This window comes from Ptychodera flava, chromosome 11 (genome assembly GCF_041260155.1).
Source record: "Ptychodera flava strain L36383 chromosome 11, AS_Pfla_20210202, whole genome shotgun sequence".
In the NCBI taxonomy this organism is placed as follows: domain Eukaryota; kingdom Metazoa; phylum Hemichordata; class Enteropneusta; family Ptychoderidae; genus Ptychodera; species Ptychodera flava.
Window position 1 is genome coordinate 19,594,228 of NC_091938.1, and position 144,179 is coordinate 19,738,406.

Genomic DNA, 144,179 nt, shown 5'->3' on the forward strand with positions numbered 1-144,179 from the left:
GTTGACCTCCAGTACCTAAAGTTTCAGACCTTGTTTACTTCTGTCATTCTTGTTTTTCTGGTTTAAATATTTCTTGAATGGACTAATTCAAACCAAAATGTATTTTGTTTGATGATTTTGGATTTTGTTTTTGTTTGTTTGTTTTTTTTATCCTGGCTTCCCTATGCTTCATTTTATACTTACAGACGTTGGGTAAGTCTTGTCCAATACTGAAGTCATTATTTTTCGTTATAGGAGAGACATATCTTCCACAGTACAGGAGACTTGTATTTTGTTTAAGAGTAATAATATTGTCAATGAAGCATAGTGATTAATTGATGTGCAAGAATATTGACATGTGTTCCATTAAACTAATGAAGAGTACGTTCTATGGCAACAAGCTGGTAAAATTTCAATTTAACTAAAACACCAAGAAACCCACAGGCGCTTGGCACATTTCTGGGATAATCATATTTAATGTGTAGAATGTCTATATGACTTGTGTACTCAATAAAGAATCACTGTACATGTTATTACTGTAGATAGTGCAGTCCACTCTGGACTACGCTGACAATGTGCTGCAGCATGTTCGCCTGGCCCAAGTCTTACAGCCATAGCAACTAGTTTATGCTAGCCGACATACATTAATATCATGTACCGTGAGTCTTTATTGAATAAACAAGTCATATAGACATTCTACATATTCAATATGATTATTATCCCAGAAATGTGCTGACCACCTGTGAGTAAACCAATATTTTAATACACACTGTCTGTGGCCTCCTAAGTCAGATAAATTTTCAAATACCTGTATATGGCACTAGTAATCCATGTAACTGCAAAGTTTACATTCCAATCCAACTTACCCAATAATTATTTGATACAAATAAATATTTGAACTAACTGCCAGTTGACAATGGGTTGTTCCAGTGTAAGAATATCAGTTTACTCAGTGGCAGCTACCTGCTGAGTTTGATGGATTTCTTATCAGTCTTCAGACAATTTGCGTCGGACCAAATTTTGCGTCGGCCCTGCGTCGGACCTGAACCCCCCCTCTCCCCCCCCCCTCTCACCGGGACCAAACTGTGTCGGCCCAGGGCCGACTCAGCGTGTCCACATTGGTTTTTTACGTTGGCCCCGGCCCAGGTCCGGACCTAGACCGACGCAAAGTCGTCAATCTGAACAGGCCAAATAAAACAGACTCTTGTTTAGGTAAATGCCAGGTCATATAGCAAAGTGTTCAGCTAAGTTTCTGGGTAATTACCTAATTTGGTGTTCCGATAACTCGTACACACTGTAAACTTTTGTCAGCCTTCTATTTGTTATGCACATGTATGGCATGAACTGCTGTCAATACGTTTACATATGTCTGTCCATCTATCTGTCTGTATTTCTTTTCATGTATGTATAAATTGGCATATCTGTGTGTATGCACAGATGTATATTTTTTCTGTCTACAGACATTCTCCCAGAAAGCAACTGACCAGCACTTGTCAATTGCTAAAAACAGGGCAGTGTAGTATACAGAGATGTAATGAGCTGCCACAAACCTGACAATAGCTGGCCCACAGTTAATCTCATTTGTATATCTTTGTCAGATTTGTAGGGGTTAGATTTAGATCAGACATTGTTTTAAAGGAAATAGTACTATCATTGGACCGGTAACTTGTTTATAATTTATGTTGTGAAATCTTTCACGCAATCCCAAATCCCAATCACTAGTTGATAATTTTTTTATGGGCAGCCTTCAGTGGCTATATATATGGAAACATTTTTAGTTTAAACAGTACTTCTCTGCATGTTCATTAAAAGGGGCACTCATCAAAATTAGGGGGCAGACTTGACATTTTAGGGGGCAGTTACTGTTGATGTTAATTTAGTCTTCCTAAGAAGGGCTTCCCCGATATCATTACGATCATCACCCAGAGCAGTTGCGTTGTCTATGTCGCATGCAGCATCCTTACTAACATATATTTGTCAACTTTGATAAGCTCTGCTGCTCTCCATCTTCCATCAATTTGTCAGCCACAGGTTTTCTCGACTCAGAATTTGACGTATTTGTTCCCTTGGACACGTTTTTTCCGACTTTGGAGGTTCAAATCATGAAAATATGGTCACTTTTTCCAGAAAAAAATCCCTAAACATGGGTCGATTTTTTATCCGAAAAAACCCTAAGCATGGTTCAATTGCAAAAAAAGCTCCAAGCTTCAGGAAAACCTTCACATGCAACAGAACAAAGGGAAAATTTCCCCAAATTTTTCAAGCAAATCCCTACCAAAGGGTGATATTTTTGGAATATACATGGACTTATGTTTTCGACTTAGGCGGCACACCCCCGTATTAAAATATCAGGATTAGGCCTAAGCTTACTCCTCCCGAGCGCCGATTAAACGATTGTGTTTCATTGTGATCAAGATCGATCGTCACTGCAGCGTGCCTTCATAATGCTAGAATTTTCCATAATTCAATCATTGATACAATGCTTCAAGTTCTCCTTTAAAACTCTATCTCTATCAAAATACGAAAATTGAATGGCACTTGTATCCAAGGAGACTGAACCGCAACTAGGTCGTTGGCTGTACTAGTCGATGCGTACACTCCACGTCATGCACGTCACCAAAGCTGGATGGCAGGCGATATTTTGTCATTTCCGAGGGAGTATTATGACTAGAAACAACAGTAAATTCACAGGTCGCTACACTATGCTCTTGGGACACCCTAATATATGGGACGTCTTTGCTTGCTGTTTTATGTGAGCGATTTCCGCGCAGTCAGTGACTTTTTCAGGGCAGACAATAGCTCGAAATGCGCAATTTGCACAAATGCGCAGTCGAGAGAAAACCCTGAATTCAAAAGTAAAGTTTATGAAAACCATGCCAAAAATGCATCTCAAGGGCCTTTCTGCATCAAAAATACAGTTTTGCCCCAAATATAACATTAAATGAAACAATTCGGACAAAAGCAGTGGCATCATAATTTATGAGGTAACTACAAAAATTAGTGAGCTAGCATGCTACTCTTGCAAAATTCAAACCTCATATTGCACAAGGGTGTGCATTTTAGGCAGAATAAATTCTGAAATTTTTACAGTACTTTTGTACACTGCTCGTGCTGACTAATTTTGGAACATGATGAGAAAATGAAGTTCTTTATCAGAATATATCGGTAATTTGTTTCTCTGATAATCAATTTAACATAGTGTCCCCCCGATTTTTATTCTTTAATTTAGAAATAATGGTTTAAATATTCCTTGAACAAAATTTGAGCGACAGTTTGTCTTTCAATTTCGAGGTGTGTACTATCTGAACGTAATGTTCAGATGGCCGTTTAAGGATGGACCATTAGACCTTGGGAGGGGGGGTGGTCACAATGAAATTGTGAAAATTTTTTTTTTATATTGTAAATTTCTGAAATTTTTTTTTTCCAATTGAGATTAGCTGTGCAAATTTTTTTTCCGGAGTAAATTTTCAGATTTATAATTTTTTTTTCGTTCGTCGCTGTCTGAAGATAAACATGTGGTGCCAAGCACCACAAGTGGCCACGCAAGCGGTCACGGGAGGGGAGGTCAGGAGAGGGGTATCCCCCTGCTGCTGTTGGAGCTTTTGAAAAATAGAGATTAAATGGTGTTATTTGGTGGCACTTGGGGAGTATTTCTGCGGGGGGAGGTCAGGAGGGGGTGTTCCCCTCCTGCTGTTGGAGCTTTTGAAAAATAGAGATTAAAATGGTGTTATTTGGTGGCACTTGGGAGTATTTTTGCGGGGGGTGGTCAGGAGGGGGTGTCCCCCTCCTGCCGTTGGAGCTTTTGAAAAATAGAGATTAAAATGGTGTTATTTGGTGGCACTTGGGGAGTATTTTTGCTGGGGGAGGTCAGGAGGGGGTGTCCCCCCTCCTGCTGTTGGAGCTTTTGAAAAATAGAGATAAAAATGGTGTTATTTGGTGGCACTTTGGGAGCATTTTTTCGGATTACACATCTTCCTCTGAAACATGGTCTTCTTGCTCCTCAGTAGCTTCCTATAGTTTTGAAAATTGACTATTTTGGTTCCTGGCTTCCCTTTCTACTGCGTGGTGAAATGCCTACATTCACCCCACCAAACATCATGCATATCTCATGATTTACAATTGATTTTGACAAGCTGAGAAGCTAAAATAAGCTAAATAATATAGTGAAATTTGCATATTTGTGTTTTTAGAGCAATTGTTGCCCTTTTTTGATCAAAACATCTATTTCTCTGTAGCAGCATGTCCAAATTGATTGGATGTGTATAGATGTGTTGAAATTTCAATATTTGTCTTTTTGGGCAATTTATGCCATTCATGGTCAAAAAATCTGTATTCTCTGAAAGGGCTTGTCCAATTTCTTTGAAATTTGCTACACACAAAACGATTAACCATGCAGATTTATTCAGTATTTGCTATCGAGAAACTTTCAAAGTTCAACCCTTTTATGTGTTTTTGTGTTGGGATTTGTTGGATAGATGGCATTCTACGTAGTGTATTGTTGAATGTTAAAACATGTGTTGCTGTTGTTATTTGAGGCTGTTTTTTGAGAAAAAAGAATTGAAAATGCCTTTTTAAAAGCAAAATAATACATAATGACTTGATATGTTGTTTTATCATTATTGACGTGTTTCTACTTGTTCACCCATTCTTGCATTCATCATTGTAATAAAATGCTGTGAAAAAAATGAAACTGATGTGGCCTGCATCTGTTTACCTTGATCTTAAAAGGCAAATACAACTTTCTGTCTTGACAACCATACCATAGTTTCAAGTTTTACCTAGTGTACCTGCTTGGTTTGTACGCAGGAAACAAGTAGAAAACAGGCTCTATAATTTCATAATTTTCAAGTGATCAGAATACAAAAGTCCTGAAAAGATAAGATAATCACAACTTCCAGTATAAGGGATACAGTCACTCTAAATGTATAAATTAAAATTAAAAATGTGCCGGGAGATGTATAAAAATACAGAAAGTTGCTTACTGTCGGTAAAATCTAAAAAAAAATCAAAATTTTAAAGACTTTTGCAGATTTTTTTTTACGCCTTTGTCTTCTTATTTATTTTTTTTTTATTTTGCAAACTAGTTTGAAGATTTTTTTTTTCCTAACTCTTTCTGCTCTGAAAATTTTTTTTTTCTGTTTTTGACCACCCCCTCCCAAGATCTAATGGTCCGGTCCTAAGCTTACATGTTATTCGAAGTATCAAAATGAGTGACTGTCCTTCAACAAGAACAACAGGAACTCATTGTCTTAATTTGATGGTCCTTCAATGATAATTCTTTGTAAACATTTTAATCAAGTAATTGAAGTGGAAATCCAATTAATCAAAGAATGTTTTCTTTATTTTATATACTGAATGCAAACAGTAGCCTTCCGAACAACAAGAAACGTTTAAATGTTTCTGATGGAGCACTCTCTACTCCATTTTACAGAATGCACGACCTCAGTATGATCTGATCATGTTGGTCTGAAATGTTTGGCCAGCAGCTGAACGATGCCCAGGCGATTGCTTGATACCCCGGTCCTGATACCAGGTGTTGAATATAGAGAAATATATGATATAGAATTCATCTTGTGCAATGAATGTCACCAATGGGATCTAGTTACATGTAATTTCTTATGGGTAATTTCGGTGTCTGTATAATCATACTTCTCGAGGTGGAAAGGCCAAGCGGGCACAAAGCACCACCTCCCGCGCTTTAAGTTAGACGACGCGACGTGGTATTCTAAAACGTGGACTACAACGTTGATGAGTTAGGATACGCCTGTTAGTATACTTGAACTTACTTTTATCACAACTCGGCGAACCTGGATACTTTTTTGAACTCCATTTCTTATGAATCTTTCCTTGCTATGTCCCCGTCAAACTAAAAGTGTGAGATCACCAGTCTAGAATTTGTTCTCATCGCGCGAGTAAAATGTGTTTTCCTTTGGCGAAAACTCATTGTCATTCGCTGTCTCCGTGTCAATTAGTGTACGTATCACTTGAATTGACGAATAGAAGGACGCGTACTGTAGAACCGTTACCTACAACTTGGGCAGACGACACAATTCAAGTGAAACGTAATATTCCCCTGTCGTCGACATATATAACATTCATTAATTTATTCATTACAATTGTAGTTTCTACAAAATATAAGATAACTGCAATTTTTGTGAATATTGAAGGGACGGAAAAATCCCATATACCGTAAGAGATGGAATATCTCACACTTGTCGGGGAAATTCTGTTTTGCACTCACCACTGGCTCGTGTCCTCAGTTCTATGTCAGCCCGTTGAGATGCGGAGTTTATTACTCCTTTATATTTGCATGGGCTTTTTTTTATATTCACGTGAACTTGTCCTTTGGAAACGTACCGAGAATGTATAGTGTCATATTATACCAAGAATTAGGCCTACGGCCACTTTATATTTCATTAGAAGCAGTTATACAGTTATCTCAACAAAAGCTAATCTATTACAACTTGCAGAACAACACAGTCCTTTACAGACCATCATCAGGAGGATAGCATTATTTTTTTATAATTGCAGATGTGTACATGTATATTTCAATGTATGTATATGTATGTATGTATGTATGTATGTATGTATGTATGTATGTATGTATGTATGTATGTATGTATGTATGTATGTATGTATGTATGTATGTATGTATGTATGTATGTATGTAGATGTATGTATGCATGTACGCATGTATGTATGTATGTATGTATGTATGTATGTATGTATGTATGTATGTATGTATGTATATGTAGTATGTATGTAATGTATGTTTGTATATGTACGTGTAGGTACGTATTTCTAATAACTTCAGAACTGCGCGTATGTTGCTTTGGATATTCGTATGAAGATTGTGTAAGGAGATTTGGGACGGATTTTTATTTTTTGTCTTTGCAGGCGAAAATATACAAATGAGGCGCTGAAAAAGCGCGAAAATGTTAAAATTCTCTCCGTAACCGCTCACCATTTAGCAGACTTGTTTAGTATTTAGGACCTTACGAGCGACGAGATTCAGAGTTCAAATTATGATGATATAACCAATACAACTGTAATTTTGTTTTAATAATCTTCTCGGAACCCGCTTGCAAGATAGGTATCACATTTACTACACGGTTTCCTTGGGATATCCAAATTATAATTTGACCAAATTGTGGCAAAATTAGCAAGATTGTGTTTTTTTAATAAAGATTGTTATATTTAGTAAAACAATTAATTCTCTGAAACTGCTTGTGTCGTATCTTTGCTTACTCCATATTTGAATATTTGAAATGACGAATCTAGAAGTACATGATATATTATGGCTTCTTTGGTGTCATAGTAACCACTTTATGGACTGAGTCGCGCCAACGCATTGTCCATCCAATGGCCTATCACTATTCTCCTCCCCTCACCACTGTTTCAGTGCTATAACAAAAAACACGGAATAAAAATGTCATTTTGTTTTCACTGCATGACTGCAGGTTATACATGTATTGGCACTTACATTAGTTACGTTAATTATTTTCATCTATCAATTCAGCATTTATAAATGAAAGTAATATTTCCCTCAGTCATCTGTTAAGATATTGTTGCATTCAATTCATCACTTTCTCTATTATCAAGATCCATTAGCAGATTAATTTGGTCTGCTTTGCACGATTTCATCTTTTCTCTTCCAAGTACGGTTAGTTTTAGAGGTCGAATGCGCCTCGATTCAGAATCTAAACTTTTTCAATACCTTTCTGGTCTACTGCTTGTAGGGGCTCATTTTAAAACTCTTGGAGTAAGGAATATTTTTCCCCTTCTCAATTTTTTTCGAAAATTAAACAGAGTTAACACATGAATGTTTGCCATCTTCAATTTCAAATATTGGCAAATTCAGGCCATCTGTTTCTCCAGTACAAAACTTTGCTCGGCGACCCCTTATTTTATCGTCGAGTCGACTTTGGAAGAATGGTTGAGAGTTTCTCTGGGGGAAGTCTGAAAAAAGTTAAAGTCTGTCATATTCTGGGCGCGCACTACCCTAATGGATTTGAAATGATTAAAATATAGGATTGCCATGATATCATGATACATGTTGAGGACTTCAGTGAGTCTTGCTCGAAGTAAGTGTCTTAGTCGGAAATATACTCGACCTTCGCGCGTGATCCTCACGTTTTCGTCCATGTCTCAGGGGAGACTTTTCGAAAACATCTTTTGCAACAGATAAATGCTCATTCGTCAGGCAATATTATTCACCATAAGCACGTTTTAATAACATTTACATATATAGTTTCGCTCGACCGGACATATTGTCATCGAGAAAGTAGGTTTGTGCCTGGAAACACGATTAAAACATAATTATGCACAGCGTCACTATCGAATGTTAACGGGTTTTTATTTCAGTTGAGTTGCCACTGGCTCGGTTTTAACAGGGCCTAGGAGTATGTTAGCCTAGAAAGCTAGACATGAAGTGCATTATCCTATTTCTGTTGTCTGTGCTGATCTGTCCGTCGGAATCAGAAAGTGAGAAGGGTGAGTTTCTTTTGATATTTTATCTCAATAAGTACAGTCGCGTGCCCGGGAGGCAAGCTGGCCTATCGTGCTCACCACAGAAAACTGCCGAAAAACAAAGGTGCACGTTTTTTTTACACTGTCGGTTGAAAAATTGAACCTGGGCCTCAACTCAAGTTTAGCTGGGATAAATTTCTCTCTCTTGGATTTCTGCAGGCAGGACATATAGTGCAACTGTATACAGAAGTTTTCCCTGCAAAATGGGAAACTGTATTCGCACCTTCTCTCAACACCTGGAATATAAATTAAAAATAGTGTTATATCCGATACAGGTTCCATATTTTTTCCAGTCAGTCTCCAATCCTGTAATCTCATATTGAGGTCGAACGAAAATGACATTGAAATTTGTTTGTTTGTTTGTTAGTTTGTTTGTTTGTTTGTTTGTTTAAATTTAAAAATAGCGGCAAAATAATGAATTCGAATAAATAAGACTTAGTGTCGATTGTTAAGCCGTCTTGTAAGGGAACGTGGAGGTAAATGAAGCTAATCGCCATTGATATAAAAGCCTCCAACTAAACGAAAGTGTGAAAGAGCGGAAATCAAACGACGAAACGATTCGTTCACCGCCATTTTAAGTTTAAACTGCTTGTGGGGTTTTAACAACAAATATAAAAACAAAATCTTCAATTTGGTTGAATATCACGCATACAAACAGTTTTCATCGAGACAAGCCAAACCTCCCCCTCACAATTCCAAGTTCCTGAACCAATAAGTTTTGTTTATTTTTCTGCTTGTTTAATTATCGATGGTCCCTAATAAACCTGCTGCTTTGACAAGGCGATGTACGTCGGGCCACAGTCACCCGTGATCTATTCAGCTCTGGGACTATTCGCCTATAGACGTGTGTACATATGCCAGGCATATATACACACGTCTATAGGCGAATAGTCCCAGAGCTGAACAGATCACGGGTGACTGTGGTCGAGCCACTGTTTTCGCGCTGCTTATCACGCATACTTGAAGCACGTACTGAACACACCTAATCTTCTAATACAGTTGACCGTAGTTTGTCGCTTCGCTTCTTTATGGACAATATTATTCGGACATCCTGTTCGGAGAACCGGCAGATAGCCAATCGTAAACAGTACACGCAAATTTAATTTAAAAATCGCTTGCACAGGTTTTATTTTGGCCTAATGTTAATTCAAAAGGTCGAGCGGGTTTGCAATAAAAAATGCACACGTTTGCAATGAAACTCACAACAAAGTGTAGACTTCCAGAACAATTCGTAAGAATTCTCCTTAAACTTTGAAGATATATTTCTTTATGGTAGCGTGCTTAAAAACACCGAGACATGCACAATTCCTTATTGCAATAGGGAACTAATTGTACAGGTTATGAGCAGTTACTCTTAAAGACCGTGTTAAGGTAGAACGCGCCTCGGAGAAAGAAATTCGGGCTCTCAAATTTTATCAATTCTCTTCTGGTCTACCACTTGTGGGGGCTCTTGTGTAAAGCTCTTGATGAAAAAAAATTTCACTTTTAATCTCTAAACTCGAAAATTTTCGAAAATTTTATTTTTCTCCATAGGGCCACAGAGTAACATAGACAGAGAGGCAACACTTGCATGCCTTTTGTCCATGGTCGTCTCGGTAGACTATTGGCTTTTCATATTAAAATGAGCTTCAAAGGTGTTAAAACTTTTTGGAGGCTTTGTTGTGGTTGATAATTACACGAGATTATGCAAAACATACGACGAGATGGCATCTTACTGCAGTCGCGTAGCAACCATAGTTACTTTTTGAGCTCTAAGGCCAGAAAACACTGCTTCACGCCAATCAAAACATAACACGCCAGCAGTTTCATAAACATGTCCTTTCTTGACGCACGTGTAAAAGACGGTATGACTGACCGTAAACCATTGAATAAAACCAGACAGTATCGATAAAAGACTTTCAAATTTGGTTCAAACACACTCATTATATATTCATAAAAATATGAGAGGAATTTTTAAAACGGTAAAAGTCACTTTCCTGAAGCTAAAAACACTCCCGTTTTCGCCAGCACATCAATTCCGATCAGCACCACACGACAACAACAAAACAAACTTTATCGAACATACTTTCGCTTAACAATTGGTGAAAATCCGAAAATTACCGAAGGGTGCATGGTCGGCACTCTTCGGAAAAGAGAACCAAGAGCTTCGTGAGGCGAGGCAAACATGGATTGCTTACGTAACCGCTTCACGCCTTAAACAATATCCGTTGCCACTCTGTCTATGTTACTCTGTGATAGGGCTAACACTGGGATGGCGGCCATTTTGAATTCCAAATATCGGGAAATCTATGGTAATTTGTTTCTCCAGTACTTACATTTGCACGGTGAACCCCGATTTTTATTGTTGCTTTGGTGAGAGAATTAAGGAACGTTTGAGTAAATGTTTAAATCTTTCACTTTCGAGGTGTATTCTACCTTAACAGTTTAGCAATCGCAAAAGGTACTTGTAGAAATTTATTACAAACAGATCTGAAACATCTCTGTGCGTTACACATCAGGACAAAATAGCCCAATGAGTAGACACAACCAGGTTAAACTGATAACGATAGAATATAGGACACTATTTTAATATTGTAAACATTTCAATAGAAGATGTACCAACGTCACACAATCCAATACCAATCGGACCATATCCTTAAGACGACAACACCCCAAAGAAGGTAAAATAAAACAGTTATAAGACTGTCTTGCTGAAGTTGGTACGAATCCCTTACTGTGGCTTAGAGAAATAGTTTACGTAAATGTTCTTCTTTACGCAATATTATCGACATTAGATGACGAGGATAACGTGTTTTGAATATAACCACAAAGCAGCCTGAGTTTTTCAGATTCCACATTTTCAATGTCACTATCTCCGATTTTGACATTAAGCATATGGGTAGCCGAGTGAGACCTTTTAAGCCGAGTAGTAACCAACACGCATTTGATTTCTCTGTATTTAGGCACACTTTGTTACGTAAACACCAATTAATATAATGTTCAATGTCACTATACAATTTATATTCTAATTCGACCGTAGTCTTTGGCGATGTGTATTGTAGTGTCATCAGCAAACATCTCTTCTTCAAATTCAGATGTAAGCAGAGGCATGTCATTAAGGCACAGTGAAAACTGTGGTGGTGAAAGTGGCACAGAGTCTGGTTTGTGTCCATTTATGACAACACAGTGTTTTCAGTTAGCAAGATATGCCGGAAAAATGCCTTTGCTCACATCTGAAATGCATCGCGCACATTTTCCGTCCGATAATATTTGTTGATTTCTCGAGACGGCTTTTCTTTTTACTAGCTTGTCCAGATGGATGGCTACTGGCGAGCTCTGGAGACAGATGTTATTTCTTTAGTAATCAGACCATGAAAACTAAGATAGCACACATCTTTTGCAAGAATGCTTCGTCAACTTTGATAACCTTAGACACCCCTTCAAAACAAAGAAAACTTGAAGACGTCATGAAAAATGAGACCAAGATGGGGGAATGGTTCATCAATTTATACTACAAAGTAAGTTTATTTTTCCTTCTCATGATTTCAATCTTTATATGTTTGTCATATAACTGTTCGAAACTTGCTTTTCAATTCTCATTGCAAATTTCCTGAGACAACACTGCAAATATGCCTAAGTTTTCTAATAATGACGTAGGCATGCCCTACAAGTCAGTGAAAAGTGAGAACTTGTCAGCTGCTTAAAGGAGCCCCTATAGATATTTCAGGCCCTCAGATAAAAATTCTTACCGTCTATGGAATGTGTAGCCACTGTTTTCAATATTCATGCTATACAGAGCATTGTTTTCAATTTTCACCTGGAAGGTATTTTTGATGGAGTGTTTCGGTTAACTTTATGTGTATGAAAGCGAGAACGGGCTAAAAATGATGACCTAGGGAAAGTAAAAAAATCAAGTGAGGGTGAAACAGTCCACAGAATGTCTTAGAATTGTATTATTTTACTAAATATCGCCAAGCTATAATTGCGTATGCTTTGTTATTATACATCTACCATCGAGAACAATAGAATTTAGCGTGCGCTAAAAAAGCCGTACGGAACTCGCGCCCGTTCCGTACGGCACGGTTTCAAGGCGCCACATTCCCTGCGGCTGTATCTGCGCACAGGGTGTTGTCTAAATGTCCGTCCCCAGCGGTGTGTAGGTGTTTCGTTGTATCGCTAATAAAGATATATTCTACCAATCTTTGGTGTTTCGGTCTTAACTTAGCACTGCCCTGACAATCTTGCGTATACGTTTTATCACAGTCCCTCCAGGTGGAGGGACTGTGGTTTTATCAACATGCTGCATCTATTATCTGACCAGTTTGATTGCCTAATTCGCCAAAGCAAGCAAGGTGGTAATTTAGTCTATTATCTGATGAGTTTGAGTGCCTAATTAGCCAAAGTAATCAAGGGTAAATTACTAATCTGTGGACGCTCTCACCAGATTATCACCGGATTAAATTTGACAAAGTCAATAACGAACGCACCAGCAAGGTATACTCTTCAGTTATACCTTGCTGGTGCGTTCGTTATTGACTATGTCAAATTTAATCCGGTGATAATCTGGTGAGAGCGTCCACAGATTAGTAATTTACCCTTGATTACTTTGGCTAATTAGGCACTCAAATTCATCAGATAATAGACGCAGCATGTTGATAAAACGTTTACGCAAGATTGTCAGGGCAGTGCTAAGTTAAGACCGAAACACCAGAGAGGTTAGTAGAATATATCTTTATTAGCGATACAACGAAACACCTACCCACCCTGGGGAAGGACATTTAGACAACACCCTGTGATCTGCGCGTTCACTGTACATGCTGTAGAACGGTTTCAAGGGACCCCTTGGACGAGTGCCAGAACAAGTCTCGCGCACGCTCTGACGTACGTATGTGTGTAGCACACACACTCGGAAACTTGCAGAAGCGCGTCCGAGGTAGCGTTCCACACTGGCGCGATAAAATCGGAAGAAAAATTGTTGACATTGCACGAAAACGGTCACTACTCCGACATTTTGATGCCCCGATCAGGAATGTAAGATGTATAATAATAAGGTTATTACGAAAATACCGCAAAGGATGCACTCAGACATTGGCGCCGCGCATCGCCCTCCGCTTCGCGTCGGGCGATACGCTGCGCCAATGTCCTCGTGCATCCTTTGCGGTATTTTCGTAATAACCTCATATTAACATACTTGTTTCATATACAGTGCTTCATTCATCTAAAATGTTTAGGTTTTACGTTGCAACGGAGTTAATTACACCGCGATACGTGTTTAGTGGACTCCTTGTCAGTCTTCATATTCACTTTTAATCATGTCCAAAAGACATGAAGTGACTACACTGATGAGATTATTATGTGTAAATCCAATACCGGGTTCATGGACAGTGCTTAGCTAGCCTCCTTTTATTTAAATTACGGGTTTTAGATAACAGACACCTGACACAATATACGCCGTACATGAGCGTCTTTGTGATATTGTAGAAGCAGAATGCTGTAGACTTTATGTGTTAAGGGAATCTTCTTAGGACTAAACTTATATGCCACTGTCTGTGTTGATGTTATTTTTGGTTCTGTACTGGTTCATGCCGGTGAAGAAATTAATGTTGAATGTAAAATGCGCTCCGGGGACAGATATTCGGACGCTCACAGTACTCTTCTGATCTATCGCTTGTGTGGGCTTATTTGAAGCTCTTTGAGTAAATAATACTTTCGCATTAAAATTATTTTGCCCCATTGAGTTAACACGGGATTGACGGCCATTTAGAATTTTCAAATAAGCTTATTGGTACAAGTCAGATAATTTGTTACTCTGGTGTCAAAATTAGCAACGTGCACAAACTTCATGTTTTCCTGATTTTGAAAGAAAATGGTTGAAAGTTTCCTTGAGGAATATGAACAAAAGTTAACTTTGGACCTTAACCTTACAGATATTTGCATGATAAGATATTAAGCTAGTCTACAACGCGTACTAGGATTCCCAGGGCCATGGAAGCCTAAATATTCCTTTAGCATAGAGAAGTAGATGCACCATGGAGTGCTGGTTAGGGTGCCGGTCTCACTATCAGAGGATGAGGAGTTCGAGACCCGATAAGTCCAGAGTAACGGACTCATTGTCGGAAGACGGTGAGTTCGAGACTCTTACAGTGTAAGTGCCCTTGAGCAAGGCTCTTTACTCCTCATTGCTTCTTTGGATAATGGGTTGTGGTACTTCATTCTGTAATTGGGCCTTCGCCCAAATAAATAAAATATGAACGAATAAAAACGTATACTTTTAGCAGAAACGTATAGCACATTATAAATAAGGATATCATTCTATTGCAGCATCGCTTACGTGCATGGAAATGGCTTAGCACTGGAACGTTTGAAAATAAGTCGTCGCCAAACTGGGGGGAAAATCAACCTTCTTACGTCCTTGATGGAATCTGTGCCTTTGTGCGCACCAATGGAAGCGTCAAGTACCGATTTTACAATGGTGGATGTGGAACATCACGCAAATTTATATGTGAGAAGCGGGCGTCAAGTAAGTACGGAATTTACTTTGAAGACGTATTCCTTAATTCCTGACTGCTGGAAGAACTTTCAAAATTCAAGAGACGGTATCGGAATGTCACCGAAATTCAAACGAACTAAAATTCTTTCGGAGCGCAGACGGGGAGGTGTTTAAGCTCATATCGATAAGTGACGGCACTCATATCTCTCTCTCTCTCTCTCTCTCTCTCTATCTCTCTCTCTCTCTCTCTCTCTCTCCCTCTCTCTCTCTCTCTCTCTCTCTTAAGAGGAGGGGAGCGTAGATAGCGTCCTAAGCAACGGATCTTTCGTTCTACTCATAGAGGTAACGTTGGTTCATTTTGGCTAATTTTGCTCTGTCTGCACAATACGATTTCTCGTTCTGACTATAAAATAATATCAATATCTCTGCGCACAACTTATACACGCAGCCCGTATGTGCGTTCTGTTCAATGTCATTGTTAACAACAGAATTTAAGGCCGTGAAGGTATTCATTTATCAACAATAACATCGCATATCATATACTATGCGTTGTGTTAGTATTAACCCCTTACCTGCCAGACAGTTCTGTATCACTTTCCCGTCTGCCAAGTCAGTAAAAAAGCGGTATTGAGCCAAAAACCATATGTATTTTCATCCACTTGGCTTGGTATATTATGGCAGCTTTAGTCTGAAAAAAATCATGTTTACAGTATCTCGGTCTTCAGGGACCTTGAAATCTTCAAGTCGTTGTTAAAACGCACCATATAGGACACGTTTTGCTTTACTAGTTTTAACCAACTTGACTTGATGGTGAAATATGTTTGGCAGGGAAAGGGTTAAAGGCTTATACTTGCTATTTCACTATACCTGGTAAAAAGAAATATGTACTTCTTTCCAGAAATAAAAGACTTTTTTATGATTTCCTGCCGCTTGCTTGTTCTTCTGCTGTTGAAGATAGTATCTAACAGCTTACGGACTGGTCAGGGGAAGGCGCCTAACCGCCCCTGTGCCGAAAGCTAGCACATATGTCAAATCAGCCTTGGTGAACTTCCCCTGTACATTTTGGAAGCTCCTCCGGGCGCCCCATTTATAACATCTTTAATTTGTGGCGTGCCCTTCAGGCACACAATTCATATCTGGTTATAATATTTTTCAATGTCAGCGTGCCATAACATCTTTCATTTTCGGCGTACCAATTGGCCACGACATTTTCAAAACATCTCAATTTTATTACATTTCGCTTCATTCATGCCCTGATTTGATTACTATTTTAACTCACACCTTACATAAACCTAGTGTTTCATTTGAAACATTAAGTAGCGTTATTCATTGTTATGCTTAGGCTACAGTTTCTCATCTATGCACCTTAAAAATCTTGAATACGCGATTCAGCTTATCCAAATAGCCTTCACATTATAACCTGTGTCCATTGATGTTCTTTATAATGATGTAACAGGCTTATCATGACTTGCTAACAAAAGTATTTGTTGTGTACATAAAGTGATTCCCGCACTCACAGCAATATCGAATGTTTCTAGAACTACTAGTACTAGCATAACATTTGCAAAGCAAAGTGACTGGGGTTTTACAAGTTGCAAGGATTGCCATGAAATAGACCTACTTATAAATGTCCTAATAATATCCTTAATTTGTGATTTACTTTGTCTTTGAAAGCATTTTATAAGCTACACCTGTTAATATGCAAATGGAAGCTGCATTCCAAAATGAATAGCTATACCCTGAATTTCAATCAATGTATTACATAAACTTTTGAAATATTAAAAATCCCAAGCACTTCTGTAGCATATACAATTATTTAGAAGCAGCATTTAATTTCTTTGCATTAAGTGAAAAAATAATGATTTTTCCTATCGGGGTATTCACTTGTCTCTGTTGACAAGGTCATCATTGGAAATCATTTCATGTGTAGTAAATTTTGAGTCTTCTACAAATTCTGTCAAAAACACTGTAAATGACCGCCAAATAACCCCATTATAATATATCAGATTAAAACTTTTCTGTATCAGGAGTGCACGCCCTTCCTAACCAACCCCGAATAATTGGATTATTGTGTCACTTCAGTATTCAACTACCTCTATGTATTTGTAGTCTTTCAAATCCTAAGTCGGTTTGTGCCACATTCTTTTAGCCTACTACGTAGAACAAACTTAAAGGGACATAACTGTAAGTTGTGGCAAGTTTTTCAGTATTCTGCTTCTGTATATCAACTGCCGTGTCCGACCCTAATCCGTTTGTCATGCTGAAATTTCGAGTATTCTTTTCGTTTAAAACAGCTTGTATGTGTGTTGTGATCATTGTTATTGTTTACAAATGAATTCTAGTCCGAACTTGAATACTGTTTTTAACAATAACAATGGAGATTATACTCATATAGGTTGTGTTGATATGCTAAATACTTGGTATTAAATTACAGTTTAAGGATTCAATGCAGGAAGTATAGGGAAACCACAAAACAAAAAGTTCTGAACAAATTTCCGGTGCAAAGAAATCTGCTTCCGACGTCGACATTCTCCAAATAATCATGAACTATCTCAACTACCAGCTGCCTTTGCAACGTTTTTTGAACAGAAAATAGTAGACATTCGCAAAAAACTTCAAAATGCTAGTCCTCTTAGTATTGAACCATTCTTGTATCAGAACTCGCTCTCCATTCTTGAACCTTTATGTATTGATGATGTAATTTCTATTGTTAGTAAGATGCCTTCTAAATCGTGTCAACTAGATCCAATGCCCACACAGCTGGTTAAAGCATGTGTAAATGAACTAGCCCCATTACTGCTCCGTATTGTAAATTCTTCTTTTTCGTCTGGTGTTTTTCCAACTGATTGCAAAACAGCCATTGTTCGTCCACTCATTAAGAAAAGTGGACTTGATTGTAATACAATGAAAAACTATCGTCCTGTATCAAATTGTAGTTTTCTGGACAAGTTTTTGGAGAAGTGTGGCCTTTTTTCGTTTAAATCGCTATCTGTCCGAAAATTCTCTGTACGGTCGTTTTCAGTCTGCTTATCGCGAGGGGCACGGCACCGAAACTGCACTTATACGCATGTTAACGATGTCATGCTCGCTCTCGATAAACACCATCATGTCGTCCTGGTTCTTTTGGATTTGTCAGCGGCATTTGACACAATTGATCATAACATTCTACTGGGTTGGTTACGCTCTCGTTTTGGTATTCAAGGGGTTGCTCTAAAATGGTTTGAATCCTTTCTGAAAGGTAGAACACAACAGGTCTCTGTCAAGTCGATGTTATCTAACAAATGCATTTTAAAGTATGGTGTACCTCAGGGTTCAGTATTGGGTCCTGTCTTGTTTGCTTTGTACATGACTCCGATTGAGGATATCATCACACGTCATGGCTTAAATTCTGTTATATATGCAGATGATTCTGGATTGTACATTGCTTGTGACATCCTTACCAGCTCCACTATTGTTCAGCGTATAGAAGCATGCGTCGATGAAATTCGTAATTGGATGATGTCCAATAAGTTGGCACTTAATGACGGGAAGACAGAGGTTGTCTGGTTTACACCCCGAAATTGTACGGTTGGTTCACAATTTGGTTCTATGAATGTACGAATAGGTGAGGCCACGATTTCGCCATCCACTGTTGTACGTGACCTTAGTGTAATGCTTGACTCGTTCGGTCTCATGGACGAGCATATTCGCTATGTTTGTAGGGTGGCATCTCATTCACTTTGGCGGATAAGTAAAATTAGAAACATTGTTAGACCAGCCAGTGCTGAAAAATTGGTTCACGCTTTTGTCACATCGAAGTTAGATTATTATAACAGTCTACTTTTTGGCCTACCTGCATATAAATTGAGCAAGCTTCAACACATTCAGAACTCTGCTGCTCGTTTGGTAACTGGACGGAAGATGGGCCGTCACATTGTTATGACATCTATACTCAAGGACTTACATTGGCTCCCAGTAGAGGAACGAATCCGTTTTAAAATTCTTTGTTTGGTTTTTAAAATTGTCCATCAAGATGAATTCGTTCCAAATTACTTATCAGAACTAGTAACAATTGATATCCCGGTACATAATACCAGAAGGAGTGTCGGTGTAAGATTGAATCCCTTTTCTGTCAAAGATCACGGGAAACAACTTTCTAGAACATATGGTGACAGAGCTTTTAGCGTGTATGCCCCTAAACTGTGGAATAGTTTGCCACCCGAACTTAGGATGATAAAGAAATTCGCTCTTTTTAAGAAGTCTCTTAAAACCATTATTTTTCGTCAATGCTACTGTTGACTTGGATATAATTTTTACCTGCATGTTTTATAGTTTATTTATTTTTTATCATTTTTAGTGAAATTTTTCAAATTACTTTCTTTGCTGTTTTAGGTAGGATCCTTAGTCTAGATTTTAGCTTGCTTTATTTTATCGATTGTTTTTACTTACACTCTTTCCTCTGTGAGTTATTTTGTATTTTCTGCGTTTATTTTAGTTCTTCCAGTAATTTTCTGTAATGTACAGACCACTGAGACAAGGTGTGCAGTGGTCTTTAAACAATAAATTATTATTATTATTATTAAATAGCCATAAGATACAGCTTATGTAGCTTTAATCACTGACAGTAATGGCAGTGGTTTCTACATATTGAGACCTCAAATAACGTCTTATTTGCCTCCATCAGTAATTTGCTGAAGGATATTTCTGTTTTCTTTCAAACTTTCCAGCATTCTGAAACAGATGCTGCTTGCCCATTATTCATGCAAACTTTTGTCATGTCATATGAAAAAAAGTGTCTAAACAAAAGAACAGCAAATATGGCATTTCAGTGCGTGCATGTGCGCGAAAAAAAATTTCTGAGGCGAAGTAGAAAAAAGATGCTATAATACGCAATTAAAACCATATTTTCAGGTGAAGCAGGAAGAAAACAAAAATACTCCAGAGTCAATCTCCAAGCCCCCCCCCCCCCCCCAGTATCAAATGGTCCATACTTTAGCTACCAGAAATATCCTTGTTCCTCAAAACCCTTCAACTGTTTAAGTCGGAATTATCGCATGGTCAGCGGAGACGCGGCGGCAGCCATTTTGTTTGTTTGCTTTGTTTATTATCAAAAGGCAAATGTAGGTCGGGACACTCCAAGACTTCAGACGTTTATCTTGTTTATCTCGACGCTCACCTTAAATATCACAGCTGGTATTTTACGGTAAACGTCACCAGGATGAGAGATATGGGTACGGATAAATGATAGTTAGAGGTTTTTACTTTGTAGTTGAAATAATCGATGTTTTCTTCTAGACTGTACAGGAGAAGGATTCTTGGCTGGTGGAAATGGCACATGTTATTTCTTCAGTAACGACAGTGAACAACACAGCTATGCTAGACAATTTTGCAGTAATATGTCATCATCATTGGTGATATTAGACAGTGACAATAGAACCAATGAGCTTGCAGCAGTTGTTAGGAATAAAAATAAAACGGGCGAGTGGTTCATCGGATTAAAAGTTACTGGACAAAACGTAAGTTTGCTATCAAATGGTTTTCCAGCATTGTGCTGGCACCAAATTTCAAAGTGCAAACAATGAACCCGAGTAACTAGCGAAATCTTCTAAAAATCAGAAACAACATAGGGGAAGAAATTTTTTTACATGAACTTCATCAAAATGCTCGTCATATGCAGAACTTCCTTTTAGCATCAAATCAATACGGAAATACTCACTGACAGCAAATGGCACCCAGAGGCATGGTGACGCAGAACACTCGGTTTCTGGCAATCTACTATATGTGTACTGGGGTATTTCTATTGTGATGGCAATATACTTTTAATCGCCATCGCTTTTAGAAGGAATTCCCTTCCTAATGAAATTTCTTGTCCTGTGATATAATATTCACCGTGAAACCATACCGTGGAGCATTGTCAATCATCTCGTGCATTGCCCCCAAGGCTAATTTTGAAGGTTTGAGTAGGAAACTGTGAAAGGGTCTTCTTTCACGACGATTGGATAAATACAAATGAAGTTTACAACACAGCTCTATACCAAATGCTACAATTGTTTCAAATCTTAGGAGTCGTTGATCATAGCAACCGGCGCACGAGAAACGCAATTCCTTCGTCTTAGTGTCAAACCCCTCCTCATCTAAATGAGACTCGTTAAAGCGAATTCGGTTCTGGGAAAACTCTGTTTGTTATAATGTATGCAGAACACCGACCTTTCTTTAACCCTTTGGGCGCCAAAGTCTATTTTTGTCGCCTCTATAAAATAAACTCCTGTCAATTTTATTAGATTTTTGCCAAAATTTTGATAACAAACTGTAGCCAATGAAATGTTATGATCATTTGGTCCAAAATTATCAAAAAAAATTAAAGAAAAACTCATGAATCTTGGTAAAATTTTGCACCTAAAAATTTTGGTAGGAGAAAATTACAGCACTCAAAGGGTTAAGCTCATGTTGTGCAAAATTTACATATGATTATGGCTAGACAAACTTTATGTTTACACTTTTGCAACGTTCCAAGTAGTCTGTATTCTTCTAAAACAGTTCAAATTATGTTGTTCAAAGTCTGTATTTTTCTATAACTGTTCAAATTATGGTTTGTTTTTTTATTTTTAGGTTGTTGTAATTTTAGTCCCATGTTTTTTCTATGAACGTGGGGTCAGTACTCAGTATGTCGGAGCCGTATAAACAATTTTAGTTTAGTCTACACAATCGTTTAAAACCACACACAAAATACGTATCCGATGTATGTATTGTTATTTTTGCTCTTCTGTTATGGTTTCAAGGTATGGTTATTTGGCTTGATTTTATGTGATGGCAGAATCCTTATTGCGATTTTGACGCACGCAATACAAATTGGGATCTTACCTCACTAAACTAAACTAAGGCGTTTGTAGTGCGCCATCTTTCAGTTGTGTTCGACGGCCTCTTCCTCTTTGGTGTTGACTAATCCTTTTTATCATTCGTCTGTTTTTGTCTTTTTATGGTCAGTTCGAGATTAATCAAAATAATGTGTTGTTCGATATGGCTAAATTGAATACACTGAGAAGATAATTAAAAAGGGCGTTGTTCAAATGAGGTTCTTTATGACACGGTCCCTCCACAAAATGAGCACCATTTCCCTGTGTGCTTATCGAAGGGCCATAGAACAGCCCCATTGCGTCCAGATAATCCGGAATCGTCCATCGTGCGCAGACGAGCCATGGCGTTCTGCAGACTCTGTACGCCCAAGAGATCACGTGATGCGGTTATAAGCAAACTCAAGTGTACAAACGCTTATAGAAATACACGTATTTCTATGCGCGTTTATGCGTGTGGTTTTGTCTGTACGGTGATCCATTCGAATTCCGGGTTTAAGGTTCCAAGACAAGAAATTTGACCTTTTTAATCTAACAATTCTCTAACGGTTAATAAGCTCAGAACCCCTGTAAAGTATACATTTTCTGAAAGTCTAGATATACGGGAACATTTTGGTAACCACAGTGTCTCCATTGTTTACATAACTATCACGTGACACGGTAATTTGCATAACCTTTCAAAAAACGGTTTTCCCTATGTTTTGTCTCAATACTTCGAAATATCTGACTCAAACTTGCTGAAATGCAAGCTGTCACAACGCTCTTCCAAAGTGTGTCTCAGATTTTTTATATCTTGCTTAGTGTTTTTGGAGCACAATTTTAAAGAAATCAACAACCCTTAAATTCACTGCTCTGTAAGTTTTTCTGGCATAAAAACTGTTGTAGAAGGTTTAAAAAATTTCTGAGACACCCTTTTGAAGACCCTTCGGACAGCTTGCACTCACACAAATTTCAGCCACATATCTCAAGCATTGAAACAAAACATAGGGAAAACCGATTTTTGAAAGATTATGCAAATTACCTGTCACGTGATAGTTATGTAAACAATGTGTGACACTATGGTAACCAAACTGTTCCCCTATATCTAGGCTTTTCGAAAATATACAATTTACGAGGGTTCTGAGCTTCTTAAACACTAGAGAATTGTTGGTTTAAAATGGTCAATTCCTTGTCTTGGAACCTTAAGACATTGATATGACAGCCACATTTCAAACAGTCTCTAAAAATGACACACTTAATGCAGACCATAAAATTGTTTTCTTTTTGACAGGACAATCAATGGAAATGGTCAAATGGTGAAGTCGCAGAACGAAATTCAACATCTTGGGCAATTGGTCAACCTTCCTATAGGCCTGAAGGTAACTGTGTTGTCATACGAAGGGACAATGAAACGGAGTCATGTCGGTGGTACAACGTGTATTGCGAGTCGAATCGATTCATCTGTGAAAAAGCGCCACATAGTAAGTGAGATTATCCACAATTCTCTTTTACTTGTGCACGGGGATATTGTCTCCTAAAGGCTAATTTAATTTTAGGAATTTTCAAACAGTATCAAACAAAATTAAATTTCAAGATTATTTGTCAAAAGTATACTTCAAAATTATTATGTCTAAAATTCAAAAATAAACTGAATAAGAAGTCGATGTTTATCGATGTAAGTGCTAAAAATTGTACACTTTTCATGGGAACGTTATCGGCAACTGAGATGGTCTCATCATACCACCAGTCAAACAGGCAAATTTCCTTGTTTATGAACATTACAAAATTCAATATCCTTTCTTTTGCCCGCGTAAGTGCAACTTAATCCCTGAATTTCCTTGAAAATATTATTTACGGCTGTCAAAAACCTATCTGTTGATGAAATTTACAAAATCGCTATCTCCTCCAGTGGAAAAGGGGTTGGTCCTCTCATTATTCAAAGCGGGAAATAAAGAAATGATCATTAAAACAATGCTGTCAGAAATTTAAACCATGGGCTAAGCTGTTCAGTATGTACAGATCAAGGATGATTGTGGGTAACATCACTACCTGCGCCAGGCATGCTAGGCCTGTATCAAAATTGACTACTCTCGCCTTTTTCTTACAATAAGCCATGGTGGAGACAGTCCTAGGCTGATATACACCTTTCGTATGATACATGGTATTATCTTGTAACCATTTGTAAAGATTCAATTTAGTCATCACAATTTGATGTTATTTTTATCAATGAAAGAAAAACTTTCATTGTTACACTGCAGATATAGCATTTCAATTGTTTTAGCATTGCATAAACCATAGTATGCGTGACAAATGTGTTGCAGTATAGGTCCGAAACAGGTATGTTTTGGTCGGGGCAAAAGTCGTACAAACATACTGGTACATGGTGGATGGAGTTGTCGTGGCCATATCCTCTTTGTATCTAAATTGATTTATTTTTCAAATGCAAAAGAAATCTACTTTAAATCAGTGTCCAATAAAATCGTCCAAAGCTCTCCACGCATCATGTATTTCGCACTTACCCAGAGTTCTGGCTATCGGTCATTCTGATCGCTCTTTCCGTTTCAGTTCCATTCTCAGAACCCTCAACGTCAACTGGCACCGATGAAACAGAACCGGGTAGCTCGGAACCAGTAACCGGGGATGAAGCTAGCTCACCGAGCGAATATTCACCGCACACAGAAAGTTCTCCGAGCGAATATTCACCGCACACAGAAGGTTCTCCGAGCGAATACTCATCGCACATAGAAAGCTCACCGAGCGAATATTCACCGCATACAGAAAGCTCTCCGAGCGAATATTCACCGCACACAGAAAGCTCTCCGAGCGAATATTCACCGCACACAGAAAGCTCTCCGAGCGAATATTCGTCGCACTCAGAAAGCTTTCCGAGCGAATATTCACCACGGGAATGCTCTCTGAACTTTGTTTTAAATGATGTGAAACACCAACCGAATAGGGGAACTATTGGTGGTCATGAAATGTTGGACGTCACAGTATCGCACGGCGCTGATATCTCATTAATCTGTGGGGATGGTTTTCGGCACAACTTCGATCGCATAAGTTGCAATGATGGACAGTTGTTTCCATCCCAGTCATCATACAAGTGTGAAGGTGAATGAAAAATAACTGTTCTTTGACATTTTCGGCGACTCACCATAGACAGCGAGAAGGCGTTCGGTTATTGCAAGCATATATGATGTGATCGGAACAATTCAAAATATTGTTCCTAAGATTGAAAAGCATTCGGTCACTGGCACAGCATATCTGACATTTTTGTGCTTGCCCTTCCACCCTTTTTGGAAAACCCCACATTTTCCATTTTTGACCGTGTGGTGAACCCCGACAAACAGATAGTATAATGGGAAAGAAAAGTTGCAATTTAACAACATTTAATCTTGTATCTGTATCCTTATTTAGCTCTCATGGTTTGTGTATACATACATTATCTTCTGAACGTAAAAGTCAAGTTCAACAAACAAGAAGCACGAGGCAGTCAGTGTAGCACAATCACAATTCTCGTACGGTAATATCATTTTTATGTGCATCGTTATTATTCTTAATCTACATAAACAACTGTGTATATGAACAGGTGAGAAACACTTGACATTTCAGATATCAACGAGTGTGAAACCGAGACTTCCAGACACCTCTGTGACCTTCGCAACGCTCAGTGCCTGAATACCGTGGGAAGTTTCAAGTGTGTCTGCGACAGTGGCTTTGTTGAAGAGACCCAATCCGGGTTTTGTGTTCCCGAGTCACGTTCAGGTTCAGGCGTCAGTGTACAGTTGCACAAAGGTAAACTAAGACATTCATTCTCCCAGCCTCTGATAAGTAATGAATGTTAATTATGTATATCGTTCATCTTATTAATATAAACAAAAAGGTATCTACCAATAATTTATCCTAAAATATAAAATAGCACAAAGCTCATCTTACACGATTTTCGAAGCCATAAAGGGACACTATGTTTATAATACATGTAATTTATTATTTATGTTGGAAAAAAACAGCAACCTCAGTTTTCCTGCTTCTTGCTAGTGTATATGCCGTGCAAACACAATGCATGGTTCAAAATATGCAATATCATTGCTGATAAAAATAATTGTTTGGACTACAAGTCAGTCGTCAGGGATGGGGTTGGTTAGACTGTGACAGTACAAAGAGACTGCGTTCATAAGATGCACACTGGGAATGTCGATGTGATTTTGAGAGTAGAAAAACTATGTTTTACTAATTGAATAAAAACTAGAAAGTAATTGAAACGACATAAGGATCTACACCTGATGGAGCTTAAAGGTAGTATGCGCCTCATAAGTGCAAGACTAAAACTGTTGCTCAAACTTTCGGCGATTACACTTTCAACCTTTTTTTGAAAATCAAGAATAAAAGCCGAGGGTCACTGTGGAAAATTTGGTTCTAGAGAAACAAATTACCCGATATTTACCTTGAAACTCAGACTGGCCTGCATTCCTGTGTTATCTCTACAGGAGAAAATAAAATTCCCGATTTCAAAAACCTAAGTCGATGAAAATCTTATTTACTCCCCAAACTTCAGAATGAACCGAAATAAATGGTAGGCCAAAAGTAATAATAATAATAATGTAATGTAAAAGTTTGCGAGTCCGAATATCTGTCCCCGAGGAGCAATCTGCCTTTAACACGTGGAGAATAACAGTGAACGCCAGTTGGTCGAAGAATAGAGTAGTAAGCCATTTACCGGAAACGTTGTGCTCTGCATAGTTTCCAAACTTCAATCGTTTGTAGCTCTCTTCGCCACGGTTTAAAGAGTGAAATCATCACAATGTCAATCTGGTACTAAGGTGTATTTCCTACAATTTCAGACAAGACGCTCTTTTGTGAGTCGGAAAAGGATGAGGACTTTGATATCGAATGGAGCCGAACACCTAGCGCCCAATCCACCGAATGGATACCATGTCCTCATGCCCTTGGTAAGTATCGTACAAAATAAAGTGTATGCGGACTATTGAGTGATTTAACTCATTTTTGCACATATCAGTATATCACAGACCACCAGGTACTAGGCCTGCTTATCTGGTTATTGTTGTTGATTATATCGTTGAAGCACAATGAATAATGAAAATGATTGTCAATATCATGTTTTTCATATTTCATGAAAAAGAATAATAAAAATCGTCGTGACCCAAAACATTTACAACAATATCAGTAGTTAATCAATGAGTTGACAACAATATCAGTAGTTAATCAATGAGTTGATTTTGAAACACAAGAAGTGGTAGAGTAATCGAGGGACTTGAAATACTAATGCCCTGAACATGATACACTTAGAACGCTGACATTTTAAACAAGTCTGTGAATATGTATTGTTTGAGAAAGTCCTACGAAAGTCTTACGGAAAAAGAAATCCTAGCCAACCATACACGCAATACTTTGTTAATAGCTTTAAAAAATATGTTAAACGTAATAATTTTTACGTCATCACCTATTTATTCTATTGTAGTTTTCACCTTATCTTCATATCTCATGACAGTCAATCTACAAGTGTCCATAGTCTGATATCTTGAAAGCCTCCACGGAAATCTGCTATAATTTCCGAAAAATAAACTATTTTTCATTTTATCAAAAGGTTTTATGATACGGTACTGTGATGAGCATGGCAACTGGGCTGCTCCAGACACAACCTTGTGTAAGAGCGGGGCCATGGCAGAACTGGAAAAGAATTTACATGTAAGTGATGTCATTCATAAATGAAGTACGTCATCACCAATACCTCCCCGCTGGATTTCGGTCAGATAGTTTCAAAATGAATATATTATTTTCATCGTCGTAAACAACACGCCCCTTTACGGCAACAGCTTGGCGCTACCCGTAAAGAGGTATCGATTATTGCCTAGGTAGGAAACCATGCTCTGGCTAGCGAGAAAGAATATTTGAATTCGGTAATATTCCATCAAAGCATGTCGCCAGCTTCTTTGATCTGAAACAGCAAAAGTGAAACCAACATTATGAAGCTGAGTTCATATTGTTTCTGACTAATTAAACGTTCAGGTGATTTATAGCTGTACTGATATGCAACTTCCAAGCATCCATAGAGAGCACGATTGAGTACTGAGGGCGCTGTTCCACGCTTCAGGCCAATTTATCGTGTCCATGTGTTGTTTACTATGATGTCATCAATAATTGTAGTATTATCGATTGATCATTTCAAATACCTGGCTGAGACCTGTAAGAGATCAGCACAAAATTTTATACTGGTGTCAACATTTGTGACAACTTCTGATCACACAACAGATTAAACGCAGCGCACAAATTTTTGTCCCACCCGTACGCTTAAAGTTCCATTAGCTGTATCTTCTTGCGATTTTTCCGTTAGTTTTGATTGAAATGATCACTGGCTCATGTTGAATAGCCTTTCAAATAACAGAGAATCGCATGTTATTCGGAAACATTACGTGCCCTACAACTAATAACATGTGATTTTACAACGAAAATTTCAATTTTTGTCCGGACAGAAATACAAACTCTGTTGACACGCGGATTGCAAAGTAGACATTCTTCTGCACCTGCGCGAGCCATTCACAGCAATTTCAAAATAAATATTCATTACTTATGCCCGGCACTTACGTCATAGTCCATTGTCCGAGCACGTTGCGTAGCCAGATGTCTGGCAATCCTTGACGCAATGTTGTTTTTGATCCCGCAATAAACGTGAACTTGTACATCTGGCGTGATCGCGGCGTCACCATATCTGCGTTCTCCCCAGCACGCTGAGCATGCCAGACGTCAACAAACGAGCTCGGAAGGGCAACACGTTTGAACAAAAATTAGCAGTTTTATGTGGCTATAACATCACTAATCATGTTTGTTTCTTCGTAAAACAACATTTTGCAACAAATATGAGCCTCCAACATGGAATTTTCCGAGGTAAAAATGGTCAAAAGTTACAAATAATGGCCCTTTCACCACACTGGGTGACGAAAACATACAGGCGTGGGCGATGTCATTGAGAAAGCCTGCCTAATGAAGAACTTGGAGGCAAAAATCCGTAACAGTTGTAGATACGAAACACAAACTTATTTATGGAAAATGTCTTTCTTCCAGGTTAAACAGAACGGTACCTTAAATTCTACGTTCATGTTAGATCTGTTGCTTGACGTCTTCGACGGTGAGGAGGCAATGTATGGTGGTGATATTATTGTGGCCAAGGATATTTTGGCTGCCGTCGCTGCTAGTTCACAATATGACGATGAAAGCAAAACTGAAAAGGATCTTCTCCAAGTGATTAAAGTGAGTTTGGTTTGATGTCCCTCTATGTTACAATTAGAGTAACTTTAGTTGATGCGCGAAGTAGGGCAAGTAAATTTTGATTGAAACAGGCGCGACTTGGCTGGCACTTTGGTTATTGAAAACGTCAGTAAAAAACTTGTAAATGTATGGACACTGAGGGCGTATTTTGTTTCCACGCAAAACTGAAAAGGATCTTCTCCAAGTCACTGAAGTGAGTTTGGTTTGATGTCACCCTTCTGTTACCATTTGAGTAACTATAGTTGATGAGCGAAGGCGGGGGAAAGTAAATTTTGATTGCAACAGAGGTGACTTGGCTGGCACTTTGGGTATTGAAAACAGTAAAAAATTGCAAATGTATGGACATTGAGGGCGTTTATTGTTTCCGCCACAACTGCTGCTTGCATGAACGCTTCAGTTGGAGTTTCACGAGAAAATGTTTGGTTCCGATTTAAACATACAGGAGCCATTTTCAGCGTTTGCAAATTGCTTGAGGATGATCATACAATTCTTTCAACCTCTGAAAGGTAGCATTTTCATGCTTTCAACTTCGAGTATCGTATGTCTTCCATCTCAATTTGTGTCTTGCTTCACTGTTGATCAAGACGTGTAGAAACGTACACAGCATATACATGCATGAATTCCTGTCGTACCATTTTCTGAAACAAGTTTGCACAGGAAATATTTGCGATATATATATGAGAGAGAGAGAGAGAGAGAGAGAGAGAGACTACTGTTAGTTTGAAAGACAGCCGAAATATCCCATGTTCGTTGGCCTACCACCTGTAAAGGTGCTTAATTTGTAGCTTATGGAGTAAAGTGAATTTTCACCTGCTTTGCGGCTTAGGGAAAATGGGGAATTCCATCACCCCTAGAGATAACACAGGGATAGCAACCATTTTGAATTTTAAATATCGGTAATTGTCGGCTAATTTGTATCCCTGGTATCTAACTTTGCATGGTGGCCCGAGATTTTTTTTCAAGTTTGCTAAAGGAAAGTAGGGCAAAACTTTAGTCTTTCACTTTCTAAGCACATACTACCTTAATTAATGAACCTTTACTATCGGAGGATACGCATCTTGAAGGATTCGACCACTGATCTTTATCATTTGAATTGTTATAGCTAGTGATAGTTTTATTGACGCTATAGGCCTACATTAATTATGACTATCGATTTCACGAACTTGGTACAGATGTTGCTCTTATGAGCAAACTGAAAGACTTGCGCCTTCTTTACAATTTCTGTGTTGGAGTTCGAAATAAATAAATAGATAAATAATTGATAATTTGTGTAAGCCATACGTACAAGCAAACTGCTATCATGACAATTCATAACTAAATTTAGTACTGGGACTGTGAGCTTTCTGACTTGTGCATGGTCGTAGGGGCTTTTTGCTCGCTTAGGTGTTGCTGTGTAATCAATATAAAATACCACTCTGAAGCAAATGGTAAAATTAATGATATACAAATCAAAAGAACCTGAAACTTGCTGTATACACGTACAATACAGTTACTGTTCAACTCGACACAAATTTCTAAAAAGAAATATCTAAACTGATAACAGGCATTTTATGTGAGTCATCATATAAAGGCTTCATAAACCTGTCGACAGAATCCAAGCAGATAATTCAACGATGCAGCACTTGTATGGGCGCATGGGCTTCCGTCTGCTGGTACTCGATGGCTTTAAAGGTATGGAAATCGATCCCAGGGCCTAGGAGTGGCACATGTAAACAGTGTGTATCTTTGCGTCAGAGGCGGAATAAATCTATTTATCCAGGAAATCTTAATCCCGACTGCTATGTTTGTACGCACATAGAGCCAGTCGACGTTAGGGACACAAAAAACAACACGAGGAACAAACAGGCAGTGGTTTTGAACAAAATCAATGTACCCGGTACTTCACCGATGTCTGTAACTCAGTACATGAAAATATTCGTAGCTTGACGCACTTTGAACATAGCTCGTAACAAGTGAGAGCGGAAAGCCCACAGAACTACGTGTACAGCTATAACAGCCGCTCATGTAGTTGGCGCTCAGTGAAGATTTTTCGATCAACAACTTTGACGGATGATGGACTGACCTTTTCTACCGCAATTGTTATCTCCCTCGATTCAGCACAAATTTTCGTATGGACTATTGATGCGGTGTTTACAGTTGTTACGTAGTGGTAAATCCTAGTCGTATTTACGACTGCTGCGTAAACAGTCACTGAATAAATTTTGCATGCATTTACGAGCACTGGATATTACTACCGTTTTTAATCGAAAACCGTCCGTATACGCACATGACAGTTGTGACAAAAACAACACAAAAAATCTGGCGTACATTGTTACTGCATTACTTTGACCAAAAATCACCCAAATGCCGAACGGTGATCATACAGAACTCTGCTGCAGGTTTCTGGACTAAACGACCCCAAACCGGCCGGGTCCCAGTCAACTGTGCCGGGCTCGACGTCTACTCTATCAGCGTCAACTCAAACTTTCACTCCAGAAAACTTTACCCCACAAACTGGAAATATACTAAATTTACCTTGAAAAAAATTCAAACTTTGTATCGTATTGAAAAAATCTTACCGGGGCCAAAATGAAATGGGGATTACGGTAATGTGATTGAATGTGATGAAAATTTTGTGAACGTCTTTGCAATGTGTTCCCACGATGAGTGTGAACTGATTCTTTGTTAGTAAAAATCGTCAGAAATGGTCCAGTGACCGTGATAAAATAAACACAGACGCAAAACCATTGCGAGGAAGATAGTAAGAAATTCACATTGCAATATTTGCTGTCGTATTTCTCAGCAGGAATAATCAATTTTTACACGTTGTGTATAAGATCAGCAAGCAGGTGTTCGGCGGTCAATTGCTTCTATCATAATGATCTTGATCGCAGCTATTTGGCGAGAAGACAGCGGGTACTTATAATCTCACAAAATTATTGACATCATGTCTTTGTGTTGAAATTTTCGATCGGAGGCAGCTCAAATCAACAGCCGTGATACATTCGGAATCGTGTTCTCACTGGACACCGAACTACCTGCTATCAACAGTAAGTTATGTACCATCGGCGGTAACACATTGGTCGTAATCTTGTCTAATTCTGCCCCGCCGTTTGTACCGTCCAGAAATTTCAAAGCTAGATTTTTTCACCCTGACATATAATACAGCGACCTTGCACACTAATGATCATTCCACTGTTTCTGTTGGGGTTTGTTGGTTTTTTAATTTGCTCCGTGGCCCCGGTAAGATTTTTTCAATACGATACAAAGTTTGAAATTTTTTCAAGGTAAATTTAGTATATTCCAGTTTGTGGGGTAAAGTTTTCTGGAGTGAAAGTTTGAGTTGACGCTGATAGAGTAGACGTCGAGCCCGGCACAGTTGACTGGGACCCGGCCGGGTTGGGGTCGTTTAGTCCAGAAACCTGCTGAGAGTTCTGTATGATCACCGTTCGGCATTTGGGTGATTTTTTGGTCAAAGTAATGCAGTAACAATGTACGCCAGATTTTTTGTGTTGTTTTTGTCACAACTGTCATGTGCGTATACGGACGGTTTTCGATAAAAACGGTAGTAATATCCAGTGCTCGTAAATGCGTGCAAAATTTATTCAGTGACTGTTTACGCAGCACTCGTAAATACGACTAGGATTTACCACTACGTAACAACTGTAAACACCGCATCAATAGTCCATACGAAAATTTTGTGCTGAATCGAGGGAGATAACAATTGCGGTAGAAAAGACCAGTCCATCATCCGTCAAAGTTGTTGATCGAAAAATCTTCACTGAGCGCCAACTACATGAGTGGCTGTTATAGCTGTACACGTAGTTCTGTGGGCTTTCCGCTCTCACTTGTTACGAGCTATGTTCAAAGTGCGTCAAGCTACGAATATTTTCATGTACTGAGTTACAGACATCGGTGAAGTACCGGGTACATTGATTTTGTTCAAAACCACTGCCTGTTTGTTCCTCGTGTTGTTTTTTGTGTCCCTAACGTCGACTGGCTCTATGTGCGTACAAACATAGCAGTCGGGATTAAGATTTCCTGGATAAATAGATTATTCCGCCTCTGACGCAAAGATACACACTGTTTTACATGTGCCACTCCTAGGCCCTGGGATCGATTTCCATACCTTAATGTTCAGATACACGGCAATCTTCCTTTGAACTGACATGACAGGATACAGTACTTGAATTTATATTCTCAAGTAGTAAAGTCAACAGCAAGCGAAAGTGTTCTGGAAACACTCGTCACAGAAGTTTCTCAACTTTTGCTAATTTGCATAATGCACATGGCTGAGTTTTATACTCGTTTCTTTGTGTTCGGCAACTTCTCAAAACAACACAAAACAGAGAAAGTTACTCTCTTTCTAAACGTCTCACAATGTCAATGACGGCACCATAGCGTTCGAATTGACGGTATGTCACAAACTGCAACTGTGTTATAAGTTCAGTTATATTTACCAGACTAAATGACACTTCTTCATGAGTTGCAACACAGCATGAACAGGCATCAATGGCACTATATGGAACACAGTCATCTAAGACTTCCAATGGACCATAAATTATTAAAACACTGACAAACTTGTTCCAAAATGAAACATGAATTGCTTTAGTTACATATCTTCATGGCAGTACATCAATTTAGGCCGGATGGCTTGGATTCGAGACTTGGTGCCTCACTCGCACAGAGCGTACGCCGTATGGTGTCACTGCATCCGCCATATTGTTTACACACACTAAATGAATACACACTAAGCACAGGGCGATGCCTACGTGTCCGTCCCTAGGGGTGGGTAGGTGTTTCGTTGTGTTGCTAATAAAGATATATTCTACCAACCTTTGGTCTTTTGGTCTTAAACTTAGCACTGCCCTTGACAATCTTGCGTTAACGTTTTATCAACATGCTGTATCTATTATCTGATGAGTTTACCAAGTAGCAGTAATTGGCCAAAGTAAGCAAGGGTAAATTACTAAGCTGTGGACGCTGTCACCATGCAGATTATCATCGGATTAAATTTGACAAAGTCAACAACGAACGCGCCAGCAAGGTATAACTGAAGAAAGGGCTGCGTGCTGTCTAATTCGCGGACCAACAAGAAAGTTAACGCAAGATTGTCAAGGGCAGTGCTAAGTTTAAGACCAAAACACCAAAGGTTGGTAGAATATATCTTTGTTAGCAATACAACGAAACACCTACCCACCCCTAGGGACGGACACGTAGGCATCGCCCTGTGCACTAAGTATCAAAGTACCACTGGTGGCGCTGTACATGCCAAAGACTTTACATAACGAAGGATGCATTACATCATGCTCCGCATTTGCATTTAGTCTTTTGTTCGCTTTATCTCTGATGTTGCAGTAACAAATATCTGAATATTGGCGGCAGTGTTGATCACAATGAGGCAAAGTCATATTGCCACAGAAAACGAAAGTGTCAATCAACAAACAAGCGCACACACTACATAGAGTGAAATACGGGAACGTCTTCAGTATATATCTGATCATGTTCACTAGCTCCGTCAGGTGCCTATAGGTTGCCGAACATTACCTTAGTGTTCTTCAGAATATATATGGACAGCCTTTCTTCGATGTTAGAGCTACATTGTCGTAACCAACCATGACAAAATTCGAAACGTTCACAATCCCAATAAGTGTCATTCTCATAGCATTCGTTTTCCCCTTCAGCAATTTCTGGAGGCAAGCGACCGTAGTCTTGACAGGGGCCTTGAAGAACAGTGGAAGAATATCTACGAAGTAAGGTTTACCTCAGTCACAGGACTGTGCCTCAGTTCAGTTTTATCAAACTCGTTTTGTTCATGGAATAATGATGGAAATACTGGTATACAGCTTTCACGCTGAGGAGACGCAAACGTCTTTTGTACGACTATACTCATCGTATGGCAGCAATTTAGCCTTGATGAAACAAATTTATTACAGACAGTCCATTTAAGGCGTAACACATACAGGCTTTTGTCCCCAACCTAGTTCACACATTGGTTGGTCAACAAAATTGCGGACCGCTACAAAAAACGCGAGATTGAGTAATTTGTTCGCTGACTGACGATTTGTTGAACCATTCGTTGATGGACTTATTGATTACCTAATCAATCAATTTTTGAATAATTATCTAAATCGTCATTGTTTGACAGACTTACGGTCCAAGTGGTTGCGCTGTGTCCATTCTGTCCTCCATGGAAGATTTTGGAAGTACTGTCTTTGCATACATGGTAAAGACAGGCAAAAACCTTTTTTTACAAAGCAAGAATATCGGTAAGTTGAGAGATTAGGTGATCATGAAATAAAGGTGGTGATAAATTAAAGTTAAACTATAAATAAATAAGGCATATGGAAACAGCTGTAGACGACGCATGCTCATAATTGAAGCAAAAGCGTTGCTGTCACTCTTCGGGAAAAGATTATACGACATTTGCGCTTCTGCTGTTTCTTAGGGGACATTTCTGTTGTTGTATCCTGAGAATACTGCGTCACGTGATTTCTGCAAACAAACTGTTCAGCTAAAAATATATGAGTTGACGCGTTCACATGGGGATATTATCGCCGTACAGAGAACACATTTCCCGTTAGTGTCAAGGACAATCTTGGGGATCCAACCCGCCCTGTGGGGTTCTCCTCAGAACGCCCGAACGAGAGCCCCGCAGAGCAGTCTGGGTAACCAAAACTTGGCGTGGACATTTGTTGGATGACGGCGCCCTTGTTATGCCGTCGTAGTTGGGCTTTGCTGAATAACGTAATTCAGCGAAGCTCAATTGTTACATACGACGCGTTCAGGAACTACACATTTCAAGTTTGTTTTAATTGACCAAAATATTTAAACTTATACCTCCACACGAAGGCGTATAATGGACAGGCTAAAGGAGAACTACATGCCCTCGGAACAGCAGGTGACAATTTACTCTACTTTTGACGCAAACTCGGACAACAGTTCGGCCAGTTTGATGTACTTTCACCCTGGTTTTCTATCGTAAGTTTGTCATTACATTTCACTTTCAGATCTCGTCGGTCACTTCGTCGGCCGTGGCCGTGATGATGCGAAGAGGAGACGAAGGACGTTGGTCAGTAACAACACTGTGTCCAAGCTTGACACTGTGACCTTGTCAAGCGAATTTCTTAGTCAATTCGACGGTAACAAAACTGGTAAGAAACATGCTTTTGTTTTAAAAAAGAAAAATCTCGACAATTCCATCCTTATGTAGTTAATTACAAACCTTTTACTCTCGACAATGGCGATTTTTACATTTCCTCTTGACCTAAGCAACCACATTCAACAAGGTTCCAACAAGGAGCTTTTCAAAGTCTGTGACTCCTTCAGCGCTGGTGGTGTATGGCACTGAACAAATTCATCATGAAAAGTAGCTTCTTTTAGTTGTCGAATGTAAATCATTTCGTTTTAATCTACATGATCATGACATAGGTACATAATTTGTCCATGTCACCTTGACTGTAGGCCCGGTATGTCGGGAGGTAGACTTGCCCCAAGTGTCGATTAATTATGTCGCAATGAAAATAAGTAAATTTCAGCAAACTTTGTCTCGAGTTCATAATTTTACTCATGTGATGTGATCGCGCAATAGCCGTGTGATGGCATTGATCCACAGCACAGACCTACATCAGACCATAGTCCCTCCATCACGTGACCTGGCCAAAACTATATCTGGAACGTAGGACAAGATAAAAACAGTTAATACGAATAGGAAACGAGGAATGACTGAATAAGTTTAAAATCTTTATTTAAACATCAAATAAAATACAAAGCGACTAGTGGGCTAGTCTAGTCGAGAGGAACAATGATCGAAGATTTTTTAGATTAGATTTTGCAGATGACCCACTTTTCTCAGTCAGTAAGCCAGTCAGTTTGATGTTTAGTTTCTGGTTGGTATTTTGTTATATGTTTATTTACTTCTTTATTTCTTACATTTTGTCAATTTTTATTTTCTAACACATGTGTTTTTAGTTTTGTTTGTGTCTGTTTGTTTTCGTGTTTGTTAATCAGTCTGAGCCCCTGTAGCAGAACAAGCCATCTTCTATGAACTGTTTTATTCGTGCGACTCATAACGACGTTACAGACGAATTTGTAAAATTTACCATTTCAGACTTACCAGTTGCCTTGGTGATATTTGTGTATCGGGCCGCGGGGGACATACTGCCTGCAGACTTCAGACAAACTACAGCAACAAGGACCTGGGTGAAAACCATTACCGCCACTAAAATTATAAACAAAGTAAACACGGTTGCTCTTGCTGTGTCGGTGCATCCTAAATTGGAGGGCGTTCTTTACAAAATGGACGACTTGGCGAAACTAAGATTATATAAGATGCAGGTGAGACATCGTGAATTAAAAAGGTTGTTGGATGACTGGAGGGGAATTTGACATTCCGATCTTGTCCCTCCAGCAAATCGAGTGTAGTTGTTTATCACAATATCTCATTTTAATGTGGACACTCATCTCTGTTTAGCAGTCGGTTTCAGTCGGAGTGAAGAATTCGTGAGATGATAAAAGCGATTGGCCGTCGGCAAGACAGGTTTAATCGACTATAACATATTGTTAAATATGTTGATGCAGCTATCACTTTGTTAATGTTCGTTTACATTTTATTATTTGCACTTTGGTTCTACTCTTTTGTAATTTGTATAATCAAAAATCACTTTCCCACAATATTTCAAACGCGTAGTACAATGCTATCGACCTTCCTAACGACATCCTCGGTATCATTTCAGGAAGCTTACAATCCACGCTGTTCGTTTGCTGATCTTGGCTCGCGTTTTGGGTATGTATATCGTCCTTCCCGAAGAGATTAACATGATTCAGCATGCACTTCACATGCCCTTCACATTGATAATAACTTTCTAAGCTGTCATTTTAATCATGGCCAATGTGTCTGGTTTCTACCATCTCCGGTCAAAATATAATCTACGTGCTTTTTGGTTCTAGTAAAATGACTTGTTACAGCCCTCTTATTTGTTGTCCGTTGGGGGTTTACGAAAGTACAAAACCTCGGGCTTCAATATCTATTATGATATCCGATAAATAGAATATTATTTTTTGAAAACTGCAATAAAGTTCAAAGAATATGTACACTTTTTCATTTCACTTTAAAGTAGTACGTGTCTCGAAACTTTCCTCAAGGAAGCTTGCAATATTATCATTTGAAGCCAAGAATAAAAGTTAGGGGTCATTACAAATTTGACCAGGTAACGACAGAATACAAATTTCTTAAAAATGATTTATATTTTGTTTTCAAATTACCGCTGTCTCTATGTTAACTGTATAGGTAAGATGAAAATTTCTCTTTTCACGACCACAAAACGGATGAAACTTTATTTACTAACTCCATAAACTTTAAAAATGATTCCACATAAGGATATCAGTAAATTACAATAAAAATTTGAATCCGAATATCAATTTCCGAGGTGCGTTCTAACTAAAGGTAGTATGCGCCTCGAAAGTGAAAGACTTAAACTTTTGTTCAAACTTTCCTAAAGGATCTTTCAACCATTTTTTCTCAAAATGAAGACTAAAAATCGGCGGTCAACGTGCAAATTTTGGTACTAGAGAAACAAGTTACTCAAGATTAACCGATGTTTGAAATTCTAAATGGCCACCATCCCTGTGTAAAGTCTATGAAGGAAAATTAAATTTTCTATTTGTGAAAAACTAAGACTGATAATTTTCTTATGAGCCCCTACACATGGTAGATCAGGAAAGAATGATCGTAAAAGTTTGAGAGTCCGAATATCTGTCTCCGAAGCGCTTTCTACCTTAAAAAGACTAGTGATAATTGGACGTTAAAAAACCATCGGCACTCTTTACCCGATCAAGGAATCTCGTTGTAACTTCCAGTCTTATCCCGTTTCCCCTGCAGATTATGGGATACTTCAATGTGTCGTTTACTTCGCCAAGGGATCGATGAACTTGGCGAGTACGTTGAATGTGCTTGTAATCAACCGGGAACATTTTGCTCCGTGATGAGTTTGGGAGAGCAGCCCTTAGTAAGTCACGATCTTTGATATCTGATGGTAAATGCGGTCGAATCGGTGTACAAATATAAATGCATTGATTTTATCTACAACAAAGTGCCGAAGGCGTTTGGGCTCCAAGATTCTGCCGCTATACGGAGCGATATTAAAAGAACAAAACCGCACAAGCGACCGTCCACAATCTATCTCGTTTGTTTTGTCATTTTGTGCATTATTCGGCTGTTCTTTTTTGAATTTACCGTTTTGCCTTTTTATGTATCGTTTTTTGTAAACCCGATCTGTACGACTTACGAATCAGCTAAGAATTTATTTCGTTTCCCGCTTATTTATTCCCGACAAGTACGCTTTCAGGATAGTCCATAACTTAACTTAATTTGTTTAACAGTATTTATTTTCATCAAATAATCATGGAACTGTTAAATTGGACAGTTTCCCTACGTCTTACAGAACACAAGAACACATGACGCACACAGATGTACTGTTTAGGTAATGCAGTCAAACAGTAGTGTCAGCGTGGTGCATATGATGTTGATATGACATACTGTTAGTTTTGATGATAGTATCAGAATAATGGCAATCATACCAATCCGTAATCCATAACACTAGGTCAAAATTCGTAATACACTAGTTATAAACACAGACACAAAAAAGCACAGAAGAGACAGTAAAGCACCGGTACACACAACAAAGTCAAATTCATGAAAGAAAGATATATGGACCTCTTGCCAAAAGGCCAAGAAGTGATATCAGGTGTTTCGAAAATAGTAAGTGCATCTTGCCCCACATGTGGCACTCGCCATATATCAATCTGTAAGTCAAATAGGTAGTGGTCACCAGCTAAGGTCCAATGTCACTGATGCAATCAGCGATCATTTGTCGAAGACAGGTGCAGTATTTATCCACCAGCTCGTGATACCTGCTAAAGAAGTAGTCCATAACTATAATGTGTTAGATCCAAAAAAGGTAAACGATATCCTCTATGACTTCTATATCAACTCAATATAATGTAAGTGGACAATAAGTGCTATGAACAAAGTTAGGGCAAGGGTAGAAAATAGTATTGCATCTCACATACATCTAACGTCTGGTTCCGTCTTCATTTATCGCCAGCCATTCCTGGAGTCTGCAGAGAAAGTCGTCATGATGATATACAGTAGCCTATCCGCATTGTTAATTCTGTTTGCCCTCATCATGGTGGCATTTGCTAGGTAGGCAAGCTTGTTAACTCTCTCTCTCTTCTCTCTCTCTCCTCTCTCTCTCTCTCTCTCTCTCTCTCTCTCTCTCTCAAAAACACACACAAACACACACAAACACATTTCTTCATGTAGAATTCTGTATTACTGTTATTGGCTTTTCAGAACTATGTAACCTGACAGAGATTTGTCTTGATAATTATCAGTCAGTTTCAAAAATGTGATTTTGACTTGCATGTCGTCGGTTTCATACCATTGCAGATTGTCATCTGATCGATACTTTGTGTTGGGTCAAGCGATGCTGACCCATGCCTCGTTTCCAATCCTACTGTGTGCAGCGTCGGCTCTCCAACACACGAGCAGAGAACAGGTAAACCAATCTCAACGCCAATGTCTGTTGGCCCTCATGTTGTTTCAATGTGGCAATGTGACAATGAATTTATTTCAATGGACGATTGCTCGTTTTCGTTCTTCCAGTCTGTACTCATTCATGATCCCTTTAAGTTTAAACGAGAAACCAAATGATGCTCCTTCTTTCATGAGAACTTCCTACTTGTGAATCAACATTTTAACAATAAAAATTGTTATATCTCACACACGAGCACAAAGCAAGTGAGTAAATGAGAATTCAATGTCAAGAATTAATGTGACATACATTAACAATGTGTAATGCAGATTTTAAGATGCAGTGCACTTTTGAAAAGAGATAAATATTGCAAATAATTATTTTGCCTACTTTTTTTGAGATTGATTTAGCCTCAATCTTAACAAAGAGGTCGTCTTTTTTACAATTTTACAATTTTACAATTTTAGGGGGGGGGGGTGCGCAGCGTCTCTAGGAATGAAGATTTTTTGCATTGCAGACAGCAAACACTCATATTTCATCTTCTATGCGAAAGTCGTACCGCGAGCATAAATGACACGCATGTGTTTTCTCATTGGAATTATACAGAACGCATTCATCCAGTTATCGATAGAGTGAACGGCATGTAAAATTGGATGAAATAAATTGGACGTGAATTGGTCGAACAATCTTGAGCAACTATCTGCTTGCGCATGGATTCGGTTGCTCGTCTATGGAATATACCATAGCTGTGGTGGCGGCGTGAAAAGTCGAAGTCAAAATCAACACGTGAAAGACAAAAACCCTGCCGTAAAACTACCACCACAGCTATGGACCCCTAAGTAATTACGCTGAAGTGTCTCTGTTTTCTTCTTGGCATTAGGAGGGCTGTCAAATACTGTCCGTTGAGATGACGTATGGACTGCTCAGCAACTGTTGTTGGATGGTTAACTTGAGCGTTCAACAGTGCTTGCGTCTGATATACATTGACTGTCGAAATCTTACCAGGTGCGTATATACATTTTCTTATATTTCAAGACCTGTTTGTGTATTTGTATATTTTGCCTAGGGGAAAGGCTAGGCTATTGCTCATGTGTCAGTTTACTGTGGTGACGTTTTACGTTAACTTGTTAATAAAACAATTTTCGCTGGATCGGGGGAAAATCTTATTGTTCCTCGGACTTTTAGCAAAACTTAGAGGCGGCGAACGAATATTTAAATTTTCCTTTAGAAGCAGCAAAATCTTCCACTACTTGCATTGTTACTGATGACTTGGAGACCAGGTTTTACAATTATCCACAATTATAAAGCATTACATATATAGGCAGTGTTGACAGAACAAAGTCTGACCATTTCCACATGCTCAAAGAAGAAAACAAAACATTTTTACGACAAAAATGCCCTAGAAGTATAACAATTGCAAAACTGTCTTTTTAACGTCCTCAAAGTTTGGTCTAGCATTTACGCAATTTTTGAAAACAAATCCAAATCGACTACAGTAGAAGCGGCGATTCCGATTAATAATTAAGTTCTGACCTAATGAAGGACAATTATACTATATAAAGTATTGTCAAGATCAACCCTAATGATAAGGCCCGTTGAATTTGTTGAACCACCCTACCTTCACAATGTGCGTTAACTTATAGATCACTAATAGAAATGAAGCAACAGCTATCAAATTCTCAATACAATTGAAATGCTGTCAAGACCACCACTCGAGGAATTCGTCGGGAAGTCGAAAGTTTCAGCTAGGTTGCCAAACAGTCGTGTACAAAGTACTAAAGCACAACAACAAGGGGAGAATAAAATCTGGGGTCACCATGCAAATTTTGGTACGAGAGAAACAAATTACCTTAAATTTACCGATGTATGAAATTCTAAATGGCTGTCATCCCGATGTTATCTCGATAGCGAACAATACAATTTTTTATTCACAAACAGAAGATACAGTGCAAACCTTGTTTAATCAAAGAGCTTCAAAATGTCAGTCATACAAGTGAATTGTAAACATTTGAGAGTCCGTAAATCTGTACCCGAGGTGCATTCTACCTTAAAGCATTCTCAGTTTATTTATTTCTTTTTTAATGAAAGAATACTGTATCTGCTGTTCGGATGGGTGTTACCATTAATTTTCGTGGTATCCATGTATGGTAACCAGCTACCAGAGTACAAGCACATCGCAAGGTAAGTGTCAGTCAGTTTTTGGGATCTTCATCTGAGGTTTCATTGACTGATCAACTTCTTTATTTGTCAAACCATTCTGCAGTTTCTTCGACATGTGTGATAAATCTTGTAACCGATTATATACATGCAGGCCGGGTCATGGCCAGCAGAGTGATTCTTTAACGGAAGCCTTTTGTCAGAAAAGCAGCCACTAATATTCAGCTGAGCTCGTTCAGTATATGCCTTTCTTCCGAATTTCAGCTGCTGGTTGATCTACACAACGTTTGCCTTGGTGATATGCATCGCTACTCAAGTAGTGCTTTTGACGGTTAGTGATAAACTTCTTAAATTAAAGTAATATCAAATTATAAAGAACAATGTGTATAAGGCAACCCGATGCATGCTTTGTTAAACCAGAACGTTAAAATTTTGTGCAAGAAATAATGCATAAATTTACCAACCTTTTACCGCTTTGATCTAGGTGTTCAAATTCAACAAACCGTGCATCCTGGAAGTAAATTCACCGCCTGGTGTCTTCTGAGTGTGAAGGTTACACTTTGTGAATGCTATTTGAGCTAGAGTGACTATATTTTATGCGAAGAAGCAAATAACAACACGATAGCGTTGTGATTTGCTATCGTCGATGTGTCCCCTCAGTTGCTATTGTAAAATCCTACACAATAAAGGACCCATCGTTTGTCGTTAACGAACCAATACGTACAAAGAAAATATTGGTTCATCCATCGCAGTGAAAGAATTTGTCGATTGGTTGATTCGCCATACGTCACTAAAATGTCCATACATCATCCAACATTTTTCTGTGCTCTTAAAAGATATATTGTCTCTTCGAATTCGTTAAGGTTTCCTTGGCCCTATTATGTTATGGTTACCACATCTACAGCATCAACATGCGAAACTATGACGCAGACGAAAAGGAAAGATTGTGGTAAGAGCGAAAACAGACACATGCTGGAATGAGCATTTACTTTACCCGAGTCTGAATCATAAAATTGCTTTGAGCATGCCGACGTGTTTGTATATATACTATATATACTATGTTTTATTAGTTGTTAATCCAAAACTGATAACGATAACAACATCATCGTGGCATCCGAGGATAATTCAATTAGATTGTTGTAGTGAGACTCGCATGTCCCTGACAGCTGTCCCGAAGCTGTTCAATTATAAATCTGCTGTGTCACTTTAATTTAAAGGACAAATTTGCTCTTTTTTAACCCTTTTTGATGAATTTTGCTTATTGTGAAAAGTGTTTTATGTTCTTTCATTCCTTGAGACATGCTAAAATGCTGGTCAACTGTGCACAAGCTCAAATCTCTCAAGATTAAGCAAGCATTCAGTGAAATATTTGACAGTCTGTGCTAAAAGTTCTATGCTCAACTGTCACTATGCAGGGCTGAACATACACCGTTACAAAAATTGGGAGCTCAGGCAAGCTTTTGTAATGAAATCTTAATTGGCTTTGCTTCCATATAGATCAGGATATCAGCTTTCCTTACATTGTGGCCAATGTGTTTTGTCGTAGAGAAGCAATTCAGAAAAGGAAATAAGATCCATTTTGCCAAGAGGTCACGAACAAAACGATTCAATTCAGCAAAGAGGTACTTTTTGACACTTTTGCAGTAATGTACCGTCGTTAATTACGTTGTACACTGAATGACTTTTTGCAGAATTCCAAGTTTTCTTGATATCACAAAAAAGTAAAAATGAGCGACCTTTGCCCCTTTAAATAGTACAAAGTCACACAGAACTGATGGCAATGTGTTCTGCTGTCATGTACTAGGTCAGACCACTCACTTACTTGTAAGGCCCATTTTGACGTCTTTGACTAAAGTGATTATTCGGCTACTCGATAGCATAAAAATTAGTTGAGTGACTGATAAAAGACCAGGTACAAGGTGTAAAGGCTACACAGAATATGTAACTTACCATAGACTCTTGACTTTGCTCCAGTGTCAATGAATATACACAGTCCATTCTTAGGGCTGATGTGCAGCGTCTCGAAGATATTATCAAATTGGAGGGCTGAATCTTACCGTTATATACAATTGAAAAATACAAATCGGCTCCCTAAGTTACTGTGAATTGAAAAATACAAATCGACTCCCTAAGTTACTGTGAATAGTGACAACCGACCAATCAGATATAACCTTGTGATTCTTACATTGAACTTGTCTTTTTATTTTATTTTATTTTAGGGAAGATATATTTTCCTTGATTCTTCTCTATGGTACATTTGTAACCGTTCGGGTCATTGGTTACTCGGCAACGCTGACTGATTCACTGCTCGGTAGTTACTTCTTGACAATGGCTGTATTTTCTGAAGTAAGTTTATTATCTGTTTATTTTGGTTTGTTTTACGCGTGTATCTTCTATGGAAGTTATTATTTAATACTTGAGAAATAGTACCTTCGCAATATTATTTATTAATTTACTGCACCTTAATTATACCTGCGTAGAAGTAAATGTTACTCAATTTTAGCACACGCTTTCACACATGTGAGCTAATATCGCAGCAATGTCTGTCTGTTTGTCTGTCTGTCTGTCTGTGTGTCTGTCCGTGGGCCCGATATCTTAAAAACAGCTTATGAGATCAGAATCAAATCTGGTACATAATTTTTTTAGAATGGCAAGAACTGATTAGATTTTGTTGGGTGTGGCTCATTTGCATAATTAATGATTTGAGTAAAACTCACACAAAATGACAAAGGCTGCACAGAATTGGATGAGATTTTCTACAAATGTTGATCATACAAGGATTTATCCTAAATGAAAGACACAAAGGTGTGACATGAAAGGCGATTCCTAATTTTCATATTTAATGAAGCTTGCTAATTAGGCTTATATATCTTGATTGAGTCGACCAAAGTTGATTAAACTTGCTGTGTATATTTATAATACTATGATTTAACATTATTTAAAGTCATTAAGCATTTTTTACTTCAGCCAATTCCTAAATTTGCATATTTAATGGACTTTCCTTATTAGGGATCTTGATTGACTCCACTAAAGTTGATGAAATGTGCTAAGTACATTGAAGAAACTATGATATAACATTATTGAAAGTTATCAAACATTATTTACTTCAGCCAATTCCCAATTTGCATATTTAATGAACTTTCCTTATTAAGGATATATACCTCGATTTACTTGATAAGACTTGGCAAATCATGCTGTGTACATTGTGCACATTGATGATACCAGGTTAAAACAATATTGAATGTCATTTTGCCTTTTCATGGCAGCTAATTTATAATATGCATATCTAATGAGCTTTCACAGTTTGGCGTATATGACTTGAAGGAGTTAACCAAGGGCTATTGCACTTGCTGTATAAAGTGGTGACACAATGACAGCAGTCAATTACATATTTGTAAACTTAATGACCTTGAGAATTAATCTTTGGTGAATATTGTTCATCATGTTGATCATAGCACTTTCTATGAAGTTGCAAACTTGTAGCAAAAGTTTAAATTTACACATAACTGTAAAATGTAATGAAACACGTGAGCATTTTCAGTTCATGTCTGGTTATATTATATACTGTTAGGGGTGGCCAAAAATAGTTCGTAATTACTCGAAGTGACAGCTTTCAGTTTGATGTATATTACATATAAACGATAAGACAAAGCTCACCATTTGGTTTATCGTATCACCACCATACAATTTGTTTGCATGAAAAAGGATGGAGTGTGAATTCATACTTTATTTGTGGATTAGTTTATCATGTATGTACTCTTATCCATATATTGGCATTTCTCCATTTGCATTTTGCAGGGCTCGGTAATTTTTCTTTCCTTTTTTGCAACGAATAGAGAGGTAAGTTCAATTATGTCTGAGTTATTTAATCTTTGTCCTAGTCGCTATCTAGAAAATATGCAAACTAAGTTATTGGGGTAGAAGCTCCACGGCGACAGTTTTTCGGACTATTGAAGTTTTATAATACTTTGCTGGTATGTCTATTGGACTTATTTTTTATGTATGTTAAACCTTTGTAGTGCATTAGGTTTTTCTGATTTTGTGAAAATCAAAAATGTTACTATAGGGCCTTGCGTCTTTCAATTTCAAATATCTGTAAATTTTACGTATTTTTTTCTCGAAAACCACCAACTTTTGTTAATTTGGAGGACGATATTAAAGGAAATGTCTATTTACTATTCTAATTCTTTTCGTTTTCAGGTATTGGTTGCCATTAGGATTCGTATTTGTGGCGACGAAGACGAACGCTACCGTTTGACCACCGTCCAAGCCAACGAATCAGAGACCCTGGCCGATAGGAGATTCATCTTAGAGCGAACGAACGACCGTGTTCAGGAGACCAGGAGACGCCGAAAGAAAGAAGAGGACAAGTCAAGGAAAATAATATCTCTCTTTGATGCCGTGAGTAAACCGTACAATGTCATGTGTGCAGAAAATTTAAAATTACGTTACGTAATTCTTGTGAAGGGAAGACTTGAAACTGTTCACCGTCCTTCGTAAAGTGAAAAATAGGGATGTAAAATTTTGAATGCCTAACTGAAAGAATTTTCCTTGTGGCCTTTATCTGCTCAATCCCTAACTTTAACCCCAGAGACTCCATAGCTGCTACGCTGCCTGTCTCCCTTTATTATAACTCGCTCTTTCCGTTGCGTTGATTCTGTTGTGTGACTACAGGCAGAATAAGCGTTTTGACGTACTTGTAACCTTGGGCTAATGCTGAACAAAATTTCTGGTATCACGGTTAAATACAAAACGACAGTACTACGCCTATATAATTATTTAATAGTTTTGTTTGTCATTTTATCAAAATATTGTCATATGTTCTCTTTCAGGCTCGAGGCTTGAACCGCATTGACGTCAAATAAGTTGTTTTGCGGCCTCGTAATGAGTCAGCTTGAGGAAGGCGGGTTCTGGAAGATTTGAGCAATGTAGGAGCAAAGGGACTTGCAATACTGCAGGCGAAAGTTCGTTGATGCAAACTGTTGTAACGATATGTCCAAACCTTTGTATCGCAAAACGGGACAGGAGTCTTATGCGAAAGTTTTTAGTGTTTATAAAGTGTTTATTTATTACAGACGTTCTTATCCTTTAAAAGTAGTCCAGTTATATTAGTTATGTTGATGTGTAAATGTTTACTACTAAAAGCAGAAAACTTTTGTAACAACTTTTATAGCAACAATAAGGCACCGAGTGTATCTTTACTGATTTTATTTCATAGTGTTTGAAGAAATTGAGACTTGAGAAATTTAATTGTCATTTCGACGAACACTTAGAGAAATCCACGAAGAATAAAAAAAGAAGAAAAAAATTAAGATATGTTGGTTTGTTGTTTATTTATCTCCTTAATTGTCACATTTGGGATAGAAACGGGTGCCGAATAAGCATTCGCATCAGTACACACAGCATTAACATATGAATCAGAGACACTCTTGACAGAAATTGACTCACAAAATTAGTACATTTTCGGTCGAATTCGAACTCACAACGTACGGCACAGTAGCTGGCGAAGCATCATAGTCAAAACCGCTCGGCCAAATCCCCACCCTAAAAACGAGTGGTTCAATAACCGAACTAAGTAAAAAGTAAGTGTTAGAAAGTAATTGTTCACTTTTTATTCCATAGCTTGAAAGGCTAAGGGTACATTGTTTGGACTAGTACCTACCTATGCTAATAGTGATGACATTCAGTTTGCTGAAATACACAGCAGGTGGTCTTACGGAAATGTATTAAATGTCGCTCCTTCATCGATGTGACCAGCATTCAGGCGTCATTCAGTTCATGAAACATTTAGAGGTTTTTGAAAGGCTACAACCCAATGTCGCCTGTTACAGTGTTGTATCAGCACGAGTGTCATTTGTGCAACATATCTTAAAATCTCAAACATGTCCCTGACCTCAAACCTGTCGCGATGCTAAAAATGCAGTAAGATAGGGGTTAAACTCAACTCTGGCAACAACCACCGTATACTTGGACGCTTTTGAAGATGTCTGGATATTTTTGAAGTCTAATTGACGCTATATAAGGTGGAGCTGCATGTTGCCAACACAGTTTTTTTTCAAAGCAGTATTTCTCATCAAAGATGACAAGGAAACTCCCTCATACTGTATATTTTCAAAAAGCAGAGACTCTAAAATTTAGTATGGTGGCAGTAGTTTACTCGAACGATGAAGTGGGTGTGTATTGTGGGTAAAAAACCTAAATTTTATTGTTAATGATGAAAATTAATTTAAGTCAAAAACTTGACACTATTTTCTGAAATGTAATATTTCAACTGAAAGAACATTATATCTAGAAAAAAACTACTATTTTATTTTGCATTATCTGTCCTCATTCCGAAATGGCAAGGGTTGAAAGACTAGCACTCACAAAAGTGATCAAAATCATGATTAGCAAAATTCAAATTCATCTTATTCAGAAGGTAAGAACTTCATTGCCATACAAAATAGTTGTTTTTATAGACCATTTAAAGAACATAATGTGAAAATTTCAGAAAATTTGACTCAGCCGTAGTGGAGTTAAATTCTTTGGAAATTTTGAAATGAGGAGAAAAAATAAGCCAAAAAATCGAGTGATTTGCACACATTTGCATAAATTAACACTTCTTTATCACGCAAATTACGTTTGCTTGACAAGCTAAAAGGTAAACCCAACCAAAATTTTAATCTTGGTTTAACAAATTAGTTAAAATAGAATTAATATTTGCAAAAACGTGATTTTTGAGCGAAATATACTTAGTACTTCACGTTTGATACAAAAGTACAAGATTAGTGATGGAGACATAATTAACAATTGAAAGGGCTAGTGTCTTTATAAAGATATGCCTAGTCTTTAAAGGGAGACATTTGAAGATGTACGGACATTTTTGAAGTCATAGTAATCGCTGCTTTTAAGTACCTGAATGGGTATGAAAAACATTGAAAGAGGACTCCAGATAAAGTTAAAAAAGGGGAGAGGCTATTGTTTATCAAACATAAACCTACCCGTAAATTAAGAGACATATTTGAAGTTTTGTAGACAATTTTGAAGTCACACTGTTTTTACTTAATACTTTAAGATGCATATTAAAATACAAGATTAAGGCTCTAAACAAAATAATAAATGGGTGCCAGTGGTTTTTTTTCTAAAAATATACCCACCTTATAAAGAATTGCTGTTGAATACATGCAAATTTTTGAAGTTATAGTAGTAACTGCAATTGAATTCTTCAAGTTGGATATAAAAATACAGGTTCAGGGCTTTAGTGTGCGTTATCAGGGGAGAGCTAATATTTTTCAAAAATATACTCTCCCTAGATAGATGCTGTTGAATACATGCATATTTTTAATTAATACCAGAGTGGGGTAAAATACTAGCTCTAACTGCCAATGGCTTGGCAGTGACGCCTGCTCGCGTCTTATCCGCAAAATAGAAAAGATCGTGTCTAATTTTCTAGCAGCAGGCCCTGTGACAAATTGTCTCGAGTTGACCAGAAGTTACTTTGTAAAGATGCGGATTAATCATCGTAAATGAAAGCCATCGGGTGTGAAAATGAACACGAATAGAAAAAACATTCTCTAGAAAAAAGTCACGTCAATCGCTTCTGCCAATCGCTGTCTCTGTCAATAACCAAGAGCTGGATATTGACACGTTTAACTCGCGCTCCAAATGTTAATGGATTTTTTAGCGAAACACACTGCCCCGTGCTTCTTAGAAAATTTTACACGGCCTCTTTTTGCACAAAAATACGGACGAGGCCCCATAGACTTTATCTTGTACGGTGTCGTATCAACGCCTGTCAATAGACAGAATCTGGCTATTGACAGGCGCCTGTCAATACCCAAAAGTTGGCTATTGACACGCGGGACTTTTTTCGCCAAACTTTAAGTGATTTTAGCGAGAGAAACTGTCTCAACCTTTTCAGAATATTTTTTACTCAGCCGTTTGCACGAAAAATGGACGAAGTTGCCGTGGACTTTACCGTGTATGGTGTAACTGGTGTAATGTTGTACGTGACATACAACATGCAACTTGTTGTGCTTCTGGTATTTTTACCTTGTTATTTTGGGCTATCTTGCGACGTTTTAGAATTTCTTCACCACTGTAATAGCCATTTCTCAGCCCGGCCACGGAGCCATGTCGAAGGTGGTCATTTGTCAGTGTCGCTGCCATCGAAAATCGTGATGAATGCCGTGACAGTTGAGAGGTGAACCAGGGAAAGTATGATCTATAGGCCAAAATACACGTGCAGAACCTGTACAGGGCCAAGGCTAATGCTAGGTTGATACGGCACCGCGTATAGCGAATTTCGCTACTGCGTTCAAACGTTAAATTTGTGACGTGTTAGCACTTATTTTGTAATTTTTACATGGCAAAATAATGTGTTCTCCATTTAAGTGGAAGAAGAGCAGTTTATTTCGCTAAAATGTGGTGAATTGTGGCGAAAAACATCCCGCGTGTCATTAGCCATTTTTCGTCTATGGACAGGCGCCTGTCAATAGCCGGATTCTGTCTATTCACATGCGCCTGTCAATAGACTCCATTGTGGTGGAGGGTACCGTAGTGAACGGAACATGTACACAGCTGATCCACACAACATCGTACCCATGATGCATTAGCTACGTTGATAGTAGCTCATGGTTACTGGAATAGACCAAGGGTAACCCAACCTGAACTTTCTTACGTGAACGTTTTTTTTTTCTTTTCCTGAGAAAAGAAAGGTTTTTTTTAGAAAGTGTAGAATTTGACCAGATTAAAAGTAACATTCTTGTTTGCAAAATAACAGTCTATGGTTAACTGAATCAAAAGCCTTACAAAAGTCAGTGTGGACATACTGTGAACTTGCTGACATTGTGATGTCGAATAAAAAGCTGCGTGGGTGAATCATTGGGTTAGCTGAGGTCATGCTCATCTAAGGTAACGCTTCTGCACTGTCTCCCAAGCTCGGTGATCCAAAGTCGCAGAGGTCTGCAATCTTTGGCAAAACACAACATTATCAGTTGGTCATCGGGAATATTGTGGTAATCAACTGTTAAAGATCAGGTAGGCAGGAGTTAGTTCATTGAATGTTTTCCGTGGTTTTTGTATTATTGAAATTGAAATCGATGTTTTTTGAGGGAAACGATTGGACCAGAACAAGGAAAGTTAGACTTGTTAACTGTGTGGACTAACTACTTGACTTCAATGCGTGACAAACCATCATAGCCCAATCTGTATATGGTCTAAGCAGACAGACAGACAGACAGAGTGACAGACAGAGAGGCAGAGACAGACAGGCAAATAGGCAGACTCCATAAACTGACTAGTAGTTGCTAAGTTACAGACGAACTAAAGCTTACTTGAATTCAAAAGGTATTAGATACCTGTTGTTGGCTCGTAAAAATTTACTAACGCCATTTAGTCGGATCACGGCCATCGCGTGCATATCAAAGCCGTTCAGCGGCGAAGGTGAATCTTAAAAGGGACGGCAAGGGGCAAGACACTGAAGTGTAAAATGCTTTTATGTAGAACAGAACTGCTTAAAAATTAGAAACTAAATATCACAAATGCATGTTGGGGTCACTTGGTAGGACGTGGAAACTATAGGGTAAGCCTAATTCAAGCATACCGCGTCACGACTCAAGATAACAATGCCGGATACACTTTTGTAGTACCCAAGGCCATTGGTTTTTTGATGCAATGAACATGCAAGGAAGCATCAACCGATCTTGGGGTCAAATGTTACAGTGTTGGCTCGTTGATTGTTAGTTGAGACTTTATGAATCTTTCTCTCTGGCTCAACATTATCAGTAGGTCATCAGGAATATTGTGGTAATCAACTGTTAGAGATCAGGTAGGCAGGAGTTAGTTCATTGAATTTTTTCCGTGATTTTTGTATTATGGAAATTGAAATCGATGTTTTTTTAGGGAAACGATTGGACCAGAACAGGAACAGTTACACTTGTTGAGTGGACTAACTACTTGACGACACCCCTTCAATGCGTAACAGACCATCATAGCCCTATCAGTAAGCTTATATGGTATAAACAGACCGACAGAGTGACAGACAGAGACAGACAGACAAACAGACATACTCCAAAAACTTACTTGTACTTGCAAAGTTACAGAGCAACTAATGCTTACTTGAATTCAAAAGGTATTAGATACCTGATGTTGGCGCTTAAAACTTTACTAACGCCATTCACAGTTGGATCATGGCCAACATGTGCATATCAAAGTCGTTCAGCAGCAAAGGTGAATTTTAGAAGGGGAAGGGGCCAGTTTTCAAAACAGACACTAAATGTGTATAATGCTGACCTGTTATGTAACACAGAAATGCTTAAAATTAGAAAATAAATATCATAAATGCCCGTTGGGGTCACTCAGTAGGACGTGAAAACTATAGGGTAAGCCTAATTCAAGCACAACGTGCCACGATTCAAGATCACAATTCACGTTCTGCAGTTTAAGGTAGATCGCGCCTCGGGGACAGATTTTTTGGACTCTCTAACTTTTACAATATTATTCTTTTCTAATATACCACTTGAAGGGTTCGTTTTAAAGCTCTTGATGTAAGAAAACTTTTTACCGGCTTAGTTTTTCGAAATTCGATTCTTCTCCATTGGTTTAACACAGGGATGGTGACCATTTTTGAATTTTAAATATTGGTAATGCTTGGGTAAGCCTATTTGTTTCTCTAGTGCCAAAATTCGCACGATGACCCCGGTTTTTATTCTTGATTTTGAAAGAGAATGGCTGAGACAATCGTTTAGGAAACTTTGAGCAAAAGTTTAAGTCTTTCACTTTTGAGGTGCATACTACCTTTAGTTAGAAACAGATACATGTTCACTCAAATTTACTTTATCGATTCATGTACTCTGATAAATCGCCATAAGGACTTGAACGGCGTCTTTTATATGCAAATGGACAATAGGTGCTATTAGTCATATCAAGGGTGTAAAAGGATCAATAAATTGATAGTTATGAATACTGTTGACAAAATTTAAATACTTCTGTCATTATTGTACACCTACAAAAGTATCCTACCGCACTCGAATTTTGAATGATGGTCACTTTCCATGCCAAATTCACTTTATTGCAGTACAGGCCTAGTTGTTGATAAATTTATGATTACCAATATTCTTGACCAAAAAAATAATATTTCTGTGAATATTGTGTGCTTACAAAAGTACCCTTCAGCACTCGAATCCTAAATGATGATCAATATTTATGTCAAATTCACATAGTTTTATGACAGACTCAGAAATATGGTCAGTATAGTTACACTGAAGCAGCATTGCTCAGTAACTTGAAGAGCGGTCATAGGACTGCCTCGACAGACTGTCTAAACGGTAAATATTATACACACATTGACTGGCTATTACTGCAACAGCATACATCTGTACCCCGAGGGGCTGTGAGTCACCCTCAAAAAACAGACTGTTTCCCGAGGCCGAAGGCCGAGGGGTTAAAGACAGGCCCAAGGGGTTATGCTGTTGCCCTCATGGCCAGTCAATATGTGTTGTATAACACACCTCATTGCAGTCATGCATAAGAACGTACCATACACAAAACTTGACGTACGTAAGCTTACTTATACGTTGGAGTGGTTCACGCAAGAAAAGTTTTGCCGATAGGATCGCAATACTTCCGCAAAACGTTAAATACACCCTTGATTATCGTTTTCGTCCATTTCGAGTCCGTTTTGGAAACCGGAGCACTCTGTTCTTCTTCAGAAAGTAGGATAAACCTAGAAATATCTCGACTATCGTTTTGATCGGCCGTAGACGACATCTTTGTTTACATTCCGGTTCGCGCATGCTCAAATGCCGTTTTTGACGTCAGCAGGTATCAGTTCAATTCACAGTTCAGTTCAGTTCAGTTCAGTTCAGAAGGTCCAGCCGTTGTATTTCGGCTCAAGAAGTCATCTTGTAGTATCGATAAATCTCTAGAAAAAACACATGATGGGTTGGATCAGGTATGATTAATTTTTTTCAAATAATCATTCATATGTAAGCACTATAGGGACTTTCTTTGGAGCAGTCTATTAATTTTGTCAATAAAGTTCCTTCTTGTACTGTTATAATAGATGTATTCTCCTATAAAATATTCACGAGTCTCAGCTTCTGTCTTGCAGAGCAGGCAAGTTGAGTTTATTGTATGCTGGTTAAATTTAGCGTTATCTGCTTGAAGAAGGTATGTGCCAGTTATCAGTCTGCTTTTAATAGTAGAGCGCTGAACATCTCTGGTGTTGCTGTTCACAGATGACCAAATTAGATTGGAACAATTGTTGATTCTATTGTCTGTGTTCATGTATTTTAATGTAGATTTCAATTTTGCAGTTTCTTATAGTGGATTCTGCCAATAGGTATTAACTTTCTTCTTTACAATTCTGTTCCATGTGTGTAATTTTGGAGGATCTTGAAAAAGCTGATAGACATCAGGAAGGCTGTACTTCCAAAGTACTGATTTAATTTTGATGAACCGGCTGGCACTTTTGAGGTCTTAAACCAATTTTATTCTCGAGAGAGTTTTTGTTCTGGACTATTCTTCCCAGTAGAGCAAGTTTACGCAGATCTAGTTCAGCACTGATTGGTCGGAGACCCGAAAGCAAGTATACAGCTTCATCAGCAACGTTGTCTGCCAAGGATAAAATTTGTTTCAAGAGAGTCTTCTGTAATAATTCGATTTTGTTAACATCACATTTCGTAAGTTTGACAACTTCGAGTCCGTAGGGCAATCTTGGAAGAATATATATTTTCCACATGGCGATAGTAATTTTTGGTCCTAAACCATTCTTACCAAGGCAGCCAGTGCCGAGTAGGGAATAACATGTTCTACTAGCTGGGCTAATGTTGGTGTCGATGTCTGATTTGTGGTTACTATTTCTTGATATCCCAAGATGACTTGTGGAAGCATTGATTGGTATGTTTTCTCCCTTGAGATGGAGTACGGAGAATGGATTGATTGATTGGAGTAAAACATCGCATGTCCAGATTTAGACTGTGCCTTTCATGAGATGTGTAACTGTCAATATGTTATAGGTTCAGTTGCGCATCTTTGTGGTGATTGGTTAGGATGGAGGTGTCATCGGCAAAGGTAGGACAGGTGCATTGGGTAAGGCCAATATGGCTGACGATACTAAGGTTGCAGATGTCATGTAAAAGATCATTGATGAAGATTTTGTAGAGACACGCTGAAAGGATACCTCCTTGTCTGACGCCTTGCTGTACTTTGAAGTTATTTGACCCTATGCTGTTCCATTTAACACATCATTATCGGAACTGATGCCTGGCAGGCAACAGTTCCAACAAACTTTAAATGATGCCTGATGACGTCGTTTACGTGGATCAGCACAAAAGAACACATCCCACGTCACTATTAATTGGCGAATTAGAACACAGACTGTGGATGAGGTGTGTTATAATATTACTGTTTAGAGAGTCTGCCCGGTTCGTAGTTCTTTGGGCTGCAGAACGGTGTTCGAAGCCGTGGAGTCAGTGTCCTTATATGGTCCGTTAGACCATAAGCCGGAACTAGTACCTTTGACCTTCAGAATGTTGAATTTAAATTCACATGATCGATACGGGTAAATTCAAAGCCAAATACCAAAGTATATAATCTGCAGAAACGGTCGCATGATCACCAACCGACAACCCTGCTCGAGCACACAGCCAAACGGTACATGATATATCACTCTAAATCTTACATCGTAATTAAAATATGTCTTGTTTTGTAATTTGTAAAAAAAGACTAATAAGATCGTGTTAGATACGTATACTGCGAGAACGCAGTTGATAAACTGGACAATTTAAAATCCCTTTCCGTTCTTTTTCTTCCGTTTACATACACGGAAATGCTCGGCATGAAGTTAAAATGTGTTTGTGAAGCAGATGGTAACTAATGAAAAATATCGCATTCTTTACATGTTACATGTGATGCCACCACCCTTTGTCTGTTAAATTCGATGCGGTGTTAGGCATGTCGACCAACGTCATTTTTGCCAGGCAAGAAGAGTTTGAACACCTCCGATACGTTACCAAGGTGTGTTGAACAAATAACACTAATTCGTGGAAGGTCCCCATTTCGTTTCCGGCGTGTTCTTCTACAGATGAATGTTCCAGTTTGTTTTGCCTTCTGTTTGTTTCTTAATAAATGAATATAAAGTGTCCACTAGGTTTACTGATCACCTTGGACATAGACTAGCCCACTGGTCGTTCTGCGTGACGTTTCAATAAAAATTGTCAACTTATTCAGTCATTCCCTCTCTCCTATTGCTGTGGCCAGGTCACGTGGTTGAGGGGCTATGCCTTCGTGTAGCTTTCTGCTCGCAAAGAGACTGTGGGTTTACTCATAGCTGCATTACACGATCAATACAAATTTTGCTGAATTTTATTTATTTTATTACGACATAATTAAGCCCAGGGCTTTTCAGAGTTTCTTCCCTTTCTTCTGTTATACCATGGACCTCAAACAGGAGCACCGTGGTTATACCATAGACAGTAGAGAAACTACTGTCTATGGTTATACCTGTCTGGTGTCTTCGTTGTTGACTTTGTCAAAGTTGATCCTGTGATAATCTGGTGACAGCGTCCACAGATTAGTAACTTACTTACCCTTGCTTGCTTTAGCGGATTAGGCAATCAAACGCGTCAGATAACAGTGACAAAACTTCGCGTAAGATTGTCAAAGGACAAATACATGACACAGAGAAGGAGAAAAATAAATATTTACAAAACCAGTGCTAACATAAAACTCAAACACCAGAGGTTGGCAGTGTAAATCTTTATTGGAAATACATATTGTAGTCAAACGTATTAAAGTACACAATAGCAAGAAGAAACCTGTGCTGAGACCAAGACACCCCTACATCACCCCCTCCCAGGGGAAGGACATGTAAACAAACCCTATGCCTACACAGAAGCGTGTGGACGTTCAGAGTTTTCTCGGGCGAATCCCCTGTATTTGCAAAGCGTTAATACAGACCCTGCAAAGCCCTAAGAAACACACAATACTATATTAAATTGTATCAGTTTTGATTCTGATCCGATTAGTCATTCTTTAAATATCGCCCAGACAGACAGACAGACAGACATCACTGCGACATTGACCTACGTATGTGAACACGCGAGCTAAAAAGGAGTGCCTACAGTCTCGCTTATATATTACGGCAGCAAAGAGCCTGGGGCGAGGTGTTCTTTTAAAATGATTCACATTCTTACCATTGAGGACAAAACGTATCACGGGTAAGTCTTTTGTAGAAAATTGTTTTCATCGCTGCAAACCATTTGATTGTGAGCCAGTTCATAGTGTGTTTTGTTCCCAGTTTACCCGCAAGAAGAAATTAATTGTTCCCCGTCGGCCACTGGGTGTCATATTTAAATTTAAGGATGCGACTCAGGTTCACTGAAACGTATTTTCAATCCGCATTATTATATAGGCGAAGAGGTCACGCACCCGACATGTGGTACTTTTTTATCAGCTCGGTCACCGAAGAGTTCAGAACATTTGTTAGTTTTTCAAAAACAGTGCGCATACGGTTGCTTTACTCAAAAACACGTGTTTTTTAGGTTTTTTACTCAAAAAAGTGTAGGTACAAATCTACGAGTCGACCTTGGTGATCTGTTCACGGCAATCGAGAGCTGGGTATACTAGGCAAAAAACAGTGTCTTAGATTTTTGAAATTCGCTTTTGTTTTCGCACAGAGAACCATCAAAGTGTCAACTTGACGATTTTTGCATAAATGATCGTCCTATGTTCACATTTGTCAAGCTATCTTCACTTCCAGGCCTTTTACCGGAAATTTGAGACACGGTCTTTTCAGATATATTCATTCACTTTCAAGAAAGAAATTACACAGTGAAACGGCTATTGCTTGGTGCCAGCAGTGGGTGATATTTACACAATAAACACAGAAGGGTAATTCACGGTTTAATCCATTTGTCGGACGCTAAACTAGCATATTAACTGTATACTGTTGTCTCAACGATTACAATCTGGTTACCAGAGTTCACGGTCATGGTTAAAATGTCGAAACCTGTGTAAAAAAGTTAAACTACCCGATCGAGACCTGTGCGCTTGTCGTCGCGTCTGGCATTCACTTGTTCTCAACTTGACTCAAGTGGTCAACTTCCTGTCCCGCGATCGGCAATTTATGCATGTTCTTTGAAAGAAGTGATTGTCAAGTTCATACTAGCGCCGACTTCAATGCAAACAGGTCAGTTGTCAGTTTTTTCTACCTATGGATGAGATTAAAACTCTTGACACCATAAAAACTTCAATCGTAAAAATGTATTTTCAAATAGCGTTTGCACTGCGCTACAGACGCCGCCCTTCGTTACGAGATCTAGCGAGATTGTCCAGTGTTATTTCAAGCCGGATTTCAAGCGTCAAACCACAGTCACCTGTGGTGTACTCCGCTCTGCGTTTGCGGAATAGAACACAGGTGACTGTGGTCGAACTTTATTTTTGTTTCTTGTCTTGCATAGAGTCAGTACCAATTTTATCAAACCACAGACCCTCTTTGATCAAACTAACACTTATGCCGTAGCGTAGAACAGTGCGAGCTGTCGTCGACGTCGTGTTCCGAGAGAGCACAGGGTGTTGTCTACATGTCCGTCCCCAGGGGTGGGTAGGTGTTACATTTTTCTACGAATTAAGTAAAAATAGACTTTATGGGAACTGCGTAACTTGAATGGTGATGGATTCTCTCCATCGGCTTCCTATCACATTCTCTCTTGAGAATGACGATGTCACCATCCTTTTTACCGGGACATTTTATGTCGTTGTTTCTAAGCATATATTAACACGCCCAGCGTCAAGGATACTATAAAAAGGGGTTCAACTTCTGGGACGATCTTGAATTCTTGCCTTGAACAAACAGCCAAAAACGAGATCAAAAGTACCGCCAATTGCCGAAAGAAGGAAAGAAAATTTGAAAAAGACTACAGGCTCTAGGAGGAAAAGATAAGAAAGGTAGCAAAGTTACGCAGTTCCCATAAAGTCTATTTTTACTTAATTCGTAGAAAAATGTAATTTTTGTGACGGTCATAACAAAGATTGATTGCACTTGACCAATAGTGTAAACTTCTGCCATCCATGGCAACACTGATTAAACCACGCCTATTGGAATAAAGTTGCTTATTGATTTTGCCGCGCTATAAACAGTTCGATCGATCAAATCTTTAACTGATATTGAAAGCATTCATCATATCTTATGACAAAAGGTGCTAACCCAAAAAGGTAATGGTACTTCTGATAAAGTTTGAAGTTAATATGACAGGTAACTATATCGTCTGCCATTCATTTCCTCTCATTAAACAGTGGCACTACCTGTAATCACTTAGACTTTCTTCGTGGCCGAAGGCCAAGACTGATCCCAAGTTGCAGGGATGTCCCTGACAACAGCCTTATATGCTGCGAACGCTGTATTCGCTTCAGTCTCTCAGTGTCTTGTGGGGCTGATGATCTCATTACCCGACAAAACATACTTTCAAAAAACCCACGAACGGTCGTTTCATAGCGATGTTTGTCCGTCAGGATAAACATGTACAATGTCTATAGTCATGAATAATCCGAGGTCATTCGACCACGCTTGGTCTGGAGCCAACTAATGACGTTAATTCCACACACCCCCCACCCCGGTGTTGAAATCATTGTACTGAGGAATTGAAAACTCTCGTTCGGACTTCGTTTGATGTGCATTTGACATTTAAGGTAGCACCTCGAAAGTGAAAGACTTAAACTTTCGCTCAAACTTTCCTTAAGGAATCTTTCAACTGTTCGCTTTCAAAATAAAGAATAAAACTCGGGGGTCACCGTGAAAATTTTAGTACTAGAGAAACAAATAACCCAGATTACCGATATTTGAATTTCTAAATGGCTGCCATCCCTGTATTAGCTCTATAGAGGAAAAATAAAATTTTCGATTTTCGAAAAACAAAGGCGGTGAAAGTTATTATTTCTCCAAGAGCTTTAAAATGAGCCCCCACAAGTAGTAGATCAGAAAAGAATTGTAAAAGTTTGAGAGTCCGAATATCTGTCCCCGAGGCGCGATCTACCTTAATCTCTCCACAAATGTTCGGTCTCCGAATGAAAACGTTTGTACCGATACAAAATGTGCGACCTATGCGGGCCAATAGAAGTTGTATCGTCAGATTTACAGATGAACACGAAATTTTAACTGGAATGGAGATGGATTCTTTCCATCGGCTTCCTATAACATTCTCTCTCAGCAATGACGATGTCACCATCCTTTTTACCTGGACATTCCGGTTTTATGTCGTTGTTTCTACGCATGTATTAACACGCCCAGCGTCGAGGATACTATGAAAAGAGGTTACAACTTATGAGACGATCTTGAATTCTTGCCTTGAACAATCAGCCAAACACAAGATCAAAAGTACCGGCAATTGCCGAAAGTAAGAAAAACGGAAAGAAAAATTTAAAAAGACTAAAGTCTCTAGGAGGAAAAGATAAGAAAGGTAGCAAAGTTACGCAGTTTCCATATAGGACATTTTATTAAAAACGTGGGGACTATGCCATTAACAACGACTTTTTTTTCAAAAAGAGCTCTATTTCTAGAGCGACTGCACTAAATTTGATGAAACTTTGTCAAGATGTTCGTTACACAGAACTCTGATAGTACAAATGACTGTATAGCTTTAAAGATAACTAGCATAACTGAGGCACTAAAACCGGCGCCACAGAGTACATCGTGGCCATAGAATTAAAGGTATACAGTCACCTGTAATCTAAATATGCCCATATATGGTCAGAGGGGCGTTCCTTGGTATTCAAAATGCCCATGTGAGGGTGCCGTTTTTAGCAAAGTGGTCATCCGCTTAAAATCTGTGATTGGTCAGATTCTCTCTTTCCATAATAACTGTGGCTAAATTGGAACAAGTGACAGTATATACCTTTAAAAAGATAAAAGTAATACCACCTGATCAGATTTCAACACCAGAAAGGAAAAAGATACTCATTTATCGATACAATTCTAAATAATACTCACGTTCAGGCTTCTATATTTATTCTCCAAAAGCTGTGACTTTTCAAAATTTGTTGCCAAATGTTTACTCCAGTACTTCCGGGTTATGCTCAAAACAGACCGAGGAAATTACTATCTGAAGAGCGCAGGTAAAACCACGTGGTCAAACATAACGACGAAATTACTGAAGAGGTTTGAGTGTCCTTTTCGGCCACGGTAGTGGCAGCATTGCAAGTACAGGCATCGTCTGTGCATGTAGCAGCAACGATATCATCAACCTCAGATCCCTGCTCCCACGTAAGAGCCGTGTATAGAAAGGTAAAGTACCGCTACGTTTTGGCTCTTTTTGTTTTAAGCTGTTTCATCTCGCCAGCTCGTAAAATATTTTACAATTGATATCCTGAGAACGTTTCCGACATTAAACCGGTCGTAGTCGTCGCAATCAACGTGAAGGGCGCGATGCCTGAAATTTCTGTCTTATTTAAGTATCGCGATGTCACAACTGTCATGATTTGGTTTCTGTAATGGTACAAAGAGAAACGAACAAACAGATAAGTCAATCAATCAGTCAATCGAAAACATTTATAAAGCGCCAAGATCAATAACCAAGTTGTTTTAAAAGGCGCTAGGTTTTAACATTGTGTTCGTGTGCTTTGGCAAATAAATACGTCTTGAGCTTTTGTTTAAAAATGATAACACTTTGGGCTTGTTGAATATCAGAAGGTAGTGCATTCCAGAGTTTTGATGCAGTGACGGAGAAGGCATGTCCACCATAGGTTTTAAGTCTGTAGTTGAGTACACACAGCAGGTTCTTGGAGTTAGAGGGTAGTGAACGACGGGGCTTGTATGGCTTGATCGGATCCTTAATGTAGACTGGGGTCAGACCGTTGAAAGCTTTGTAAGTTAGCAAAAGTAAAGTCTATACTGAACTGGCAACGAACGTAGGCTACGAAGTTCTTCTTGAGCGGATGACGATTCTGGCTGCCGTATTTTGAGCTCGTTGAAGCAGTCCGATATCGGATCTGGGGAGTCCGTATAGCAGTGAATTACAATAATCAAGTTTTGAGGACAGTGTAGCTGCATATATTAATATCTGACAAGTTTTCCGATTCGACGTAGATATCCATAAGTTGACTGACAGGTTGTTTGGATGTGCTTGTGAAACATATGAGTATCGTCAAAGATGATTCCAATATTCCGGGTTGCTTTGACTGATGTAATTACACTTGAACCAATGATTATTTGGTCGACAAGATTTTGGGAATGGTCAAACTTCAAACGAATAACAATGACTTCTGTTTATGAGTCATTGAGTTGTAGCATGTTTCTTGACATCCAGTGTTTGATGTCACAGATACTGGCCTCAATAGAGCTGACAGCTGACAAGGAATCATTTTGAGAGAAAGACAGGTACAATTGACATACTGATGAAATCCCGAGTTATGTTGACGAATGAGTTTCCCAAGGGGAGAGGTGTATATAGTGAACATAAGTGGATCGAGGACTGACTCTTGAGGTACGCCAAACTTAAGGAGATGGGGTTTACTGGTAACATTTTCAATTGTTACTGACTGGTTCTGTCCTTAAGATATGAAAGATACGTCTGTAAGATAAGATAAATATACTCTGATGCATTCCGAATGAAAGGTATGAGGGGGTCAAGGTGACTAAGGTGGAGGGGTCGACGTGTCGACGTGACCACATACTGCAAACGATTTTAGGAATTACCCTGGTCAGCCTATGACACACTCATTTTTCTCCAACAGTAACAGAGTGTGAGGTTCACCAACTTTTAGTAAATTTATATGGCAAAAAAGCAAGTGTATAAGATAATTTGCCCCCGAGACTTATTGACGCAGCCATCGTTATTTCGAGACCTCTGGCCCACACTATAAATAGTTGTTTTTCAAAAGGTGCGTTCCTCAGCGTTTAAAAAATTGCCAACATTACTCCCGTCTTCAAAAAGGGAGAATGGGAACTTGCCGAGAATTACAGACCAGTGTCTTTACTGCCATTGTTCAGGAAAGTCATCGAAAGAGTAGTTGACAAGCAGTTCATCGTGTACCTTAATAAGTTTAACAAATTGCACAAACATCAGTATATAATGGTTTTAGAAAGAAGCACAGCATAAAGTTAACTAACTTCGATAAACTTAGTAAACTATTTGTTACATGAAATTGACAAAGAAAATTATATTTTAGTGTTAACCATGACATTTTGTTGTCAAAAGTTGGACATTACGGGTTTTTTGGGCCCCTGGCTACACTGGATGCAAAGTTATTTATGAAACCGTTCTTAAGTTGTTCAATCAAGCATTCATCACGGTGTTCCAAATTCTTGTCCTACTTTTAGGGTCCAAGCCCCGGCCTCTATTGTATTTACTGGGTTCAACTTTCTTCTTCTTCAGGGGCTACAGATGTGGTTCCTGGTCCATGTGAGTCATTAAAGGACCAAAACTTTTTTGACAATTTTTGGGTGACCTTGAATGACCTTTGACCTACTCTCATATACCATGGCTCCCATTCAAAGACCATTGCACCGAATGATTTGCAATTTTACACAAGGGTAAAACTCAAAGACCATATTTATTCATTTTGTTACCATGCCGACTGGTCACTTGACCATACTTACTCTAGTTCAGATTGTATTGATCTTACTACTATATCATCTTACTTAAACGATTGTGGTGTGATTCCAACAAATGAACAATAAATAGGAGTAAGACACATTTCATTATATTTAGAGGCCACCGAAAGATGCTAAATTTCTCGGGTTCTGTTTACATCCGTGACGAGCAAATCTGAGTAGTTGATGTTGACCCTTTTGTTGTTATTTTGTTGGATAAACATCTCTTTGGTCTTAACATATTGATAAGATAAATAAAATTATTCGGAAGTAATGTGGCATTTTGTACAGACTCTGATCCATTTTACCTTTACACATTTTGTTACTTTTGTACAATGCATTTATACTTCCCAATATCAGTTACGGCCTAGAAGTTTGGGGAAGTGCGTACTCTACGCGCTTAAACTGTATCTTAGCAGCCCAGAAAATGATTGCTCGCACGATGATGTCCAAATCAACCGCAGACCACTCAGCTCCCTGTTTCACTAAACTTAATATTTTAGATGTTTTAAACTCCATAAATTCCTCCTAGGTACCTTCGTTTACAGCTTGATTCACAAGCATTCACCACATACATTATCTGATTACTTCAGTGTCAGTTGTTATGTCTATAATACTAGAAATTGCCAACTTCAAAACCTACGTCCATACCATGCAATGACAAAGTCAGGCCAGTTTGCTGTATTTCTTTTTCTGCAGCAAGAGTTTGGAAGACATTCCTGTTCATATTAAGTCAAAAAACTCTCTACATAACTTCATACAAACTTTAAGACAACATTTGCTCAATCAGTAACAGGTGAGATATTTATTATTGTATAATTTCACTTTTGCCATGTAGTAATTCAGTGATTTTCTGCGATATTGTCATTAATTCAGCGCTTTTCTTATTTCTTCTTTAAAGAAGTATTTGTTATTGTTATTATGCGCCCTCTTTGCTAAGTTTGAAGTTCTGACAAGCTATCATGACAGGGTTTGGGCTAAACTAGCTGTAACCTATTTCCAAACTCGACATTTACCCTCTGTTTTGTTATTGTCTCCCTCTCGGATTTCATGTGTTATGTAACTGCCTTTTCAAGTCGGGTAAATAAACCAATTATTATTAGTATTATACATGTTGTTCATACTCGGATGTTATAACATTGAAATTCATTTAACAATATCAAAGTATTGCAAATTTGTATATTTAATGAATCATCGTAACAGAAACCGCTTGTGTAATAGATCTTTAACTTTTCAAGATCTTTTGTCAAACTTCCTGTGTAAGTGTCCACCGTGCGAGCGACGGCAAGGACACTATTGACCTAGATTGCAGTTTTGTATGCATATTAATGTTTGTGTAGCTAGGGGGGTCTGTAAGTATGAGCCATACTGAAAAAATGCTTCTGCCCTACGAACATTGCCAAAGGACATCTGCACTCACCGTACCTGGTATTATGCTATGCACGTCCTCTGTACGTGTACCATACCACGTTTGTGTGTTTCCGGCGATTCTAGCTTCCACTAAGGGACTGGACACAAATTACAGGGGGGGGTGGGCCGGTGTTTTTTGGGGGTGGGTCGCCATTTTTCGCGCAAGCATTTTTGAAGGGTCATAAAATTTTGTGCAAGCCTATGGGGGAGGGTCACCTTTTTTTATGCATCAAAGCTGAAATTGTGTGTGCACGTATTAAAGAATATGGAATACTGAAAAAAGAAAACGTACCTCCTGGCACTTTCATTTTCTGTCATTTCCATTTTCGGCGCGCCCTTCGGGCGCAAGTTTAAGGGTATAATAAGCAATGTATTGATGATCCAAGCAGCCACATTGATTTAAGTTGTCATGATTCTACTTATCCAACTCCTCTATTGTACATATAAACTGTCCCCTATAATGACGCTTTATATAACAATTTGGGAGATCACTTATTTTATATCATTCTCCCATTGACAATACATTGGGTATAGGTCGGTGTCAAATGTTCAGGAAGCTGTATGTACATTTTTCATTTTTTGAGAACATTGACAGAATTAAAACTATTCAGAATAGTGCAAAATGTCATCAATAACAACTGGAAGCTTCAGGTCTAACAACTTTTGAATAACAATTCAGGATCAGATAACCTATGAGTTATTTGTAGTTTCCTCTTAGCCTACAATGTATAGTGAATCAACATTTCGGTGAAATTCCAAAATCAAATTTCTTGCACAACCATGGACTTGAAACCACTCTAGTCTAATCATGAACATTAATACTAATAATTATGTGTACATAAATGTACAGATTTACTAGTTTTGTATTGGAAAAAAAAATATTCATAGTTTCATCATAGGTTGCCATGCGTAATGAATGGACATTCAGTGAAATTCCAAAATCAAATTTCTTGCACAACCATTGACTTGAAACCACTCTAGTCTAGTCATGAACATTAATACTAATAATTAGGTGTACATAAATGCACAGATTTACCTAGTTTTGTATTGGAAAAAAATATTCATAGTTTCATCATAGGCTGCCATGCATAGTGAATGGACATTTCAGTGAAATTCCAAAATCAAATTTCTTGCACAACCATAGACTTGAAACCACTGTAGTCTAGTCACGAACATTAATACTAATAATTAGGTGTACATAAATGCACAGCTTTACCTTGTTTTGTATTGGGAAAAAAAAATATTCATAGTTTCATCATAGGCTGCCATGCATAGTGAATGGACATTTCAGTGAAATTCCAAAAACAAATTTCTTGCACAACCATAGACTTGAAACCACTGTAGTCTAGTCATGAACATTAATACTAATAATTAGGTGTACATAAATGCACAGATTTACTTACTTTTGTATTTAAAAAAAAATATTCATAGTTTCATCATAGGCTGCCATGCATAGTGAATGGACATTTCAGTGAAATTCCAAAATCAAATTTCTTGCACAACCATAGACTTGAAACCACTGTAGTCGAGTCATGAACATTAATACTAATAATTAGGTGTACATAAATGCACAGATTTACCTTTTTTGTATTGGAAAAAAAATATTCATAGTTTCGTCATAGGCTGCCATGCATTGTGAATGGACATTATCGATGAAATCTAAAAATTACATTTTTTGTACATGCATGCACTTTTTATCTGCCACTTTAAGCAAAGTACATTCACATGAATTATCACACACATATGATTTGATATTTTTTGGACAAAGCGTTATATCAGCCGCATTTTGCCTTCCTTTTGGGAGGGGACTTCAAAAGTATAGCAAGTCAGAAGGAGGTCTTGAACGCATTGCGGGTTTGTTTTGGGGGGTATTGAGTAACAGGGGAGGGTCACTTATTTTCATGCACGGATAAGGGGGAGGGTCACTAATTTTTGTGCATGAACTTTTGAAGGGTCATTATTTTTGACGCAGCGGTGTTTCGAAAAACACCGGCCCCACCCCCCCTGTAATTTATGTCCAGTCCCTAAAGCCCTTCAAAGAAGGCTAAGAACATCGAATACAACTGACGACGTGCTTTCGAGATAGTAATATAAGTTTGTCTCCTTATGTACCGAAGGAAAGATATGAGGGGTCGAGGTGACCAAGGCTGACGGGGTGAAAACGGTCAAGGGTCGAAGTAACCAGCAGAAAACCTCGGCCATTTGTCAAATGATCACTGATACATGCCAGTTCGAACCTTGCCCGGCAAATTTATATATTGTCAGAGGGATAGGTAGTCGAAATAGTTGTTTATTCAATTTGTGTGGTTGAGTGACCTTATATCATCTTCTCATTATTAATCTTGTGTATGAGTTGCATTACGCTGGATCCTACGGTGGCTTAATGAGGCCACAGGAGTAATTTTTATTTTCATACCTGTAATGATTTTATTTCATGCCTGTAATTTTTATTTCATACCTGTAATTATTTTAGTATTGTGACTACAGTCTACAGTGGAGTTACGCATTCGGAAGGTTTCGCTCAACTAGATTACCAGCGCACATGATTTCGAAGATTTCGAACTTATTTGGTTTTTATCATATTAGTATTTTTTGTACCTGAATAAATCCCTGTGGTTGGAGATAACAAACGACCGAAAAGAGCGATCAAAATGTGCGACCTATGCTGGCCAATTGTGAGATTTACCAAATTTTAACTTGAATGGTGATGGATTCTCTCCATCGGCTTCCTATCACATTCTCTCTTCAGAATGACGATGTCACCATCCTTTTTACCGGGACATTGTTTCTACGCATGTATTAACACGCCCAGCGTCGAGGATACTATGAAAAGAGGTTACAACTTATGAGACGATCTTGAATTCTTGCCTTGAACAAACAGCCAAACACAAGATCAAAAGTACCGCCCATTGCCGAAAGAAAGAAAGAAAAATTAAAAAAGACTAAAGTCTCGAGGAAAAGATAAGAAAGGTTAGCCAGCAAAGTTACGCAGTACTGAATTCGTAGAAAAATGTAATGTTGTGACGGTCATAACAAAGATTGATTGCATTTGACCAACAGTGTAAATACGGATAGTTTTCAATCGGATTCGAACCCACAACATACGGCATCAGTCGCCTAACTGAGAGGCCTGAGACAGAACATTCGCCATCCGTGGCAACACTGATTAAACCACGCCTCTGGGAATAAAGTTGGTTATTGATTTTGCCGCGCTATAAATATTCGATCGATCAAATCTTTAACTGATATTTTAAAGCATTCATCATATCTCACGACAAAAGGTGCTAATCCAAAAAGGTGATGGTACTTCTGATAATGTTTGAAGTTAATATGGTAAGTAACTATATCGTCTGGCATTTATTTCCTCTCATTTAACAGTGGCACTACCTGTAATCACTTATACTTTCTTCGTGGCCGAAGGCCAAGACTGATCCCTAAGTTGCAGGGATGTCCCTGACAACAGCCTTATATGCTGCGAACGCTGTATTCGCTTCAGTCTCTCAGTGTCTTGTGGGGCTGATGATCTCATTACCCGACAAAACATACTTTCAAAAAACCCACGAACGGTCGTTTCATAGCGATGTTTGTCCGTCAGGATAAACATGTACAATGTCTATAGGTCAGGAATAATCCGAGGTCATTCGACCACGCTTGATCTGGAGCCAACTAATGACGTTAATTCCACCCCGGTGCTGAAATCATTGTACTGAGTAATTGAAACCCTCGTTCGGGCTTCGTTTGATGCGCATTTCACGTTTAAGGTAGTATGCGCCTCGAAAGTGAAACACTTAAACTTTCGCTCAAACTTTCCTCAATGAATCTTTCAACTGTTCTCTTCAAATCGAAAAGTCAGGGGTCACAATGCGAATTTCAGTACAAGAGAGAACAAATAACCCAAGATTACCTATATTTGAAATTCAAAATGGCCGCCATCCCTGTCTTAAATCTATAGAGGATCGGAAAAATAAAGTTTTCGATTTTCGAAAAACTAAGCTGGTGAAAGTTTTTCTTTCTCCAAGCCCCACAAGTGGTAGATCAAAAAAAAATGTAAAAGTTTGAGAGTCCGAATATGTGTCCCCTAGGCGCGATCTACCTTAATCACTGTCTCTCCACAAATGCTCTATCTCCGGATGAAAATATTTTTACTGATACAAAGTGTATGTATTAGCATCGTTTGATATCAAAGTGGCGCGTGCCTCGAAAGTAAATGCCTTTAACTTTTGGTCAAATTTTCTCAAGGAAATTTATCAACCAAGAGAGAGACAGTCGTGATCGGTAACAGATGGACATTTGGATCGTCTCACAGGTGCTCGCTGCATAGCTTGGATAGTCAGCTCACCATGGTTAAACTCGTTCAGTACCCTCAAACACTCGAAAGTTCAACCCCGACGTTTCTTTTTGACAAAATGGCCATATATCAAACTACTTTCAAGACTCTCCATGCATTGTCGTAGGAGGCGCTCTAACTTAGCAACACTTCACGCGCCTGTACTTCAGATCACTTTTATCGGGGATTTTTTATGAGAGTGTCGATGCTATGATATTACTGGTTCAGTGAAGTTCTAGCCCAGACCCAATAACTTTGCTTTTGGCCTCCGTCAACATTCCGTCTAGTCGCGTGGTCGACGATCAAGCTTCATTTGTAAAAGCTGCTCATTTTAATGTGAATGGTCGCTAACAGAGACCATGACGTCACTGGCATCCCTTTCAAAGTCAATCTCTCAAAATGATCCTCTCGTGCATAGACCCTCAGGCTTTAAATTTCTCGAGGGTCTATGTCTCATGTGGCTTGTTAGGGGGCGTAGTTATAACCGCGAAAAAAAATAGCCAAAGCACGTATGCCACAAGGCCGAAAAAAAAATTGTGCTGTTCCGATAACCCGACCTACCTTATTTTTTACCTGCCGACCCTAACTTTTTAGAGCTACTTAAACACAGAAGTAAAAAATGAAAGACAAAAGATCGTAAAATCAAGCGTTCGTTACTTGCCATTTGATTTTTTGCTTGAACAAGGATGTCTTTTATGATTTTTTGCCATTTTATATGTATGGTACATTTTTCTGGAAATGTTGTGTCCAGTTTTTGACCGCCCTGAACTCCTGAAAAATGCAAATTTACAAATAAAAATATTTTGAATAAAAATGTCTGCCGACCTATCTACCCTATTTTGAAAACCATGTTATCGGAACAGTAATTTTTGTTGTTTTTTGTTTTTTTTGTGTTTTTTGGGGTTTTTTTTTGCTTAATAGGGCACAACGAATATTTATGAGAAGCATCCATTTAATTATAGGCCAATAATGAGAGGATCCTTTTGAGTGATTGACTTTGAAAGGGACGCCAGTGACGTCATGGTCTCTGTTGACGACCATTCATATTAGAATGAGCAGTTTTTACAGCTGTAGCTTGACCATCGACGAAGCGGCTAGACGGAGTGTGTACGGAGGCCGGAAACGAAGTTATAGGGTCTAGGCTAGTGAAGTTCTGGTCAGTGAAGTATTTTGACGCGATTTGCAGGGTTTTCTGCTGCGAAATTAATACGTCGAGAACCTTCTTATGCAACGGCATTCTCAGCGCAGACGATGGGATTGATCTGTTCCTCACAAGCCCCTGGTAAGCATCACAACAACAATATTTTAATGCTTTACTACGAAGCGCTATAAAATATTAGTTTAGTCTACATTCCCATTCCATCTATATCCGAACAGAAAACACACAATACACAATGTTAATCACTTCGTTCATGAGGAGTGGCTAACGCGCTTTATTCTGGACTCCCCAAAGTAAAGATCCTGCTGTGAACGGTTGCAGACCTAATCTTTTAGTTACTGCTTGTCTATCATCTAGCTTGTCGTCCATGCACGTAACGGTCCTACAACTTTCCGATCGCCAACTGCCATGACTTATAAAATAACAGTCATTCATTCCTGAGGCAGCTACCATCGTGTCCCCCCCCCCCCCCGCCCTGAATGAATGGACAGTGGATCTGGATGGAGTTAGACACATACATTCTCCTAATCTTGCCCTCACAATCTCAGTAGCTCTGGTATAGCTCAATGGCTTAAACCCCGGCTTGAAAAGGCCCGGGATTGGGATTAACTGAGGTGTTAAGGAGATTATGAGGCGTTTCTGTCTTTTGTTCTCCTTTGAAATTGCAATCATTATGTAAATGTGTTGCTAGATTTTTGGATAAAGTTCGCACGGGGGCCGTTAATACCTCCCGATCTAATTACGGGTTTGAAAAGGAAATCTGAGAATGTAATGCCTGCCATGAAACATATTTTCTAGATTTGTAACTGGGTAAGAGATAGTGCCTATACGAGCGATGACGACTTTATCTCCTTGTCTGTACTGGTCAGTTTTGCTTGCTGCAATCATGAGTGCTGAATGGGAATCTGATACAAAAACATGAGAACATTTCAAATTCGACACCTCGTTAAATCTCAGAAAACCTGAAAACATCAAAGACACAAGGCAATATCTCGTCTTTTCATTAAATTTGTCTATCAAGAATATTGAAAACACAATTGTAAAACTTTTACAGGGACTACCTGTGTATTTCTTTAAATTTTGGTGAATGCCTTGAGTAGCATCTCTGTCAAAAAAAACGTGACCACAAATTCAGTTCTGTTGCAGAGAAAAGAGGAATCAGGTAGGGTGGAGATACAACCTTATTGTTCTCACTTCCCCGATGAACATAGAATGCGTTTCCGTCCCAGGATTCATTCCAAAATTTCGAGTTAAACCGTGAACATTTAGCATTACAATACGTGGCAAATCTGTCAAATGTGAATGGTCGCCATAATGTGCTTAGCATACTGAATACTAGAGGACTGATTCCCCAATCATCACAATCCACCATTTTGCTGATGTAGTCTGCCAAATCATTTTGCTCCTGGGGATCCTGACTACGTTTTACGTTAGATCCTTCTGTATTTTACAGTTATTAATACTCAAAAATATAATGTAGATCAGGTTTGGTACTGCCATTCTCAATTACCCTGGGTACATTCATATTATCTGTAAACCAAGTGACCGTCTTATGCTCTAGCCTATTTCTATAACTCTTGAGCATGTTTTCCACTGCTTTTGTTTCTCTCCACGTCGAACTCATCGATTTCTCACTTTGTTGTTGTAGTTGTTTATATTAGTCGTTTTGTTGTTGTTGTTGTTGTTGTTGTTGTTGACCAATAAAATTCAACGAACACAGCTATTGTGTTGTTGTTGTTTCAAACCACGGTTATAGGGACCGTGTTCAAACGTAATGTAGATTTCATAAGAAATAGTATAAGGACGCTATCATTATTTGACCCTATGCAACTCACTCCCAACGTACACTCTCTTCATATACAACAACATGACTGATATGAAGATAAACGACAATATAAACAGCAAAATGTAATAACAGCAAGATTTTTGGGTCCCCTATGCCACTACGTCGGCGCGTGTACCCATACGGTTGACTGGAATGTTGCTATCACACGATATGAACATTTTTGAAGCAGATGAAGTATCAGATATAAATTTTTCAGCCATCAACTAACTGTGCGTGTACCTACTGTCGCAGTTCCACGTACTGCCAGCCGTGATGCAGAACACGTTCACCAAACGATGGTCGACGCACGGGTTTCCGTGTGCGTGAAGAAAAATGTATTTGGATGTCAGTGCCTACTTTTTCGTGGGTAGGTTACGATATTTTTCTCAGAGAAAACTAATTCGCTGTAACTGGTCGTAGGGTGACCAAACTCATAGATACTATCGCTTATATTATGGAGATGAGGATATAATGCAATCAGAATACCCATTCTTCTAGCAGCAAGAGTAGTGGGACTGATAGGTGTCTGGACGTTTCGCCACCAAGTCGTTTCGGCCCAAGACGTTTCGGCCTCCAAATTTCAGGCCCCAAGTCGTTTCGGCACCGCGACCCAAGACGTTTCGGCACCACTGAAGGCTATCAGTGGGAACTAGTGCTGGAGCGTAATGTTGCAAATCAAAGTACTAAAAAGACTGTCAACTAACTTTTACATGCTTTAATCTTTGTGAGAACATGGGAAGAGACCGTAAGAAAAAACTTTATATCATTTTCAAATCTGTGACAAAAGTTTATCGATATCAATAGCCGCCGACACGGCAAAACAGTGACGAAACAGCACGGCAAAATTCACACAAAATGCACATAAAAGTACTGGTCAGAACGCAAAGGTCACGCTTACGAATATGAAGGATCAGTCAATTACTAAATAGTTTGAAAAAAAATCGAAACACGGATGCCAAAACGTCTTGGGTTGCGGTGCCGAAGTGACTTGGGGCCGGAAATTGGGAGGCCGAAACGTCTTGGGCCGAAACGACTTGGTGCCGAAACGACCAGTTACCGACTGTGATAGTCTCGATGCATATGTAGGGTTCTCCCAACGCCGGTCGGCGCCGGACGACCCCGTCCGGCACTAAGGATTTCCGATCAGCATTGACAAGTGCCGTCCGGCTTTTGCTGTTCAAGGCTTTGAACATGAGTGTCTATGACACTTTTGAGGTCAAGTAGTTCATAAAATTGCAGGAAGAGTTGATGAAAACAATGGTACTATAGAATCCCTTTCAATAAAATGCTGTTTAAGCAATACCACAGGTTATTAATTACCGTACGCTAATTTTGCATATGAAAAGCTTTTTGGCTGGTTGAGCGCACGTTCACAAAGACCATTGCCCTGTGAACTATACAAGGTTTTCCTATCACACTGTCATATTTCTATAATTTTCTCATTTGCTGTAAATTTACCTTCTTAAAAATCGCATGGGCGTGAGATTGTGTCCCGCATATCTTTCAAAATTGGCGCGAAGATGCATTTTCACAATTCTTTGTTCTAATTAAATGGCGCCGCCGTTCAGGAACCCGTATAGTATGAATTAATTTCTTATGATTATTCATAGCTTCCCTTGTGTACAAAGTTGGACAATAGAAAGACGCTGGTAGGGTGCTTTTCATACTTTCACGGCTTGGATCTTAAACAATATTGTTATGTGGGCAAACTGATAACTTGTACATTGTTTCTTTTCAAAAGTCGGTAGAACTCAAAGTTATATTTATTGTACTTTCTAAGACGATTGAGCCGACAAAGAACTGTAAATGTATAAATTGAGGTTGCTTTCGTGATTAAGGGGTATTCACTGGAGATTCTGTTTTACACAGAGCCCCGTCTCTCACGGAGGCCTAGGGTCGGCCGAGATAGGCCGTTCCCGCACGGCACCACAGTCAATAAACCTGGTCAAGTTCCACACCGTACACCTGTTGTCGCCGTATTACTACGTAGCTGCACTCCTTGCCCTCATTATAATTATTACATGATGGAGAATCCAAGTTCCGGTAAGAAGACTGACATTGGGTCGTCAGTCACCTCTCGTTGCAAAGCGAGACAGCTCTACCAGAGGAGTGAAAATTCCCCGAGAACATGAAGTATTTTTATTAAGGAATGTTACATGGTGGAGGACCAAACCCGGTTTAAAAGTCTGCTCAGAAAATCGACCTGTCTCTTGACTGCTAAGCGAGTGGGTGAGTGATCCCCGTAACCAGACAGTAATCCCCGTAACCAGATCTACAAAGTGAGTTGCAGTTTAAAGCTGTTCCCTGAGCGAAGACCGTGTTGTCATCTTACACGAGCGATCCACGAAGAGAACAGTGAGTTGACTCTACGAATTCATTTGCCAGAAGTCGCTGTCAAATCCTAGAAATCGGAGAATTCCGTCAACGGGACGGCTGCAGCGATACAGACGAATTGGAGAAGATGCCTTACCAAGCGCACTTCGACGCTCAAAGCAGGGCCATGTCCACTCCAGTCAGCTGTACCAAACCCAGAATGGAATCCGTAGCAAGAACTTTCCGTAGACCAACGTCTCGAGAGATGCCGTACATCTAGCGCCCCGACAACAAGGTAATATTCTAGTTCCACTGCGAAACCAACTTTAACCATGAGATGAAATATTCAACTAAAGAAGCAAACACGAACATTGAACTGTCGGACAATAGTCTGTATTGAACTTGTTTGAATTTAGTTTGTATAAGGTGATAGAGTATTTTAAAGTGATACTTTGATTTTTTTCGTCCTTGCCAAACGCTATATGATGTCATCAACGTATCTCCATTGGTGAAAATTCTGTTATTTTCTTTTTCTAAAAAACGGCTTTTATATTTGTGCCTTTTTGTTGGATTTCATCGCAAATTCTTCACACTCCCGACAGCATTTTTTTTTGTTTTGATGAAATACTCCAGTCATCAACTTTTAAGCGCGGGGTTTATGTCTGTTAGAGCACCTAAACAAGGTTTTCTGTTGGTTGCCTATTAAGCATTTACATTTTGCGTCTTAGAATGACGATGTTTAGTCGCTGCTCCGATAGGGTTGGTATTGCGCGGGCCAGTCTTTTGTCGTTTGAGCACCTTTAAACTGTTGTCATGTCCTTGACTGCAATTGTTTTTGTTCAATGCGCGAGTGTCTATGAATTTGTTCTGTCTCCGATGAATATAACACGAGCTACTTTCAAGCCATTCGTTTCGCGATTCTTTTTTTTTTACTTAGAAACATTCTACTGAATCTATGTGGCGATATTTTTGGTAGACATTGATCTTTTTCAGTGTTTTTTTTTGTTATTTTAAAATGTATACCGAGTAAGTTATGCGTAATTTATAGAGACAGCATTCGATTCATCCAGCGAGATTTCCGATGGCAGAGCGACCAGTCGGACCCTGGGGGATAAATGAAGAAAGCGGCCTTGAGTAGCGAAAAACGCTAGTAATTTATCTTTTCTTTGAATCTGAAGAATGCGTAAGAGTAAAAGAAGTAATAAGTTAGAAACATTATATATGTTGCGAAATACTAGACATATTGCCATATTGCGAAATTTGAGTTTTTTTTTTCTTTTGAAGCGTTCAACATGCAGTGTTCGTCAGCGATGATAAATGAATAGGCGTCCGAAAAATGGATAAACGCAAGTAGTTTGTCTAACATACACTGAGAACATGCCGTTTTTTTTTAATCTCTAGTCGCCGACACAATATCACATATAGATTCCCTTTTTTCTTATTTCCTTTTTTTGGCTATATCAAACATTTCACCAATGAGAGAGCGTTCTTGTATATTTTCAATCTAGCGTTTTGTATGCAAAGATATATTGTTCTGTATTCGTTTCAATTACGAAGTTTGTCTTTACTTTTCAGTGACTATTTTTACGATTGTTGTAAGTTTTACATGCTATTTTTTCTTGTGTATTTTGATATTTGCCATATTTCTATAATTTTTCTCAGTTACTAAAATTCACTTTCTATTAAGGAATATTTGAGACACTTTGTAAGGCTTGAGGGCAAGCCTTTGTGGAAGAATGAACGATGTCATATTTCTATAATTTTCTCATTTGCTGTAAATTTACCTTCTTAAAAATCGCATTGGCGTGAGATTGTGTCCCGCATATCTTTCAAAATTGGCGCGAAGATGCATTTTCACAATTCTTTGTTCTAATTAAATGGCGCCGCCGTTCAGGAACCCGTATAGTATGAATTAATTTCTTATGATTATTCATAGATTCCCTTGTGTACAAAGTTGGACAATAGAAAGACGCTGGTAGGGTGCTTTTCATACTTTCACGGCTTGGATCTTAAACAATATTGTTATGTGGGCAAACTGATAACTTGTACATTGTTTCTTTTCAAAAGTCGGTAGAACTCAAAGTTATATTTATTGTACTTTCTAAGACGATTGAGCCGACAAAGAACTGTAAATGTATAAATTGAGGTTGCTTTCGTGATTAAGGGGTATTCACTGGAGATTCTGTTTTACACAGAGCCCCGTCTCTCACGGAGGCCTAGGGTCGGCCGAGATAGGCCGTTCCCGCACGGCACCACAGTCAATAAACCAGGTCAAGTTCCACACCGTACACCTGTTGTCGCCGTATGTTTACTACGTAGCTGCACCCCTGCCCTTATTTTGATATCATTACAACACAATATCTCTGTACGATCGAAAGAAGGAGACAAACTGAAGTTCTTTTGCTTTGTGTAAATGTTTATGACACTATAAAAAGAATACGGTAGCGAAAATCAGCACAAAAATAGGACTTTTACTAAAACGTACTCTTCAATGTTCTGTTCAGATTCGTACTCAGTGAGTGGCATTGTGGAAAGATTGCATGCAATGTAAGTCACGAGCAAACTTTGGTGTCAACGGATCCAGTCTTTGAATTATCAATGAACACTCACTTATTTTTCAGATCAATAAGCCAAAACTTACATGTCCGTGACAACAAGCCTCCCTGTTTGTGAATTTTACCATTCTACAATCACTATCAAGAAACAATTGAAGCGAATTTGACATCGAGAAATTCAACTTTTAAAACCACGGTCGATTTGTTGGTTTAAACTCTACTGAGTCTGCGCATGAGCATGAACAAGACCACCCTTTAAAACAAAAAAGAAAAATCACACACCGGTAATGCTTGCAGAAGACAAAGCATTTAGATCTTCTCTTGGAACCTGTATACCAAATTTCAAAGCAACCAGACAGGCAGAATTTGAACAAAATTTCAGAAATTTTCCCAAAAAATACAGCATTGCATATTCTGCCACAATTAGAGCAAATCTTAATCTCAGTCAGGAACATTCCAATAAGTCAACAAATATGACATTGTATCTTATGATTCATCCACATGCATATATCTAACCCTCGGCTTACCAACATGGCGGCGGCAGAAGTTTTCTTAATCGTAAATTGACCAGTCTGAGTCCACAATTTATTATTCCCAATTTTTGGGATGTGCTTTGATGACCTTTGACATATCATGACGTACTAAGAATCTGCTTCAGCTCACATGTACAGTCACTCCATCATGGAGGGACTGTGCTCAGCTATACTTATATTAATAACATACGACACCTCCTTAACGACTAATTGGCATCATTAATTAGACCAGAGTATGTTAAAACTTATTTTTGCGTCCACTCAAAATTCCAAAAGCTTGACAGGTGGTTGAGAAACACACCAAAAACATTAACACAGAAATACATGCCATTATCTGGTAGTTTTCTTGAACAACCTAGCTGCTCATTCCTTTAAGTATATGCTTCTACAATTTTACAATTATTATCAACAATGGATAATTGTGTTTTCTAGGGGACGTAAATTAAAGAATTTACTTACTCTTGCCATATGCAACATCTAACAACGACTAACATTCATTAACAGTTGTAATGCATAGAATAAATTACAAAATCATTAAAATTCCGTGATTTTCTTACATCTTAATAGTAAAAGCCTATTAATATATACTTTATCCGTTTGTTAGTCATATATGTAAGTTTTTTAGCTTTTAAGCAATGATGCATTTATTTGGCAGCCATATTGGATATTATATATATGAAAATTATCAGATTGCCTTTGAAAAAAATTGAACCTGTAAAAGTGTTTCTTCTTGCCCAAGAAATATTCTTAAACAAAAAATCACTGAAATAGCTTGTTTAATACGTGGTATACGACCGAAAATATCATTTGTAGGAATGTTGGTCGCCATATTGGAATTATGTAAATTATCAAAGTGCCTATGTTTGGGACCATGGATAATTAAAACATGCGCACGGTAACCGCAACTTCTGTATTGGAGGGGGGGGCTTGCTGTATTTCGATTACCTGCGCAAAATATCGCGCTACATTGTTTGGCGTGTACCAGCATTGACATACATGTGAATAAGTGCACGAGTAAAATAACGTAACAATAATTTTGATACACTGTTTCATTTCATTCTTTTGGTTGCGTCTTTGTTGAGTTGGCACTGGACAGATATTGATTTTAGAGGGGGTATTGAGGGGGGGGGGTCGGTAGCGTATGCGTGATTCCATAGCCATGTAATCACCGATGGTTGGATGCAGAAACAGAATGAGGCTTGGTTGGATTTTCGCACTTCCAAACTTTCGTTTAGAGGAGGGGGTGAGGACGTTTACCGTGTGCATGTTTTAATTATCCACGGCCCCTAAAACATTATATCGCCAAAATGATTCTCCGTATCAAATAAATAATTTTAGACCTTTAAATCACTGAAATAGCTTGTTTAACATATGATACATGGTCAAATATGTCATTTTGTGGGACCTCTGGCAGCCATATTTGATTTATGCAAATTAGACATATTTCCCCAAGGTAGATTCAAGTAAACTTTTAATACATTGTTCTGAGTCTACTACAACATGCATTATGAAGAAAAAAATTCTGTTGCAATTTGTGGTGTGTTGGGTGCAAAAATCTCGTATTGATCGCAATCAAAAATTAACTTTATATTATTTGACACGTCCATCCCCGTGGTTTCGCGAAGCGACGAGCCCAGCGCCTATGCTTCCGCTGTAAAATCTGGTCCTCAAACCCCGTATCAGGGCCCTAAAGATTCTTTTCTGTGGCCCAGAAAAGCGTTTACCTTCTGCGTTGTGCAGTTTTCATGCAGAGTTGATATCTCATGTGTCGTCATTTCATAATCTTTTGATCGGTATACTCTATGTGTGCCTGTTCTGTACCCCAGCAAGCCAGTCTGCTGTTACAGACTAGAGACTTTTGGTTTTAATATAGGGTTGTAATTTCGAATACTGTGAGAAAAAGGTCACTGAACGATACACTGACCGTTCCAAATTTGTGTAAAGTTCATAGAATTCCACTAATTTTCCTTCATCCTGGGTGAACCTTTGTTATCAGAAAGATTGAATAGGTTATAAAATGTTATGAATTTTCCTGCTTCCTGAATAAAACTTAGTTCTAATGCAAATTGAATGAAACTGAGGAATCCATCGAAAGTAAAATTATAGTATTAACATTTAAATTCCAACCAGGACACTGGAAAGTTATACAAGAAAATTTTATATAAGCAGAATTAATGTAATGGATGCGGATTATGCAAACTTCATATAGTTGATGCCCAGTGAGGGGAGAATATTGTATCTCTTCTGTATTTCAACTTGAAGGTAAGCATTTCTCTGCTAACACAATGGTCATGTTTTCTGTTTTAAATTCTGCCATGATGATGATATGGAGGTAGAAAGAATGACTTGCCCTTCCCATGTTTACACGTAAGACGGGTTTGATTTGCGTTGTACAGGAGACACGTTTGTATGAATTGTATCAAATGTCTTCATGGTTTCCGCAAGTTTTGCCCCCTAACACCTCTCTCTCTCTCTCTCTCTCTCTCTCTCTCTCTCTCTCTCTCTCTCTCTCATATAAAATTTAAGACATCATAACTTATAGTCATTGAACGCACCGTAGATGGCTTTGTAAAGTATAATTCATACAGTTTCAGTAATTTTTCTAATACAGAAAAGAAGCTCCGATCCTTGGTTACACCTAAACGATTTTATCAGTAATATTATGTTTCATGATTATGATATTCATGTGATATTTCTTAGACTTTTCACGTCTATTGAACCTGTTGAATAGCGCAGTCACTTTTTATCGCTTGCGGATCCTGACACTGAAAGTATATTCGACTGTTATCTTACTTGCCTTCTTAAAAACTTAAGGAATGTTCTGAACTGCACTTCCAGTTTAAGAACGTTGAAAGACGATGATAAAGTCGCCACAGAAAGTCAGCAACAGCAACCATGAGCTGTGTATGTCGTTTGCTTTGCATGTATTAATTTTCAGCCGTTCCGGGAAAGGAATATCGCAGCAGGAATGACGTAGTCGATTGAACAGCTCTGCTCCAAATGCATGAAACCCGAAAAGCAAGACTCGGTTAAATCTAACGTTGGCATGAGTTTAGCGCATATTCATAAGGTCCTGGCCGACTAGGCATTTGTTAACACATGTGAGTGTAGACACCAACTGCCCTATGGCACAAGTAATTAAGGAGTTTAATTCAAGTCTGTCCTGGATGTAAATGCATACCTCTTCCGTCTCTTAGCGCATGAATTACCCTACGGTATTTTTGTCTGTCGAAGTTAATTTTAATTCTGTAATTTTAATGTCCTTCCAATGTTGGCGTGATGTTTCTGTGAAAATTTGCAGATTAAATGCAATCCCTCACCAGCGATTGATCATCGTACCAAAAATACTGGGATACACCGTGTAAATAGCCTTTCATGACATAATGAAGCGAAATGACTCACAGTGCGTAAAGTGTTCTCTAAAACTTGGTTTCTAAATTAGTGATGAACAATATTAGAAGATTATGGTCCCTATTATATCTAGCACTACATTCGTCTATTTTTTTGTTTTTAGAAAATTAGATTGCACGGCCTCGTACGAGTGTGCGTTTGTGAAACACCGTTACATAACTGGAGGATATAAATATGGACAAAGAGTTGTTATTCACAGGCGACCAGACAAACAACAAACAAAAACTCGGTGCAAGTCACCAACATGGACAACTTTCTCTTACTAATAGTGTGGTGTAAACGTAATTATGCGAGAGTAAATAACTAAAGCTCATGTCATGATCCTTTGGATATTACCCTATTCAAAGTATTACAAAAGATGTATAGTGGGTTGCGAACACTTTCGTCGTAAATATGTAAATATTCTCTGTATTGAAAGTGAAGCCTTCGATTAATAACAAGATGTGTATTGAAAACGCTCCCGTGTTTTAGCAAATGTTACGCACGCTCACTTGTCTGTAAATTGATACCCTTGTTCGTCAATGACAATTAGCTCTGTCTTGTTATGATCTACATTTACTAGCAATGGTGGCCATATTTGATGAAGTCATTCCTGAAATGAAGCTACCAACTTGACACGGATACTACTGAAATTAAAATTGTAAAGATTCGTTAAGTATGCAAATTATCGGTTTTGTGGTAAACAGCATTATGCCTGTCAGTTTACTTATGTTGCTTTGAGTAATATCTATGCCGATTTCATCAAATTTGATGTGGTCACTATAGCTACAAAGCTCTAATTAATAGATATATTAGATTTGCAAATTCAAAATCAGCGGACATTTAACAGCCACACGTCCTTCAATATTGCCTTTCAACATTGTATTTACTACATATATGACAAGCTTCATAAACTTTGACTGAATCCTTCATAATATTTGCCTACATTTGCAAGTTCGAGGCATGAAAATTACTGTTTGAAATGGAACAGCAATATTTCTTTCGGTTAACTCTAATGGTGTCATTGGCAATGTCTGTACCAAGTTCATCAAATTAGGTGCAGTAACCATTGATACATAGTTTCAATTAAACGTATTGTTAAATGTAATAATTAGCAATCAGCTGAAACTCATGTATGTATGTTTTTCACTACTGTCATATCTTTGTATCTATAGAATTTGTCACAGCTTTCTTAACTTTTGCCTAGTCCTTCCGAACATTTACTGCTAATTCTGAAAATTCGTTTAAATATGCAAATAAGCGATTACATTGACACTAGACTAATGGATGACGTTGAAGACTGCAGTATGTTTGAATGATAGATATCACAAGAAACATTAATCGGACGTCTGCTCAGTCGATCACTCGTAAACACGGGAGCTAAAAAAACGATGGCATTGTCGTTCTGAGTTAAGACTCATCAATTGGCCGGCATAAAGTTAGCTTAATTCAAATCTCTTTAGGTGTTATCTAAGCCTCTCATAGTCAGATGCACCTCCGTAGCAACGAGTACGGGCATTGTCTGTGCGTCAACGATATCATCAACCTCCCATCCCCGCTCATGCCGTGTAAAGAAAGGTAAAGTACCGCTTTGTTTTTGCTCCGCTAACTAACGATGGACATGACAGTTAAGATAAAAACTTTACTGTATCGGCAGTAATTTTAGTCCCCACGGACACCATCCGGGGGGACTTATAGGTTTGGACATGTCCGTGCGTCCGTCCGTGCGTCCGTCCGTTCACGCAGATATCTCAGACATGCCCTGGTCAATTTCTTTCAAACTTTGCACAAGGATAGTACCCTACCCCATACAGATTCACTTCTATTTGTTTCACAATGCGATCAAATTTGGCCGTGTAAGAGGACTTTTTAGTTTACACCTCCATAGACTCCCATGTATATAAGTCAGCTCTCCATAGAATCCCATGTATAAGGCCAAGTGAAATAAAAATTTAGTTTCTCATCGTATTCATATTGCAAAAAGGATGCAGTGACACAGTTTTTAGTCCCCGTGGATGAAGTACAGGGGGCTAATAGATTGGGTCATGTCCCTCCGTTCACGTAGATATCTCAGATATTTTGACAAAATGTCACATGACCTCGGTGACCTTTGACCTCGAATGTACATATTTGTCCATAACTCAGTAACCACTAGTGCTACACCCTTCATATGGTATGATGGGACACCTTATTATGCCATATATAGTACCGCATTAATTATGCGCATATCTAATTTTGAGCCAGCCAATAGAGCTAGAGGTCTGATTTTCGGTATATAGGGATAACTTAGCAATTCAATTTTTTTGACAAAATGTCACGTGACCTCGGTGACCTTTGACCTCAAATATACATATGATCAAGTCCTACACCCTTCATATATGGTATGATGGGAACCTTATGACGCCACATATTGTACCTCATTAATTATGTGCATATCTAATTTTGATAGCCTCTCAGCTAGGCGACTGATGCCGTATTTTGTGGGTTCGAATCCGATTGAATACTATCCGAATTTTCTACCCTGGGTAGGTAACACTGCTGGTGGACAGAATTGTCCCCGAGGTTATCGTTCGCCCAGTTAAAGCGATGAAATTCGTTTCTTCGCTTCGATAAAGTGTGTATGTGCGATGTATGATAATGAGCATGTGTGCATGAGTGCTTCACGAACTCTACAACGTGTTGAGCGGTCTCAGTCAGAAAAATGTAACAACTTAGCCGGCTATTGAACCACTCTTTTTTGGGAGTGGAGATTTAGCCGAGTGGTTCTGTCTGTGGCCTCTCAGCTAAGGCGACTGATGCCGTATGTTGTGGGTTCGAATCCGATTGAATACTATCCGAATTTGAGCCAGCCAATAGAGCTGGAGGTCTGATTTTTGGTATATAGGGATAACTTAGCAATACAATTTTTTGACAATATGTCACGTGACCCCGGTGACCTTTGACCTCAAATATACATATTTGTCCATAACTCAGTTACCACAAGTGGTACACCCTTCATATTTGGTATGATGGAAGACCTTATTATGCCACATACTGTACCTCATTAATTATGCGCATATCTAATTCTGAGCAAGCCATTTCTGATTTTTGGTATATAGGGATAACTATAGGATAGAATTTTTTTGACCAAATGTCATGTGACCTCATGACCTTTTACCTAAAATATACGTTTATGTCAATAAATAAGTAACCACAAGTGCTTTGTCCTTTATATTGAGTAGGATGGGAAACCTTATGACACCACACGCTTTACTTCATTAATTATGCACATATCTAATTCCGGGCAAGGGAATAGAGCTAGAGGTCTGATTTTTGGCATATAGGGAGTAATTAGCAATACTCCTGATGAATACGACAAAAGCAATAGTGATAACACACTTGAAATTTTAGAGTTTGAGTTAGCTAAGTATTCTAGCAACTTTCCAAATTCACGTTTTTACATCTGTGGAGATTTCAATGCTCGTACAGCTGACAAGACAGATTGTGTAAATGAGGATGTAACAAATTTTGTGCTTCCAATTGACTTTGTATCATCCCACTCCAATATTGATGTTCACAAACGGGTTTCAAGCGATAAGACTGTAAATACATCTGGCCAGAAGTTTCTTGATTTTTGCAAAGATACGGAATTAAGCATTGTCAATGGTAGGCTTTTCAGAGAAACAGGAAGCGGTGATTTTACGTACGTTAGCCACTCTGGATGTAGTGTCATAGACTACCTTATCACCAATGTATGTAATTTCTCAGATATTGACAAGTTTTACATTGACAAGAGAGTGGAGTCTGACCATCAACCACTTGTATTTGATATTAATGTACCTCGAGAATGTCATTTCAAGGCATCAGTAAATACCATCGATGGTAACCTTAGTACTGGAATTTTAACTCCTTCGATGATAGATTTTTCTGGGAGAGTAGTAAGCAAGAATCTTTTTTACAATATTGGAATTCAACTCGAATAAGGGACCAGATTTGTGAATTCAATGCACTTGTTGATGATTCATCAATTGAACAAGCTGCTGAATGTCTTTTAAATATGATCAAGTCTGCTGCAAGTGAAATGAAGCGTACTTACAATTGTAATCAAAGGTCAACAAATAATGAATGTCAAGGTAATACCTGGTATGATAGCGACTGTAAGAGAATGAAGCGTTCACTCAATTCAAAGTTGAATGGTTTTAGAAATAATAGGTCAACAAATAATTTAGAACTATTAAAAAAGTGTAAACAGGAGTATAGAGAGCTGATTAACGATAAAAAGAAAGTTCATAAAAGTAAAAATCTCGAAAAGTTACAAACAACAGCCAAGAATGTGAACTCAAGAGAATTTTGGTCTCTTGTCAAAGGAAAATCAGCTCCAGTGTCCCAGAATGTACAAAATGATGATTGGTTTGGGTACTTCTCAACATTGTTAAATACTCCAGGTTTTGAAAACGAGGATTTTGTTCCATTTCACGAAGAAATTAGGGATTTTGTTGAAACTGTTGAAAATGAGGACAATTTTTTAAATATGGATGTAGATGACTTGAATTTGCCAATTGTAATTGATGAAGTAGACCATTGTATCAAGAAACTTAAGTGTGGTAAAGCCCCAGGTCTGGATGGTGTATCACCAGATGTTTTCAAGGCTTGTACACCTATTGCTAGACAAATGATGTGTAAACTTTTTAATGTTGTTTTAGACTCTGGTCACTTTCCGGCTGCCTGGGCGCAAGGTATTACAACTCCAATTTATAAAAAAGGTGACAATAATTGTGCTGGCAACTACAGAGGGGTAACTCTGCTTCCTATTATGGGAAAAATTTTCTGTAGTATCCTTGATAACAGACTTCGCATATGGCTCGAGAAAATGTATCCAATTGTTGATGAGCAGGCTGGCTTTAGGAAAACATACTGTACTTCAGACAACATTTTTATTTTATCCACCATTATTTCAAAGTACTTGGCACACAAGAGAAGTAGACTATATATAGCATTCATTGACTTTGAAAAAGCATTTGACAGAATTGATCATTACTGTATGTTTTATAAGCTTATTCAGTGTGGGATTTCTTGTAAAGTTTATAGAGTTATTCTGTCAATGTATAGCAATGTAAAATCATGTGTCAGAACCCCGTCAGGTTTTACAGATTTCTTTGATTGCAGTTTTGGAGTACAACAGGGATCAGTATTGTCACCCCTTTTATTTACACTTTTTGTAAATGATATTGGAATTACTCTAGCTGATACGCACCAGTATTCTGGTGTCGAAATTGGTATTTTAAGAATTTTGTATTTGCTCTTTGCAGACGACCTTACTATGATCAGCAGTTCAAAGATAGGATTGCAGCGCTTGTTTGATCAATTGTATCTTTATTGCTCAAAGTGGAAACATACTGTTAATACCAGTAAAACCAAAGTTATAGTTTTCAGGAGGGGTGGTGGTCTTCGAAAGTATGAAAACTGGTCGTATAATAACCAGCCTGTTGCTGTAACTTCTTTTTATAGCTATCTTGGCATTGTCCTATCCTGGACCGGTCGTTGGTTTCAAGCACAAAAAACTCTGAGTGAACAAGCTAACAGAGCCTTGTATGGTCTGATCAGTTGTCTTTTTAAATTTGGTCCACTGCCTGTTACTATTGCCTTGAAAATATTTGACTGCAAAATACTCCCCATTTTACTTTATGGTGCTGAAATCTGGGGCTTCCATCATGCTCCAGATATAGAAAAAACTCACAATAAGATGCTGCGCTATGTACTTCAACTATACAGCAATACATCCATTACTGCTATGAGAGGGGAGTTGGGTAGACCAACAATAACAGTAAATATTTATTGTAAAATCATTAGATACTGGTTAAGAATTTTGAAAATGGATAGAAATAGAATTGTATACCGATGCTACGAATTTCAAAAAAGCAAGATTGATGTTAATAGGTATGACTTATGGGCTAGGGGAGTGAAAGGCTTGTTGCAGAGTTATGGTTTTGGCGAAGTCTGGGAACAACAAGGGGGGGTTGGAGCTGGTATTAGAGCCATACTTGACCTATATAGATAACCCTGTTTCAGACATGCTCTTTGTAGTTTTAGAACATCATCACACACTCTGAGGATCGAGACAGGTCGTTGGAATAATATTCCAAGACAAGATAGACTATGTGAGTTGTGTAATTTGCAGGCAGTAGAAGATGAGTACCATTTACTACTCGTATGTCCGACGTATAATGACTTGAGAGCCAAGTACATGTCTTCCTATTATTTTAACCCTCCTGTAATGTACAAATTTAAGATACTTCTTTCATCACAAAATACTGCCACATTGAGGAAACTGAGTAAATATATGTTTCTAGCAACAAAACGTAGGAAAGAACTTACCATCGATGCGTAAGTTAAGCATACAGTTGTATTCTCTGATGCTTATTTATTTGTAAATAAGTTATTCCTTTTTTCTCTCTTTCTCTCTCTCTTTTTGTGGATGCAATTATTGCATTGACTAGCGATCTGTAAGCAACATTACTGCTACTATTTGTACATATTGGCCGGAGGCCACAAGTACTGAATAAACTGAAATTGAATTGAATTAGATAATTAGCAATACAATTTTTTTGACCTTGATTATACATATATATGCATAACTCAGTAACCACAAGTTCTATACCCTTCAATTTTGATAGGATATTAGACCTTAAGATGTCACATCTTGTACCTCATTTATTATGCACATATGTATTTCTTGGCTGGCCAATACAGCTAGAGGTCTGATCTTTTTTCCCGATTTAGAACCATAACTTATACATGCCTCATGTGTTTCAAAGCGGGAACAACGACATAGACCTATGTGCCCATAGATCTCAACATATACACTCCAGTGATACTTCTTAAAGACCACATTTCCCTGCCCTATCAAGACTAAAACTCCTATTACAAGTGGGGACTATGTTATTGTCAATGACTTGTGTTCTGAGCTTTTTCACCTGGCTAGCTCGTCAAATGTTTTAAAATAGATAATATTCTTAGAACGTTTCTGACATCAATTCGTCGCAATTAACGATAAAGGGCGCGTTGCCATAACTTTCTGTATCTTCCATGAGGATTGCAATTTTACAACTCTCACAAGTGATTTGGTTTCTCTAACAGACCAAAAAGAAAGAAATAAATTGATAAATATACGCTGATGCATTCTCTCGCCATTTAAATCATGTTTGTTGTGCCCGCAACATTCTCCCATACGCTGGAAGCAGTCATATTTTAGCTGTCCTCAGTTAAAGGTTGAGCGGTCTCAGTCAGAAAAATGTAACAACTTAGCCGGCTATTAACCACTCTTTTTGGGAGTGGAGATTTAGCCGACTGGTTCTGTCTGTGGCCTCCCAGCTGGGCGACTGGTGCCGTGTGTTGTGGGTTCGAATCCGATTGAAAACTATCCGAATTTTCTACCCTGGGTAGGTAACACTGCTGGTGGACAGAATTGTCCCCGAGGTTATCGTTCGCCCAGTTAAAGCGATGAAATTCGTTTCTTCGCTTCGATAAAGTGTGTATGTGCGATGTGTGATAGTGAGCGTGCGTGCGTGGGTGCTTCACGAACTCTGCAACGTGTTGAGCGGTCTCAGTCAGAAAAATGTAACAACTTAGCCGGCTATTGAACCACTCTTTTTGGGAGTGGAGATTTAGCCGAGTGGTTCTGTCTGTGGCCTCCCAGCTGGGCGACTGGTGCCGTGTGTTGTGGGTTCGAATCCGATTGAAAACTATCCGAATTTCGAACAATACAATAGCTTGAAATTAGGCGCATCAGTTTTACAGTGGCAGTGCAGGCAATCATTTTTCGTAAAGAACTTTCGGAGAGAGGAGGGTAAGGTTAAAAGAAAATTAAATTCCATACCTCAATACCAGAGCTTTACGTGTGTTTCTACATTACACTGTTGGAGATGATTCTCTGAGTCATTGAGGTGTAATTATTTATCCATTGAGGTGATGTTGCAGTTCATTGTTTAAGGTAGTATGGGCCTCAAAAGTGAAAGACTTAAGCGTTTGCTCAAACTTTCCTAAATAGAATTTTCAACCATTCTTACACCAAATCAACAATAAAAATCAGGGGTCACCATGCAAATTTGGAACCAGCGAAACAAATTACTCAACATTTTGCGATATTTGAAATTCAATACTAAACGAACTAAATCTGTGCTTTTTATAGGTGTGAAATAGGGTGTTTGACAGTTCAGATGTAGACAACAAGTATGATACTGGAATTTCACGTAAAAGTATTATTTCACTTTTTATGATAGTCTACAGGTAACTCTTAAATATTTTCCTAACAAAACTTGTCATATCTCTACTATGTAAGTAATGCACTGTTTATTGCCCTCAGTGAGCTCGATTTACAAGAAGATAAGCCTAAGAGTTGCCAAGGAAAGATGTTCATGAGACAGATAATTATACTTTTATTCAGATTCACAGTTAACTTCAGAGAATGAAATCATGCAGTGAATCATTTTTTTTTTTTTTGCTAGAATATTTTTAAACACTGAAACTGCTTTTTGACTGGGCAGATACTTATAAAAATAAAGAGACCCCCATGCTGTTTGAAAAATACATGACCCCCTCCCCTTTGCAGTTTCCAAAGTTAAGGTGAACCCCCTTGATTTTGCCGGCCCACTCCCGGCTATAATAACTGAAGCTCCCTTTATTGGCCAAGGTGTTGTTTTAACCGACGTGTATCTGCGATTTTAACAAAATTAATACAGCAGGGCTGGATGTAGTCTTGTTTATTTAATCAGCTACATGGTCTCAGTTACGCAACATACACCACGGTCACTCCACACACATCAGACAGAGAAATATAAACAAATAACAACACTTTGCTATGTCAATGCCATGTGTTTCTTATTTCTCATGAATTACAGTGTGGGTGGTGTTTAAAATACATTGTATATTTGGTTTACTTTTCATAAAACCACCGGCTACGTTGTAATGTTTTAGGAATAAAGAAGAAACACATGGCATATGACATTGCAAAATGTGCATGGTGATTTGTTTGTTTCTGTCTGACGTGTGTGGAGTGGCTGTGGTGTGTTGTGTAACTGAGAGCATGTAGCTGATTAAATGTAGACAAGACTTCATCCAGCCCTGCTGTGTTAGTGTTGTAAAAATCGCTGATACACGTCGAGTAGAACAACACCTTGGCCAATTACGTTTTGCAGCTTGAACGATTTTGATTGTGTTTATATATATATATATATACATATACACTCACGATCACACGTCGCACACAAACTTATCGAAGCAATGAATGCATTGCTTAAACTGGGCGAGAGACAGCCTCAGGGACAATTCTGTCCACTAGCAGAGCTATCAACACAGAGTAGAAAATACGGTAAATTTCAATCGGGTTTGAACTCACAACGTACGGCAGCCAGTCACCTGACCGAGAAGCCACACACAGAACTGCTCGGTCAAATCCCCACTTTCAAAAAAGAGTGGTTCAATAACCGAGCTAAGTTGTTCAATTTTTCTGACTGCGACCCCCCCCCCCTCCCCGCACTCTTTAGACAACTCAAGTACGAAAAGACTTTTACTTCAGGCTATTTGAAGCACCTTTACCTGTTACGCAGTACATGTTAACAAATGCGATGCCAAAGTCAAATTATTCTAATGTCTACCGTCTGGCATTCCTTTTCAATTGTTGAGAGCACTAATAACTGTCTGCAACGTCTGCAAGCATTGAGCAGTATCAAATTATTGCTATTTAGCATGTATGAATTATCGCCATAGAAACCGCTAGTCTAATAGGTCTTCAACGTTTCAAAAAAACAATTATCAACCTGTATAAGTGTCCACCTGGTGTGAGATAGATGGCAAAGACACTACAGGCCTCGATGGCAGTTTTCTATGCTAGCTATCGATTAATGTCTGTGTATATAGGGGTCTGTAAGTATAAGCCATATTGTATTCGTCTGTTACTGAATATTTATACCATTATATAAGAATAAGAATATAAGAATATTTATACCACTATATAAGAATATTGCCAATGGACCTTTCTGATCTTACTTTATCTGGAATGTACGTCCTTTGTTCCACCCATGTCTATAGTAGCTTCAGGGACATCAGCTCTATCTTTTCAGTGTGTAAACTACTTTCGTTCCTACCGTCAATATTATATTTGCGTGTGCTGTTTTAAAAACATAACATCATTTTCTTGTATCGAGGGAGGTTATAGGAACATATAGATGTAATTCGGCAAACATGTTGAGTGACAGGGCAAGTGCTGAAGCAAGCGAACTTTGTATATAGTAACTAAGGCGGAAGTTGAAGTTATAAACAAACAATGGCTTCTAACCAGAATTGATTAACACGTGATGGTTGCACAACTGTACCAAACTGAATGAGGGTTTTGTGTAGACTTTATAGGAAAGTAAAATGCCCTTTTGCATATCATTTTATGAATTGGCAAACGTGATTGCAAGACAGTTTCTCTTATGATTGACCATGGTAAATACTGTAACATCAACAACAAGTTGATCTGGACAGAAAATGAAAACAAACAATAATTTTGTAATCGTAGAATCACATCTCTAAAACCACGATTGGAACGAATTTGGGATAATTGCATGGTGAACTAATGTCAGTTAATTAAGCAAATGTAAGCTCAGCTGCTTTTCTTTTTAGTTACACAATTGTTTTTATGAGTAATTTGTAATATTGGAACATTCAGCTATAGGGCACCTAACATTTTTGAGTAATTTGAAAAATATGAAGAGCCAATTATCCCAAATTAGTTCCAGTCGCGTTAAAAGTAACAAGACATAACGACGACCAAATAATAACGGCCGTCTCTCTATATGATATCATTTTATTGTCCACAGAACTGCCAAGAATGGCCGACAATTCTGTACCAAACCGGATGTATATGGATGATGAGAATATTCTCTGGAGACATGGAAAACCAGACTACACACTCGCAAATAAAACTTTCATGAAAGGTTAGTAGTTTGCATAAATCACTGACAACTAAACGAAATGTGCTAGAAAATTCAATCCATACATTTATAAGTATTCACACCTGGTGTATATGAAACGTAATACATCAGCCACACTCACCATTTTTACGACGGAACTGTACAAGGGCTATCGTACTAGCGAGAACTCTATGACCTTGCCGCAGTTTAAGAACTCAAAAGAGTTACGTTGGGTGTCGGGCTTTGATTTTTCGTTATGGCTGTATCGCAGAAAACGTTTCAAATCCCCCTGGCTTTTTTATCAATGGATATTGGCTGTTCGATTTAAATAGCTGTAATACTAATTCGAAATTTTGCCTAGAGTTTTTAGTTGGAACCCTTCATATTAGGAGCGCTTGGCACATTGCATGGGCATGCGCACATTGCATGCACCTTCCATTCATTTTCTAACATAGAAAACCGACCTTTACCATTTGTCTTTGCAACTTGAGTATAAACATTAAGACCGCGGATTTCGCAATGTGCCTGTAGTGATTTTAGCGAGGATAGAATCGCCGTTTTTCGGTTTCAATCACTGGACTTCTGATGGCATCACTGCTGTCTACAATTCACGCAGTCTACAGACTAATAAAATGAAATGCCCCTTCTTTAAAGTGCTCCTCGGTCGACCTGTCTTACCTAGTGTAAATTCTACATTTTCCTGATAATAAACGTTTGTGTACACTTTTATAGAACACAAAAGTCGTGCTCTAAACGACGGTTCGGTGCATTTTTGTGGCAACCATGCAACATTTTATAACGTTACGGAATATTAAAAATATCCTTTTCTTAACATGTAATTGTTGTGCTAATAGGAAGATCAAAAACTCATCAAACAGGCTCCCTTGAAAGGATCGTCGAGGATTTGGTGAAAACATACGAAATGGAAGCTACCAATAAACTTGACCCTGAGGTATGATCTCCTCTTTATATGTAACCAATACCAACTTTATTTTTTTAATGGTTACATATCTTAATTCACATTTATTATTTTCTTTATTCAAGCTACAGCGCTCTCAAGATCTGAAATAGAAAGTCTGATAGATAAAAATTCATTAAATAGACAAAAGGGAAAACTGTGATGACAAGCGTCGAAGATATGTATTACCTTGTTTTGATGGCTCTTGATCTTTTATTGAATTTACTGAAATGTCTTCTAATGTTCTGCTAGGACTACGGAAGTGTCACAAGGGATTTTCAAGTCAGCGTCAACGGCGGTAAATACTACAACATCGACGAAGTTATTGACCGTGGCACGTACAATGTCCTGTTGGCAGATTGCCCCATGTACAATGCATCGGAACAAACATTTGACTCATCTCACGATTTGTTCCGTGGAGTTTTCACAGAAGGCTTCCCGTGGGAAGTCCTCGAGGTTATTACTGGTAAGTTGTGTGTGTTGCATTAACATGTTAAATCTTGGGGCATTTTTACAACTTTCTTCATGCCTATGTTGAAATGGATGTGTTCTGTGTATTCGAAGTACAAAGCGTCTCGGGGACATATATATTCGGACTCTCAAATGTTTTTGCAATTCTTTTCTAATTTACCACTTGTGGGGGCTAATTTTGAAGATCTGGGAGTACGAAACAATAATCACTGTCTGTTTTTCGAAAATCCAACATTTTGTTTTCCCCGTGAAATAACACAAGGATGGCAGCCATTTTGAATAGGAAAAATTGGTAAATATTACTGATGTTAGGTAATTTGTTACTGTAGTACCAAAGTTTCCATGGTGACCGATGCTTTTTATTCTTGATTTCGCGAAAGAGTGGTTTAAATTTTAAGTAAAGTTTGAGCAAAACTTTCTGTCTTTCACTTTGGAGGTACAATAATACCTGAAGGATGACAATCTGAAAATGTAATATAGAACCTTGTATAGGATAAAAACTCGAAACATTGGGCGACTCCGATTCAGGTTAACGCGATGCGTATGACACATCACTGTTTGTTTGTTTGTTTGGTTTTTTGAGCCATAGCTGTAGACTATACCAATGGCTATATTTTTCCTTTTTTCTTGCTCCGTCAACAAACAAGGACCACGAGAGTGGTGTTTACATGGAGACACTGGGCTAACATGACTGGACCCTACAAAGGAAGAGAACCAACAGGTTAGAGTATTTTGTCATGCTTTGCAATACCACTAAAAATCCATTGGTTTTCAATTTCTTGATATATTAAAGATTGATTAGTAGTAACTTGTGGTATTTTTTGAGTCAAGAACAATTTCTTGTACACTCCCAGAGTCATGTAGACATACTTTCTGTTGACCATTACTATACACAGTGATCAGCATGTGTAAGTGTTAAATGACAATTGTTTACAATTAATGCTAGTCCGGACAAGAATTAATTTGTCAACAATGACATATTACAGACTGTATACAATGTGTCGTGTCGAAATGCTGTGCATTTCAACACACTTTAGGGAAACCAAAATAAAAGTATGTTTAATGTAACAAAGATCAATTATACCAATGCAAGCACGGTCCCTTTAACTTCCTATATCAAAGACAACATGATGTGTATTGATGTGCATGACAATTCACTCTAGAGAATATTTTCTCATTTTTCTAAAAAATCATTTATGTTGAAAGGTGTTGAATAAATTGTATGTTGCCTGTGTTTTTTCACTTGAAATATAGAGGGCATACATTAGGGTAGAAAATGCTTTGACTGAGGTTTCCCACGCAAAGTTTAGTTAATCGTCAATTCACTAGAACATTTTTATCTTCTTTTTATCATGATTTTTATTCGAATGTGTTTTTAGTTTAAAGATGGAGATTTTTCACAATTATGCTTATAGGCCGATCGTTTGTGTAGACGTTTACCGCATTTCTTGATATGGGTGTGAAGTTTCCTTTTCTATGAGCGATACAGTATTCAGTGTTTCGTACATTCTGTAATGTAGAATAAATTCAGCGAAAATCGACAGTTTTGTCACGTCTTGCTTAGGCGACCTGTGAAAACTTGTCTGTCTATGACTAAAGTCCCAATCAGGGTTCCTAAATTTGTCTGACGTCAAAAATTCATCAAAACAACGAACAGATGCATTTAAGTCATAACAGGTCTCATTTATCCTGACTATAATTTTTAAACGATTTTCTCGCCAGGTGAGCTGATCGAGTTGATTGGATGTGCCATTGCTGACGTCAGCTCTGATTTGAAACTAGTGAAGCTAGATTTATACTACGATGCAAATATGATGCTTGCAAAATTGGAAGACGGAAAATGTCCTTTTTCGACCAAAAATTGAATCGACATTTACTACATCGTTTGCTTTAATAGCAAATAACCAATAAGATATTTTCGAAGATGCTGAAACACGATGATTGATCAAAGAAACTTAATTTGAGATTTTGAAGACATTCAAACGTTTCAAATTTGTCGTCTGGTATGTAAGTCTGTTCAATTAAATCAAATAAGAGTCAACTTAATATAGGATTGTATTTTTGAAACAAGAGTTGAATGAAAATGACTGCTACCTGACATGAACATTTCCCATGATCAAAGGCTTAACGTAATGGGTATTTAGCAAGTGAACATTAAGCGAAATTGTTTAAATCCGTGGGTCATGACAGACTTTTGATTGTAAACTTTTTGTCCTCATACATAATAGATATTTTTTTCCTTTTGACTGTGAAACTTCGAGTGAGCGAATACTGAATATAGCCTGTGAATAACAGGGAACACACATGCTAAAAGATTTTCGATTGGCTAAAGCATGGTCAATGTGATACTTGGTCTTCTTTAGTAAACAACGAATGGGTTGTTGATACGATAAAGACGAATATTATCACAAGCAGACCATCAGCTATCGTTAGCTCTCGTCGATGGCAAACTTTATCTCTTTAACAGACATTCCCCCATTTAAGAAAGTCTAACAAATAAAGCTGTAAAGCTTGTATTAAATACTTTAAAATGCCAATGAAAATTATTTTGCTTTTTTGGTTTTCACCCAAAAAGATGGCCGATTTATACAACACACCTATTTAAAGAATGTTTTGTCGACACACTTAATTAACTCCTTTTCCCCTAAAATCATTAATTATTAAAATGAGCAAACATATGCAAGCCACACAAACTAATCTGTCCTTACAATTTTTAAACATAATGTATACACCAGATTTCATTATATATGACAGGGCAGGGTTCAGGGAATGATTGGTCAACAGACCGAAATTCCTGTTGAACAAAGTTTAATTGTTGCTTGCAAGTTCCAACACTGAAGAATTCTTGGCTGTGGCCTTTATTCATAGCCACTTATTATGATCACCCTTGCTTACACTGATATTCAAGTTTGGACATGCCGACTAATTCATACTTTAAGGTAATGTGCACCTCTTAAGTGAAAGACATTCGATTGACATTCGATTTCAACCATTCTCTTACCAAATGGAAATAAAAAGCAGGCGGTCCACACGCAAAATTTGGTACTAGAGAAACAAATTACCTAATATTTACGGATACTTGAATTCAAAATTGCCGCCATCTCTGTGTTACCTCTTTGGGGGTAAAGATTCAATTTTCGAAAAACTATGATCATGGTACAAAATTGTCTTACCCCAGAACTTTAAGATGAGACCCAACAAGTGGTGGCTCATAAAAGAATTGTAACAGTTTGAGAGTCCGAACATCTGCCCGTGAGGAGCATTGACCTTAAGTACAGAGGAATGTCACGTAACAGTTTGTGGACTTTGGGCACATCCAAGTTCACTTGCTCTCTTTCTTTTCAATATAAAGTTGAAAGGAATTGACTGTATATTACAAATTTTGACCTGGTGTTATTGCATTATGGATGGGTATGATTGTGATTATTTTGCTTGTTTTGATCTTGATGGTGCAAGACATTGCTCTCACTAGACAGAACTAGTGATTACAGGCCCAGCATTGTTAAAGTCCTTCAAACAGAATCAAATTTGTGCTCTAAGCTGTGTGTCTGTATTGCTTTGATAATAGACTCAAGAACAGAGAGAAAGGGGCATGATCGTTCGCATTGTCGAACATTCTGACTGAATAAGTCCAGTCACAGTATACAAGTAGGCAAAATTGTCCTCAAGGAGTATTAGGGTCATAATGAAACCTAGGCTTCATTAAGAGTTAGGAATCGCACTTAACTTAGCCATGCTTTGATCGCTTACTGGTATGATAGGGCATGAAATCACCTGCAATGGCTGATAATTTGAAATCAAGAGAAATCTACACATTACAAGAATGTCTGTCGTACAAAATATCATTTACATGTGTAACTCTAATGTAAAAAGTATTTTACAAAGTTCAAAATATAAAACTCTTCTTCCGTCAACCCTTTTATTCATATAGCAGTTTAAAAATAATTACCTTTTCGGTATAATTCTTTTCTCACCTATATATACCGTACCTATAATGACAAACAAATACAACACACAAAGCAATTTTAGTAGTAACGGTTTGTAATAATTGACAAAGACGGTGCTGTGGTAAATGTAAAATAACCATCACAGCACTACAGCTTGACTGCTCAATTTAACTCATGGGTAGAACTCAGCACAGTATGAGTTTAAGATGACATCATTTTAGTCTTCTGATACAATTTGGCTGCTTGATGTGAGAGGCTATTTATGTTTTTCTAGTTTTCTGCTATCCACAATATTGCCCGCGGGCAAAATATGTACTCAATGCCATACCAAATTTCATGAAGTTAAAGAATGTTGTGGTCAATGCAGGTATGTGTTAGGCCTATACAAGGTGTGCCATGCAGGCACCAGGCAGCTGGAAACCTTTTTAGCAGAATATGGTGATTGACATTTGATGGAAAATAAAACTTAACTAGATAAGGTCTGAAGATGAAAGCCTATTTTCACATACATGTAATTATATATGTACATAATTAGTTTTGAATAGGTAAAGTGTATCATATCATGTACATTTTACATACAACTAGTACCCTTTTCAGAATTAGAGCGCGAAGCCACTGCAGTGAACTGCAATAAAACTGCTTACATTAATTAGTTTCAGCTGTAGCCGTGGCCACTTTGGTGTTGAACAAGGCTACTTGATAAAGACCAAAAGTCTGCTTGTACACAGGCAAAACTAGCTCTGTCTGAGGCTCGAGTTGTAAATGAGAGTTTACGATTGGCACCCTGTGTTCAAGATTAAGATACAATGTAACATTACCATGCACTGGTCCATGTACAAATCTTTTTTATTTCAACTTCCCCAGACAAACTGTCTGCATGGGACATACAATGTTGTCGACTTTGCCAGCTGGCTACAGCTGAAACTAATTAGTGTGAGCAGTTTTATTGCAGTTCACTGCAGTGGCTTCGCGCTCTAATTCTGAAAAGGGTAGTAATACTATTTATAACTTATGTACATTTTACTTAGAACTTTGCCAGTATTCGGTATTTGAGTTATCGTTTTAAAGTTTTTGGTCAATTTTTGACATGTTTATGTAATGAGGTAATGCTTTCGTGGGGAGATGGGCGTAAAACAAAGGTAAAAAAACCTATCATGAAATTTTGATAAAGCTGGAAGTTGAAACAAAACCCAATCTCTAGAAGTTAAAGCTTAGACGGAAAAAATTGATAAGCACTCTTTGAAAATGATTTTGAAAATCGGCTAAGAAATTGTAAAAATGCTGCATACAAAGAAAGTATAAACCACGCATTTGTCGTAAATATGTGATTGCAACTATAATACTTCAGGATATATCACTTTGAATACATCAGAAATAGCGTTTACTCTGGTGTGTTCTTCCCAACTAAATTAAATATTACCACTATCTCGCTAAATTACCATGTAACCCCAACACAAGTATGGTAGAAAAGCCCACATTGCATCAGTACATGTAGAGTCGACATTCCTAGTTCATTATTTTTTTCATCAAGTGTGATAGCGAAACATTTGCTACAAATAGATCCGCTTTACACAGCTATACAGACATATCCTTCCATGACAAGCAATCAAGTACACTATTCTTGGCTTTATTTTGACAATATATCAAAGAAACTGAATGTACAAATTTTACAGAATGCTAAATAAACACTTCTAACGCATTAAGTTTTCAATTGTTGTGTTAATTTAGCTCAGCTACACTTCGCAACACTTGTTCTCATTTGCATACAACTTTGCACCTCGTATCTTGGATGGGGTTATGCTCAAAATACAACGAGGAAATTACTATCTAAGGAGTGCAGATCTAACGGAACGAGGAAATTACTATCTGAAGAACGCATATCAAAACAGAACGACATTACAAATTGAAGAGCGCAGATCAAACCAGAACGACGAAATTACAATCTGAAGATGGCAGATCAAAACAGAAGAACGCAGGTCAAAGAGAACGACGAAATTCCAAACTGAAGAGGTTTAGTGTCGTTCTCGGCCACGGTACCTCCACGTATTAGCAGCACTCCAAGTACCAGTCTAGGGAGCGTTCAGTTTTTACGGCCTGGGGGGGGGGCGGCAAAATCTTGTCGCCGGTGTTCAAAAAAATATAGACCCTCCTGCATTTTTTGTGAAAAAAAGATGACCCCCCCCCCTATGTCAGACGAAAAAAATTGATGACCCCCCCCCTGAAAATAACCAAAACCCATATGTCAATTTACCCGTATGGTTTGGATTTGAACTCCGGTACGCGGCGCACTTTATTCGTGTAGCAGAGATGCCAGTGCACAAACTTCTCAGCCACATCCATTGAAACGTCTGTTAATAAGGACGACTGTAAGGCAATTTTTAACTTCATTTCCATAGACAACTCATGTCTATGGACATTGTATAAAGTAAACTTTATTGGAGTGGTTCGCCAAGGCAGCCCTCCGGTTAAGAGGGTCATGGGCCATTACGTAAAGTCAACTTTATTCTAGTAGGCCACCAAAGGTGCACGCCGGTAAAGAGGGTCGATCATTGCTGTTGCATAAAGTAGACTTTACTGGACAGGGCGCTGAAGGCGCGCGGCCATTACCATTATTCAGTGCGTGATCCCAGGGGTCCCTCAAAAATGTTTCTAATACAAGCCGCGGCTTCAAATTGGGAATTTTACGGTAAGATTGCCGTGGGGTATTACATAAAGTCAATTTATTGTAGTGGGCCGCCGCAGGCGGCCCGCCGGTAAAGAGGGTCAATCATGGCCATGGCATAAAGTGAACTTTATTGTTGGTATTATGTTTTGAAAATGTGGTGACCGCCCTTCCTACCAGTGAAAAGCGATGACCCCCCTTTGCGGATTCCAAAATTACAATGACCCCCCCCCCTGGATTTTGCCGGCCCCCCGGCCGTAAAAACTGAACGGTCCCCTAGGTCATTACCAAAATTGACGACGCTATACCATAATATTTCCCCCTATCGTTAGCCAATCAGCGGCCAGCGCGCCATCAGCAAAAATTGTATTTCCTGGCAACCTCCACATTCGTCCATGGTTACGTACGCCATACTGTGTTGAACTCTATCTTGCTATATACTCCTCCGCTGCACCATTCACATAACGTTTTCGTGTATTATCGTAGATCCGTGTCAAAAATATTGTCAGTTGTGAAAGAAGGGGTTTTGCCAAAACACTTGGCCTTGCACATTTCACGGGAATACGGACGTCGTTCGGTAAATAACAATTAATCGCGCCGTATTCTGTCATAATGTCCTCGAAAACTCCATTTGTATCAAAGCTGGCAGCTAAAAATTCTACCTATTCTGTCATAGTGTCGATCAATTCTGTGACCACTCTGTCAACACACATTTTCAAAATCGCGTACCATTTTTAGTCTGGCTCATACAGCCAAACCCCATATATCGCTGTGATTCCCGGACTCTGGCCTGAAGTCCTGCGAAATATAAATCGTGTACCTATACAGATCGTTCAGAAAACCCCATTTGTATCGGAGATGGCAGCGATCACAAATTCTACCGTATTCTGTCATTATGTGGAACAGTTGTGTGGCCACTCTGTCAACACATTTTTAAAATCACGTACCATTTTTAGTCTGCGTAGGACAACTACAACTTCGGTATTATTTTAAAGCTCTGACATCTCTCTTACTTCTTGCAAAACGCGTACGCCATACACGTACCTAAACAAATAGGCCGATCGAGCCTATTGACACCAGGGTGTCAATAGCAATATAGGGCTTCTCCTGGCCATTGATACCATAGGAACCCAGACATCTGGTTGTTGTTGTTGTTTGTATTGTTGTTTATGTGTTGTTGTTGTTGTTGACCAATAAAATTCGACGAACATAACTGTTGTGTTGTTGTTAATGTTTCAAACGTAACGTAGATGTCATAAGAACGATACAAGGACACTACCATTACTTGGCCCGACATCTTGTTGTTGTTGTTGTTTGTATTGTTGTTTATGTTTATTAGTCGTGTTGTTGTTGTTGTTGTTGTTGTTGTTGTTGACCAATAAAATTCGACGAACATAAATGTCGTGTTGTTGTTAATGTTTCAAACGTACCGTAGATGTCATAAAAATATATTTTTTACTGTAACCCAGACGGTATTCTACGGTGGCCCAAAACTACCTGTTCTCCGCATTCAAAGTCTGCGTCGCATTCAATTGTTTTTCTCTCACATATGTCTCCGCATTCAAAGTCTGCGTCGCATTCAATTGTTTTTCTCTCACATATGTCTCCGCATTCAAAGTCTGCGTCGCATTCAATTGTTTTTCTCTCACATATGTCTCCGCATTCAAAGTCTGCGTCGCAATCAAATGTTTTTCTCTCACATATGTCTCCGCATTCAAAGTCTGCGTCGCATTCAAATGTTTTTCTCTCACATATGTCTCCGCATTCAAAGTCTGCGTCGCATTCAATTGTTTTTCTCTCACATATGTCTCCGCATTCAAAGTCTGCGTCGCAATCAAATGTTTTTCTCTCACATATGTCTCCGCATTCAAAGTCTGCGTCGCAATCAAATGTTTTTCTCTCACATATGTCTCCGCATTCAAAGTCTGCGTCGCATTCAATTGTTTTTCTCTCACATATGTCTCCGCATTCAAAGTCTGCGTCGCAATCAAATGTTTTTCTCTCACATAAGCTTATGAGAGAAAAAACATTTGATTGCGACGCAGACTTTGAATGCGGAGACATATGTGAGAGAAAAACATTTGATTGCGACGCAGACTTTGAATGCGGAGACATAAGCTTATGTGAGAGAAAAACATTTGATTGCGACGCAGACTTTGAATGCGGAGACATATGTGAGAGAAAAACATTTGATTGCGACGCAGACTTTGAATGCGGAGACATAAGCTTATGTGAGAGAAAAACATTTGATTGCGACGCAGACTTTGAATGCGGAGACATATGTGAGAGAAAAACAATTGAATGCGACGCAGACTTTGAATGCGGAGACATATGTGAGAGAAAAACAATTGAATGCGACGCAGACTTTGAATGCGGAGAACAGGTAGTTTTGGGCCACCGTAAATTCGAACCCCCACACACTCACGGCAACATCGCCTAACTGCTAGGCCTTCACAAAACCAGTCGACCACCGTTTCCAACCCAAAATTAGTTGGTAACAGCAACCGACTTAGATGTTACAATTCTGTGTGCGACTGAGCAACACAGTGTGCGAAAAGCAGACGACACACATGTAACCTCCACAAATGTAATAATCTCCACAAATGTAATATCAACCACAATTGTAATAAAATCAACCACAAATGTAATAAAATAGTCAACCATAAATGTAACAACCCGCAACCACAAATGTAATAAACAAATTAACCATAAATGTAATAAAACTCAACCATAAATGTAATAAACTTGAACTTGCATATGTGATCATTTGTTTATCAATGCCCTGAGTAAATAATAACTTTAATAAGACTAGTGTAATGTTATTGCATACTTTCCTGAAACTAGGTTTCCTTTCCGACACACAGAATAGAATACTTTGAGAACGCTATCAGAAAACGGCGAGGTACTGATCAAACCGTTAGATAATGGAAGTGGAACAGCAGTTCTAGACACTGATAATTACATAATAAGGAGGCGTCAAATAATTCGTCAACCAGTGATACCACACAAAGTTTATGACAGATGACTCAGACAAATAACAGAGAAATATGAAACCTTATAGCAGAAACTTACGACACAACATGTTGACGAGAACATATATTTTCAATCTAGTAAAAAACAATACAAACACTACCTTGAACACAGTAGAACAAAATTAGACATCCTGGCATCCCTAGTGAAGGAACAAACTTCAAGTGGGACAACATAGGAATAAAGACAATCTATCATTATTCCACACAATTTATCCACTGAAGACGAATTTGAGGCAATTGATTAAGAAAGTACGGCAATTTTCGAAAAAAACGGCGTTAAAGGATCGTAGTGTTATACAGTCTTCCCCACTCTGGAGTAGAGACTGCACTGACATTCATATTACAGCTGTGTCTCGCCGCGGCCATCACTTCTATACACAAAACAGTGAAACGTAAAATACACTTTCAATATACGTACAAACACACTAAAACGCAAACAATCAAGATATGAATAATGTGTGGAGTTGCTTTCCTTATTACATAGATCAATATTTAAGGCTAATTCCTCAATTGCAGCGACAAAATAGATTTATTACATTTATGGTTGATAAGTATTACATTTATGGGTGTTTTTTTATTACATTTATGGTTACCATTTATTACATTTGTGGTTGGTGTTTTTATTACATTTATGGTTGATTTTTGTTACATTTATGGGCGATATTACATTTATGGGTGCATTTTATTACAATTGTGGTTGATATTACATTTGTGGAGATTATTACATTTGTGGAGGTTACAACACAGACACAGTACAAACACATACAGTAATCGGAAAAGCACGAAGCTTTTTACTCTTACTGAGCTATCAGACAGACTTGGAGGACAGGTAAATATCCACAGCAGAAACTGTCCATTCAGGTTAAGCAAAGGGTCCTCAGGCTCCGATGATGATGATGTTGTTGTTTTTATTGTTGTTGTTGTTGTTGTTGTTGTTGTTGATAGTATTTGCAGAAAAGAACAAAGTATGCGCTGCGAAATTCAATACAGCCTAACTATACATGTGCGTTGCAGCCTAACTATACTATGCGTTGCAAATTCAATACAGCCTAACTATACATGTGCGTTGTTGCCTAACTATACATGTGCGTTGCAAATTCAATACAGCCTAACATTACCCAAGGGTTGTCACTTCATTGCCACACACTTTTTTTTCAATCGCCAAAAATGCACCTAGCAAGCATCGAAATCGGTAAAATTCGACGTAGGGTCAAAGCACGTTAGTCCTTCTCAATCATACTCAGACATTTTTACCTCTTACCCATGAAAAGTCGACAAATCGGCAGGTTTTTCCGCGCATCTTGTCGTCTCTTATATTCCAGATTTAAAAGGCCCGGCGGTTGTGTAAGTGACGTGGGCGCATTTCAAATCGAACCAATAGCAGAGCCCGTACTGAAAGAATGGGCCCGACGTGAAAACCCGGCAGTAACGTAAGTTTCTCACGTCTTTGGAAAGAACGTTCTCTTGCTATGGGTGAACTGGAACTGTTAAAGTTACCAGAATTCCATACGCAGACGCACGCAGACAGTGTCACCCATAGTCTTCAAAAGACGTAAGAAACTTACGTTAGGGGAGAACCATTTGATTTCTGGGGGGGGGGGTATGGAGGAAGAGGGTATGGGAGCAAATTTTTTTTCCTGTCAGAGTGACAGCAATTTTTTTTTCTACTGTCAGACCTGCATCAATTTTTTTTTCCAAATGGAGTAGCAGTGCAATTTTTTTTTTATTGGTCATCAAGTTTGTAATGCGTTGTATATAAGGGAGCCGTCATTATTGACGGCCTGAAACTCCGAAATTTCGAGTGACCCTCCCCCCTTCGCCAACCATGATGAATTTGAGTAACCTCCCTCTCTAACTCTGAAATTTTGACCATTCCCCACTTAGAAAAGTTAAATACCAATACATGTAATTGTAAAATTTACAAAATACAGCAACAGTAAAGACCTTTCAAATCCTGATGTACCCTGCTAGACTATCATCAGCTATCTCATGATGGTTCAAAAAAGGTGAACACATCAAAATGAAATTCAAAGTCACAATAAAATAAAGATATAAAAGATCACGCAGTATCTAATCATATAGTATATTGTTTAATTTGGATGGATATTATGACAGGGTTTTCACTAGGATATCTGACCGGGCAGAATTTGAAAGTACAGGGGGAGAACATGAGAGAGGCTTAGGGGAAAGTGTCACAGGGGCTTTCCCCTATCTTGCATGGACATTTTTAAGATATTGATGTGTGCAATGGTGCAGTCTGGTGCAATCTGAGAGGTTTTTTAATTTTTTTACTAAGTGAAACTGTTAGAATACCCCAAGGGGGAGAGCATGAGAGGGGGTTCCCCCTCTCGTATTGGAAATTTTGAGAAATTGATGTGTTTAATGGTGCAATCTGAGAGGAGTTTCAGTTTATTTTGCACTCGGTAAAACTGTTTGAAAATGACATTGAACACTGATATTTTTTACATTTTTTGCATGATCAGTTTTTGAGTCACAATATTCAACAACCAAACAATGACAATACAATTTGTGAAAAACAGTTCTGTTTGCCAGAGACTGAAGACAAATGAATATACAGGACCTCCTTGTGTCATTTCTCCAGCTCCCAGCTTCTAATGAAAAGCCTGAATATGGTATGTTTGCGATCCGGTGTTTGTGTCAGAAAAACAAGGCTCACACATTGTATTTCATTATATTTGTTGTTCCTCAATTTTTCATTGTCAAGGTACATCTTTCTAACAATTTATATTGAGAAAATAATATATTGGTTTTAACACTAGTTTATTGACTCCTGTCTTGTGTTTTAAATTTTCACAATTTACAGAAGTCAAATAGTCCCCTTTAGATAGTGCCAATGCCATTGAGATATTGCAACAGAAATCCTGAAATATGATTTCTTGGGTCAGAAAATGGAAGGAAAACATTGAGTGTACTGAGGTGTAAGTAGGCCTATGTAGTGCATGCTTATATCATAAGTGCTGGGAAAAGAAACATAAGAATTGCTTGTGGTAAAACATTTGCGCCGCCATAGGCGGCGTGCCGGCAAAGAATACATGAGAATAAGGTTTCCAAATTTAGATTTCTGGTGCATTGTGACAATTTTCTTTTTCTCTTCTGTCTGTTATGACAATTTTTTTTTCTCAGGCCATGACAGGATCAATTTTTTTTTCTTCTCTCTCACCTGGTGAAAATTTTTTTTCTCAAAATCCTCCATATCCCCCCCCCAGAAATCAAATGGTTCTCCCCTTACTGCCGGTTTTTCACGCTGGGCCCCTCCAGCTCTGCTATTGTTCGATTTGAAATGCCCCACGTCACTAGATCTTTCGCGGGTATTTTAAATCTGGAATCAAGAGACGACGAGATGCGCGGAAAAACCTGCCGATTTGTCGACTTTTCATGGGTAAGAGGTAAAAATGTCTGAGTATGATTGAGAAGGACTAATGTGCTTTGACCCTACGTCGAATTTTACCGATTTCGATGCTTGCTAGGTGCATTTTTGGCGATTGAAAAAAAAGTGTGTGGCAATGAAGTGACAACCCTTGGGTAATGTTAGGCTGTATTGAATTTGCAACGCACATGTATAGTTAGGCAACAACGCACATGTATAGTTAGGCTGTATTGAATTTGCAACGCACATGTTTTGTATAGTTAGGCAACAACGCACATGTATAGTTAGGCTGTATTGAATTTGCAACGCATAGTATAGTTAGGGACGGACCATTAGATCTTGGGAGGGGGGTGGTCAAAAACAGAAAAAAAAAATTTTCAGAGCAGAAAGTTAGGAAAAAAAAATCTTCAAACTAGTTTGCAAAATAAAAAAAAAATAAATAAGAAGACAAAGGCGTAAAAAAAAATCTGCAAAAGTCTTTAAAATTTTGAATTTTTTTTAGATTTTACCGACAGAAAGCAACTTTCTGTATTTTTAGTACATCCACCCGGCACATTTTTAATTTTAATTTATACATTTAGAGTGACTGTATCCCTTATACTGGAAGTTGTGATTATCTTATCTTTCAGGACTTTTGTATTCTGATCACTTGAAAATTATGAAATTATAGAGCCTGTTTTCTACTTGTTCCTGCGTACAAACCAAGCAGGTACACTAGGTAAAACATTGAAACTATGGTATGGTTGTCAATACAGAAAGTTGTATTTGCCTTTTAAGATCAAGGTAAACAGATGCAGGCCACATCAGTTTCATTTTTTTCACAGCATTTTATTGCAATGATGAATGCAAGAATGGGTGAACAAGTAGAAACACATCAATAATGATAAAACAACATATCAAGTCATTATGTATTATTTTGCTTTTAAAAAGGCATTTTCAATTCTTTTTTCTCAAAAAACAGCCTCAAAAAACAACAGCAACACATGTTTTAACATTCAACAATACACTACGTAGAATGCCATCTATCCAACAAATCCCAACACAAAAACACACAAAAGGGTTGAACTTTGAAAGTTTCTCGATAGCAAATACTGAATAAATCTGCATGAATAATCGTTTTTGTGTAGCAAATTTCAAAGAAATTGGACAAGCCCTTTCAGAGAATACAGATTTTTTGACCATGAATGGCATAAATTGCCCTAAAAAGACAAATATTGAAATTTCAATACATCTATACACATCCAATCAATTTGGACATGCTGCTACAGAGAAATAGATGTTTTGATCAAAAAGGGCAACAATTGCTCTAAAAACACAAATATGCAAATTTAACTATATTATTTAGCTTCTTTTATCTTCTCAGCTTGTCAAAATCAATTGTAAATCATGAGATATGCATGATGTTTGGTGGGGTGAATGTAGGCATTTCACCACGCAGTAGAAAGGGAAGCAAGAAACCAAAATAGTCAATTTTCAAACTATAGGAAGCTACTGAGGAGCAAGAAGACCATGTTTCAGAGGAAGATGTGTAATCCGAAAAAAATGCTCCCAAGTGCCACCAAATAACACCATTTTTATCTCTATTTTTCAAAAGCTCCAACAGCAGGAGGGGGACACCCCCCTCGTAACCTCCCCCCGTAAAAATACTCCCCAAGTGCCACCAAATAACACCATTTTAATCTCCATTTTCAAAAGCTCCAACAGCAGAAGGGGACACCCCCTCCTGACCACCCCCCACAAAAATACTCCCCAAGTGCCACCAAATAACACCATTTTAATCTCTATTTTTCAAAAGCTCCAACAGCAGAGGGGGGCCCCCCTCCTGACCTCCCCCCGCAAAGAGTGCCACCAATAACATCATTTTAATCTCTATTTTCAAAAGCTCCAACAGCAGCAGGGGGACACCTCTCCTGACCTCCCCCCCCCCCCCGTGACCACTTGCGTGGCCGCTTGTGGTGCTTGGCACCACATCTTTGCCCTCTTTATTCTTCAGACCACGACGAACTAAAAAAAATATAAATCTGAAAATTTACTCTGAAAAAAAAATTTGCACAGCTAATCTCAATTGAAAAAAAAAATTTCAGAATTTACGATAGTAAAAAAAATTTTTCACAATTTCATTGTGACCACCCCCCCCTCCCAAGGTCTAATGGTCCATCCCTTAGGCTGCAACGCACATTAGTATTGAATTTTGCAGCGCATGTGTATAGTATACTATAAAGGCTGTATTGAATTTTGCAGTGCATGTGTATAGTTTGGCTGTATTGAATTTGCAACCCATACTTTGTTCTTTTCATCAAATGCTATCAACAACAACAATAACAACACAACACTTTACTGAGTCCGATTATATTTGTATTTTCCTTCATTTTTAATGTTTTATCATCATCATCGTCACCATCTGATCATCATCATCGGAGACTGAATTCCCTATGGTTAAAGGAGAAACGCTACAAGGACACTACCATTACTTGCCCGACATCTGGCTATTGTTGTTGTTTTTTGTATTGTAGTTATGTTGATATTAGTCGTGTTGTTGTTGATGTTGACCAATAAAATTCGACGAATATAACTGTAGTGTTGTTATAAATGTTTCAAACGCAACGTAGATATCATAAGAAACGCTACAAGGACACCCCATTACTTGGCCCGATACAACTCTCTGCTAACGTACACTCTCTTCATACACTTAAACAAGGGGTGCAAGCTCAGCACCCTTCCAGCTCATGCATCCCAATTTCTGAGCCCTAAAATAACACTCTATTTACGAGCGATCGAGTTATAAGTAGCATGACGAAACCTCAAATAGACATTTACCTCACATCTCGAAAATCGCTCGAAAAAACGCGATTTTCACGTCGTTGTATGATGATTTTACTGGCTTTGAAGGACCAGGGCGCTCCAGAGGTTCCCATGTTAATGAGCATTTGAAATTAGCCAATCGCGTGGTCTGTAAAGCCAACCATGGCCAGCTATGACGTATTCATATTAGAAAGGGTCGAGGGTCTATGTCTAAACTTCATACTAGTGAAATCACTATTCAAAACGTACAAATAAAGGCCCTGCCGCCGCGCCGGGCCAGCACGTCTGAGCGCAACTTTTCCCGGCTGTAAGCAAGACTTGTCAACCGAAAACATGAACACGCCAAATTCAAAACATCGAAGCGAGAAACAGGAAAGTTTACTCCCCAGACCAAAAATATAAAACCAAAACCACCTTCCAAACGCAAACCAACGCACACACACGCTGTGGAAGAGTGTTTGTGCATAGCTCTGCGTGGTAGGGCTGTGTTACCGTACAATTAAATGCCGGTAACACACAGCCCTGCCACGCAGAGCGAGTTTGTGCACAGCTTTACTCTGGATTTACGTACTGGTTTTATTAGTCCTAAGACTTGATTCAAGTGTGTGATTTGTGAACATGTGAGTTTGGTGAACGCCTGGAATGCAAATTAAGAAAAATTAAATTTATTTCTTATTCTTTCATCGACATGTACAACATTTCATTCTGTTATAGAGCACCATCTAGCCATTCCACATATTGAAGCTGGCCACATTTAATGCGGAAATCATTAATTTATAACCTAAAAAAACTTGGTCTTGGCCTCCTAGTGTGCCTTGGCCCATCGGCAGTGATAAAGATATAACAAACAGCTGGTATATAGGCACTCAGGGTAAATATATTACATCAATTTGATTAGTTTCTTGTCCTCTTTCCACTTATGTGATGATTTTAAGACAGTCAACCTGCAAGGCAGTTTTGACGAATATTTTATCTTTCACAGGCACACAGCAAACTTTGCTTGATTTCTCATGAACAATATTTGACATAGACTGAAATACATAACATGCAACCAATGTTTACATTTTGCCCAGATATATGGAGAAATTTGAACATACAACCATTAACTCAGAAATCCTACATGGAAAAGTAAACATTGTTTTCTTCCATGGCCACATGGCAGGAAGTGACTATTTACAACCTTGATACTCTTCAACATTGAAAAACTTATGAACTATATTTGTTGGAAACCAAACCAGCTAAAATCACCTTCAGCTTGGCTTTTTAGTGAATTTTTTACTGCATTTCAGCTCCGAATACAGTTTACCTACTTACTATATCTGCACATTATGTACTCTAGGTTCCTGTACGTATAAGAAAATTTCTTCTAAAAATTTATTAATTTTGTTCATATCAACACAATCTGAATAAGTTATGGTACTACTAGTCATTGAAACCTTCATGCTAAATTAAAAAAACCAGGATTGGAAGTGGTTGTTATAAAGATATTTTTTACCAACAATAACAAAGAAAAATAAAAAAAAATATTGCAATTGTTCATCTCATTCTGACATGGTAATATGTGCGTGGGAACATTTGTAGGGATTTACAAACCAAATTTCAAACCAGTACTGTACAGCAGACTATTTCTGTAATTTTTTTTCTGTCAACAATTAGGAAATAACTTTACCAAAACACAAAATTGGTGATATTTCTCTGAAATTTTAAAATTAGTGACCAAGCAGCTAAAAATGTTCTTTTGTGTTATGTAGAGAATAACTTTTTGTGACATATGTGTTGCTGAAGGAGGAAATCTTTGATAGCCCACTTCAGGTCAGCCTGATCAAAATGGCAAAATACTGCAAAAATACATACTTTAATTAAAGATTTTACCATAATTTGAACATTTTTAATTGAAATAATCTCCAGGAACATGTCTTCCAAATATTAAATCTATCAGACACGAAGTTTTTGAGAAACAAATTTTTTGACCAAAATTGGCAAAACTTGCCCCAAAATACAAAATTGCCTATTTCAACCTAATTTCAGTGTATCATATGAAGATTAATCCTAGGGACCATATATACCAAATATAAAAGCAATAAGACTAGTATTTTTGAGAAAATTTTTTTAAACTAAAACTGAGAAAATTGCCCATAATATACAAAATTGCAGATTTCATCAGAATTTGAATATATCAGATTTTGATCAACCTTAGGAGCCTGTATACCAAATATCAAAGCTATCAGATCAGTATTTGTTGGATAAAAAAATATTTTGACCAAAACTTAGGAAAATTGCCCCAAAATTACAAATATGAAAATTCCAATTTAATTTGAATAAACTTTACTGAGCTCATCCTTAGGAACGAGTATACCAATTTTCAAAGCAATCAGATTAGTGGTTTCAGAGAAAAAGATTTTTTGACTAAAAACTGAAAAAATTACCCTAAAAATAGAACCATGCAAATTTCATACCAATTTGTACACTCCTAATTTAGAATACCTAAAGGAGCCTTCATGCCCAGTTTCAACCCCATCTAACCAACGGTTACAGAGTTTAAGCAATTTGCAGGGTTTTTTTTTCTCCTCATTTGCATATTATTGACACTGACAAGTTCATTGAATAAATTCACATCTCAACCCCTAGGTGCACCGATATGCCAAATACTAAGACAGTATGTGTTGCGGTTTAGGAGTTTTTGTCGTGGACGGACATACATACATACATACAGACAGACAGACAGACAGAGACAGACAGACAGACAGACAGACATGCAAATGGCATGCAAATGAACTGATTCACCTGTAACATACTATAACCTCTCTTTGGCACATATACACATACCAAATGCGAGCTAAAAAATGGGAGTTCTAAGGAGAAATGCTAATTAAATTCAGCAGTAATCAATAGGATCAGCTGGGGCTGCAGATAAACAAGGATTACTGATTGAGAGGGCAAATGTGAATTAACTAAAATCTAAGTATATAGAAAATACTCAATGGAATGAAAACTTTAGTATCTAATCAAAATGTAAGTATGGGACACTGCTGCTTTGTGGAAAAAGTTGAAATAAAACTGAACTACTTAGAGCTTCAGAAATATAATATAGAAGAAAGAGTTTATTAGTTTAGCTATCCATTGATTAAAAGCTATAGAGTAACTATAACCTATGTAGCCTCTGGAAATAATGGGAGACAGAAAACAGCTAATTCTTTGTCACAACGTGACCTATGATCAAGGTGAAGCTGCAGGAATAAACCAGAAATGGTATTAATCAGGTCTTAACTGGTACAGCTATTCGGCAAGAACTAACCTGTGTCCCTTCTGATTAAAATACAAACAGAAAGAAGATACTGTGCTGCTCTTTTTTTCAACAAGTTAACGTTAAACATCTCTATAGCAAGCTATACTAAAACACGGCAGAAACAGAAAGTATAAGTTTGTTTATCTGTTCAATTAAAAAAATCTGATCTGAAAGAAAACTATCTTAAAAAATACTGGAGGATAAATCTCTCAGTCACACTTAAACTAGAAGTTAAACTGATCTAAATAATATTGCACAGAAAAATCAGAAAATCAGAATGGAAAAATTACCTTTAGTGGAGCACTAGAAAATGTTAAGAACTAAAACCAACCGATGCAGTCAATGATTAAAAATATAAACTAATTTAATCTATGGCAAAGTGAAAGTTAAAGTGAATGTCCAGTTAAATACAGGAGAGCAAAAGCGAAAGTTAAGGAACAAATGAACAACTAGTAACGATATGTATCTAACACTTTCTATTATACTGATTTAAAGTACAAAGTGGGAAAAAGGTTTTTACTATGGCTCAAAGTGAAAGTTAAAGTGACCAACGTATAAGAAATAAAACAAAAAGGGCAGCTAAGTTAGACTAATTAAGCTATACTCACTAACACAAACCTACGGTTTCTATTTGGAAATACAGATGGAAAAATAAGCTAAACTGATCTATGTTAACTGATCTACGAAAATATTGGAAAAGTAGAAGAAAGAGAAGTTATAAACCCAAACCCGTACTTTCTGATTACCTTCTGATGTGTTTTCCGCCTATACTTATGGCAAGTACAAAGTGGGAAAATGTTTTTAAAAGTGAAAGTTAAAGCGACTAACGTAAGCTCATAAGAAATAAAACAAACAGCAAGCAGAGCAGATAACTTAAATTACAGTTAAACTACTGATAAAAGCTAACCTATGGTTTCAGGTTGAGAATACAGACTGAAACTAATCTACGTGACTGACCAACTGAAATATTGGAAAGGTGGAAGAAAGAGAAGTTATGGACCCAAACCCGTACCTTCTGATGTGTTTTCCGTCTAAAACTACAACCAGATATGAACTGAAAATGCTCACGTGTTTCATTATATATTGCACTAATGTGTAAATTTCAACCCTTGCCACATGTTTGCAACTTCATTGAAAGTAATATGATCAACTAATGAACAATATTCACCGCCGATTAATTCCAAAAGGTCATGAAGAATACAAATTTGTAATTATCTGAAATAAAAACATTAATGTTCTTTGACTGCTGTCATTGTATCACCACTTTATATAGCAAGTGTAATTACCTTTGGCCAAGTCTTTCAAGCACATATATGCCGAACTGTGAAAGCTCATTAGATATGCAAATTATAAATTAGCTGACATTAAAATGTGAAACAAATGACTTTCAATATTGTTTTAACCTGGTATAATCATCAATGTACATAGGATGTTTTGCCAACTTTGATCAAGTAAATCACAGTTTATATCCGTAATTAGAAAAGATCATTGAAAATGCAAATTAGGAATTGGCTGAAGAAAAAATGCTTATTGACTTTCAAGAATGTTATATCATAGTATCTTTAATGAATATAGCAAGGTTCATCAACTTTGGTCTGGTCAATTCAGATATATATCCCTAATTAGCAAAGTTCATTAAATATGTAAATTAGGAATTGGCTGAATTATAAATGCTTAATTAATGATTTTCAATAATGTTGTATCATAGACATGTAGCAAGTCAGATATATATCCTTAATTAAGAAAGTTCATTAAATATGCAAATTAGGAATTGGCTGAAGAGAAAATGCTTAATGACTTTCAATAGTATTGTATTATGGTGTCTTTAATGTACATAGCAAGTTTCATCAATTTTGATCAAGTCAATTCAGATATATATTTCCCTAATTATGAAAATTCATTTAAAATGCAAATTGGGCTGAAGTAAAAATGTCTTTTGACTTTCAATAATGTTATGTCACAGTATCTTTGATGTATATAGCAAGTTCAAAAATTACAATCAAGTTAATTCAGATATATATCCCTTATTAGGAAAGTTCAGTAAATATGCAAATTCGGAATTTGCTAAAGTAAAATCCTTAAGGTGGTTGGAAAGGCTAGAGCGTCAGTTATAAATTTCAACAAAACTATTAAAATATAAAAGTAGTCAACATTCTCTGTGGAATAAAAAAAATAGACATTTGGGCACAAAGGCATTGCAGAGTTATAGCCTGTTAAAACTTCTGAAAAACTGACCAAATAAGAAGAAGTTGGGGAGTCCTTAGTGTATTTACTATGGTAGAGGTCCCCTAGCTTTTAATAAAATGTTCGAAAAGGGAAAGTCATTATTTGCTGTTTTTCAGGAAAGTTTGACAAGGCGGTGCTGGCGAGTGTCAAAGAGGTGTCAAAAGTGAGATTAACTAAAAAAAACTGCTCTATGACTTCAAAAGAGGGGTGCAAATATGGCTTGTTTTCAACATTTTTGACAGAATAACAGTTTTCCTACATAATTGTATACCAATTTAATCCAACTTTGAAATGAGATATGGACATGGAATTTTTACAGCCTATTAACAAGGCTACAGATAAGATTTGTACGGCACAATTTTCCTGTATTTGAAGTACTTTTTGAAAAATAACATTTTGAAATTTGAAAGAATTTTTAATAATTTTTTGATATAGTAAACCCATGTAAAATCATGAAAACAAATTTTATTTACAAATCCTGTCCGTACAAATCTTACAAATAGTGTCAACATATTTATAACTAATTTGGTAATATTAATACTATCCAATTATTATGAAATTCAAATATGTAAAAAAAATATGAAAAATTAAATTTTAATATTTACTGGTGTCATATTTCAAAATCATGGCTGCAAATATACAATTTTTATATTCTTTGGAGAAAATATTAACTAAGGGAGTTATCCTGAAAATTTGAACTAAATATCTTGATTCTAACACTTGAAACTTGACATTAACTCTGAGAAAAGAATTGGTGCAAAAATAGCCTTTCCAACCACCTTAATGACTTTCAAGAATGTTGTATCATAGTAGCTTCAATAAATGCAACAAGTTTCATCAACTTCGCTCCAGTCAAATTAAAATATATATCCCTCATTAGCAAAGTTCATTAAATATGCAAATTAGGAATTGGGAAGTTAAAATGCTTCATGACTTTCAATGTTAAATCATAGTATCTTCAATATACATACCAAGTTTGGTCAAATTTGATAAAGTAAAATCAGATATATATCCGTAATTAGGAAAGTTCATTAAATATGCAAATTAGCAACTATCTTTCATGTCACCCCTTAACGGTTCCCACTGCTGATATATCTTGGTGTGATCAACATTTTGTAGCAATTCTCATCAAATTGTGTGCAGTCATTTTTTGCTCACGTGTTGACACACATGAGCATATGTCGCAGCGATGTCTGTCTGTCTGTGTGTCCGTCTGTCCGTCTGTCTGTCTGTCTGTCTGTCTGTCTGTTGGTCCGATATCTCAAAAACGGCTCATCATATCAGAATCAAATCCGGTACATAGATTCAGTTAGCAAATGGCAAGAACTGATTAGTTTTTGGTGGTGTTGGCTTGCATACTTTTTGCTGATTTGCATGATTAATGATTTTAGAAAAAAAACGGATGTTCATTAAAAACGACTACACACAATTTGATGAGAATAGCTACAAATGTTGATCACACCAAGATTTATCAGTAGTGGGAACCATTGAGGGGTAACATGAAAGAGAGTTGCTAATTTGCATATTTAATGAACTTTCCTAATTAGGGATATATGTCTTATTTGACTCTATCAAAAAAATCCAAACTCGGTATGTATATTAAAGATATTAGGATTTAACATTATTGAAAGTCACTAAGCGTTTTAACTGCAGCCAATTCCTAATTTTACATATTTAATGAACTTTGCTAATTAGAGATATATATTTAAATTGACTGGACCAAAGTTGATGAAACTTGCTACATGTATTGAAGCTACTATGATACAACATTTTTGAAAGTCATTAAACATTTTTACTTCAGCCAATTCCCAATTTGCATATTTAATAAACTTTCAAAATTAGGGATATATATCTGAATTAACTTGATTGTAGTTGTTGAAACTTGCTATATACATCAAAGATACTGTGATATAATATTATCGAAAATCAAAAATCATTTTTACTTCAGCCAATTCCTAATTTGCATATTAAATGAATTTTCATAATTAGGGATATTTATCTGGATTGACTTAATCAAAATTGATGAAACTTGCTATGTACACTAAAGACACTATAATACAATATTATTGAAAGTCATTAAGCATTTTCTCTTCAGCCAATTCCTAATTTGCATATTAAATGAACTTTCCTAATTAGAGATATATATCTGAATCAACTTGACCAAAGTTGACAAAACTTGCTACATATATTGCAGATACCATGATACAACATTATTGAAAATCATTAAGCATTTTTACTAAGCCAATTCCTAATTTACATATTTAATGAACTTTGCTTATTAGAGATATTCGTGGTATTTACTTGATCAAAGTTGGCAAAACATGCTATGTACATTGATGATTATACCAGGTCTAAAACAATATCAAAAGTCATTTCACATTTCATGTCAGCTAATTTATAATTTGCATGTCTAATGAGCTTTCACAGCTCGGCATATATGACTTGAAGGACTTGGCCAACGGTAATTACACTTGCTATATAAAGTGGTGATACAATGACAGCAGTAAAAGAACTTTGATATTTTTATTTCAGCTAATTACATATTTGTATACTTCATGACCTAATCGGCGGTGATTATTGTTCATTACGTTGATCATAATATTTTCAATGAAGTTGCAAACATGTGGCAAAGGTTAAAATTTACACATAACTGCAATATATAATGAAACACGTGAGCATTTTCAGTTCATATCTGGTTAATGTATATTTTTTTTCTAAAATCATTAATTATGCAAATGAGCAAAAAGTATGCAAGCCACACCCGCAAAAAACTAATCAATTCTTGCCATTTGCAAACTGAATCTATGTACCGGATTTGATTCTGATCTGATCAGCCGTTTTTTATATAGCGGACAAACAGACAGACAGACAGACAGACAGACATTGCTGCGACATATGCTCACGTGTGTGAACACGTGAGCAAAAAAGGAATTCCTAGCCAAGTTATTGAATCAACCCCTAAACTAAGAAGATGGGTTTGCTCAACTATATATGACAGAAAAAAATGAGGTACTGCTGTCGACTTGAAAAGATATCTGAAAACTGAACTAATAGGCTAATAAAGAAGCAATATACCAGATATGAACTGAAAATGCTCAAGTGTTTCATTATATATTGCATTATATGTAAATTTGAACCTTTGCCACATGTTTGCAACTTCATTGAAAGTAATATGATCAGTATAGTGAACAATATTCACCGCCAATTAATTCTAAAAGTTCTTGAAGTATACAAATATGTAATTAGCTGAAATAAAAATATTAAAGTTCTTTGACTTCTGTCATTGTATCACCACTTCATATAGCAAGCATACTTACCTTTGGCCAAGTCCTTTAAGCAATATATGCCGAACTGTGAAAGCTCATTAGATATGCAAATTATAAATTAGCTGACATGAAAATGTAAATCCCAGTATATATCCGTAATTAGAAAAGATCATCGAATATGCAAATTAGGAATGGGCTGAAGAAAAAATGCTTATTGACTTTCAATAATGTTGTATCATAGTATCTTTAATGTATATAGCAAGGTTCATCAACTTTGGTCCGGTCAATTCAGATATATATCCCTAATTAGCAAAGTTCATTAAATATGTAAATTAGGAATTGGCTGAAGTAAAAATGCTTAATGATTTCAATAATGTTGTATCATAGTATCTTCAATATATGTAGCAAGTTTTGTCCCCTGGTCAAGTCAATTCAGATATATATCCCTAATTAGGAAAGTTCATTAAATATGCAAATTACGAATTGGCTGAAGAGAAAATGCTTAATGACTTTCAATAATATTGTATCATAGTGTCATTAATGTACATAGCAAGTTTCATCAATTTTGATCAAGTCAGTTCAGATATATATCCCTAATTATGAAAATTCATTTAATATGCAAATTAGGAATTGGCTGAAGTAAAAATGTCTTTTGACTTTCAATAATGTCTTATGAAAGTATCTTTGATGTATATAGCAAGTTTCAACAACTACAAGTCAATTCAGATATATATCCCTAATTAGGAGAGTTCATTAAATATGCAAATTCGGAATTGGCTGCAGTAAAAATTCTTAATGATTTTCAAGAACGTTGTATCGTAGTAGCTACAATACATGTAGCAAGTTTCATCAACTTTAGTCCAGTCAATTCAAATATATATCCCTCATTACCAAAGTTCATTAAATATGCAAATTAGGAATTGGGTGAAGTTAAAATGCTTGATGACTTTCAAGAATGTTAAATTATAGTATCTTCAATATACATACCAAGTTTGGTCAAGTAAAATCAGATATATATCCCCAATTAGGAAAGTTCATTACATATGCAAACTAGCAACTATCTTTCATGTCACCCCTTAATGGTTCCCACTGCTGATATATCTTGGTGTGATCAACATTTGTAGCAAATCTCGTCAAATGTGTGTGGTCGTTTTTAATGTATATCCGGTTTCTCTAAAATCATTAATTACGCAAATGAGCAAAAAGTATGCAAGCCACACCCACCAATAACTAATCAGTTCTTGCCATTTGCTAACTGAATCTGACATGGACGGAACAAAAAACTGTGACTACGATGGAAGCGGTACCGGCGAAAGCTACGATAAGTCGTTGGCATCTGGACATTGTTGTTGTACAATCATATCTAGCGAGTAGCATTTAATTCTATTTTATCCTTTACTATTACTAATCATGAATCAATACAAATAACATTTCTAATCTTAAAGTCCCCCTTCAATTATCAGATTTATCTAATATAAATATTATTTCCTTGATAAAATATTCAATGGAAAACAAAAGAATGACAAACTGTTAATGGGCTATTGACACATTTGCTAATGTGAGAACCTGGGATTGAGAAGGGCACCTTTAAACCCTGGTGCGAAACCACAGGCTGAGCCTTATATAATATTAATGTAATGTGGCCTTTCGTTCAAGTTACATGGCAAGTTTCGTAAATTTTAATCAAGTCAATTCAGATATACATCACTAATAAGGAAAGATCATTTAATATGCTAATTAGTAATAAGCTGATCTAAGAATGCGAAAATAACTTTCATGATTGTTAGCTTGTAGTATCTCCTATATGCAAATAGAGAGTTTCATCAACTTTGATCAGTTAATTCATATATATGTCCTTAATTCGGATTTTTTTACTCAATCCATCATCCAATGTGCGAACGCCCCATTACAGGATGAGGTCATCATAAACCACTACCCAATGGATCACTGAGGAGTATAATGCCTTGCTCAGGGCCTCAATACCATGTTAGAGTCTCGAACTCAATACCCTTGGAGAGCGAATACCGGAAGCTACGCCAAAATACGTGAGATCAAGCGGTACAAGCGACTGGTGAGAGTCTACCTAACGACTGCCCCACTGTGCTTCCATGTGCCTGAATGTTTGTAACTATCCAAATTAGTAATGAGGTAAAGTAAAAATGCTACATGACTTTGTTATATCATAGTATCTTCAATGTTCATAGCAAGTTTCGTCAACTTTGATTTTGTCACTCCAGATATATATCCCTAATTGGGAAAGTAATAAGCTGAAGTAAAAATGCAAGTGGACTTTCAGTAAAGTCATATCACACTATCTTTAATGTACATTGGAATTTTCGTCAATTTAGATAAGGTCAATTCAAATATACATCCCTAATAAGGAAAGTTTTGTTAAATACACATATTAGTAATTAGCTGGAAAAAATGTTAAATGACTTTCGATAATGTTGGATCATAGTATCTCTGATGTGCACTGCAAGGTTTGTCAACTTTGGTCGTCAATTTAGATATTTGTCCCTAATTAAGAAAGTTAATCAAATATGCAAATAATCAATTAGCCTTAAACTCTTTCACAACTGATATACCCTAGTTAGACTAGTCGGAAGGTAGGGTTCCCATGCACCCCATGGATATATTTTAAGCTACATTTTTGTAATCCTCAAGGTCTATACTTAATAAATTTTGCTGATCCCAAAATCAAATATTGTCACATGGGGTTCATTTGGCGCCATCTTGACCGCTATCTTGGATTTCAACAATGGGGTAGGGGTCACATATTTACCGCTCAACAGAAACAGAAACAATAAAATACTACAAACGTTACAGTTTAAGAAAGCCCAAATTATGGCCTTTTCATTGATATACCGGTTTTAACTTAATGGGGATAAATTAATATTCGAACGTCGATTAGACTTTATATCGGCCATCGACCGTAAATCGTAAAATTTGCTAAATTTCAAACCCAATAATTAAGTTCCCGTTCCTCCAAACAATTTTTCATAAGGTATTTATATATATTTTGGAAGAACTTAGTGCAATAAACAAAAAACAACATTAAAGGCATGTGTCTTGAGATTTAGTGGGTGCATGAGCTTGTTTTCTTAATACGTGCTATGCCACATATCCGTGTGTAATATAAGGGGTAGGGGTAATGTTTCCCTTTCTGCCTCGAATCATGAAATCATATAAATGTTATTTTGGTTGAAAGATTTGAAAATGGCCTTTCTAAACATGTATAGTTTTATTGGAAAAATCGCCTATTTGAAAGTTAAAAAACTTAAACATTTAAGTCTGTGTCAATTTTAAGATAGTGCATGTAGCATTTCATGCACTAAAGTGTTGGTTTGTAATGAGCAATGACCTGTTCGAAGATCCAATCACAAAGCTATTCAATAGACAACAACTACTGAACTATATTGGCCCATTGTCCAGGAAACTGTATCAGACTTTATTAGTGAAAGATATTGTTGGTGGTAACACTTGTCAATGCCTGTTTTTGTGTAAAGTTTTCCCAAAAGTACAATATAAAATGACATCAGTTGTGCCCTACATTCCATTGTTGATTCGATGACTGAGCTGCTCCTGTCCCCCTCTCCAATTCCCTTCAAATAGGTCAAACCTATTGCAAACAATATAAGACGGGGCAGTCCTTCAGGGTATAATTGGTCAACAGCCTGAAATTCCTGTCTAAGAAAGTTGAATTGTTGATTGCAACACTAAAATGTTCCTGGCTGTTGGCTTTATTCATGGCCACTTATTATGATTACCCTTGCTTATACCGATAATCAAATTTAGAGTATGCACATAAATTATTACATTAAAGCCGCACTTTTCAATCCAAGGTTCTCGCATTAGTGAAGTTATCCTCCCAGTCAAACGCTTTGCCAGTACGATGTTTGTATTCTATAACATTGATCATAGTCCGTGGGCTGGAGGGGCCCACCTTGCATCCCCTCCCCATAAACCTACTGCATGGGTATTTTTTCGTTCTTTGGGATCTGATGAACTAGACAAAAGATGTTAACATTGGATATTTTGGGATGCACTACCTGTCTGCACTGGTTTTTGATTTGTATGTACCGCAAAAAATGGCAAAAAATAGGTAGGGGTTGGGGGTACTATATCCTCCCCTAAATTGAGTAAACAAGCCTTAAATAGCACAAACCTTACATTTTTGGAAAGTTCAGATACTGTTCTTTCTGAGGAATACCAACTTTAGCAAAATTGATTAGTGTACATAGAATACGACGACTTTAAAATGAATTTTTTGACAATTTTTAAATTTTTTACCCAAAATACCATGTGACAAATGTGATTTACTTTTTATTAAGCAAAATTCCCACAACTTTTTGTGTTTAAATTATTTATTCCGACATATTAAACAATATCTTCTATAGTTTTCATGAAATGAGACCAAAACTTACCCCATACCCCAAAGTTTTATGTCGCAAGTTACAGTCAAAACTTATCTCAAATTCTACCAATTATTTTCCTAGACACTTTACAAAAGGCAATGCTTTGTATAAAATATATTTTATTTGGTGCAGGGACTATAAAATCGTAATTTTGCGGTACCCTTCAAAAAATCACCGTAAAAGCTATTCAGTCCCTATATTTTGTCTGTTAAAATCCTATTTCTTATTCTAGGGATCCCAAGGCTTCTGAATAATACAGATTTGTTATCCTGTGGGATTGGGGGAAGGTGCACGTAGACGCCCCCTCTAGCCCACGGCCGAATAGATTGTTAGTAATGCTTGCTGTATAAGTAAGACAAGGAGGCATAGACAATTTTCCAAATACGTCTTATCAAAATTATTTTATAAAAAAATATTCAAAGAGTAAATTATAAAAATAGACAGTGATCAACAATCTATCTACTTTAAGGAGAAAATGGCAATATGACTATTCTTTTTAAGGCTGTGCATTAGTTCATTGCATAACAATAAAATGCCCATTCACGATATACCAATGTAGCAAAACTTGCAATTTTAGTGAGTAGAGACAATAATGCATTGTAAATACCCAAATTTGAAATTTATTGTCTTTTCTTCTTCAGCACCTTGCAATTAGTAAATAACTTCCATAAATCTGTTTGATTTGCTACATTGGGAGGAAACAATAGTTATCGTATTTATTCCGGTTAAAAATAATGAATTACCAGAAAAAATCGCTTCAAACTTATCCAATTCTATGACGTCATATTTTTTTACTAAAACCTTATGCATTTTAGAAAGACAAGTATCTCAGCTTTCTAAAACTATAAGGTATATGGCATTTCAAGCCAGTTTACTTCATCAAGGAAAGAATGTTGTACCCCTACCCCTAGCTTTTGCACACCCCATACCGATACACGCAATTCAAAATTGACTCCAGGGAAGTAGTGTAGAGTTAAATATCTGATGTTAACACTTTTTTTTCTTGTTTAATATGTCGGAATAATATTTAAACACAAAAAGTTGTGGGAATTTTGCTTAATAAAAAGTAAATCACATTTGTTGCATGGTATTTTGGGTGAAAAATTTCAAAATTTTCAAAAAAATTCATTTTGAAGTCGTCGTATTCTATGTACACTAATCAAAGTTGGTATTCCTCAGAAAGAGCAGTATCTGAGCTTTCCAAAAATGTAAGGTTTGTGCTATTTAAGGCTTGTTTACTCAATTTAGGGGAGGATATAGTACCCCAACCCCTACCCATTTTTTGCCATTTTTTGCGGTACATACAAATCAAAAACCAGTGCAGACAGGTAGTGCATCTCAAAATATCCAATGTTAACATCTTTTTTCTAGTTCATCAGATCCCAAAGAACGAAAAAATACCCATGTAGTAGGTTTATGGGGGGGTGCAAGGTGGGCCCCTCCAGCCCACAGACTATTACACAAACTGATCTCAACCTTTTGTCACATTTTGCTAATCCTGCAAACAGAGTTTATGCAAGCTTTTGATTGACGGTCGGTTCAAATCACCAACGGTCATTGATTCCCCACCACAAATGCTTGAATTTCTTAAAAAATTGACTTCCAGTCGCGTTAGACTTTGAATATAACCACAGAGTACAATCGGCAGCAACTTCGCGCTGACCGCTTGGCAGTCTGTCTGTGTTTTTGCGGCTGGGGAAAACTAAAAACTTGCATTTTCTGGAGCGTGTGCCTGCGTGTTGCCTGTTTGGTGTCCACTTACACAATGAACGCCGCCATAACTTGGCGTCCTTTTAAAGGGAAGCTCCGCCTTTAAGGTAGTGCATGCCTCAAAAGTGAGACTTCAACTTCAACTTTCCTCAGTGACATTTTCAACCATTCTCTTACCAAATGGAAAGTAAAAAGCAGGCGGTGTCCATGCAAACTTTGGTACTAGGGAAATAAACTGCCTAATATTTACTGACATTTCAATTCCAAATGGCTGCCATTCCTATGTTAACTCTATGAGGGAAAAACAAGTTTCTATTTTCGAAAAACTGTGGTGGTAAAAATTTGACTTAGTCCAAGAGCTTTAAAATGATACCCCACATGTTGTAGATCATAAAAGAAATTGTAAAAGTTTGACAGTCCAAACATCTGTCCCTGAGAAGCATTCTACCTTAAATTTATAACTCGCTTCATGATAAAGTCCAGTCAGAAAATATAGATATGAATACTGTATTGAAGCATGCGTAGTTTCCATAATTAATAAACAGACACCATATGTATTGTAATATTGATATTTTATTATGAGTTTCTACTTTTGAAAACAGGAATGCATTGAAACAATTTATCTTTATGGCGAAGTTTGACCACTATACAGTGATATGGGGTGAAAGGGTTATATTTATTATACAGTCAAGGAAATTGCACCTCTGGGTTATGGACGGAGAGTGTCTTGTGTTGCAAAAACTTGACATTTCCTGAAGCTAAGCTTATACCTTGAACTTAAATGAAAATCGGATTAGTACAAATGGTTCAGTTGAAGTAAATATTACCAAAATGATCAAGAAGACAGCTTCTCAGAAGTTCACATTCTATTCAGATAAAAAATCGGATTAAAGTTGGAATGTAAAGAAGTTCTGTAATTTGTGTAAATTTTTATGCATCTATGTATATATCCACTGTGTACAAAATGAATTGCTTTATCTATATGATTGATGAAAAACCTGGAAAAACTGTACGCTTTCATCCCAGGGGGTTTTGGCTCAATTGGACTGAGAAAGACGACAAGTAGTGTGCATTTACTGAGGACAGAGGAATGTTACGTCACAGTTTGTGAAGGGACTGTGGGTACATCCCAGTTCAGTGACTCTCTTTCCCTTCAACATAAAGTGCTTGTTCCTTGACAGTGCAAGACATTGCTCCCATTAGACAGAGCTATTGATTACAGGCACACAGTGTGGTAAAACAGCATGAAGTATGAGTTTCATCATGACCATGATACTCCATGAGGAAAATTTGCCTACTTGTAAGCTTATACTGTGAATGCTAGACTATCAGAATGTACATGTTTCAACAATTGCAAATGATCATGCCCTTTCTCTCAGATATTGAATGTATCATTAAAACTATATAGACAAAGAGCTTAGAACATAAATTTGGTTCTGTTTGAAGGACCTTAACAAATGAATGGTTGCTACTAAAGAGCTGCACTTAACTAAGCCATGCTTTCATTGCTTACTAGTATGACCAGGCATAAAATCACCTGCTGATAATTTGAAATCATGAGAAATCTACATATTACAAGAATTTCTGTCATAAAAAAAATATCATTTACATGTGTAACTGTAATGTAAAATGTATTTTACAAATTCCAAAATATAAAACTCTTCTTTTGTCAACCCTTGTATTCATATATCAGTTTAAAAAATAGTTATCTTTTCGGTAAATTTCTTTTCTTGCCTATATATACATATAATGACAAACAAAATACTACACACAAAACAATTTTAGGGGTAAAGTTGGTAAAAATTGACAAAGAGAGTGCTGCGGTTATGCAAAATAACCATTACAACACTACGGCTTGACTGCTCAATTAAACTTACCGGTATGGGTAGAACTCAGCACAGAATTTGGCTGCTTGATGTAAGAGGCTATTTCTAACATGATTGGAACTAATTTGGGATAATTGGATTTTCATATTTTTCAAATTTCTCAAAAGTGTTAGGTGCCATATAGTTGAATGTTGCAATATTACAAATTACTCATAAAAACAAGTGTGTAATATAAAAAGAAAAGCAGATGGGTTTACATTCATAGATTAAATCGACTTTCCTTCACCATCCAATTATCCCAAATTAGTTCCAATCGTGTTTTCTGTAACAAGTCTTCTACTATCCACAATATTGACTGAGGGTTAAATAAGTTCTCAACGCCATACTAAATTTCATGAAGTTACAGAAATTGGGTGGTCAATGTAGTCATCCGTTACACCTATACACCATGGCAGGCCCAAGTCAGCTTGAAAACTTTCCAGCAAAACACAGTGATTGATATTTCAAGGAAAGTAAATTTTAACCAGGTTGTGTCTGAAGATGAAAGATGTTTCATACATCCATGTAATTATATATGTACATAAATTTGCCACTACTCTGCATTTGAGTGATCGATTGAAAGTTTTTGCTCAATTTTTGACATGCAAATTAATGAGGTAATCCTTGGGTGGGAGATTGGCGTAAATTAAAGGTACAATAAACTTATCAGAAAATTGTGATAAAGCTTGGAGTATACTTAAGTCACATTAATGAAACAAAAACCATTCAATCTCTAAAAGTTAAAGCTGAGACTGAAAAAGATTTTAAGAAACACACTCAAAATGATATGCAAATTGGCTGAAAAATTGATAAAATGTTATATACAATGAAAGTATTAACCACCCATTTCTTGTAAATATATGATTACTATTACTTTGGGATATATTACTTTGATTATGTGAGAAATTCCTGTCTTCCGTATTTTTCTCCATTTCATTGATTGCATAGCCAGAGAATTGTATCAACACTCGTCAAAGTTGTTTTCAAACTTTGTGTTTCTTGAAGACAGTGTGCATTCTTTCATGGTATTTCACAATGACTTGATCTGTGGAATGAAATTAAACATATATGGCTTTACATCTTGAAACTGAAGAGAAAGTACAACCACCTCCAACATCATATACCAGTCAGACACTCATATTTATATGGCATCTGGGTTACAAAATTAAGGCACTGACAAGCAAATGTGATCATTAAGGCTTTAAATTTGTTACAATACATTAAATATCGATATAGGAGGAGGCAAAAAGAAATTTTAGATATAACAACCTGTGAAGGACATTAGGATAATAAATACTGGATCATATGTTGACTACATTAAATTATGTGAAAGAAAAGTGTCATATAAAGCATCATCATACCAAGGTACTGAAGGTTGTTTGTTTACAATGGGTTTAAATGATGGCAAATCACCTATGATATGCATCTTGTCAACATGAACAGATTTCACAAAGGAAATAACCAAATCATCTTCACAACGTACATACTCTCTTCAGGCATATGTTGAAGCCAGAGAAAATGGTATCATTTTAAGATAAGATTTTGTTAGAGTTTACAGTGATCAGCTCTTGTTTTATCATTTTTATGCATGTTTCATTGAATTCAGAAAACTTGTGGTTACTTTTAATGATTGCTTCATGACAAAGGACACACTTACTGACTAGCTTTTGACACCTCCAGCTGCGGAGAATTCTGAGCAACTTCTGAAACAGGTCGTTGTCGTAGAAATTCTTCAGGCTCCAGAGTACCAGCATTTCATAGCACTGTTTTTTGGTATCTTCAGGATTCTTTTCTGAGATCATTTTGATCTGAAAATTCAAGATGTCCAGCCTTTTAGCCAGGGTTATCCACTTCTTGTGGTACTTTTCTGCAACCACCAGGAAGGCTGCTGTGAGAATTTCAGGCTGAAAAAGATGTAGAAAAAAAGAAATGTGTTTGCAATTAGCAAAACATAAATTTGTCCTATGCGTACAGTTTTTTCCATTCATTGTGTGTTGTTCTTACTTTTTAAATTACATATGTTGCTTTGACGTTTAGAAAATGTAACTTTCACTGACAGTTGGCTGTACTACATGCATAGGTGGTTTACAATGAGGGATACTGACTCTCACATGAAAAGTGCTGCCTTCAGAAGTTTGTTAGAGTCATACAAAATAATTGCTTTTACTTTGCGTCAAACTGCAACAAAAGGAATAAATGAAACAGGTTTAACCACCGACAGTGATGTACATCTTGTGCAATAGAAGTAACCTTGTAACCAGGTCATAGACAAAAGTGTGGTTGTATCCAGACCGATCTTTGCCAAAACAAGAATGACATAGGATAGACACGGATGGACACAAGTACAGATACATGTAACATATCCTGCATTGAAAATTTGGTTCGTACAGCAAGCAACTCACTGTTGGATAATAACCACTGAACCCTATTGGCCCATCGTCTGGGAAATTGTCTCAAACTTTATTTGTGAAAGAGGTGATTGGTGATTACACTAGTCATATACCTGATCATTTTTATGCAAAGTTAAAGTAAAATATAGAATTACAACAGTGGTGCCCTACATTCCATTTTTGACTAAACGACCTACCTGAGCTGTGGTTGCAGCATCTATTATCTTCAGTGCTTGACTTCTCTCTGTTTTGTTCTTGTACTGTGGAGAAGCTCTCACTAGCTTTCGAGCAGTCGCTCCATCCTGAACAAAGATTAGATAATAGCATCAAGGAAATACACTGCCTTATTAAATAACTTCAAACATGATCTCAATATGTGTCTTTTATTTGGGTTAGAGCCACATAGATCTGTTTTGTGAGTACATGATAACAGAAGTGTCAAAGCGACAAACTAGAAATGTATTATCGGTTAACCAACCCTATTGCAAACAATGGGATCATGCCAAAGCTGGTGGCAAAAGGGTTAATCTTGATGCTTTGGTAATAGCTAGACATCTTAAAACAGATGGTTCTGATTTATATGCACAAATACAAATTATTTTCATTAATTAGACTGACCTAATCCCCTGAAGGTTTGTAAAAGAGTCAAGCTCAGTGACTTAGTTTTACTGAAACAAGTTTTTGCAAGGTACAATAAAGATAATGTATACTAACATTATTCCTGACGTCCAACTGACATCCATACAAGACAAGTAGCCTCAGAATCTTGACATATCCAAACATGGCTGCCAAGTGGAGAGGAGTGTCTCCATCCTGTATACAAATTAAATATGTTCAATGTCAGACACTCAAGATATGTTGACACGGTGATGTAAGTATACAATTCTACAGTTTTCTGAACGAAATCAAAAGTCTGACGGGGAAAGTGAGAGCTGTCAACAACTACCATACTTCTACTACCTTGATTTGAAAAAAAAATATTCTCCTCCCGCCCACATATGCTTCCCTCAGCCCACAAGGCAAACCCCCTACCGGTCCACTCCCTATTACAAAGGTTTCCCACTGCCTCCACCCAACCACATATTTTGTCCTTCCATGATCAATCGAATCCTACTCTGCTTGCTGCTTACTTGGCTTTTGCCAAGTTGAGTGCTGAGTTACTGACTTGACGATGGACTGCTTTTCCCCGCAAAGTTGGCACCAACTGGTACAGAGAAAACAATGGCTGCCCATCTGTCATGTGGGAATGCCTTTATTGCCAAACAGCTTTGTTGACTGCCCCTGTAATTTAATCAATATCCTGTCCAATCATGATAGTTCGGCTATTGCAAATCAGTTTTGTGTATACTTGGGACATCAAGTTTACATTCCTCATTCACTCAAAGTAGCCGACTTCAGCAAATTCAATATTTGCTGTACATAATATAACTATTTACTTTAATGAAAGCAGCAACCACAGATTCAGTGTAACTGACATATCTCAATTGCTTGTATATCTACAGTATTTACTTCAAAGTAAATTTTAAGTTACATTGTGGTACGGAAATACAGACAGGGCTAAGATGAGAAACTATCAAAAAACACTGCAAACAACAAGACAGAACAACACATTAAAATTACCTGTAATTATATAATTATACAAAAAAGCAATTTTCCTCCATGATGAGTGATAAAACAGAATTCTCACAATACAGTGACAAACAGGACATGCAGCCTTTGAATTTTTTAGAGAAAAATGGTGTGACTGTATCTTTACAAATATCAGGTATTTCTTTTGAATTCTATGATGTTTACGAAACCATCAGGTAGAGATGTACGGTGCCCATGTCACATTTACCAGTTACAACATTTATTCCTATATTTATGTGTTTATGTCTGTTCACTGCTAACTCACTAGAGATGTGTTTGACTGTATATATATATATATATATATATATAGTCACCTGCTTATTAAAAAAGCAATGTTGAATATGGCGTTTTTAGGGGTTGGGTGTATGAGTATAGTTCTCGAAGATATTTCAGCTATTTCAGCTAACTTTTATCAACTTGCAGGGAATTTTCAAACAAATTGCAGCATCATTAGCATGCACAACTGGTTTTTTTGCTTGCAGGTGAAAAATTAATTGGCAAATATAGCTGCGTAATTAACATGCAAATTCAAAACACATGTAAGCTATTAAACAAACCAACAGACAGAGTTAAAAAACAGCAAAAACGCCAACGTAATTTCACAGCACAGCACAGCAGAATTACACAGACGTGCAAAAACTTCCTGACCTTGTTTTTAATGTCGGTGTACCTAATGTGATTTGGGAAAATGTCTAAAACTAACTTCTCCGCAAAATTGCAGCACCCATGTGCTGCTGCCAGATGCAGAATTGTGTTACCGTCCTGAAAAGTGAGAAGTTGTTAGTGGATGTTGATGATGGTGTTCATGATTATGATATCCATGATGGTAACTATGATAGTGATGGGCTGGATTAAAATTGTGAGAAGTTTTAGTAATTCACTGTGGTGCAGATATCATAAAATTGTTAGAAATTCAAGATCTTGATACAGTCATGCTATCAATGATTAAATTATCTTTGTCTTTGAACCACAATTTGCTTGCCATATTCCATTATAGACAAAAATACCGCTCTCTTTGATTGAAATAGATCAATGGTTGAATATGAGTCCTCACCAATGGACAGGAGATTTCCATGGTAATATTGTAACTTTGCATAATCCTAACCATGAACCTACATGAACACAGCTTGCTGGGTGTTACCTGTGTACATGTATATACCGTAGGATTTGAAGTTTGAAATTGGCAATCAAATGCTGTTTAACTGTTCATCTGGGTATGGAGAAATCCGCAACAACATTTTGGATTCAAAGTCGCATAGTTTATTGTCACAAATTTTTGTCATCTTTGCATTTTGTGTAGAACTTTTCTACTTTCTTTCACACTAAAGTAAAGATCAATTCTTTTTCCTGTGAAATCACATAAAATGTTGTGTATGGTATGTCATAACAAAAAATGTAAAGTCAATCGAGCTACAGAAAATGACCGTCTTTTTTTCTTATTGCTGCAAACAGAGTTTAACATGCTGGCAAAACGTTTGCAACTAACCGTGATATCTTTTCACCTGCTCTGTGTAGGGCTGATCTTCATCGGCGTAGTTAGTATCAAAGAAATTGTGGCAATTGCAAATCGTGAATTAAAAAGCAACAAAATCAGCATTTAGGTGTTCGCTGATTATTTCTGTGCATTGTGCAGTGCGCACATATTTTCCCGAGTGATTCCAGGGGCAAGAATTATTAAATCCTTTTAACAGCACAGGTGGAAAATGATGAAACTAAGGAATTGTTTGGATGCACCTGCATACTTGTTTAAAGAGCAGAGAGTTTTGAAATTTGGCGGACTGCTACAAGAGAGAAAATCAATGGATGAGGTTTATGTCAAATATGGACGGGAAACGCTAAATATCATTATTCCTCGAGATACACTCGTGGACTGTATTTACCTTGATGTATGGTTTATAACGAAACATAAACATACCAAATTCTGGGCATCTATTCTGGCATGGTATTTGATCAGTTCTTCTGCTACCTCTTCATGGTTATGTATGATAGCAACATGAAGTGGTGTGTGTTCATGCTGAAATACAAAACATACAGTGCTCTGTAATAGAAATTGCTCTGCCAAAGTTTGTCCATTTCAGGATCAGGACTGCCAAAAGTCATTCATACCATATTGACTGGGTTTTCTTACCTTCAGTGTTTCATCTAGGATGCTACAACCAAGGGGGGACTGGTCCCCTCTGCAGGAATTTTTGAGGGGGATTTTAAAATTTTGGGGGGGATTAACTGAAACATATGATCACGACTTTACACATTAGTTTTAATGTTGCAGTGATGTCACTTGTGATACACATACTACAAGCCATAAATCACCTGCTTACACAATCCAAGCTGCTGGCTGCAAACACCATCCTCTATAAGATTTTTTTAAAAGTCAAGAAATTGGAGTATCTCTGTTGTGAATGTATGTAGAGCTTAGACGAGTGGCGGGCGGCTCATTAATATTCATAAGCATTAATATTCCTGGAAAAATAGTAGCGTATTTTGTATGCTACAATATTCTGTATGTTTGTTTGTACATATTCTGTATGTTTGCTTTCTTGTGGCTTAAAAGTACATTCAAACATAATAACAACAGCTAGCCATTTCCACTGCGCATGTACCTTCAAGGGAATTTTTTCATTTTTAACTGAACTGTGTGTACTTACACAAAGCAAGAAAAAATCTTTAGTAGTTATAAAGGAATGTTTTTCTATCTTCTGAAAAAAATATACTTGTTTGTCACGTTTTTACTGTGCTTATATCATCCCTAACCACTGTAATTTGGATCATGATTGCCCTATACAAACCTGTTAGCTGTATTTTTCTAGTGACCTAGCTGGTCTTGTAGTCTTGTGCGCAGACTCAGTAGAGTTTAAAGGAACAACTTAGGAGGTCAGATTAGTCTGTCTGCCATGCCGTGTTTGAATGTGGAGTTTCTCGATGTCAGATTCGCTCCAATTGCTTTTTTGTCAGTCATTTTACAGTGGGAAAATAACAAAAAGAAAGGTTGGTTGTCACCAACAGTTAACTTTAGGGTTTATTTGCCAGAAAAACAAGTCAATTTTTGTTCACTGAATTCAAAAACCGGGCCCATTGACACTACAGTTTGCTTGTGTCATTGCATGCATGCAATCCCGTCAAAGTGCCAATGCCATACCATTCACTGAACTGAACACGTTTCTGTAACAGAAAAGTCCAATTTCCGTGTCAATTTTTGCTACCAGAATTATTTGCATAGTGTTATGGACATTCATACTATGCACAAAAACTTCAGTTTGTCTCCTTTTCTCGATCGTACAGAGATATTATGAGACACAAAACCTTATATAGCTAGGGCAATGAACTTTTGTTAACGTAACTCTCAATGGGCTGAAAGGCTTTCATATGCTAAATCAGTGTACGGAAAGTACAAAAAGTATCAAAATCGAACTAAAATTAGTCCCTTTCATGTAAATGTTCTTGCTACACTATACAATGCCTGTTGCCAAAGTATCAACAGGTGCCGATAACGGGTCATATCCGAAGTGTGACACCCATGATATTTGATATGCCATTCCAGCCAGCTAGCTCAGTGCAGTGCGCGATGGGTCGCCCCTTCTACGTACAATTGGCGGCGCACAGCACGCCAAAGAGGGGGAATCGCGCAATCGCGCAGCCTAGATGAAACACTGTACCCTTTTATAACACTTGCTTTAATTCTTTTTTTTCCTGTCTTGTGTAAGTGGAAATGTGTAATTCATAAAACAAATTTTAAACATTTCATTCACAATTCTAATTCTAAATTGTCTGAACAGACAGTTATGTGACTTCTGTTCATGGGTTCAAAATTTCTAAAAAATTCAGACTACTAAAGATAAATAGTGTTTACCAAAGATCATCATAACTTACGATGCTATTGATGACTTCTACATCAGCCCCATGCTTTAACAATAATTTGACTGTTCTGATATGACCATTGCCTGCTGCTCTGTGCAATGGAGAATATCCAAGCTGCAAAAGGAAAAAAATCATAAAAATAAATGAATATACAATACTTGCACCACATTCATATTTGAAACTCCGAAACTTCTTAGAGGTAGTATGCGCCTAATAAGTGAAAGACTTTAACTTTTGCTCAACTTTTCCTCAATGAAACTTTCAACCATTCTCTTTCAAAATCATGAATGAAAATTGGGGTCAATTTGCAAATTTTGGTACTAGAGAAACAAATTACCAAGGATTTACTGACATTTGAAATTCAAAATTGCCGTCATCCCTGTGTTAGGTCTGTGGAAAAATAAAATTTTTGATTTTCGAAGAACTAAGATGGTGAAAATTGTTCCTACACCAAGAGCTTTAAAATGAGCCCCTACAAGGAGGTAGATCAGAAAAGAATTGTAAAAGTTTAAAAGAGTCTGAATATCTGTCCCTGAGGTGCATTAAACATAAGGTTCTACCATCTGAGGTACAGCAACATGTATTTCATGACATTTTTTCATTCTGATATTCACAGAAACTGACTAGTCTGTTATTTTCAAAAATGTTTAAGTGATAACAGAATGACAGTACTATGCAAATTAGTTCTAAAAATGTTCACAAAATCTTTTATTCTTTGTGATTAGGACGGTATGCCCATAAACATCCATCAAAATGGATAAACTTGGCTTGAAAATCATTTTTCACAACACCGGTGAATCAAAAAAGTCATTAATATATAATCTAATATCAGAAGCAGTTTTAAAGCCTAATGCGTAATAGAATGCTACAAAATTATATCAGGTCAGAAATTCATGAACACTGCCTATGATTTTGTATGATCATACGACAAAACTTTGTCCTGATATTTTAACAGCTTTAAAGACATACCTTGTCCTGTGCATCCAGGAAAGCATCATGTTTATAGAGTAAATCCACTGTTTCCGTGTGGTCTGCCACGGCTGCCAGATGTAGAGCTGTCACACCATGCTGTAAATTGGAAGAAATGAAGTGAAACTCACTGATGTGCTAGAACACTAACAGCCAAAGCCCCAAAACTTATCCACATGTGGTAATGTTGTAATCAATTTTGTTGCCTTTATAAAATATAAGGCAGACAATTTTTTTTTTTCAGATCCAGACATAGACCTTAAAACGGAAGGACAGGCAACTAGCTATTTTTCTTTCATGTAATCCTGGTTATAATCCGTGAAAAACTTGAACACTCATTAACATAAACAAACGTAACTGTTTATCTCTCGTATCGCAAGCTCACGGAAATTCCCGTTGATTTGAGAGGCTTGTCAGACGCGAGATTATGTTAATCACTACAACATTGCGATCAGCGCATGCTCAAGCTTTCGCGTCTAATTTCAAAGTGTCGTGTTGTAAACAACAATAGCCGATTGAGTCGGAGACGCGTGAATTTAGTCCTAGTTTTACAAATGTACGTATGACTTCCTCCCAAAAATACTAGTTCAAACCACGAATAAGACACGTAGAAACGTACATTAGCACTGTCATGCATTATTATTACAACAGAGAAACATGAGACGGCAAGAAAAATTACTCAGAGGAAACGCACAAAATGTCGTGTTGTAAACAACAATGGCCGATTGAGTCGGTGACGCGTGAATTTAGTCCTAGTTTTACAAATGTACGTATGACTTCCTCCTAAAAATACTAGTTCAAACCACGAAATAAGACACGTAGAAACGTACGTTAGCACTGTCATGCATTATTATTACAACAGAGAAACATGAGACGGTACGAAAAATTACTCAGAGGAAACGCACAAAATGTCGTGTTGTAAACAATGCCGACTGAGTCGGAGACGCGTGAATAGTCCTAGTTTTACAAATGTACGCATGACTTCCTCCAAAAAATACTAGTCAATCCACGAAATAAGACACGTAGAAACGGTACATTAGCACTGTCATGCATTATTAAGAGGGTAAAAAAATTACTTAGTTGAAACGCACAAAAAGATCGTCCATCAACAGCAATCATGATGGCCGATCGAGCTGGAGATGACTGCACGTGAATTTGGTACAAATTTGGTGAATTTGGTACAAGTTTTACAATGTAAACATGATTTGCCCCGCAAAATACTAGTCAGTTGACGAAATACCTAACGTTGAAACGTTTACTATCATTGACATGCATTATCATTACAGCAGAGAAATATGACAGGGTATGAAATTTTCAGTTGAAACATGAAGTCGCTTCGTAAACAACAATGGCCGATCGGGCTGAAGACGCACGAGTTTTTAAAAATACTACAGTGCCGAAGTGCAAGAAGTACATAATGAAGTAAAAGAAAGTTTACAGCATTACACATGAATCAGAAATAAACGGAAGAGTTATCAGGGGTGTACAATGATTAGATTGCAAAATTAACTTTGCCGACTCGATCATGAATTGACGGGAATTACAAAAACAACAACAATAAATATACCTAATAGTGACTCATCTGTCGAAAATGGTAGCAAAATTGTCTGTAAAAATCAATGGGTAATACAATGCTTGAAAACAACGTGAACTAGACCCCGGAACAGAACGCGACTTGACTCGACAGCACAGGTATAGCGTCTTCTGTGTAGCTCCAGTGCTGCCAAGACGTCACTGTGTCATCACGTGACGTGTTTTGCGTTTACATAACTGCGCAGAGGATTATAACCCAGATCGTACGGGTAAACACGCAAGTTTCTTTGTCTTTTCTGGCAGTTGCCTGTCCTTCCGTTTTTAAGGTCTATGATCCAGACAATTTATTTTCAGATTTTTCTCACAATTTTGATAAAAATGAAGTCAATGAAAATTATGTCCCTCTGGTCCAAAATTAACAAAACAATTACAGAAAAAAAATCATAAAAATTGATAAAATGTTGCACAACATTTCCGGATGGAAAAATTACTACACTCAAAGTTTTTAACAGCTCTAATAATACTTATGGTATTTGATCAAATATAATCATCCAAGGGACATTCTGAGAGATCATGTTGATGTTTTTGTCAGTTTGCACACAGTAAGAAATGACATGGTTGGTACATCCCATTGATTACCCAACATATAGTATGAGTGAAAAAATGATGAGAATCTGCCAAGGAAAAGATTGCTTTGAGAAAAACAACTTACTTTAAAATCCCTGGCTTCAGTATCTGCATTATTTCTGAGCAGGACATCAAGAGCTTCATTGTGTGCATACTGTGCAGCTCTGTGTAAGGCTGTGTATCCCCACTGAAAGATAGATAAACTAATACAGTTAATGGATTCAATCAAATAATCAAATCTAAAGGCCACTGATTATAAGCATGGTGTGGTCTCTTGTAACTTCCCATTTGGTTTGACATCTACTCTGTGTCTGTTCCTTAAATGCAATAAATTATGAGTATTACACCAGTCCCGTATACAGTTACAGGGCTTTCCACTATACACAATCCTAGTTGGGAAAGTTGAATAATCATAACCTCTGTTACATGTAAAGCAGTCCTACCTCTACACAAGGCAGGGCTGGAACTATTCATTCATCCCTATACTGCCATATATGGTATGTCTTTTTGTAACTCATGAAGATGCCCAAACTTTCCTTCAACTGGTAACAGAAGCTATGTTGCACGTTTATTCCTGAACAGAAACATTTTGCATACAGATCATCATTCATACACCACAACTACAAAAAATCTACACCTGACTATTAAGTAAGATGCTAGAGTTGAACTAGTAATCCCATCATTTCTGTACTATATTCACACATTTCTTCCCCTCACTTTTCTCCTTGTATCACACACACACAATACATCATTTCATCTAATGTACCTATGTTATTTGAAAATTTTTGTACGAAAACCAACCTCTGGTGTTTTGATGTTGACATCCGCTCCGTTATCCAATAAAACTTGAATGACGGCAGCATCTCCTCTCTCAGCAGCCTCATGGATTGGACTACATTTGTCACCCTAAATCAAATTATGTAAAAATACCATCAGTATGCAGCTTGCAAGCTATTAATTTGTGATCATGAACTGTGAAGTAATATGTAACGATTTCATTTTATATATATACTCATCATTATGCCAAGATATCATGTAGGTATTATTGCTGCTACATCCATTGCATATCTTGACTCAATACAACAGGCAAAAAGTGAAGAAACCACCATTCAGTGTATAACATTTCAAAGTAAAAAACAGCAAACACTCAGGCTATCTTCCTTGTGCTATTAATCAGTGCTTTCTGAGGGTACCTTTCTTGATGAAAAAATACAAAATTACACCCTAAGATAATATCAACTTGTCACAGTCCTGCAGTGTCCATGGGCCCAGTGTCAAGCATGTCAAAGAGGTTGATTTCCAAGGACAGGATCAAACCGGCTCAAACTGGTTTACACATACCTCACTGGTGTTGTCATAGTCAACTTCAACCATGACATTGATGCCTTCTTTGATGTCAGTACTGAACTCCTTGACACCAGAAACATCACCTTTCATTGTCGCCTCATGTAGTTTCTGTAACAATTCATTGGAAAGTAACATTGTGTAAATAATTCAAAATATGTAGGCTTGTAATTACATGTAGTTTACAAAACACTTGATGTCTGACTTCGATCATTTAAGCCTTCAAGTAAGAACAATATGTTCAATGTATCAATCATGCATTGTTCATTCAAGTATTTCCTTACCAGAACTTGGTGACATAAGATAGGTATGAGTATACAAGAGATTACAAAAAGTGTGTCAAATGGTTGTCACATTATCCATGGTGAAACACCGATAATGCAACATACATAAATGTATATAGATTCATTCTACAGTATGATGGGGGTCTACAAAATGTATACTTTTTGTAGACATCTTACTCAACATAGGTGCACAATATCTCACTTTTTTGAACAGAACTTTTTTCTTGTCCCACAGATTGTGGGACTTGCTGTCTTGTAATTCTGACAAAACACATGCTGACTTTCATTACTTTCTTACCAGTATTTTGTCTGCAGATTCCAGCATTTTGATGATTTCAGCTCTCAGAGTTTTTGATTTGCCTCGGTACTGGGTAGATTCCCTGGCTGTCTCCACTGGAATCCTACCAAACTGCCAACACAAAATTAACAATAATGTCAAGAACACTATGCCTCAAATTTGTTTTTTGAAAACTGTTCGATAATGAAGTATAGTGTTGATATTTCACATAAAACTGAGAAACTTGGCCTAAAAATTTACAAATGAAAGTTGAAACACTATTTTGAAAATCAAAATAGGGTTATCTCTGGTTATCTACAAACGCATTCTGAAACATCACAAGAAATCCTCTTTTTTACACTTTGAAACATTGCTTATACTCACCTTATTTTCTATGTTCAACTTTGCTTCATAGGAGATAAATAGGTGTACAACATCAGGGTGTCCAAACCATGCTGCTGAATGTAATGCTGTGTTTCCACTCTGTCATTGGCACAAAAAAGACATTGACATGTTAGGCATACAACTAAACGATAGTTTTTTCAAAAGTATTACTCAATTTGGACAGAAAACAATCTTTTACAGAAAATGGTAAGGGCATCGTGGTTTCTTGGCTGGCGACTTTCCTCAAGTCAGTAGGTGGAGAATTTTGTTTGTTAGGTGGGCAACTTTTGCAAGAGTAAAGAGGGTCAGCGCCCTGAATTAGCAGAATCTGTGGTTCAGTTTGGGCAGATGAACATGCTTTGTTTAACCCTTGTGTGCTGTAAATTTTTCCATGAAAATATTTTTGCAAAATCTTTTAAAATCTTTTAAATTTTTATGAATTTTTTCGTAAATGTTTTAACAATTTTGGAGCAAATGAACATCACTTTTAATTGCCAACAGTGTTTGATCAAAATTTTGAAAAAGTCTGAAAAGAAAATTGTCGGGATTACATTTTATAATGGTGACAAAAATAGACTTTGGCACTCAAAGAGTTAAAGAAGTGGAAAATTAGGTGTTCATTTGTTATGATTGGTAAATAAAATTCCACATGCATCCTTGATGAAAGTTGAATTGGAAACATGTTCAATGTACACAGAGTTCCATAAAAGATAGGATTCAGTTTCAGCAGCCTCATGATTTCAACTTTCACAAAATAACATTCTCTATTAAAGGGATATAGTCGTCGGAACTGCGCTCAAAGGTCGTATGGGACCCATACGACCCATGGCAACAATGTGTCCAAGGCACAATGGTGATTGATGAAAGTTAAAACATGTCTGTCATAATCTATCATCGTAAAATTTAAATGTTGCAGTTATGATGATGAGGTGCATCTTGATATCGTGCACGAAATACATTGTTTGTGAACAAGAAACTCGCACAGGCGCAGTTCCGACGACTATATCCCTTTAAGATGTGAATGTAACATTGCAGAATTGCAAAATTTTGGTGAATTTACCTTGTTCTGGGCATTTATATCAGCTTCATACTGTAATAACAAATGTGCTGATTCTGTCTGTCCATTGGCTGCAGCCGCATGAAGTGGTGTTGATTTCGTCTAGCAAAGACAAACATACCAGTACTTGTAATTTTTTAATAATAGAAAACAACCATTTATCTTTTTGATCACATGACAGAATGTTATCAAATCAGAGTTCAATACAGTTTTCAGTACAGGAAGGATTAATTACAAATTCAGCTGCTGTAAATGTTCATCTGATGCCAATCTATTGAATATTCAACAGATTTCATCATAGCTATGAAATATTTAAGCAATATACCACGAGATTTTGACCAGTTCACGACCTATATGCACGAGCGATAGCGAGTGCATATATGGAGTGGTCAAAATCAAGTGGTATACCGTTGCTGGGTGTGATTTAATGCTATTATATCATAACAGTATATTTAAATCCTGGCAAGGAACGACAAAAACAGATTTTTGCTCAAGCTGAGCGCTCGCGCGTATGCAAGTCGTAGTATATCGCCAATACCACGGTTCTTTTCGCGTCTCAACCAATCAGATCACTGTATTTGTGCCATCAATATACTGGTATGATATAATGATGGGTAAATCATACTGTGTGTACTTGGGTATTCTGATGAGAATCTCTCAGTAATCTTTGTAAAGATCTGACTGACCATATGTTCTAGCTCAGATGAATGATGTGTCCCTGTATTATGTATATCAGAAGTTTACCACAATAAAGAAATGGAATTTAGTGTGGCTACTAGATCAGCATCATTTCTGGTGATCCATGTCCGAACAGGATTTGTTGACATCTGGGAATGTATATTGTGAAAGAAACAGCATACACTGCCCTACATCACAACTGTGGTTTTAGACAGTAAAATGAGATCAAATGTACGGTTTTGCAAAATACTCAAACTACCGGTTGGAATATACAGTTTACAGATGCTAATCAGAAGTAAAGATAAGTAGATTTCAGATGAGTAGAAACATGTGCAGGCAAATTCTCATCTGAATCAACATCCGGACTGTTAAAACTCTCACCTCAGTGTCCTTGGCACCAACATCAGCTCCATTCTCGATAAGGATTTCAACAGCATTTCGATGACCCTGTGATGCAGCTAGATGAAGAGCTGTCTGGCCATCCTGGGGAAATCAAAATTTGCAATCTCCAAAATTATCAACAAATCACACCATTCAAATGTTCCTTTTTATAATTTATAGATTTTGTTAACATAATGTCACAGCAAACATGAGGTGAAAATGTGAACAGAAATGGACTGTTTACTGGTAGAAAACATGCACTTAAAGGGGAGAAAACACAAAAGCATGCACAAATAAGGTGCCAATCCATTAATATTCAATGATGCTAAAAACACACAATTAGAATAAACATACGAGTCAGTGAGAAAACTGGCAAAGTCACCAAAACAACATCTTTGCAAGCTGCAGTTGCATTTCTATGCCACAGTGCCAGAAAAATTAGAGTTAAAATGTACATGTATATATGTATTTATACTGGAAAGAGTAAACCACAGCTAGAAGAAACCTTGAAAATAGTTTTAAAACATTATAGTACATGTACATGTGGGAGGTGCCTAGGTAGAAATTTAGAATTTTACTGATGCAGAATTATTTCTAAACTGAATTTGTTTTAACCACTTTTCAGACCTTTTGGCCCAGAAATTGACAAAATATTGCTAAACTTCAACTTTGTTAAACTCTGGTTTGAAAAGAAGAATTAGTATTTTCAGAATTAGTTCTTGTTATGGTTATCAACACTGTCATAATATTTCTAGAAAAATTGCCATAAGTAACTAAAACCTTTGGAATATTTGCAGAGAAATGATGTCTGACATGTTATAGCATGATTACCTCAATCAAGAATTCCAGAAATATTTGCCCAGACAAATGATAAATTTAAGTTTAAAATCGCAAAAGAAATATTGCAAAGCTCTATTTCTGGAATACGGTACAACAACTCCCATTGCCAATTATTTGCACCACATTCAATTATTAGTAAAAAATATTAACTTCTAAAAAGTGAAGTTCTGTAATCAATTTGCTTCTCCACACAGTTGATGAAAAATGTTGCACACATTTGAAAGAAATTTTGATGGTGTGATTTTCATTGATAAAGGTACGGTGTAAAGCATTATCATGGAGGATAAAAGCAAGAAAAGGTGCAAGATTATGTTAGAATATGAGATAGTTATTGGAAAGATTGCACACATTTATGACATTCAGGAACTTATCCACTTTTTTAATGGAATCATTTTCTTCCATGCTGACTCGTACTTTAGCTATGGTTCAAAATTGTAAAATTTTACCTAACATTTTGAAATGTTTTAACTAGAGTGACTTTCAAGGGGTCAACAACACAGGTAACTTATTCCAGGACTTCCTGCACAGTAATCCTTCTACAATGCCTTATACATTCCCTTTTTCACATACTTGGGATCCCTGGAAATATTTACTAGCACGTCTTCCGGAACCAAAACACTAATTAGTAACTTTGCTGAGAGGTGATCAAATATTAAAGTCATAAATCACAAAAGACCCCAGATAAAATTTCTTGCTTGATGAATTATATACAAATAAAGTGGTAAGTTCCTTGAAGAGCAAGGTTATTACAAGGTTAGATTCAGGAGTATTAAAATGCTAGATAGGATGGCAGGCACTCTGGTAAGAGGGCCCTTTACCTTGTTATCGCAAATGTCAATGTTAGCGCCATGTTTAAGCAATGTCCTAATTGCTCTATGGTGACCGTTGAATGCAGACCAGAGTAGAGGGGAGTAAAAATACTGTGCAAAATAAAATACAACAGGATCAGATTTATGGTGACATCATAGTTTATACCTATTTGCTGAATGGACTCTTCCAGATGATGTAACAGTAAGAAGTGTGAAAATATGGTGTGCAAGGTTTTTGTCAGAACACTGCACAGGTTGTATGGGGTGGGTGAGTATATTCAATAGTGCAGGTTTGTTTTGTGCAAATGAATTAATTGTACCATTTCTGAACAAATTTCAAAAG

General features: G+C 37.5%; 3 protein-coding genes and 1 long non-coding RNA gene across 11 annotated transcripts in view; 3 read left to right on the forward strand and 1 right to left on the reverse strand.

Moving 5' to 3' along the window:
• Positions 1-8,359: 8,359 nt before the first annotated feature.
• Positions 8,360-14,995, forward strand: LOC139143066 (uncharacterized). The gene is made up of 3 exons (XR_011554516.1): positions 8,360-8,472; positions 11,794-12,005; positions 14,809-14,995. It is a non-coding gene; the product is annotated as an uncharacterized lncRNA (long non-coding RNA).
• Positions 14,996-20,352: 5,357 nt separating this feature from the next.
• On the forward strand, positions 20,353-48,031 carry LOC139144399 (adhesion G protein-coupled receptor L4-like). Its single transcript, XM_070715101.1, has 23 exons — positions 20,353-20,472; positions 23,078-23,267; positions 24,352-24,897; positions 25,399-25,581; positions 26,628-26,735; positions 27,392-27,492; positions 28,867-29,052; positions 34,734-34,802; positions 35,198-35,318; positions 36,060-36,203; positions 37,160-37,386; positions 37,785-37,834; positions 38,930-39,056; positions 40,155-40,252; positions 40,499-40,607; positions 41,464-41,588; positions 42,672-42,764; positions 43,005-43,071; positions 43,604-43,689; positions 44,960-45,086; positions 46,539-46,580; positions 46,941-47,141; positions 47,573-48,031. Exons 1-23 carry the CDS (start codon positions 20,353-20,355, stop codon positions 47,603-47,605), a joined length of 3,153 nt encoding a protein of 1,050 aa, XP_070571202.1. The 3' UTR covers positions 47,606-48,031.
• Positions 48,032-51,210: 3,179 nt separating this feature from the next.
• On the forward strand, positions 51,211-100,307 carry LOC139143761 (uncharacterized). Of its 4 annotated transcripts, none has more exons than XM_070714307.1 (6): positions 51,211-51,758; positions 92,659-92,775; positions 93,606-93,703; positions 93,962-94,175; positions 94,828-94,901; positions 95,903-100,307. In XM_070714307.1, exons 2-5 carry the CDS (start codon positions 92,670-92,672, stop codon positions 94,869-94,871), a joined length of 462 nt encoding a protein of 153 aa, XP_070570408.1. In that variant the 5' UTR covers positions 51,211-51,758; positions 92,659-92,669; the 3' UTR covers positions 94,872-94,901; positions 95,903-100,307. The 4 variants fall into 4 exon arrangements, with proteins under 4 accessions (XP_070570408.1, XP_070570409.1, XP_070570410.1 ...); XM_070714308.1 differs by lacking the exon at positions 51,211-51,758 and adding an exon at positions 52,399-52,548; XM_070714309.1 differs by lacking the exon at positions 51,211-51,758 and adding an exon at positions 56,571-56,738.
• A 25,162-nt stretch (positions 100,308-125,469) lies between these two features.
• LOC139143732 (ankyrin-1-like) overlaps positions 125,470-144,179 on the reverse strand; it is a 27,519-nt gene continuing 8,809 nt past the window's right edge. The window contains exons 6-21 of one of the 5 annotated variants that reach the window (XM_070714268.1): positions 143,846-143,947; positions 142,188-142,289; positions 141,132-141,230; positions 140,072-140,170; positions 139,709-139,819; positions 139,124-139,237; positions 138,584-138,688; positions 137,868-137,969; positions 135,623-135,721; positions 134,666-134,767; positions 132,714-132,812; positions 131,447-131,560; positions 129,884-129,982; positions 129,367-129,471; positions 128,437-128,683; positions 125,470-127,824 (exon numbers count right to left, since the gene is read on the reverse strand). In XM_070714268.1, the coding sequence (XP_070570369.1) occupies positions 127,763-127,824; positions 128,437-128,683; positions 129,367-129,471; positions 129,884-129,982; positions 131,447-131,560; positions 132,714-132,812; positions 134,666-134,767; positions 135,623-135,721; positions 137,868-137,969; positions 138,584-138,688; positions 139,124-139,237; positions 139,709-139,819; positions 140,072-140,170; positions 141,132-141,230; positions 142,188-142,289; positions 143,846-143,947 (1,761 nt within the window). In that variant the 3' untranslated portion in view covers positions 125,470-127,762. The remainder of the gene's footprint in view (positions 127,825-128,436; positions 128,684-129,366; positions 129,472-129,883; positions 129,983-131,446; positions 131,561-132,713; positions 132,813-134,665; positions 134,768-135,622; positions 135,722-137,867; positions 137,970-138,583; positions 138,689-139,123; positions 139,238-139,708; positions 139,820-140,071; positions 140,171-141,131; positions 141,231-142,187; positions 142,290-143,845; positions 143,948-144,179) is intronic. The other 4 variants (XM_070714269.1, XM_070714270.1, XM_070714272.1 and 1 more) reach the window with 4 other exon arrangements.

Coding starts and splice junctions, on each gene's coding strand:
- LOC139144399 (XM_070715101.1), top strand. CDS start 20,353: ATGTCATCATCATTGGTGATATTAGACAGTGACAATAGAACCAATGAG. Junction 36,204..37,159: donor ATTCGACGGTAACAAAACTG/GTAAGAAACATG, acceptor TTACCATTTCAG/ACTTACCAGTTGCCTTGGTG. Junction 46,581..46,940: donor TTTTTGCAACGAATAGAGAG/GTAAGTTCAATT, acceptor TTTCGTTTTCAG/GTATTGGTTGCCATTAGGAT.
- LOC139143761 (XM_070714306.1), top strand. CDS start 71,297: ATGGGATTGATCTGTTCCTCACAAGCCCCTG. Junction 71,328..92,658: donor CTGTTCCTCACAAGCCCCTG/GTAAGCATCACA, acceptor TATTGTCCACAG/AACTGCCAAGAATGGCCGAC. Junction 93,704..93,961: donor CCAATAAACTTGACCCTGAG/GTATGATCTCCT, acceptor ATGTTCTGCTAG/GACTACGGAAGTGTCACAAG.